The sequence below is a fragment of the Conger conger genome, chromosome 2 (genome assembly GCF_963514075.1).
Source record: "Conger conger chromosome 2, fConCon1.1, whole genome shotgun sequence".
Lineage (NCBI taxonomy): Eukaryota > Metazoa > Chordata > Actinopteri > Anguilliformes > Congridae > Conger > Conger conger.
Window position 1 is genome coordinate 42,891,588 of NC_083761.1, and position 103,714 is coordinate 42,995,301.

General features: G+C 41.9%; 5 protein-coding genes across 12 annotated transcripts in view; 1 reads left to right on the forward strand and 4 right to left on the reverse strand.

Annotated features, from left to right (window-relative positions):
- The window catches only part of sgca (sarcoglycan, alpha), a 16,964-nt gene extending 8,763 nt beyond the window's left edge, over window positions 1-8,201 (reverse strand). The window contains exons 1-5 of the mRNA XM_061222631.1: window positions 8,152-8,201; window positions 6,927-7,076; window positions 1,697-1,851; window positions 1,384-1,453; window positions 1,080-1,278 (exon numbers count right to left, since the gene is read on the reverse strand). Coding sequence (XP_061078615.1) covers window positions 1,080-1,278; window positions 1,384-1,453; window positions 1,697-1,851; window positions 6,927-7,076; window positions 8,152-8,188 — 611 coding nt within the window. The 5' untranslated portion in view covers window positions 8,189-8,201. The remainder of the gene's footprint in view (window positions 1-1,079; window positions 1,279-1,383; window positions 1,454-1,696; window positions 1,852-6,926; window positions 7,077-8,151) is intronic.
- Window positions 8,202-18,527: 10,326 nt separating this feature from the next.
- ppp1r9ba (protein phosphatase 1, regulatory subunit 9Ba) lies at window positions 18,528-68,223 on the forward strand. Of its 5 annotated transcripts, none has more exons than XM_061230164.1 (11): window positions 18,528-18,664; window positions 20,287-21,772; window positions 50,864-50,996; window positions 51,119-51,239; window positions 52,526-52,630; window positions 55,316-55,451; window positions 58,881-59,024; window positions 59,870-59,923; window positions 60,396-60,625; window positions 62,105-62,219; window positions 63,111-68,223. In XM_061230164.1, the coding sequence occupies exons 2-11, from the start codon at window positions 20,333-20,335 to the stop codon at window positions 63,162-63,164; spliced, it is 2,532 nt and encodes an 843-aa protein (XP_061086148.1). In that variant the 5' UTR covers window positions 18,528-18,664; window positions 20,287-20,332; the 3' UTR covers window positions 63,165-68,223. The 5 variants fall into 5 exon arrangements, with proteins under 5 accessions (XP_061086148.1, XP_061086182.1, XP_061086164.1 ...); XM_061230198.1 differs by having other exon boundaries at window positions 62,105-62,201; XM_061230180.1 differs by having other exon boundaries at window positions 18,553-18,664; window positions 20,284-21,772.
- Window positions 68,224-69,145: 922 nt separating this feature from the next.
- On the reverse strand, window positions 69,146-73,944 carry LOC133120090 (histone-lysine N-methyltransferase PRDM9-like). Its single transcript, XM_061230223.1, has 7 exons — window positions 73,713-73,944; window positions 72,674-72,808; window positions 72,140-72,286; window positions 71,570-71,841; window positions 71,186-71,253; window positions 70,646-70,836; window positions 69,146-70,390 (listed from the first exon to the last, which is right to left on the reverse strand). The coding sequence occupies exons 1-7, from the start codon at window positions 73,789-73,791 to the stop codon at window positions 69,474-69,476; spliced, it is 1,809 nt and encodes a 602-aa protein (XP_061086207.1). The 5' UTR covers window positions 73,792-73,944; the 3' UTR covers window positions 69,146-69,473.
- A 951-nt stretch (window positions 73,945-74,895) lies between these two features.
- Window positions 74,896-80,808, reverse strand: LOC133121224 (serine/threonine-protein kinase pim-1-like). The gene is made up of 7 exons (XM_061230425.1): window positions 80,797-80,808; window positions 77,092-77,338; window positions 76,796-76,887; window positions 76,206-76,421; window positions 75,643-75,820; window positions 75,222-75,398; window positions 74,896-74,987 (listed from the first exon to the last, which is right to left on the reverse strand). Exons 1-7 carry the CDS (start codon window positions 80,806-80,808, stop codon window positions 74,896-74,898), a joined length of 1,014 nt encoding a protein of 337 aa, XP_061086409.1.
- Window positions 80,809-83,113: 2,305 nt separating this feature from the next.
- Window positions 83,114-92,492, reverse strand: prdm9 (PR domain containing 9). Of its 4 annotated transcripts, none has more exons than XM_061230211.1 (7): window positions 92,365-92,492; window positions 89,698-89,823; window positions 89,500-89,607; window positions 88,610-88,881; window positions 87,659-87,726; window positions 85,600-85,790; window positions 83,114-85,230 (listed from the first exon to the last, which is right to left on the reverse strand). In XM_061230211.1, the coding sequence occupies exons 1-7, from the start codon at window positions 92,384-92,386 to the stop codon at window positions 83,615-83,617; spliced, it is 2,403 nt and encodes an 800-aa protein (XP_061086195.1). In that variant the 5' UTR covers window positions 92,387-92,492; the 3' UTR covers window positions 83,114-83,614. The 4 variants fall into 4 exon arrangements, with proteins under 4 accessions (XP_061086195.1, XP_061086206.1, XP_061086203.1 ...); XM_061230222.1 differs by having other exon boundaries at window positions 89,684-89,823; XM_061230219.1 differs by having other exon boundaries at window positions 92,310-92,444.
- Between the last annotated feature and the right edge of the window lie 11,222 nt (window positions 92,493-103,714).

Consider the following 103,714-nt stretch of genomic DNA (forward strand, 5'->3'; position numbering starts at 1 on the left):
AACCAAGTATTGAGTACTTTTGAACATACTTTTCAGAAGGTCGACATTTCTGTATTATATGTTGTATGTGTCCTGATTATTTGCATTAGGGAACCTCTCATTAACTAATTTAGCACAAATTACTTTAGTTATGAATCTGCACTCAGTTTGCAATTTATTAGGTATACCTGTACACCAGCTTGTTAATGCAAGTATTTAATCAGCCAATCATGTGAAGTGAATACATGAAAGCATGCAGGCGTGGTCAAGACATGCTGTTAATGAGAGAGGTCAGAGGAGAAGGACCAGAAGAGCATTTCTGAACACACAACGCATCAAACCTATAAATGGATAGGCTACAGCAGCAGAAGACCAATAAGTCTAAAAAAAAAGTCTAATAAATACCAAATAAAGTGCTCACTGAGTGTGTATATGTATATATATATATATATATATATATATATATATATATATATATATATATATATATATATATACACACATACATATATGTATATATGTATATATATATATAACAGTATTAATAAAAATCCATCATAACCTTTTTTATTTTAACAATAGTAACTGAAATGAAACAATTGCATTCTGTTTATATATCATTGAGATCCCTAAATTATATATACATTCAGTGAACACTTATTAGGTATTTATTAGACTTATGACTTCTACTGCTGTAGCCTATCCACTTAGAGTTATGATGCGTTGTGTGTTCAGAGATGATCTTCTGCATACCACTGTTGTAATGAGTAGTTACTTGTGTTACTGTCACCTTCCTGTCATCTCCTGGCCATTCTCTCTCATTAACAAGGCGTTTCTGCCTCCAGAACTTCTGCACACTGGATTTGTTTTTGTTTTTTGCATCATTCTTTGCAAACTCTAAAGACTAGTGTGCATGAAAATCCCAGGAGATCAGCAGTTTCTGTGATACTCAAACCACCCTCTCTGCCACCAACAATGATTCCACGGACAAACTTCCACTTAAATCACATTTTTTCCCCATTCTGATGGTTGAAAAAAAGTGCTCAGTGAGTGTAATATGTAAACAGAAAGTGCACACCAGGTATTTGCTGAAATCTTACCCCTCAAAGTGTCCCAATAGTGGGAGGGGAACACGTCCACCCCTGTCCAACGCAGAAGTGATGTTGACGAATTCCAGATTTTCAGTTCCCCACATATCCTGGACATCCCTCATTATGTCTTCCCGGACAGTAGAGGGCAGCACAATTTCTATCTCTCTAAGTGGCATAAAGAATTCAGCTTGATAGGGCATGAATTTCCCTGTAAAGGGGAGGCAAAATCATTGGGATTTTATTGATATATAAATTTTACTGGTCTCAGTTTACATTATCCAAATCTCACATCTTAAAATGACATTCAGGCTACCTGGTGATGTAACTGTTATTACCAGCCTATCTTTGAAGGTGTCGTACGTCTGTTTGTTAACAATTACCAGCTGCCAGGGAAGAGAAACAAATAAATAAAAATGGTTATACAATTTCTGAAACAATGTGTGATTTAACGCAAATTAGAAAATTGACAGCCAGAGATGTTTCAAACAGATCCAATATTGTTTAATTCTGTAATGTTCTGCAGTGATTATTTCATTGTTATTGTTTTCATTATTTCCACAAGCATGTGTGCTTTATTGGTCATGGCTTAATTTTGTTTGCATCAGGGTACGTTTCAAGGACATCACCTCGATGGTGTTCCTGCCTACGTCCTCTTCCAGAGGGGTACCGTAGAGGAAGCCATTTTCAGATGTTTCCCTCTGGGTGAAACGGAGCCAGCGTGGCAGGTCTGGATACATCTCCTTGCTGCACTTGAATGCCATTGGATGAATATTAATTGGACCTGGTTTCCCACATTCAATGAGAAGAAAGGAACAGTTACAAGTGGCAGCTAATGCAGGTACTGGAGTCTCTCTTCCAGACCAATCAAGTAAAAGATTGCCATTACATAACAAATGTGACATAAGCTTATTTATTTCCATATTATAAATATAAATATATTCCATTTTATAAACATATTGGTGCAACATGTGTATTTGTTTTTTTCGGATATTCACATTTTTGCTGTTTTCCTTATTACCTTTCCTTATTACCACTAATAAGGTAAAAACCAAACCTGGTATTTCTTCTGATTTCTTCAGAATTTTATGCATTATTCATTATCCTAACCCGCTTATCCTGAACAGGGTCGCAGCCTACATGCAAACTCCGCACAGAGAGGCCCCGGCCGACGGGGATTCGAACCCAGGACCTCCTTGCTGTGAGGCGGCAGTGCTACCTTTTGTTCAGTTACACACCTGATTCTACGAACCAACCATTAGGCAGAAGCTAAATATGAGCAAACTACATAACATTGAAGCCTGGATAAAAGTATGTTTTTCATGGTTTAAATAGCTATATACTGGATGTGATGGGATTTCAGTTCTCCACGTCATGTCATGTTCTCTGTTTTTAGATCGCCTCCCATAATGCTTTCCCTTTCATAGTGACAAAATTTCCACAATTGCACCACCCACATGCCACAGTGTGTATGTATTCATTTATCATCCCGACTTAACTGGCATGATTCTAACTTGATTACAAATAAGATACACTTGTGTAATCATTGGCCTATTGATGGCAACCTGCTACCAATATCAAGTGCAATTGGGGGGGGGAAAAAACCCATGGGTGCGAATGTGTTGGTATGACCCGTGAGACTGGCCATCCCACAGGATCCCACGTCATCTTTGTAGTTGTATTTGGTACACAAATCTGACCATACACTCATTTTTTTTAAAGCAACTAAAAGCAGCATAGCGATAATTTGTGGATGATCTGGAGCCTTGTAATTTTGTGTTTGTAGAACGATTTAATTTAATTCAACTTCATTTAATGATATTAAAACTTCAATATATAAAGTTGATGTTGTTGCCATCTATGATGAAGTCCGCTAGCATAGCACTTAGCAGTATACAGGAAATGCCATTCAGTGGGACTTCTGCTTTACCTACCAATACAGTTCTGCAGCTGCAAAGCATTTGAAGAAATGAGGTCTAATTCAGGGACAAACAGACTGTGTCATGGGGCAGTCATGTCCTAATCTGTCTCTAGTCTACAGGTTGAACTTGGTGAAATGCCACTTACATTGAGGAACAAGAAATTATTACTCACATACTGGGTCTTTCTACAAGGCCATGGAGTGGGCCATCTTACACAATCTGTTTAAGAACCGTGTTGGGAGTACTCAACTAAGGAAGGTGGGGGGTTTGGGTGGAAGGGGAAGCCTGTGGTAGACGTGGAACTTTTTGAATATGTACAGCACTGTGCAAAAGTTTTAGGCAGGTGTGAAAAAATGCTGTAAAATAAGAATGCTTTCAAAAATAGAAATGTGAAGTTAATTTTTTATCAATTAACAAAATGCATGAACAGAAGCAGTGAATGAACAGAAGAAAAATCTAAATCAAATCAATATTTGGTGTGACCACCCTTTTCCTTCAAAGAAGCTCAATTCTTCTGTGTATATTTGCACACAGTTTTTGAAGGAACTCAGCAGGTAGGTTGTTCCAAACATCTTAGAGAACTAGCCACAGTTCTTCTGTGGATTTAGACATGACGGGAGCATGGGGGTTGAACCCAAAATGCACGACTCAGACAAACAAAGGTGTGATGAAGTCCCTTCAGGGCTTTAATAAGGGATTGTCCAATGAGCATAGTCAAAAAACTAGCAAAGTTCAAACACATTAAATCCAGCCAAAACCAAAGTACAGTACCGAGGGAGAAGGCAGTCTCAAAATCGGTACACCATGCAAGAAGTCCAGTAACCAGGAAAGCTGTCAGCGGGGCAGTAGTGCAGACAGACGGCAGGCAGGCTTGGAGTCGAAGGCAGTGCAAGAGTCAAGACCGAAGTCCGCTCCGCGGGGCAAAAGTACAAAGACAGCAGGCAAGAGTTTGTAGTACAGGCAGGCAATGGTCAACAAAACAGGCTTGGATCTTAACGGGTAGACAATGGCTTGGAAAACCGCTCAAAAGCGCACTGTTAAACAGGAGGCACCAATTTCACAAAGGCATGATATGAACACTGAGCTTTATGCAGGTGTAGACAGGTAAAGACAATTAGCTTGAGAGCAGCATGAGAATGGAAATCAGGTGTGGAGGATTGACAAGTTAACAAGATAATTAGTAATCGTTAGTAATAAACCTATCCTGCCCTAGCATTAGTAAATTAGTAAATGACATGCACAAGAAACATAAGGTAAACATGAATACATGGTTAGAATGTTAGTATTACCCAATCTTGATCTAACATTAGTAGACTAGTAAGAAGACAAGGGAAAATGAAACAATTAGGGAAGCGTGAGCAACAGAAAGGGAGAGAGAGAAAGCATGATTGCAAGGTTTGCGGAAAGACACAAAAAAGTGTATGCTAATCAATGAACGGGAAAACATAACATGAAACAAACATAAATCATGACATAACAAGTTTGCAAACTGTGACATCAATAAACTATTACGTGACATGACAAAATACATCTTAGCACTAAACATGAAATGTTACATTGCATGACAATAAGACAACAAGAAATAAAACATAAAAATGTGGCGAGACTAGACTAGCATAATACATGACATGACAATAAAATAACTAAGACAATAACTAAACATGAAACATGACATGACAAGCATGCCACAAATGCTTCCATCTTCATCTGCTGCACTAAGTTTCCTTGGCCGACCACTGCATCTACGGTCCTCAACCTTGTCCGTTGTGCTTCTTGAACAGAGCTTGGACAGCACATCGGGAAACCCCTGTCTGCCTTGAAATTTCTGCCTGGGAGAGACCTTGGTGATGCAGTATAACTACCTTGTGTCTTGTTGCTGTGCTCAGTCTTGCAATGGTGTATGACTTCTGACATTAAACTGCCTTCAGCAACCTCACCTTGGAAGTAGAGTTTGGCTGTTCCTCACCCAGTTTTAACCCTCCTACACAGCTATTTCTGTTTCAGTTTCAGTTAATTAATTGTGTTTCACCCTACATATTAAATTGATGATCATTAGCTCCTGTTTGGTATAATTGGTTAATCACACACCTGACTATATGCCTACAAAATCCCTGACTTTGTGCAAGTGTACCGAGAAGAATTGATGCTGGTTTGAAGGCAAAGGGTGGTCACACCAAATATTGATTTGATTACGATTTTTCTTCTGTTCACTCACATTGCATTTTGTTAATTGATAAAAAAATAAACTATTTACATTTCTATTTTTGAAGGCATTCTCACTTTATAGCATTTTTCACACCTGCCTTTTGCACAGTACTGTACATCAGGAACAGAATCTGATATGTGGCTGCATATGTGACCAGATATGTGCAAAAAACATTGTAGTCATATCTGCCTATTTTTACAGCTTGATCTAAAGACCCAGTGACCGGTCATACTGGGGCTGCTATGATGGTTCAGGAGTTTGGAGTGGCCTGTCCTGGAGGCTGTTGAATGATTTCTCTGTATATCCATCCATCCATCCATCCATTATCTGAACCCGCTTATCCTGATCAGGGTCGCAGGGGGGCTGGAGCCTATCCCAGCATACATTGGGCGAAAGGCAGGAATACACCCTGGACAGGTCGCCAGTCCATTGCAGGGCACACACACCATTCACTCACACACTCATACCTACGGGCAATTTAGACTCTCCAATCAGCCTAACATGCATGTCTTTGGACTGTGGGAGGAAACCGGAGTACCCGGAGGAAACCCACGCAGACACGGGGAGAACATGCAAACTCCGCACAGAGAGGCCCCGGCCGACAGAGATTGTGGTTATTATTAAGGCCTTAGAGTGGGTGGATGAGGTAAGGCCAAACCGGGCAGTCATATGCTCTGATTCAGCTGCAGCAGTAGGTAGCCTGCTGTCCAGACCTGCTGATTGAGCTATTTATTTCATTATATGGGCTTCAACTAGCAGGAATTGTGCTCATGTTGGGGTGCTGGGGAATGAGAGGGCTGACGTGCTGTCAAAGCATTCTATTAGGTGGGCTGCGCCTACAGTGTCCATGAAGTTGGGGACGACAGAGCTGAAGGTTTGATTCAGAAGGCAGCGCAGTTGCACTGGCAGGCTATGTGGGGCAGTGATTGTAAAGGGAGACATCTGTACAGAATACAACAGAGAGTAGGAAGTAGTGTGATGGGTAATAGACAAGATGAAGTAGTGGTGGCCAGATTACGGTTGGGCCACACATTGATGAACTATTCTCAGTTTAGGGTTGGCAGACATGCAATGGGAAATTGTTCTTTGTGTTCTGTAGCTGAAACAGTGGAAAGTGCTGTTTGACTCTCAGAGCTAGGCAACAGAGAGAGGCAGATGGAGGACAGAACTGGTGAATGAGGGTTGTGCCAGTTTTACTATTGGCAGTGTACTAGGACAATCGGGTATAAGTGGTAATGGACTGAAATATCTACTGGAATTCCTTAAAGAAACTGTGTTCTATTCCAGGATATAACGTCAATGCTCATCTCACAATAGCAAAGGATCGGAAAGCAATGTGTATGTGAGCCAGTGGGTGGCGGTATGCACTATATCATGTAACGTGACAAAGAACAAAAGCCTACACCCACACCGAGCCTTCCTTGAATATCCCTTAGAGGATTACTCTGCAACACTACAATTTTGGTATCATTTGTAAATCCCCATATCCTTATTCTTAGATAAATAATAAATATATATCCGAGACCTTTTTCCCTTTCCCTCTAGAAACTAATGTTGACCTTATTGTGGCTCTAGTTCCCTCTTCATAAAATTACTATAGACATAATAGCAATCCCATTATGTCATGAAATCTTCCTGAAATTCCCTGAAATATTTTGCAGACTTTTACTAGTGTTATGTCAGAATCCAACTAACTTCCACAGAAGCTCTGCGGTAGTGTGGTAGTCTTACCATAGTGTGTGAGGTAGGGTATGAAGTCAGTCTGGAAGGTTCTGAACTCGCTCTGGAAAACCTCTCTTTGCAGCTCATACACAAACAGCTGGCCCACCGTGGCAGAAGCCGTGTAGTCTGCATTGACCACCAGGCAACTGACCACACAAACTGCAGGAGAGGAATGTGTAAGTCAGGGCTCTTCCTTCACTACACTTGCAGTGCTGCAAGTGATATCTCAAAACAAATTAATTCTGTTTGAGGAATCAGCTATGACAGACATATACGGTTATATACACCTTTAATTCTTTTTGACAAAGACAACACAATGTCAAAAACATTATTTTATCATTTAGTAGGAATTTAATTTTTTAAAATTTATTTAAGTGATTGTTGAGACAAGTATGATTGCTGGATATATATGCAGATGTTTTGTATTTGGAGAAATTTAGGGACACTTGAGGACACCTGGGTGTAGTTTTAGAAAAACTAATTTCATTGCCTGTAGACATCTTTTACTGAGATCAAGTTTCTGCACAAATATAAAGTAGGTCTAGATTGGTCCTTGACTTAGAAATGTAGATAATCAGTGCTAAACTATAAAAACATAAGGCATATTGTCATTTTTAATGTAACTTTTGTGTACACTGTGTGTACATGCTCTGACATAAATTTGTTCTGTCTCCAATTTATGAGTGGTACAAGCCTCTTCTTTAATGTAAGTCTTCAACCATGTGTGCAGTAAATCGTTTTTTAGATATTGACACTTGTATTGGACTAGTACAAAATGGTCAGAAAGCGCCTTCTAGGGGGCCAATGTGGAAAGAGTTAAGTGAGTAAGCAATCAACTTTTTCAACTCATCTAAAAACAGACTGATCCGCCCTTATTAAACAGCAGTTGAATTCAGCAAGCATACATACCTACTGTACATGTATGTGCACACAGTGGCAGGATTGGTCAAAGTACATTAAACTTATTACTCATGTGAAGGTCTTTGTTTTAGTGTTTACATCAGTTTGGTTAATTTGATCAAATATCGCTCATGGACAAAGCCCTAATGAGTCACAAAGTCACTTAGGACTGCAAGAGATCTTAAAAACCCATCTCCTGTACCCATTAAACCATACATTCTACATCAGAAATGTATCTTTGTTATGAAAAAGAAAGGGTCAGCCAAACAAAATAAGTCTAATATATGCATTAGAGTATCAATCCTTTTTTGAAAACAATATAAAAATCACTTGCCTGAGAGAAAGAAGCTGAAGCTCCCCTTGTCTGCCATGTTGTTTTTTTTATCTCTGTGATTGACAGCAGCATGAGGATAAGGGGGGTGGGAACAGAAAGCCAGAGGCTGCTCAGAACTATTTTAGATCCTGAAATTCCATAACTTCCTAAAGGGATATGTATGTGTGTGTGTGTGTGTGTGTGTGTGTGTTTGCATTTATTGAAGGGTACTTTGATACATTATGGTTACAGCATGTAGGAATTACAGCACTTTTTATACATAGTCCCGCATTTCAGGGCACCATAATGTTTGGGACAATTGGCTTCATAGGTGTTTCTGATTATTCAGGTGTGTTTAATTACTTTCTTTGTGTATTTATAAGAGCATGTATATCTCGGCTGTGTCCGAAATGGCTCACTATTCACTAAATAGTAAACTAGATTGGATACTAGAATAAGATGGCTGACAGCCAAAGACCAATTTTACTCAAACTTCACTTGATATATCCCACAATGCATTGTAAAATCTAGTGAACGGTGGTCATGACAAAGGTGGATACGAACCACAATGGTTTACAACCAGCATTTCCCCAAACTTTATTATACACAAACCTTTTTTCATTGTCATTTTAAGCTGTGAGAAACGATTGCGCATTACAGGAGCAATTCAAATGAAAGAACAGCTCTTCTGGGTTTTGCCAGGTTGATGACAAATATGTTTCCATTGAGCATTATAATAAAGTACAACTACATTACATTACATTACATTATTGGCATTTGGCAGACGCTCTTATCCAGAGCGACGTACAACAACTACCCTAATATAGCTACTGTATTCATTATTCAATAATCCAAAACCCTGTAAGTGTCAGGGTCCAGAACAATAACCCAGTAGTGAGATCACAGGAGTAAGTTCAAGTCTTTATTTTTTTGGCAGCAGAGTATACAGGCGAAGGTCAATAACCAGCAAACAGAAGCAACAGAGATCAGGCAGTTCGTAAACGATAGTACAGGCAATGGGACTGTACACCAGCAAAGAGATATGTCAGGGATGATCCAATTCGAAATCAAAGCCTCAGGCAAAGGGTCAATAATAAACGGGCAGTCCAAACAAAACAGAATCCATAAACAAAAAACAATAAGGCAAACAGGGTCAAAAAACTATGGGTCGAATCAGAACAGAAGGATAAATCAAGAGGCAGAAGTCTAGGACAAAATGGGTCGTAACAGAAATAAATCAGAAAATAAGGCTGGAGAGTATGGTTGGGACACATAACATAACATTTATACACAGGTAATGAGAGGAAATGGCAATCAGGTGTGGGAAACAATCAGGAACTGAGTGTAGGGTAGGGGCAGGGTGGAGGGCCAGTAGCGACTGAGGTTCGACCCTTGAAGGCAAACTCACAATACAGAAAGTGGTATACAACAATAAGACCTTCTCCCGGGACACAGAGAGGAACAGAAACTAACCCGTAGGCAGTAATTGGAAAGAACAGAAATTAAGCCCAAAAATCGGCTGTAGAAAATAAAAACAACCCTCAGAAAACAGGGCGAATACACAAACCAAATATAGTGCTGGGACGTGAGCACTGAGTAATAATAGTGAATCTCCCAAATAAAAGTACAACCTAGCAAAAATCACTAGGCACAAAACAAAAACCCTCACACGAGCCCCAAACAAAAAGGAAGAAATGAAAACCTTTCAGGAAGGCGTCGGTGAACAAACACCACAACTGAGCGCCTTCCTTACCTATTTTTTGGTAGTCTCAGAGAGTTCTGATAAGTAAACCAACACCGTACCTGACTCTACCAGTACAGAGTCTACCTGGTGTCTTACCGGCTTTGTGCAAGTGCGAACGTTGAACACAAAAACACTGAAGGGAGTCAGCACTGGCTTTAAATACTCTTGGGGAAGGTAATTCCCCAGGAGTTAAAGAGGAACAGGTGGAACTAATGATCCTCGGCCCTCTGGTGGGCCCACCGGGTACTACCTCCCACCATGACAGGACCCCCCTACTAAGGAGCAGCCCCAGATGCTCCTTCAGCCCCCTGCCTGTGGAATTCACGGATCAGCTCCGGGTCCAAAATATCCCTTGAGGGGACCCAACAGCGCGGAGGTGGTGGAGGAACCTCCGCAGGGGCTAGTGCGCTTGTCAGCACCGGCTTGAGACGGGAGACGTGGAACGTGGGGTGGATTCTCATAGATCGGGGCAACTGGAGGCGCATCGTGACCGGATTAATCCTCCTGATGATTTTAAACGGACCCACGAATCGAGGAGCGAGCTTCCATGATTCCACCCATAAGGGTAGGTCACGCATGGACAGCCACACCCGTTGCCCTACTCTGTAGGAAGGCGCCGACCGGCGCCGCCTGTTGGCCAGCCTCTTTTGATTGGCTGTAGCCTTCATGAGTGCAACTCGCACCTTCCTCCACACAGACCGACACCGCCGAACAAAGGTCTCGGCAGAAGGTACTTCGCCCCCTCTCTCCGGTTCGGGAAATAGTGGTGGCGGGTACCCGAACTGTGCCTCAAAGGGCGAGAGGCCTGTGGATGCATTTTGTAGCGTGTTGTGAGCATACTCCGCCCACGTGAGCTGCCAACTCCACGAGGTGCGTATTCTCCAGGGTCTGGTTGGTGCGTTCTGTTTGTCCGTTGGTCTCTGGGTGAAACCCAGACGAGAGGCTAACTGACGCCCCTAACAGAGAACAGAACGCCCGCCAGAACCGAGAGGCGAACTGGGGTCCACGATCTGACACTACATCCTGCGGGAGACCGTGTATTTTAAACACGTGGTCGATCACCAGGCACGCGGTTTCTACTGCAGATGGTAATTTTGGCAGTGCCACAAAGTGAGCCGCCTTAGAAAAGCGATCTACCACAACCAGAATAACCGTTTTGCCCTCGGATGGCGGCAGCCCCGCATATGGCTCCAAGGGCGTCTCGGGATGGGTAACAGGCGTAATAGCCCTGAGGGAGACTGATGCGATCCCTTGCCGCGAGCGCATATCGGACAGGCGGCCACAAACTCCCGAACGTCCCTCTCCATTCCGGGCCACCAGAATAGTCGGGACAAAAAGTCTTTAGTGCGGTGAGCCCCGGGATGCCCTGTCAGCCGTGAGGTGTGTCCCCACTTTAGCACCTGGGACCGGACCCTAGCGGGCACAAAGAGACAGTGGGGTGCCCCCCCGCCCCCAATCTCCCAACTAACTGACGCCCTGATCTGCAGAGATAATGGGTTCGGGAGCGTGTTCCCTGTCGGTCTTATTAAAAAACACACAGGGATGTACTTTGTGGTCCTTGGGAGAGAATGGCTCCTACCCCTACCTCGGAGGCATCCACCTCCACAATAAACGGCAGGCCCGGGCTCGCAGTTATGAGAATGGGTTGAGAGCAGAACCTCTTTTTTAGCTCCACGAATGCTGCCTCCGCCCGAGGGGTCCACACAAAGCGTGTGGGAGCATCTTTCCTAGTGAGCGCGGTGATGGGCATGACTACGGTGCTAAAATTCCTTATAAAACGCCGATAAAAGTTGGCGAACCCCAGAAATCTCTGCACCTGTTTGACGGATTCCGGAGTGGGCCAGTTCTGAACAGCATTAATTTTTGCTGGATCCATCTCGGTCTTGCCCGCCGATACAATGAACCCGAGAAAGGAAACGGAATTTGCATGAAACACGCATTTCTCCGCCTTCACAAAAAGGCGTGCTTCTAGAAGACGCGTCAACACTAGCTTGACATGGCGAATGTGCTCAGAAATGGTGGCGGAGAAGATCAGAATATCATCAAGATAAACGAATACAAACTTCTCCAACATCTCTCTGAGCACATCGTTGACGAGCGCCTGAAATACTGCAGGGGCGTTAGTGAGGCCAAACGGCATAACCAAGTATTCATAATGGCCCGAGTGTGTATTAAAAGCGGTTTTCCACTCGTCCCCCTCCCGGATGCGTACAAGATTGTACGCATTCCGGAGGTCCAACTTAGTGAAAACCGTTGCCGTTTGCAGACGCTCGAACGCGGAGTTCATCAAGGGCAGGGGATATCTATTCTTTATAGTTATAGCATTCAGCCCTCTGTAGTCGATACATGGCCTTAAGCTACCGTCTTTCTTTTTGACGAAAAAGAACCCTGCTCCTGCCGGTGATGAAGAGGGTCTGATGAACCCGCTAGCTAGGGCGTCACAAATGTACTCCTTCATGGCCTTACTCTCAGGCACAGATAGTGAATAGAGGGAACCCCGAGGCGGAACGACACCCGGATGCACGTCTATCGCACAATCGTACGAAAGGTGCGGGGGTAACGAGGTAGCCGTTGCTTGCTGAACACCTCAGCTAGCTCACAATAAACCCTCAGGACGTTGGTTGGCAGCGAAAACTCGATAGCCCCAACCATCTGATCATCGCCTCCACCGCCTGCGGTTTGACCCAGGAGCCCGGTGTCCCCTTCAATGTCATCACTGCCCTCATTCTCGTCAATAGGACAATTCCAATCAAAATCCCACTCCAAACTCCCCTCGTGCTCCTCGTGCTCCGACACCCTGACATTAGGACCAAGAGGCTCCCTAGCCTCCTCCTCGTCCTCGGACCCTATATCAGTGTCAATGGGAGGCGTTGAGGAAGTGTAACCCTGATACAAGTGAGCAGCGCATTGCGGACCCCACCGAGACACCGGCTGGCTCCGGTTACCCCAGTTTATTTGATGTTTTACCAGCCAGACGTGGCCTAAAACTATCGGATACGCTGGAGATTCCACTAGATAAAAATATATACGCTCCTGGTGGCCACCAAACGGGATGCGCATAATAACCCGCTTGGTCTTGTGGCGGACCACCCCAGACCCCAAGGGACGACCATCGAGCGCCGTAATAGGTTGGGGCCGCGGCATAGATCGGACCGGCAGTTGGTGTTGTGCAGCCCACTGACGGTCAATAAAATTATCCACCACCCCTGAATCAATAAAAGCCTCAGCACCGACGACGACCCCTCTCCATGCCAGTTCTACGAGCAGAGTTGTGCGAAAGCTAATACCTTTAACCGGTCCCACTAGCGACTTTCGCTCTGCTAGTGGGACTGATCTTTTGCTTTCAAGTGTGGACAGTTTTTTACCAGGTGCCCTGGCCGTTTGCAAAAATAACACAACCCTTCTCTTCCGGACCACCTCCTAGGGCGTGCTAGAGAAGTGCTATCCAGCTGCATAGCCTCTTCCCCCTTGTGTGCACCCTGTCTCCCTTCTGCCTCTAAGGTTCTGCCTAAAGGAGGTGAACCCGGCCACGTTAACCTGCTTATTTTGCTGGCTCTTTCTCTCTCTCGCTCCCGAACCCGATTGTCAATTCGGATTGCTGTGGAAATCAATGACCCTAAATCCCCTGGTGGTTCTACTGTGGCCAGCGCATCTCTGACAGGGTCGGACAAAGCTCCTGTAAACAGTGTCATTAGGGGTTCGTCAGCCCATCCTGTCTCCCCTGCCAGCGCCTGGAATACCACGGAGAATTCAGCGATACTCCGGGTCCGGGGTCATCCAAGTCAAGCCGGCCGTGCCTCTTTTCCTGTTACATTGTGATCAAAGACCCTAGTCATCTCTTGTATTAGGAGCTGGGAATCATTCATAAAAGGAGACTGGGTCCTGATCAGAGGTTCCGCCCAGGCCAGCGCAGTCCCGGTTAACAACGACAGGATAAACGCCACACGGGACTCCTCAGTCGAAAACTGTGAGGGCTGCGCTTTAAAAAAAATCTAACACTGGGAGAGAAACACCCTACATTTCCCTGTTTCTCCCCCATACCGCAACAGCAGCTGTAATTTTGGGGGGGGGACAACGGGGGACAACGTCCCTCCACCACCGGCTCACACGAGCCCCAAACAAAAAGGAAGAAATGAAAACCTTTCAGGAAGGCGTCGGTGAACAAACACCACAACCGAGCGCCTTCCTTACCTATTTTTTGGTAGTCTCAGAGAGTTCTGATAAGTAAACCAACACCGTACCTGACTCTACCAGTACAGAGTCTACCTGGTGTCTTACCGGCTTTGTGCAAGTGCGAACGTCGAACACAAAAGCACTGAAGGGAGTCAGCACTGGCTTTAAATACTCTTGGGGAAGGTAATTCCCCAGGAGTTAAAGAGGAACAGGTGGAACTAATGATCCTCGGCCCTCTGGTGGACCCACTGGGTACTACCTCCCACCATGACACTGAGAGACAGATGAATCGAATGACAGAGAATGAAATGAACTGACAGACAGACTATGGTGTGCACAATAAATAAAAATAAATGGAAACACTAACCACTTAAACAAAACTGACAATGAAAAAACACAGAATAAAGTGACACTGTGTTAGCTAGCTAAAACACGAAATGTCATATTATTTGTAAAAAATGGATAGGTTACATCCAGTCTATCGACTAAAAGCGCCAACAGCATTCTTCTAAACCGGTGTTCTGTAAAATGTTCGGATAGAAATGTGTAGGGGGATGTGTTGTAGATGTTTTTATACAGTGAAAATGTGTTCTCTTTATGTCCCACACATAAAATAAGCCAGTTTCATGTTGTAATTACAAATTGAACGCCGCAAGGCTAAGTGAGCAGCATCTTGATTGAGCATTGCAAGATAAATAATAGGTTTAATACTTGTGGAGTAATGTTTTAAGAACCGGCGATGTGATGTAGGGGTGACATGGCTCAGGCAGTAAGAGCAGTTGTCTGGCAGTTGGAGGGTTGCTGGTTTGATCCCCTGCCCAGGCTGTGTTGAAGTGTCCCTGAGCAAGACACCTAATCCCTAAATGCTCCTGACAAGCTGGTCGGCACCTTACATGGCAGCCAATCGCCGTTGGTGTGTGAGTGTGTGTATGAATGGGTGAATAAGAAGCATTAATTGTACAGCGCTTTGGATAAAGGTGCTATATAAATTCCAACCATTTACCATGTATTTGTTAAAGGTTTTGTGGCTACATGCAGCAGCTCATAGCCTACATAATGACACTGTTTGATTGCAAAAGACGACGTCTGCTGCTTCATTGTTTATTTAGTAAACTGTATAGCGCACTATATGGATAGTCACTATTTAGGGATTAGTAATTAGTGAATTGTCATTTCTGACACAGTCCATGTCTTGATTCTATGCTTTTTTATTGTCTTTGAAGTCTGCTATTGGCATTTATCAACACAAGGACTAGAAATGTGCCACTTAAAGACAAGGAAGCCATTATGGCCAAACCTGCAGCTTATCAAAATCAACTGTTTGGGTGCTGCGGTGGCCGGTGGTTAACCCTCTAAAGAGGTTCGGGTCAGTGGGACCGGTTTACAATGTTTACTAAAATAAAAATGATACAACAAATATTTTTGATATTTTAGAACATGTAAATGAACTCATTTTCATTGAGTACACACTGTGCACCCCCCTACACATTTACATTACGTACAGGCTATTCGGGTCCACTGGACCCGAAAGTTATAAGTATGAGGTTTATATGTTTTATAAGTATAAGGTTTGCTGTGTACCTTTACCTGGTCTTCCTCCTATCTTGGACTATTGTGTGTGTGTGTGTGTGTGTGTGTGTGTGTGTGTGTTCGTGTGTGTGCGTGCGAGCATGCATGCATGCATGCTTGCCTGCTTGCGTGTGTACTTTCTCCTTTAGATATTTAGATTTAGATCCACACTGTCCCCCTGACTGTGCCCCTCGTGTGGTGTGTAGATATTGTGTTCAATCAGGGCCGTTTGAGTAATGACTGGGTCTCTGAACAAAAGTCCAGTGAAAGGGCCCTCCAGTTTTTTATGACTGGACTGCATTTGCACCCTCCTTGTGGCTGGGCCCCAGAAAGCTTTGCTGTTTTCCGCCTTATTGTGGGCATGTGTTCATTGTTAAATTTGTGTTCTGTATCCTAATTTCAATTTTATTTAAATCAATAAACACCAATATTGAAGACAGCCTTCTCTCCTTTATATTTGTTGAAGAAAAACATGATTTATTCCTTCCAGTTTTGATTATTATTGATTTGTTTGACCAAAATCACATTTCATCACAAAAAACGAATACTAATGAATGTGATTTAGCAGGGGTAAATGGCACATATTAACCATATATGCTATATGTTATGGTCTATATTGCTTGTAATTAAGATAAGGTCAACATCTGTGAAGTATTTTTACATAAATTGTTATGACTGTATTGTTTTAAGACCCCAATAATGGTATGGGACCCGCGAAAAGGTCCTGAGTAACAGAAATATGTCCGCCGCACAAGGGTTAAAGCAACGGACTCTGGTTCAATGCAGCTGCCTACTGAGGCCTGGGGTTTTGCGGCTATCCTGCCAGATCCAAGTATGGCCGGTGTAAGAGAGAGTGGCGATAACTGGGCCGCAGTGAGGGTGACTCGGCAGGGAGGATTGCCACATACAAGTGTCCCTGATTAGACTATGTTAGAATACACAAGAATCACAGGTTTATATATTTTTGGAAGATATACATGAAGAATTTACTAAATTGAGCAAAAAGTGAATATTGATTTTCAACTTGTCTTTAAGAAGAAAGAGAGCACTAGTGAGCTCAGTCATCAAAAGCGTCTGATAGGGTAAGGAAGACCTCTACAGTTGATGCCCAAAGAATTCTCACCATCATGAAGAAGAACCCCTCTTCAGGAAAGACTGCACAAGAGGCATGCATGGACCCTATGAACTATTCTCCATAGAAAACTTCACAAACACAACTACAGAGGCAACATTGCGAGATGCAAACAATTTGTTTGCTGCAGGATGACCAGGATACAGTTTGCTAAGAAGCACCTAAAAGAGTCTGTAGAGTTCTGGAAAAAGGTATTGGACAGAAAAGATTCACATGTAACAAAGTGATGGCAAAATGTGGAGGCTAAAAGAAACTGCCAAAGATCCAGAAGCACCCCCCCTCTTGTCTAAGTCTTTAAAGTATCCACTTATTTTTACCCACTGTGCACACCGTGTCATTTAATTAATTCCCTGTCATTCGTTTCACCGGTCTCCCACTTCCTGATTGTTTCCCGCACGTGATCGTCATTTCCCTCTCTTTACCTGTGCATAAAAACCTCTCTGTTTGTGTAGTTGTTGCCAGATTTTTATGTGGTCCTGACCATACTCACCGGTGTTATTTTGTGATTGATCGCCATTGTGACCTGTTTTGTCTTTGACCACTGTCTCTGGAATTATCCTCTTGTCCTGTTTTGACCTGTTGGGTTTGGACTCTGTTTGGATATTCGGTCCTACATCCCTTCTGATCCATGCCTGTTTAACCTGCCCATCTGCCAATAAAGACTTTTATTGGAAACATTTTGAGTTCCCTACTGGTTCTATTATTCTGAAGCCTGACACCAAACTCATTGGCTGGTGCTTCATCCTACAGCAAGATGATGATTCCAAACATACTGATGAAACAACAATAGACTGGCCAAGTCATTCACCAGATCTGAAACCAATTGAACATGTGTGTCATATGCGTAACACTACTAGCCACCGAAACAAGCAAAAGCTGAAGATGGCAGCAGTATAGGCCTGGCAGAGCATACCCAGCACCTGGTGATGTATATGGGTTACATACTTCAAGTGGTGATTGCATGCAAAGGAGATGTGACAAAGTACTGAACATGACTACTATCATTTACATAATATTATGTCCCAAACGTTTCCTCAATTTGGCAGTGTATATTGCATGAAAATGCCCTTATATAAAAGATGCGCAATCTGTACTTTAACCACATATTAATTGATTACAGATCTGAAATCACACCGGTCTTTGGAATGGAGTCGCCATTACGAATCTCTGTATTACTATAGTATATATCAAAGAATACATGAACTTCTTTGCCAGGCCCTTTTGGGGAATTTACCCTATATTCACAACTCCACAACCACTGAAGAGGTGTCGCTCTTTGTCGTTCCTTCATGTAGTTCTAAAATTCACATACAGATGTCGCAAACGCTCACGTTAATGGGAAGCTGTGTGTAATGAGTAAGCAGGTTATAATACCTTTAATCGTGATTTAATTTTTGTAACGTTTCAACGGAGCCACTGTACTTGGTCTTTAAGACTATTTCATGTTTTGGATGATAATTCTTATTACTAGGCTAAAAGTAGCGCAGACTAACATTCAATGAACTGCATTGAATTGTAATAGTAGCCTTGTCTATCCCTTGTTCAAAAACTAGTAAAAGGACACCGGTTATATTTGCTTGTATGCTCATAATTAGGCCAACACTATACTTTTATTGTTGTTGATGTAACCTGAATGGAGGCCAACCAATGATATTTATATTTAACTTGATTACTGTCAAAAAACCTACATATGCTGGTGGCTGTACTTCAGTAAGGGTTAATGATAGCGGTGATGCCATATGTCCGCGGTGGAGGCTGCGAGAAAGAGGAGGAAGGAGAGCGATATAGGCGGAGAAAGAGGAAGAGCGAAGGCAGGCGATACTGCCGAGTGTTCGTGGGGAATCAAAGACAGCGTGGATACAATGAAACAACCAACGGACACTCGGAATTAGCAGCCTTTCATTACTGGAGCCAAGGTACTGTCATTGGACGTTTTGTGCGGACCAACCAGCGTTCAAATGCACGTTTTTTTTTAAATTATTGAATTACCCACTTCTGTTTTGAATCTTGATGTGAAAGCAACTGCTATATTAAAGAGCAAAACAGACTATAGGAAGCAACGTAGCAAACCCAAGGCATCATTAAACAAGACGGTTTAGGCTCCTATATTCCACATGGTCCTAATGCCTTTTTTTCTGTAGGCTATTTGTCAGGTCGAACATCGGACACTTAAACAAAACAAATGGCTTCAGTGATATAAATCAGCTTTATGTTTGCCGTGAACAGAGACTTAGGCTACGTAGTTTAAATGGGAATTTACAGGAGCGCTCGAACGGTTTATTAGTTTGTCCGATCCAGGGGTTTATGTGTAACGTGTGTCGCAAAACGTAGCCTATTTATCTTTAACAAAGCCACCAATGGAAAAGCAATGCATATCAAAATGTTTGCTTAAATGAAGATTATCTATCGGACATGATGGTGTATTAGGCCATGTTTAACACTACTCCATACTTCTCATAAAACTGATCATTGCTGTTTTATGTACCTCCAAACAAACAAATATATTGCCCGGTAATTGGCGTACCGTTTGCACTATAATTATATATATAGATGACACTTTTCAAAGAATCTAGAAAGCGATATCCCGTGATCTACAGAAACCTTTCTGTATGCTTATTATACTGCATTTATTATGCCTATATTTGTTCTAATATAATATCTATTTTATTATCTATATGCCCTCATGCGAAAACAGAAGTGACATGTTAAATTAATTAAATACGCTACTGTCATGAAAGGAAATTCAGGAAAACGCTACTCCAATATCAGCTGAATTCCGTTTCATATCACTCATTTAGTGTGTTAATTAACACTAAGTGTGATACAATACCTCAACCAATAAAAGCATTTATATCTGCGTCTGGATAAAATGCGTAACGGAAAGAAAGGGTATTTTAGGAAGTGAACAACTAAGTAAAAATTAAATAAACATCTATATGTCACGCGAGATGATTCGTATTGATATGGAAAATCACGCCCATTTTTCTCAGAGATAATATAGACTAATGTATGGGCTAAAAATGAAAAATCTCAAAGACGAGGAGACAGGAAACTGTTAGTCGACACACACTAAGACCCAGCGGCGGTCTTCCTCTTTGCGGCAGGGTTTGCTGTTGCGGGAGGACCAGAACTCTGCAATAAAGCATTTTTAAAAATTCAAGAGATCAAAATGATGTAACGAAAGACGGATTAAGAACACGCAATCCATCGCGAGTGGGAAATCCAGGGATCACTGGTGCTCGAATTTGTTATTCGCTTAACCGGTTGCGGTGAATGCTTTTTTCTTTCTTTTTTGCAGTCAGTCATTTTCCACATAGTAGCCTAGGCTACGTAGACCTCACTGTGTGTTGCGTTCCCTGTAGCAGATGACCAAGCATCTGTTTTCCCCTCTGTTTTAATTTTCCGCTTGAATCTACATGCAAAAGCCAGAACATCCTCTACTTCTAATGATACAGTTCCTAATTTTCTGTGCATGTTTGTTTCTATTCTCTGCTGACTGCTGGATCTGACTTGCTGTCGCTGCCACTGGGGGAAGAAGGGGAGCAATGCCGTTACTGCTCTGCCGCGGCGACGCTTGATTAACCATGATGAAGACCGAGTCGTCGTCCACTGCCAGCGCGAACAGCAGCTCCAACTCCAGCTCCACACTGAGGAGCCCGTCCCCGCACCGGAATGCCTACGAGGCGGGTATTCAGGCACTCAAACAGGCGACGGACGCCCTGAACAGTGCTGCTAATGGGGATAGCCAGGAGGGCAAGGCAAAATTCTCTGCTCGTGGGCGCAGATATGGCTCCAATGTGCACCGCATTAAGAACATGTTCATGCAGATGGGCACCCCTGAACCGGGTGAGGGCGAGGACCCAGATAAGGTCAGCGACCGGTCAGTGCGCCTGTCACTCCCCAGGGCCAGCAGCCTTAATGAGAACGTGGACCACAGTGCTCTCCTCAAGCTGGGCTCAAGTGTTTCAGAACGCGTCAACCGCTTTGACCCCAAGGGAGATGGTGGGCAGTCGCGGAGTTCCTCCGGCATCTCTAAGCTTCAGGAGACCCGTAAAATCTTTGAGCAGCGGCACATGCAAGAGAAGCAGGCAGCCACTAATCGCATCCTGCTGAAGAAGGAGCGGGCTTCTGGATTCCAGGACAGCCGTCTGGATGTAGTGGTGCGCTTCAATGGCAGCACAGAGTCCCTGGACAGTCTGGACGCGGGCGCCACCGAGGCCGTCTCGCCCACTGTCAGCCAGCTGAGCGCCGTGTTTGAAAAGGCTGATTTCCGTAACAACCTGCACCGGCCCTCCTCTGTCTCCCCGCTGTCCTCTCGGGGGGTCAGCCCTCCACCTGGGAAGGTGGGCGTCCTCAACTCCAAAATCATCTCCAAGAGGGGCCGCTCTTCCCAGCAGGGTAGCCAAGGGGAAGGTGGACATGAAATGGACCAAGAGGATTCACCCAGGAGTCCCAAGAGCAGGGCAAGCTCCCAGACTGAGGAGGAACCTGATTATGATGGACTGAAAAAAGGTGGCCAGGTCGCCTCTGGGGACAGCAGAGAGAAGAAGATCATAGCCTCTAGTCCCAGGGATCCAACTGAAAATGAGTCTAGGCCTGTGGGGCAAGAAGAATGTGGCCCAGATGTTGGGAGCAGAGTGGTACAGGCTGAGGTTCATGCCTCACTAGAGAATGGGGATGCCGCTACAGAGAAGGAGGCCGGGGAAGCAGGCCTGTCAGCCCCAGAGGGCCCTTGCACCACAGAGGAGAGGAAGGAAGGAAAGGGGGATGAGCTGGAGTGCCCGCAGGGGGAGGACAGAGGAGAGGAGTCCCGCAAGGAGGATTACTCTGAGGGCGACCTGGTGGATATCAGTGCGTACAGTGGCATTGGGGAGGACTCCGGAGGAAGCCAGCTAGATGAGGAGGAGGAGGAAGAGGAAGAGGCCTACGAGCCAGAGTCCACCTGCTCCGAGGTCCCAGGATTGCCTACTGAGGAGGATCCACCACCCAGCCGCAAGATCTGTTTCAGCAGCGAGCCAATCAAGGTGAGTCCTAATACAGGAATTGGGCATGGAAGGGTTTAAATAGTTTGTCTATTTTTGATTACATAGTAATATCTGGCTCACTGACAACCGACTGACAAACCAGATGCTTACTTTACTCAAACGTATGGTTTCAATTGATAAAAAGTCCATGATTATAACAGAGAGCAGTTCTGTTATTCTGTTGTGTGTGTAGATATCAGGCTACTTCAAGCTGTCAATGTCATTGTGGGGACAGGTCCCACCACCACTGGTGGTGGTGTTTAAAAAGTATGACTCTTGGTGAAATGGAATTTGACTTGTCAGCTGAGAATCAGAACTGATTTCAGGACATGTCAGGCATACTGTAATTTGACACCTTACTTTTGGTCCCTTTTAATTTGGGTTCTTTCACAGATACTTACAGTATTAATTGAGGAGCTGCTGCCCTAGCCATTGGCTAGCTCATTGCACAGTTAGGTGGTTATCGAATACCTGTACTGTCAGAGCTTATGAAATCAACATTTGTCTGTCAGCTTTGACAACGCTATCAGAGAAGATCTGATAAACCCTGCTTTTTCCTGACTGACCTGTCAGCCCAGTTTTTTTGTAAAACAGCTCCAAAACACATTCCACATCGGAATATGCAGGAGAACAGTATGGCCTTGAAGAAATTAATATATGTCTGTACAAATTGTGAAGTCATGCTGTTGAAGTCTTTAATGCTCCACTTTCGCTTTGTGTGTGTGTGTATATTAAACACATGTTGGATCATTTGTTGTTGCCCAGTGATACTCAAACCTCCAACAGTGCTCTCAATGGTTCACCTCATTGAGAACCTCCATAACCTATGGGGTGAGAGGTCAGAGGTCACACTGACCTGCATAATTTCTTTAATTATGCTCTTTTGAGCCGATTGAGCTGAGGACACATTTCCTTGTGAGCATGACCCATGATTGTCTTGATTCCTTCAGAAAATGGCTAAACTACAACGGAACACCTTGCATTCATCAAGAAATTGGCCTGCTTGAAGCAACACTGTTCTGGCTTAAGAAAATTTGTTTCCCAGATGCAATAAGGAGACACGGTTTATTTCTCTCTTCTCTCTCTTGCCCCTTTTGCCCCTGATAAGCTAATAGTTTTTCTTGGAGTCAGAATGACATTCCTTCAGTGGGATTTACAACCGGTTCTTTACTGCAAAATATAGGAACCTTTAAATTTCGTTATTGAATATTGAATTTTGCTAGTGGTGGTGGTCGCTTCCCCCATTTTGAGAAAACAAATACAGGAAAACGCCATGGAAACACAATGGTCCTTACTGCACCCCTTCTCGTTACCTAGCTGCCTCAGAGCACATCTTGAAAATAGATTGGTGCTGCATATCGCACAGACTAATCCACTCTAACATAGAGGTCTAAACTCTCTGAGTCTACGTGAAGTATTGTATTCAAACAGTGGAGATTACAAAGGCAACCCACTCTTGTCCTCTCCTACCCAGAGTATCTAGGGAATGAATGAACTGTGTTTAAATTAAGTCAGATAATTGATTTTCATTTCTGTAGGCGGGAAAGCAGTGGGCTTCTTTTAGACCAGATGTGTGGTGATGGCGTGAGCCAGAGCTGTCTCTATCGAGGCATAGCGTGGTGAATAAGAGCATGGTGTTGACCGTTACGGAGTGAGTGCCTTGCCCAGCTGATGTGGCGATGCTGCTATCAGACCATTGAAAAAAGCTTTCTTAGTCTCTGTGTTTAAATAGGTGTCCCTGAAAAAGGATTATTTTATGCTTGTAAAATATGTGTCCATTTCAGATGGCTATTTTTGCCATTATTTAATGTATCCATTTTGTCTTGACAAACAGAAGTTTTAATCCAAGAATGTGCGTCAGTGTTTTGGTACTCCGTTCTGTTGGCCATTGTTTTACCACTGCCTGCTGGTTGCTATGAGGCTATTTAACAATGTGCTCCACTGTTAACAATTCAGAACTTGAGCAAGGGCTTGGGGTTTGAAACCTGCTATAGAAATCAAAATTGCTACAATTAAAAGGCGACTGCAGAGATGGATTGTTCTATTCGTTTTAATGATTATTAAAGATAAGCACCATAAGTATTTTAGCTGCCGTATTTAGCTGCCGTACAAATGAGTGAAGAAACAAAAACTTTACAGCACCCATTTCTGGTGAAGCATTTGTAGGGTGACCAAAATATATTGAACTGCACATAGATCTGGAGCTTTCCCACATTACTCCCAAGTTCATTTCCCCACAGATTGATGAGATTTACAGTTTTATTGATGTTTTATGCACTCATAATGGTTCAAAGCCCTTCAATGTCTGCCCTTTTATACAGTATGTCTGCACAGTATTGAGCACTGCAGTATAGCCTTGGACTAGATGAATTGTCTTTGAGATTTGTTAGACCTGCTAATCTGTTGATTACAAAGTAAAGATCAACAATTTATAGGAAATTACATTCGTTCTCACTAGGGAGAATTTAAATCATCTTCATGTGGTGACTTCAATTTAACAAAATAATTAAAATCACCAATGTTGAAAATCGTACAATCTGTTAGCATTGCATCAATCCCATTTTACCCCCCTCTGTTGCAGGTCTTTGTCCATGGGTCTCATTTGTACAGCTTGAGTTGTGTAAAAGTCGTGGCAATCACTGCTCTCACCTCAGTCTGATAACATGTCTACAATCCCCTCCATTCTCATCAGTATCACTTCTTTTTTCCTGAATAACAGAAACCAGGCCAAGGTCGGGTTTGAGACAGGTTTCTATTGTCTTTTGTGTCGTGCTGACCGGGGTCAGCTCAGCCCACTTGCAATACTGGTGCTGGCCTACTTACAAGTGAGCTGTGGGTGGAGTCACCAAGCTGTGTAACTATTGTTTGGGAGCACGGTTGGCATCACTAATATCAAACAACAACTGCTCTTTTTAATTTATGTATTTTGTTTTAAGTAAGAACCTTCTGGGCAGTCAGTACTCCAACAATGACATTTCAGCTCACTGTGCACAAGTATGCAAGTATAGATTCTTCATTTAGATTTTCAGGGTTGGGGTACAAGACCCATAGATGGAGAGATTTATGTTTAACCCTTAATTTGTAAATTATTTCCAAATGTATTAAGTAAATAGAGCAACACAAATTAGCATTGGAAGATAACAAACGGTAATGGAAGCCTAAATCCTGTTTTCCTTATGAATTGAAATGACCCATCATACATTATGGGTTTTCTTTTTATGCTTCAGGACAAGTGAAGAACTATTAGGAACTTCGCAAAACAATGCACAACTAATATTTTTTAGTCTTGAGGGAGCTCAAGGCATTCAGTCAGATCTTTATTAATTTTAAAGGGCTTTGCCATTGCTCTGCATCTCACAGTTGATCACTTACAGTAAGAGGAGTCTTTACGTGGCTGACAGACAAACCACATTCTGATGGTCACTCTGCCCACAGCAACTCATTTTATGAAGTGCGCTTCTTCAACAGAACAGGAAGTGATACCACTGCTTCCTAAGGCTACCGTAACTCTTAAACTTTGTTGCACTACCCTTTTGACAACTGTTGTGTGTAAATCAGGCTTTAGACTCTTTTGCCCTGTGCTAGAGCAGAAAAGCTTAAGCTGGCCAGTTAATGGACTCATTATAACAAAAACACTGGTGTTGCCCCAGCAGCCAGAAAATCTGCCTGCAGTAGCAAATGTGTAGAGGAATGGATGCATCAAGCTTTGGCATCAAGGTGTGAAGGTGATCAAGGCATCGTTAGTTTTCTTTCACTTTTATTAGCTGGGAACCATTTCTGTAAATTGATTCCAGGAAGTGCCAATGTCTCCAGGGGAATATTGGTTCATGTTTTATCAACTTAATTTGTGATTAGTGAAATAAAGGGACTGAGTCTGGTGGTTATTACTGTAGATCAGCAGAGAGCTGTACATCAGTAATGCTGCAAGCATGTATACCTCCTTTTACCATAAGAGCCTGAATTAGCTAGTTCTGGAGTACCACAGTCCTCTAGGGTTCTAGTGTTTCGGTAAGACACTGGAAATAATATCTGAACTAAATTCCAACCCATGCCTTCCCTCCAGAAGAACATTAACCAAAGGATACCTTTTTACTGCTGAAGGAGCTACTCTGCACAGTCAGTGAGTGATTATCTGCAGAAGTGGGACAGTAGTCAAAAACCACAGCACCTGCCGGCTGAAACATTTTTAAAGGCGTGTGTTTGCAATCAAAAACATTTCTTCCTCCAAAATGGCTGCCCTGACAATGTTACTTTTGTAGTTAGCTGTACACTCTCACTTAGAATGGAGGCATGCCTGCTGTAATAATAGATATTTCTGTGAATAATCAACATTTTCCCTCATAGTTTGCTTTTCCTTTGGGATTGAGTGTCTGCTGGCCTTTCCTTTCTTTGCATCAAAGGCCACAAGCTGGTGTGTACCTGTAGTTTCTCATGGAAGGAAAGTGCTGTTTATTTGCTTGTCGCTGTCTCAGAGTATATCAACATTTGCTCTGGCAGATGGAAAATGCGCAGCCAAAATGAGGGATTATCACAATGGGCCGCATCAGGCTGTGCAGTGTGTAAATGGTGGTTGGGGTGAGTTTTGTGATCCTGAAAAGCATGATATAAATAAAGGACAGCCTTTATGTAGCAGAAGTTTGAGGATGAAGTTTGATGATGAACGCCAACTTGGATTGGCTTTATTATCCAGCTTTAGACTCCACTCTCTCTACTCAAAGACTATTATTTAACCTGACTCTGTTAACACAAAGTTAGAGTGTGCTTCTCACATGAATTAGGTTGCCCCTCAGAACAACTGTGACAGTTTGCCTCTGATCTACTGACTAGAAAAAACCTTTTATATGGTTTTTACACACAAACAAAGATCAATCAGAGAATGCATGGTCAGTGCCAGTATTTACAGTGCATCCGGAAAGTATTCACAGCGCTTCACTTTTTGTTATGTTACAGCCTTATTCCAAGATGGAATAAATTCATTTTTTTCCTCAAAATTCTACACACAACACCCCATAATGACAACATGAGAGAAGTTTTTTTGAAATTTTGGCAAATATATTAAAAATAAAAAAACTAAGAAATCACATGTACATAAGTATTCACAGCCTTTGCCATGAAGCTCAAAATTGAGCTCAGCTGCATCCTGTTTCCACTGATCAACCTTGAGATGTTTTTACAGCTTAATTGGAGTCGACCTGTGGTGAATTCAGTTGATTGGACATGATTTGGAAAGGCACACACCTGTCTATATAAGGTCCCACAGTTGACAGTGCATGTCGGAGCACAAACCAAGCATGAAGTCAAAGGAATTGTCTGTAGACCTCTGAGACAGGATTGTCTCGAGGCACAAATCTGGGGAAGGGTACAGAGCTGGCCGCCCGTCTAAACTGAGCAATCGGGGGAGAAGGGCCTTCGTCAGGGAGGTGACCAAGAACCCGATGGTCACTCTGTCAGAGCTCCAGCGTTCCTCTGTGGAGAGAGGAGAACCTTCCAGAAGGACAACCATCTCTGCAGCAATCCACCAATCAGGCCTGTATGGTAGAGTGGCCAGACGGAAGCCACTCCTTAGTAAAAGGCACATGGCAGCCTGCCCAAAGATTGAACTCTTTGGCGTGAATGCCAGGCGTCATGTTTGGAGGAAACCGCTCATCACCTGGCCAATAACATCCCTACAGTGAAGCATGGTGGTGGCAGCATCATGCTGTGGGGATGTTTTTCAGCGGCAGGAATTGGGAGACTAGTCAGGATTGAGGGAAAGATGAATGCAGCAATGTACAGAGACATCCTGGATGAAAACCTGCTCCAGAGCGCTCAGGGGCGACGGTTCATCTTTCAGCAGGACAACGACCCTAAGCACGCAGCCAAGATATCAAAGGAGTGGCTTCAGGACAACTCTGTGAATGTCCTTGAGTGGCCCAGCCAGAGCCCAGACTTGAATCCGATTGAACATCTCTGGAGAGATCTGAAAATGGCTGTACACCAACGCTCCCCATCCAACCTGATGGAGCTTGAGAGGTGCTGCAAAGTGGAATGGGCGAAACTGCCCAAAGATAGGTGTGCCAAGCTTGTGGCATCATATTCAAAAAGACTTGAGGCTGTAATTGCTGCCAAAGGTGCATCAACAAAGTATTGTGCAAAGGCTGTGAATACTTATGTACATGTGATTTCTTAGTTTTTTTATTTTTAATAAATTTGCCAAAATTTCAAAAAAACTTCTTTCATGTTGTCATTACGGGGTGTTGTGTGTAGAATTTTGAGGAAAAAAAATAATTTATTCCATTTTGGAATAAGGCTGAAACATAACAAAATGTGGGAAAAGTGAAGCGCTGTGAATACTTTCCGGATGCACTGCAGTATGTACTTAGCTCCCCGAATAAATTTGCCCACATCAGCAATTCAAAAGCCGTACTGCCCACGGCTTACCAGAGCAAGATTTATGTTTTATGAAACTGGTTGTAATACAAATCAAGGAGTATATTCTCTTTGGCCATGCTGGTTGAAAAGTCATGGTGACCTTACTGCTTTGTTTACTGCCCCATGAATTCCCACAACTTAAAAAGCATTGACATTTACGTCACAGTATTTACATTCAAGAAATCAGGTTTAAATATTTTTTTTATATTTTATCTTATATTTTGCTTGTTGAACCAGCTCTTAAGCCATTTCAGTCTCCAATCTCTGTCTAAGCAGCAAAATAAACATTGTTTCCCCAGTGCTTCACAGAGAGCCTTCGCAAATCCAAATTGTGTCAGTCAACCTAGATTGGAGGAAAATTGTAGCATTAAGAAAATGTTATTATTTGGCATTAAGAATGGTCAGATTTTGGTTGCAAAGGAGTATATAGGAATGCTGAATTGTTGCCTTCTCACAGAGAAAGCAGTATTGCACCAGCAATAATTAAAGACCTCCTTCTGCATTCTGTTATATTTCTGAAGTTGTGTTGGAGAATTTCACTAGTGCTCTGTCATCTTATGCTCTTGTGCAGGGCTTTATGGAATATCTTGCCAAGAGCACATTCCACTGGAACACCCTCAGTGCCCAGACCTAGACATAGCTCGTTCCAAGTGAGGGTAAGGGACGGTAAACTTGCGTAGAGGGCATAGAGGACTCTTCATGGCTGACATGACAGTGATGCATTACAAGTGAGAGCACAGCATGCATATCACCCGCCATCAAAATACAATAACCGGAGGGATAATGGGCTGTGAACACTGAAGCCTACCAAGCGCTAGAGTTTTATAATGAGACTTTTACCCTTCTGCTCATGCAGGGGGACTCCCTGGGCCAAAGGGTTGAAGATGGATGGGTGTCGCTATTGATCTGTAGACTGTAGACTATTTGCTAAAATATTTCCCGGTCATCTGCTCTGGTATGGAGAAGTGGATGTCCCGCTGAATTGCATTTTTGGAGTTTTAGCCTCCCATAATAGTTTCAGATCTTGGCGATCTAAAAACGCAAAACACAACTTCTTACGAATTGAAATCCCATAGTATTCGGTATATAGTCTGAGCATTTAAACCATGAACTGCATATGTTAAACCCAGACTTCAGCGCTACATAGTTTGCTTATATTTAGCTTTCGCAGCTCTATTTAATAAGGTGCAGTATACCAGAAGTATCGTTCCTTTACCTCCCTATTAAGAGTGCTTCCTCAGCATCCAGCCATAGACTACCTGCAAGACATTGAAATAGTTTGCTGGCCAAGTTAGTACGTTTTAAAAACTGTGTCAGGCTCAAGACACTTTACAAGCCTGCTGCCTTTTCCTGCTTGAGCCATGTGTAGCTCAGTGCTCCACAAGAACGTGGCACGTCTGACTCATCTGAAATGTGAGCTGATTATCTGTAAATGATTGTTGAGGACTAAAATAAAGGCACAGGGGATGTAATTCCTGGAGCCTCTCAGCTTTGTGGTGTCTGTTTGTCTCTGTTGGGATGTGAGTCTGTGTGTACCGTATGTCTGTGTGGGGTAGGGTCAATGAACGGGCAGACAAAATGTCAGTGTTCCAGAAAGAATCCTTACCAGGGTAACTTAAACTTGAAGTATGAGAAAAGCTTGGTGCACTTAATTAACATGGTAAGAACAGAATGATGTTTTGATGATGCCTCCCTCCACTATGCTGTTCACCCTGCACTGTGGCCAGTAGTGGGATTGCCCTATATGAAGCCATTATGCAGCTGTTGACTGTGATTGCCCTCACAGCTGCATTGCTGCACTGTGAACACTCCCTTTAATTTCACATATTATTTATTAGGGAGACTGTATATCGCTCTCTATAAATACACTGGCTGATACGTGCTTTGGTGAACCTTTTGATTGGCCGGTATGCCTGTACCATTGTAGTCAAATTAGGCTGGGATTAGCCAGGCTTTAAATAGGCAGCCCAGTGTTTGTTGATGCTAGCATCTACATTGGGGACTGGGAGGTTCTCTTGCTGCTGTGCAAGGCAATGTTAAAGGCAGTTCTCCCTGTGTATCTTTCTATAGCTTTTCTCAATCAATAATTCTGCAATGAACGCTCATAGGCTATATTCTTTATTATATAAACTTACATATTTTTTTGTCCCCATTTTTGAGAATGCATTCTTCTCACAGTTGTCAACTAGAGATACATTTTCATGAGTGTTATGCTATGTGTTATGATGCTACATTTCAAAGAAAACTGACAGAGGAAAAAAACCCTGATTAACTAGCGGAGGTCGCTACAGAACGGTAGAAAGGGACTCCTTGGTCGATGAAAGTGTTATTATTTACATGTAACCATAGTTTTAAACAAATTAAATAATAATTTACTTTAAAGGTGCGTAATTGAGGGCGGCACGGATGGTGCAGTGGGTAGCACTGCCGCCTCACAGCAAGGAGGCCTTGGGTTCGAATCCCCGTCAGCTGGGGCCTCTCTGTGCGGAGTTTGCATGTTCTCCCCGTGTCTGCGTGGGTTTCCTCCGGGTACTCCGGTTTCCTCCCACAGTCCAAAGACATGCATGTTGGGCTGATTGGAGAGTCTAAATTGCCCGTAGGTGTGAGTGTGTGAGTGAATGGTGTGTGTGCCCTGCGATAGACTGGTGACCTGTCCAGGGTGTATTCCTGCCTTTCGCCCAATGTATGCTGGGATAGGCTCCAGCCCCCCTGCGACCCTGTTCAGGATAAGCGGGTTCAGATAATGGATGGATGGATGGGTGCGTAATTGCAGAGAGGAATTGCAGCAACAAACACCCTCACACCACAACACTGTTTAGCTCTGTCCTCGGTTTACATTGGTTGCCATTGAGGCCAAGACCATATTGTTTCTACAGCCAGGATAGGATCTGCTTTTCCCAATGGTAAATGCTTAGCATATGCTAATTGATGTGTATGCTAACCCTACTGAAAATTCCGTCTTAAACCAGCCTTTTAATTAGACTTTAATTCATCTTTAACCAGCTGTTCACCAGCTGAGCTGCCTATATAGCTAGTCTGACAGTTGACCACCAGCTTACTCTACCAGCTTTGACCTGTTTTTGTCCAACTGAACAGCTTTGACCAGCTATGAGCCACTATAAAACACAGCTAAAACCACCTTAAACCAGTTTAGAATCCCAGCTGGTCTTAGCAGGAATTATGAGTAGGGAAGTTATGTGTAAAGTGCATTATTCTCCATTAGCCATTACAGTAATTGCTGTAAAAAAAGAGAAATGAAGCAGAAAGCGGTACATAGTCATTTTTTCCTACAGTAAGATCTAGAATTCAGAAATGAAAGTGAAAGAAAACTTAAGCTAGGGAAGGGAATTACTGTCAAACCAGGATGGGAACTGTAAATAACAATATGTTTGTACGGAAGTCTTCTAACATTCTGTACAGATAAGATTCTTTAAAAAATAATTCAATGAAAGGTCCTAAATAAACTTACTATACATTTGACATTATATTTTAGTCATTTGGCAGAATAGTTAAAAACTGAATCAAATCTATATTTTTTTGTGATCACGGCAGTAAAACTGCATCACTTCTCTGAGATAGCTAATGCTGTCCTGCAGTTCTATAAGACAATCAGCAGGGAGGTTGTTCCAAGCATGTTGGAGAACTTGCCACAGTTCTTCTGCAGACTTTGGTTGGGTCCTTGCTTCTGATCTCAGACAGCCTTGATCAAGTTTTTATGTAAAAAGTAGTCAATTGCTTACAAAAATGTCTCTGTAAAATTTAATACCAACACACACAAATAAATAAGCATATATATAATAAAGTATAATAAATAAAGGGTGCCTATGACTTCTGCACAGTACTGTATATACAGTGGGGTCCAAATGTCTGAGACCACATTGAAAAGGATTAGGATTCTATTTTTTAAACAAATTAAAGTTACTTCAAAGCTTTGCAAGAACTGCTTGAAGACCAAAGAAGACCAAGAAGTGCTGCACAATCCACAATCACCTGACCTCAACCTCATTGAATATTGATGGGGACACTTGAAGACTGACATAAGCTAAGCATTCAGTAACATCACAAAATACTCTTTGGAACATTGTCATATAATGCTATGATAACATGGATCAACAGGTTTGTAAGCAGATTTGTGGAGTCCATTCCTGCCCTGAGAGCACACTGCCATTAAAGCAAAAGGGGGACATACCAATACTAAGAAATTCTGAAATTCATATACATTTAGCATTCAATTTTTCACTCAAATTGTTATGCTGATAATGTCATTTCTAATGAAAAGGTTTGTATTCAAATAGAAAAGATCCTTTCCAGTTTTACAGGTATATCTCTCACTCTCACACATTTGAATCGCAGCCAGATAAACAGATGTTATCGAACATCTAGCCATCTAACTTATTATTCAGTGACCACTTTCTTAGGAAAACTGTACACAACTCATTGATGCAAATATATAATCAGCCAATCATGTGGCAGCAACTTAATGCACAAAAGCTTTTGCAACTGAATCAAAATATCTGATACAGATAGATTGAGAATAAACATGTTTGGCACAGACTTGCCACACCTTGTATGGATAGGACGATAGGACGGGAGCTGACCGATGTTTGGAGCAAAGGTTCTTATCTGGAAACCACCAAAGTGATTTCTCTGTTGAGTCCAGAGAGCATTTCACTGTGTGGGAAGAGAAAAAGCTAGAGAGGCAGAACCACATGATCCATCGTTCCATCTTTGATCAGATTGGCCCGTCATTATTTGTGTATCAACTGTATCTATACCCAGAAAGGAAAGTGTAGATATTACCTGTCAAATTGAACAAATTGAATAGAAATTTGGCTCATCAATGTATATGTGTATTTCTGTCATTCTAAAAAAGCTTGGCAAATTCTGCTGGTTTTATTGTTCCAAACGAAAATATTTTATTTTTTACAATTTTATCTAAATATTTCAAAAAGGTTTTGGGGATAAATCCTGAATTTCATGGTTTAGTATTATAAACATAATACAAGTATGATGTTCAAATAAGTGATAATACTGTAGGTTACTTTCACACTCAAATGAGTTGGCCTAAATGTGAAGATCAACTGGAAGGCCGATCTTAAATTCAAAGCTTGCATTGTGAAGTTTTAGTGCCTCTGATATCTTTTAAACCCCCCGTGCAGTAGTGCAGTGAACTGTCCTTCATTACATATACTCACTGATAATTTTTTTAGCAACATTTTTACTTTATTACACCTACTTATTCATGCAATTATCTAATCAGCCAATCATGTGGCAGCAGTGTAATGCATAAAATCATGCAGATACGGGTCAGGAGCTTCAGTTAATGTTCACATCAACCATCAGAATGACGAAAAAAACGTAGAATGATTGTTGGTGCCGGACAGGGTGTTTTGAGTATCTCAGAAACTGCTGATCTCCTGGGATTTTCACACACAACAGTCTCTAGAGTTTGCAGAGAATGGTGCGAAAAACTAAAAACATCCAGTGAGCAGCAGTTCTGCAGGAAGAAACGGCTTGTTAATGAGAGAGCCAGAGGAGAATGGCCAGACTGGTCGAGGCTGACAGAAAGGTGGCAGTAATGCAAATAACCACACATTACAACAGTGGTATGCAGAAGCGCATCTCTGAACACACAACCTCTGAAACCTCTAAGTGGGTAGGCTACAGCAGCAGAAGACTTAATATGTCTATAAAAGAACTCTAATATTTATTAGTAATAAAGTGCTTACCCAGTGTATCTCAATTCTTTATCCTTAATTTGTGTATGGCTTTAACTAAAATACTATTGTAGGTTTTACCACCAGCGTTCTAAAGTTGTTTTACTCAACTCTGATGGGCTGTGGTTCTTAAAATAATCTGAATATGAGGAGTTGATGGCTAAAAACATATAGCACCTTCTTTTAAAGGTGCCTAGAGGTGCACCACATGAATTGGAGTTGCTTTACACAAAATGCACAGTACAGATTGTTGATTTCATGGACTGTATTCTTGCTTAGATAAGCTGCTTGCAAGTCCTATGGGAGATGACTGTTGCAGTACATATTGCTGAGGCTATAAAAAGGCTAGGCCAGGCTATCAGGAAATGTAGACTGAAGTCAAAGTATCATGTTGATGTGTCAGTACTGGACTACTGGTCATGCTGTTGAGACTGGGGAAGTTACAAAATCATTCATGTGCTGTTAAGCCTCAGGGCGGAAATGCGGTTAAACGGTTTCGCCAGCACTTCTTGTACCGCACGCATTTCAGAGTTTTTGCCAACTCTGCACCAGGTAGTGCGGCCCTTGAGCATACAATAGCATGCAGCGGCGTAGAGGAGGGGAAGATTTGGACCCACGTGTCACTTCCTGTGTTTTATCATGCTCGCTTTGTTTGAAATTCCACGGAGGAAGCAGCCCATGCCTGCTTCCTGGGAGGAGCGAGGCTGGGAGTGTCCTTGCTGCCGTGGGAACTGGATCGACCATTCTGGACTGAACGTTCTACCTCAATTTCATAAGCACTCTCAATTCTTCTCAGAAATAAACTGCTACGCGTATGACATTATTGGCCCTGAAAAGAGGCTGTTGTCTGAAAAGAATAAAGAATGTTGGAGTGGAATGTTTGCTTCAAAGCTGTCTTTGTGCTGGCTGTTAAGTCAGATGTGTATGAATGTGTGTGTACTCTGGGCAATCAAGAGGCTCAGTGGCTGGACATTGCTGATCTTCGGGTGCCCCCCGCCCCCCCTTCTCCCCGCCCACCCCATAGAGGAAGTGTTACTCCTTGTAGATTTCAAGGCAGGATTTTGTTTGCCACCCTCCGCCACCATTTTAGAACACAGGGTCTTGTAGGGAGGAGGAGAAGAGCTTCTTCCTCTAATGTCCAGTGTTTTACTTTTTCCCCTCTTTCAGTGTGGACTGACCTCAAACTGAAACGCAATGAGTAGCTGGAAAGGCTGAAGTTCACACTGCCGGCTTTGTTCTCTCTCTCTCTCTCTCACTCTCTCACTCTCGCTCTTTTTCTCGTCACCGCTCTCCTTCTAATTTCTAACGCAACCACTTTTTTAAAAAAGATGCATTGTAATCGTTGCCCTCTGCACCTTCCCCCAAGGGTTGCCCCTGTGTTAAGTAAAAGAGAATAGCTTTCCCATGTTTGTTTATTTATTTTTTAACAATCCTTATGCTATACATTCCTGCTTTTGCATGCGTCATTCTAAACCGCTCTGCCCACCAGTGGTGTACCACTGTGCTTGCTGGCTTTAATTACAGGAAAATCGAAATCATTTGGAGAAAAAAAGCCCAAAAGCAAATTCTTCAAATGCACCAGCTGTTTTAAGGAGCCATTTTAAGTTCTACTTATTTCTCTCTCTGTCTTTCTCACTCATATAATGCAGAAAATATTCCCTCATCTTTTTACCTCTTTCCATCTCTGTCTACTCTATGTAAGATCCGCACTCTATGTAAGGCCCTTAACCCTGCATTGCTCCAGGGGAGGATTGTCGTAGTGCTTAGTCTAACCAAATGTACGTCGATCTGGATAAGAGCGTCTGCCAAAATGCCATTAATGCAATATACTGTATGTGTGTTTGACTGCCTGGGACTAAGTCACTCCTTACTATCACTGTGTTACTCAGTCCTTGGGGCTAGGACCGCTGCCAAGTCATTCATAAATGACTGAATACAGTCAATGTAGGCTACTGTATATTTTCATACCATTCTCATTTTCATTCTCATTAAGACATAATGAGATGTTATGTTGTATACGTATGAAAAACTAATTCTGAACTGTTCTACATATCACAGCTTGTGAAATCAAGCTTCATTTCATACTCAATATCTTCACATAGCTGTGTTCAAACATGGCAACGATTGTGTTAAGTCAATCCCAAAAATAAAATATATTAAAAAAAATTAGGTCTCTCCAGGGTCTTAGATGCACAAAGGTCCCACAGATATCTATAATGTTTCAGTAGACCCTCTCTGTTAATTGCTCTTTGCATCCTCCCATCCAACTCATCCGAGAGTAAAGATTTTTGGGGTCATTGATGTCCTGTCTATGTGTCAGGTACTGATTTGGCCATGCTGATCCGTCAATACTCTGAATGGGATACTCACAAAGCCTGCAGTGCTTGCTTCTAAGATTGCAATTAGCAGTGCCCTTGCAGCAGATATACCAATGAAAGACACATGGCGAAGCTTAGGCCATTGGCCTTTTTTACTGTTGGGTATTTGGTTGAGGCCATGAGGTAAAGTACCTCGCCCAAGCAATGTAGGGAAGTCGTACAAAACAACTTCACATTGCTCCTCCTAATGCTGTCCCGACATTACTGCTTGCAAGTCAAAGCAGTGTTTTGAGCCTAGAACGTATCACTTCTGTCTTTTGCAGAAGCAATAGTGCGGAAATGTCACAGTATGCGTTTCAACTTGTGTTTGAACGGGCGTGTGTTGAGCACGTCCGGGGCGATGGATAGCAGCTGTAAGGCAGCGGATGTATCCTTAGAAGAGCCTGGGTTCCTCCACTCCATTGCGCCTGGTGTATGTGCTGAAACAATGTTCATACGGCCCTCTGTGCTGAGCACATGATCCTACGTGGCATTGCGGAGCGAGAGGAAAGTAGGAGAGAGGGGAGGCAGCACATAGCGTTTCTGAGGCATCTAAGGGTCCACAGGCTGTGTGACTGTGTTCCAGAATGTGTACTTTCATGAATATCAACAAATATTCAGTCATGTTCCATGTTAGGTGCTTAGATAGTTACACAATTCAGCATCTAAAACGCTGTATTTTACATCAGAACATCAGAATGCCTCTGTACGTAAGTGTCCATGTTTCACTTGCGTCAGTGACACATTCAGAGAGGCTTGGCAGTGGGTCCTCTTCGTAGCAGTGGCTCTACTAGTTTGCAGTAGCTGTGACTGAGGAGTGTCAGAATGTTTTGGTAGCTGTGGCTGTACTAGTTTGCAGTAGCTGTGACTGAGGAGTGTCAGAATGTTTTGGTAGCTGTGGCTGTACTAGATTGCAGTAGCTGTGACTGAGGAGTGTCAGAATGTTTTGGTCTGCAGTGGTAACTAGAGCAGATACTGGCAATGTTGGGTCTGCGTGGCACTGTGAGTCACATCTCACATCGATGCCTTTTGCAACATTTGCCTGTTTAAGGCAAGGAAAATGAAATGGGTCATATTTGAGTATAACATGAAGTGTAACCAACAATTAATCAGACAGTGATTAGATTTGGAACATATAGCCAACTGTGCTGTTAAAGAATTTAGTGCTAGCATTGTCGCGAAGACATATGTGACCTTTATTGGATCTTCCTGCATTGGCGCCACTGTTCTTGGCTTCCTCCAGCTCTGTGGGCAGAGCTCAGTCATTCCCTCTCTGTGAAGCCCTCGTATTTTATGGCAAACTGTTTCAGCAGCTGGCATTAAGACCCTATTTTTATTGCGTGTACGTGCATGCGTGCGTGTGTGAGTGAGAGAGAACTGTTGATAAGCCCCCTGGTTTATTTTTTTCCCTTAATCTGAGTGGTAGTATGCGGTTGGTGTTTGAAGTGCCAGTATTCGGTAGTGTCTTCTGATTGGTGCTGCTGTTCCTTTGGCCACTAGGTTTTGTGATGTCAAGTCAGCTCACTGGATCAGCAACAAAAATGACTATTTTGAGGTGGGGTAATATTGGAAGGCGCCATGGTGGGGTCTTTGTTGTGGTAGACTGCAGTAAGAGTGTGGCAGTTCGAGCTCTCTGGAGATGCATTTCTTTATGTAAATGTGGGAAGGGCTGAAGGACAAAGTGGGATGCATGCCATTTGAGCCTCTCTACCAAATCAGAATAAAGATGAAGACATAACCAATAAAAGTAAACACTCTGAGACGTTTTTACTGTAAGAATCATTGGTGTGCATTTCATGGCTGCCGAAGTAACACTTAACCTTCATTGTGTGTATTTACAAGAAATGTAAGACCCCTCAGGGTGGAGGAGATGATTGTGTCTGTGGACCTGTCATTCCATTCCACTCAAACGGATAAGCTACAGTTTAAAAATTCAAAGGAAAGGTTACAGTTTGCAGCCAGTAGCGGTTCCACTTGGCTGGCCACTGAAAGTTCTCCGTAAACACCCCTGGGGAAGGTTTCTCCTAGCTCATGCTAACTGTTAGCCACTAATCTGAACAAATAGGGACTTTGAAATCATTTCAAAACCATTGTTTCATTATGTGACTTGAACACACCTCACATTTCAGTCTCAAAAGGAAGCGGTGACCTTTTTTCTGGAAAGTTCAGCAACTTGTAATAAGAAATCCACAGTCTCACATGACTTCAAGAGCACCTGCATAATATTTGAAAAGTGCTTGGTTAAAACGGCATACACACATGGATGGCTCAGTGTGTTTAGGCATGATCCTTTTGCCCTTTCTGATAAAAAAGAAAGTTTAACCCTCATCATCCAAAACTAATTAAACAAGCTTATTGTGAGGGCACACAAGAAACTTGAAATAGTCCCCAGTTTAATAGTAACCAGTTCAAGTGGCTTGCAAGCATGCTGCTAAATTTTCATTGAAGTATATTTCCAATTATAGTACCCAGAGTCAATCAATCAATCAATCCAGATAGTTTTGCTGAGATTTGACTAATTGAGTAAATTTAACTTTTTAGATATAATGGACCTCTATGGACCTTTTTTCTGGTAATGAATCCGCCCAAAATTTACATTAGAAAAACTCAACTGCAACATAGCCTTCAAAATACACTCAGTGTGCACTTTATTAGGTATTTATTTGACTTATTTTTGAGGCTTATTAGTCTGCTGCTGTAGCCTGCTGACGGGCAGCCTGTAGCGTAGTGGTGAAGGTGCATGACTGGGACCCACATAGTCAGTGGTTCAATCCCCGGTGTAGCCACAATAAGATCCTATAAGGCCCTTAACCCTGCATTGCTCCAGGGTAGGATTGTCTCCTGCTTCAACTGTAAGTCACTTTAGATAAAAGTGTCTGCCAAATGACATGTAATGTAATGCCTATCCACTTAAGAGGTTGTTGTGACTTGTTGTGAGTTCAGAGATGCTCTGTTGTAATGTGTGGTTATTTGCGTTACTGTCACCTTCCTGTCAGCTTTGACCAGTCTGGCCATTCTCCTCTGATGTCTCTCATTAACAAGACATTTTTGCCTGCAGAACTGCTCCTCACTGGATTTTAGTTTTTTGCACCATTCTATGCAAACTCTAGAGACTGCTGTGTATGAAAATCCCGGGAGATCAGCAGGTTCTGAGATACTCAAACTACCCTGTCAATCATTCCAATGTCAAAGTTACATTTCTTCCCCATTCTGAAATTTGGTATGAAAAACCTCTTGACCATGTCTGCATGATTTTATGCATTCAGTTGCTGCCACATGATTAGCTGATTAAATATTTGCATTGACAAGCTGGTGTACCTAATAAATGTATAATGCCACAGTTACTCATGAACATGAACTAAAGCTCAAATGCTCAAAAGTGCATATTTTAATCCAGAACTAGTTTTTTGTTTTTTTTCCAGTCTCCTGCAAGCAGAAGTTGATCCGCCGAAGTACAGCAGTATTCTGATGTACTCGCTATTAACGTTAACATCTCTTGAGTGCCATTTTTTTATATTAACATATAGGGTGGCCTTTTCTGTGCCTGTGAAAACAGCTGGCTTGTAAATGTAAATGGCTATTCATATCCTAACATGTTTCACATGTCTACCAAAAATAGTCATAGCTTGGCGTCCTGAAACTGTCTGAACGTGGCTCCAGCAGCCCAGTAGTTGGACTTCTGGGACAGGGAAGAGGGACATCTTTGGGCAAGGTGGCTCTGCCCTACTTCCCTGGGCCTATGCTGCAGCCTGCTTCCATGCGCGATAGCTCTGGTCCGCACACATACTGCACACGCTGGCAGGGCACACTCTGGCGTCTACCCAGAGGGCCCCAAATTCATAGCAATTACCGTGCTATTGCTGCTACCGTAGCTCTAAGACATAGGCAGCTGTGTGGTTTCTGGGCCAGTTTTTCAGTTCAGGGCACAGGTAGGTTAGGCTTGCTGCTGTTAAACATTGGAGCTGGGTTACTCTCATAAGAAGTAATGCATGTATAGGAAAGAGAGAGACAGAATATAGTGTTTAGCAATGATACTGCTCATAAAATAGCTTTTAGCAACACTGAACAGAATAATACCAAAGATATATTGTACATACGCACAAATGGACAGTATAACTTTGCAATGAGGCTGACTGGCTGGGATCAAAGCATCCAGACTTCCTCCATCCCCCATTCACATACATCCACGGAAACATTATCCCTGATCCTGTCTAACTAGCCTCAGGGATTGCTCGTCTCTTCTGGACACAGCAGAGGATATTACTGGGATTGCTGCTTATCCATGTGATACTAGAGATTGTTCCCAGTATAGGAATCACAATAAATATCTTGAAGCGCCATATGCCATCTAGGACAATAACAAGTAATTCAGCAATTGTGACTTGAATTCAGAAAATGGCAAACATTTTACATTAAATATAATGAACGTTAGCGTACAGTGGGCTCCAGTATTGTTGGCGCCCATAATAAAAATGAAGCAAAAAAGGCTGCACAGTAAATACACAGATAATAATAATCTATGTTATGCTCAAACATATGGGAAAACAATATACTTTTATTTCAATACATTTCCTCTCATATTTCACTGTTTTCTATTAAGTAATTTCCCTAATAATTATTGTAAATACAATTTTAAAAGTGTAATTGTCAATAAACTTTTGTCAAATTTCAGTTTTACTTTATTTTAATTAATTGTCTAAATTAACTATATTGTGTCATTCCATCATTCCAACATATTATAGGAAAAGAGTTATGGCTGTCATCTTTCCCAGGGGTGTTTGCACACAGTTAATAATTATCAAACCTGTTTTGTGGGGAAATATATTTATTTGAAAAAAATTAAGACTTTGGTTGCTTCCATTGATTTATTAATAAAGCACACTACAAATAGTAAATAAAGCTGATGTCAATAGCTGTATAATTTTTTTTAGTTTACAGTATTTTTTCAGTGTTAGTATTATTGTAGGTCAAAAAGAATGGCATATTCAGAACTTTTGTGAAGGCATACAAATCAACTAAAGGCCACAATTGCTGTGGCACACCGATGTTTAATAGTGAAACTTCCTTTTCAGTGAATACACATAATTTTTTCATACAAAGAATTATGCTTGCTCAATATTTTCAGATGACGAGCCATGTCATGTGATGATGTTGTTGATATTTGAGTGTATACCCGCCTCCACAGCCTCTATAGAGAGCCATGGTTCACTGTGAGCCTTCTAACATTTGTGGCTAATGAGAGCAGGGAGTATATTTTGCATGAGTGACTTCCTGTTATCATGGTGCATTTCCTGTTTTATTCACCGCCTTCAGCTTAAAGTCATCTCAGCTTTTTGAACTGGCCTATGACTACATACCTCTTTAAGCTGTGTGTTGGTGAGGGCTCTTCAGCTCGTGTTTCATGGGGGCAGATTTTTCATGCATGCAGGCCAAACAATTTATACTTCCTATATATACAACAATATTTAGAGATGTTGTATATGTTAATGAGTATAGACACATTCTTAAAATATGCATGTTTTGATTACTGTTATGCTTAGCATACCTCCTCTGAATCGGACATTCAAACTGTGTTATGACTGGTCACTCTGTCATTATCCCGCTTATACAATGGCTTACCAAGAAAAAGCATTATTGTAATCAGAATATGCACTCCAATATATATGATTCTATTGCAATAAAGTTACTTAAATATTCCAGCAAATATGCTATAATCTATAATATTTAACAACAAGCATGTCTTTCTAGCCCCACTGAATCAGCTTAGAGCTAGGTTTATGCTAGGTTTGCAATCCCTGACGTTACCAGATATTCAGTTTGTTTTTAGGTCAAAATGGCCACACAGTTTGTCATCACAGACGGTCACAGTGATATTGTAACTGTAGCCTTCCCAGAGAGGACAAATTTCCACTTCCAATTTCGACCAATGCACATTCATTTAGAAGGGTCATTTGACCTTTTGCAGGTGCTAGGTACATCATAGCTGGTTATTTAGTGTGACATATAGGGTAATAATATTTATTTTCATGCCCATTATTATTCAGAGCTAGAATTTCCTTTTGCCTTAATGATGCAATTTTTTGTGTGCTGGGACTTTCTCATAGTGATTCACAAAATTTGTGAGATGAGAACATAATTATTTCTATCATATCTGACACTGTTACTGTGTTTATTGACACAATAGGCCCAACATTCTGACTTTATTATGATAAGAAAAACAGACTTGGGTATTGATATGCGTTGTTATGCATGCATGGATTTTCTATCCAACTAGTGGTGCTGCTGGGCCAAAACGCATTCTAAAAATAGATTCTTCCCCGGTCCAGAAATCAATTTGGAATCGATAGGTAATATTCCTAATAACGTAGCCTGACTATGCTAAACATGTCAGGTTTCTGTAATTGCAATACATAATGCTCCATACACCATACAAAATATATTTGTGTTGGCTATTTAACACAGCACCTAGCCTACTCTAAAAGATTCATATTTATCTATAGTAGCAATGCATCTTATGACCGTCCAGATGCTGGCATTGATACAGGACTGTTATTCGATTCACAGTTTTAAAAGGTTCTCCCACTTTTGGCCCCCAAGCCACTAGCTGAATAACTTGTTGTGAGCATCAGAACCAGTTTACAATCCGCTTATATTCCATTCAACCAATTGTGGATATTAATATTATTTCACATTGTGTCTGCAAGGGCATTGCATGCATCATAGATATACATTTTGGTGTGTGGGGGATGGTCCATGAATACTAATGGATGTATGTCCATATGTAACAGTATAGGAAATGTGCAAAAAATTGATTAAGGCTGGTTGTTCATTTAACAGGGAGACACTTGGAATGTATGCAGTAGTGAAAAATATATGGACAGTGGTGTGTAAAAATGTGGGCACCATTGGTCAAAAAGCCTTTTAAAATGTATATCTTGGTGAACAGAAGCGGACCTGACCTCTAAATGGTACAAAGTTGAAATTTCAAAATTTAAAGCAAAATTACTTTTTATTATATAATATAATATACTTTATAATAAAAAAGAACAAAAGGCACTGTGCAGTTTATATTCTCCTGATGCATTGTAGCCCTAGCAAGTCACCTAGAACTGAGCCTTAGTAATCATCTTTTTTAAAATAACAAATAATATCACATCAGGACTCCGCTGGAATAGGAATACTGGACCTAACTGACACTAAACTGATATGACTCCTTGTTTGTAACAGAACAAAGAAGTGAGTGTTATAGTGGGTTCCTATTGATATAAAAATAACTACATGTGGTATATGTAATTAACATTCAATGCCTATTACAACCCTGTTACAGTAGGGTCTTTGGTGTGGCAGTTCTGCTAACACATAGACCTGTTCTCCAAGACCCTGAATGCCAATGGAAGCCCCACATTACCCCACCACGAGAGGTTGTGACTTTGCTGCTCCTCAGATGGGTCAGCTTTAAGTGACGTTGAGCACTGCGACATCTACAGCTGCCCAGTTAATTGAGAATATCATTGTGTCACAGCATTGGCAGATCAGTGCAGCACGACTGTGATGGTGATTTATGCATCCTCTCTCACACTTTCGCACTGTAATGTCACTGTGTCCTTTTTTTCTGCCTGAGGGACAGAGCTGGCTCTGTGGCTGCCAGCTGCTAGCTTGTGTCATACGGCAACTGCACATTCTAACCACTCTGCCAAGTGTCTGCTTGTTGTGTAGTTCCCCACTGCGAGCCCATTTTAACCCATGATATACTGGATATAGTATGGAAGTACTACTGAGTGGCTTAACCCAGTATAACCCAGGATATGCAGTGGGCTCCTGAATTATTGGCACCCTGAATGAAAATAGAGAAAAAACCGAAGCAAGCTAGGGCAAAAGGAAGGATAAAGATAGCCTTGCTTTAACGTATGCTCACAGTTGTCTGTAGTGTAGTGTTTACAAAGCAAAATTGTAAGATGACCAGTTTTAAATTATGCTGCCACAATGTTTCACAACATCAGTCACATCTGTTGCCTTGTGTAGAGGTATCTAGGATACTCAAGCGAACTGAACAAGCTACAAAGCAAAGAATTATGTTTAACAAAATAATAAAACCTATTTTTGATATATTATGTCAAATTAGTAAATCCTGCTCAACAAGCTCCATTGCTGCCTTTCTCGCTCTTGGTCTCGGTCTGATGACAGGGCTTCTAGATGTGCTAGTTTCAGAAAGTCATGAGCAGGACAGAACATGCCTTTGATAGGCTGTGTCAGGGAGTGTGCTCTTCTGCGTGCTTGTCAGAGCAGTGTAACGATGACATCCAGATTATTGATGAGAAATTGCTTTCAGTGGCAGTGAGAATCTTGTAGCGGTGGCCCGCCCGCTACTGAATGAATGTAGCGGAAACACTGGAATGGTTGCAAACTGGCCATGAAGAGGATGCAAGTGTTCGTTCAACTAGTTTCAAGGTTTGAGGATCCTTGGTAGTTACTGTTAATTACAACTGGATCTCTTACATGTGCTAAGACTGTTCGGTTAATGAAAAGGAGCCAACTAGCGTTTGAACTGTGGGCCTCATGATCTGATAGCTGTCCCTGCTGAATGGTTTTGAAACAGCTGGGAGCTGGTTGACCAATTCAGACCAGTTCCATACTCAGCATAGTTTCACCAGCTCAAGCTATGTTTTGTTTTGACCAAAATCACATCAGGAATCCCAACTCAGAATCACATAATGATGTTGAATTCTGACTGATGACAATTTTAGAGGGAACACAGACAGGAACACAGAACGCACTCGGTCACAATCCCCACCTGCACCCGTCCTTTGCCTTCTTTCTTTTTTTTAAAAAATATGTGGTTTCTATAGTAACCGAGCCAGGACTGGTCAACAGAGCGTTGTGTGTCTGAGTGTTGTTTTCAGCTCCTGTAAGTGGCAGACCGCCAAACCAATATCGTCATAACCTGGGGCGAATAAGCATCGTGACCGATGATGCCACTCTGTCCAGCCGTCGGACCGAAACATGCTGAAGGGGGCAGCCGCACGGCTTCCTGGGATTACGACGAGAATTCTTGTGCCTGGTCGGTTGACACATCCCTCCCTGAGGCCAACCCGCGTCCACTAGGAAAGGGCAGGGACCGCGGTGAAATCGGCCTCACCACACCGGCTGCACGGTGCCTGTCAAGAGCCAGCCAGAGCAGGGCAGAAATGGGTTATGCATTAAAGGCAGTTTGTTTGTTTTTCTGTACGTACAGCCGCATTCCTCGGAGTCCGTTGCCGTTCTCGGGGAGGCGGCTTAAGGCGACTCTTAAGGCCCGGTTTCTGTGGAAACGCGGCCTTCAAACGCGGCACAGGCGGAGGCAGTAGGTTTTGTTGGACAGTAGGTCAGGCGGGGAGGGCAGGAGGGCTGGGGGGGAAGGGGGATCCCAAGCTGTCTGGCTCTCCTGTGACCTACTACTGCTCACAAGCAGAGCAACATCCCTTAATCCCCGTGTTTATCCCCAAAGCGGCAGACCCATGTGCTCAGACCCACCACATCTGGCCTGTGCCCATCTCCCAGCTCACTGAAAACTGGAGGCTGAAGTCTGCAGGGGGGTTGTAGAATGCGCGGGTTGCTGAAGCCACCTATATCAGTTGGGTTGTCCCAATTAAGGGCATGGTAGCCCTTCCCCTCCAAACAGATTTAATCTGGACTGTCCTCTTCTCACCATCAGGAGGAGAACAGTGCTGTGGCTTAGAGATTTGGGCATTACAGAATGTCCCAGCTAACAAAAAATGTTCTCGCACTGGAAAGTTTTGTCAATGTTGTAACATTGCCGCGATATTGAAGCTACATTGTGAGAATGTTTGTAGTTTTAGTTGGGGTGTAGGTTTGTCCATGGCTTTGTATACCCTCCTCAGGTAATGAAAATAGGGGTTTTCATCCTTTTCTGCTCCAGGGATCTCCAACCTGGCTCATCCCAGTGACCACCCCGCCCTCCATTAGAAAAAAGGGTTTGATTTTTTTCTTTACATTTAGAAGTATTTTTCCAAATCTATATAGAGCAATTGCACATCAAACATGTCCAGGGAACCCTACAGTACCTTCAAGGACCCCCAGGCATCTACAGACGTCCTGTAGGAAACCCAGGCTTTAGATGTAGTGGAGTCAAAGAAGGCGTGTTCATTCTCCTTGATGTATAACATTGAGAACATTGCTATTTGTGTTCAGATTTTCGAATCATTTAATGCCACTCAAAAGTGTATTTCGAAATAAGACCGCTGATGGTTGATGATCACATATCAATAATATCTGAGATTATCTGTGGAGACCACATTGATGGGGCAAATGAGTTGAACCCAGGTGACGGTCTGTCCTTCTCCTGCTCTCCTCCACACCTCCTGCTAATGATGCCCGGCTACCAGCTTAGGGCTTTAGTGTTGAACACTGATTGTGTCGTGAAGAAGCAGCCTATTCAAGAGGGAGAGGAGGAGTAATCTATGACTGAGTAATCTATGACTGCTGGCCCCTCTGTGACCCCCCCAGTCCTCAATCTGTCTCCCTTACTCCGAGTGACATCTGAAGTCCACTGCATCTCCAGACTCCATTAGCCACTATCCAAATCCCCCTAGCTGTAACACTTCACAGTCATGATGTATCCATGGGCAGTTGACAGCAGTTGTTGTTTTGAAATTAGATATTATTTTTTTAATGCATTGGTTAAAATTCTTTTTTACTCAATAACTTCTGTAAATGAATGAAAGAGGGTGTTGGATGTCCTTCAAGCTGTCCTATCAGACCGTCCTGCTTTTGAATCCTGGGCCAATCAGCATGGGTGCAGGCTTGCACCTCAGGATTACTGCTGTTGTGATCTGTGATTTAATGGCTTATTCTGACCTGACCTCTTGGTTTGCTCCATATGGCAGGATCTTTGGGTCAGATAGTACGCTGCCTCAACCAACACACAAACACACGCACACGCACACACACACACTTACGAACATGCACGCAGACATACATACACCCCAGTGTTTTATTTTATATTAAGCACCATTTTCTACCACATCTGCCCTTCACATTGTCACAGCCTATCTTTTGCTGCAAAGTGCTGACTGACTAGTTTTAGGCAGTTCGAGCAAATCCGTGGGGGTGGGACTTGAGGGTTTCAAAGGGGGTTAGTGATTGTTATGTACATCTGACAGCATTTGGAATTCAATCTGCTGCCAAATGCCCTCTTTACGATATCTCTGAATGTGTGCCTTTGAATCACACTTGGGAGATGTGCCTGCAGCACTGCAAAAACATTTTGGAGCATAAATAAAAAAACCGAAGCACTCCCAGTATAGCATTCGCCTCCTTCTGAAGGCCTGAAACACATTCACACCGCATTTAAAAGTCTCCTGAGACACAGTAAAGAGGAATCTGTTGTGGAGGTGGTTTAAGTTGTTCTCTGTGTCTCGGGCCATTGGATAAGAAGTCAGATTTGCTGATATTTGGGGACCAAATTAGGTAATTTAAGTTCCCTTAATGTTCATAACATTACTAGTGTTTTACCAAAGTGAACTAGCCCTTGGCGTGTAAGTGCAAACCCTGCTTTCTGGTCCTCTTGGTTGGCTTAACTGTACCAGACAAGATCAGCTGAGCACAGGATAGTATTTGTATCTGAAATAATTACGTATTTGAGCCAGGTCTGATAACCAGACTGACCCCTGGCACCTGCTTCAGTTTCTTCTGGCTCCCGGAAACCTGCACATTAAGGCACAGTTACTGAGACTTTCTCCCAACTAAATTACTTTTGCTCAGCGGTTTGAGGTTCATTTGATACCTTGGACCCTGATAATGTACTCTTTAACCACATGTGATTATTTTACTACAAATCTCAAATTGTGGAGTACAGAGGCAAATGAATAGATGATGGGCCTTTGTCCCAAACATTATGGAGGGCACTGTACATAGACCTACTGCATTTAATATACCAAGAGAGAAATTGTAGTCTATACATAATTTATATCAGTAGACCCTAGTGTAGCAATCTTTTTAACTACTGCCACATAAGTAACATGAAAAGATTGTTCAAGTCGCCATTCTTCTCATTACAGATGGGTGTAAGAAAAAGCACAAAAGACAGTACCCCATAGATCACAGTCTACCATGAGAATAGCCACAAACAATTAAAGGGAGGGAGATTAATTACCGAAACCTGTGTTGAGAAGGTGGGTGGAAAAAGGGTGAAATGTGGACCTGTCTGACCGGAAAATTGCAATAAGCTAAACCAAATTGGCAATGAGCATCTCACTCTTGACTGACACAGCCTGAGCAGCGGCCTTCCTCCCACTGGATCTGGATCATCAAATGTTAAATCAACAGCACGCCAGCGCGCAACACTGGAAATTGTACAACATGGTGGCGCTGGTAAACTTGACTTCCTTTGGCTTCAAAACACTTTTCACAAGCCCATGGATAGTCAGTGGATGACATAACAGGCACTTGGTCAATATTTTTCTAGAATCTATGGTTATTACTGGTTTTTAAGTGGTTACTGGTAGTGGGCCTGTTCTGTAGAACATGGCATGAAACGTAAAATGCCTGCCCTCTAACTGCAACCCATGGAACAAACTCACAACTGCCAAGCTGGGCAGTTGCTATGGAGATGGAGCCACATGACCTTCGGATACCATTCAAGCAAGCAAAGAACTGCTATTCGTTGTTTACATGCTGAGAAACAGAGGGAGAGGGAGATAAAGATGAAACTAGGCAGAATGCAAAAGAGAAAGGGTAAGTGAAAAAGAAGGGGAGACTGAGAGGGGTGAGTAGAGGGAATGGGAGAGGAAATTAGTAAGGGAGAGATGGACAAGAGAAATAAGGGTAAATATAGAGAGGAAATAGATAATTATGGGATTCTGTGGAACAGTGCAGAGGCACCGAGAAGGTCCCTATGGTGAAAAATGGAGGCTACTTGGCAGGGTTGAGAGGAATAGGAACTGAGAGTGATTGAAAGAGAGGAGTGGAGGATAAAAGGCAATAGGTCAAAAGGGGAGAAGGTGGCAAACATCCCTTTTATCTCATGTCTCCTTTAAGCAGTTTGAAATTGATACCTGTTCTCTGTTATCATCGGCTTCAAGACTGTACAGTGTTGCCTGATATAGTATCCTATACACCACTGTAAATTCTGCCAAGTGCATTATAGTAACAATAGCAGAGGTTGCTGTATTTATGGTTTCATTGCAGTTAAAACTTTGGGCCAGGCTATTGCCTTCCAGATAAAATAAGAAATCTAAAACAAACAATCTGGCAAACGTGTGGCATGTTTATCACAGATATGTTGTTGCCAGAAAATCCAGAATAGGGTCATTGTTTCCAAATGTGGGCCTCATATACACACACACACAAACACACATGCCCAACACACAGACACACACATAAGTGTGTTTGTAGTCTGTAGTTACTGTAAATGTCTGCATCTTCCGCTCCCTCACCCACAGTCTCCAAATAAGAGACAATTACCACAACCTGCTTGTACACACTAGCATTGTCTTGTCCCACCAAAAATAAACCGGCCCATCTCTGGACTAGCATACAGACTCATAATGTCTCCCTTGTATGCCATCTCATAATTAATGCCCACTGCTGAGGTAACCATTCTGCTTCTTTGGGGGCTGCAGTGGAAATTACTGTTATTCCTTCTTTTTCAGAAGTGATGGCATTTTATATTTGAAATGCCTGAGGACATGTGATTATCTTACGCTTGACGCAAGCAGGCATGCTGAAACAAACACCCTCAAAAGGTTTAGGCAAAGTCGACATAAACAACCCAGCACTACCCTGTTGTGTAATCATTTCACATATTTATATTTTCATTTTGACAAGCCTACAGTATATACGGGCCATTCGGTCTTCGATGGCTTGTAGGATCGCAGCTTATCCTGAGGTGTGTAGCGTGCTAGATATTTCCCGCTTAGACAGGAAACCTGCAACCATTAAAACAATTTCAAACAAATTGTGAATACCACTGAAATGAAATGCAGAGCCAGCTATTTGAGAATTAGATTTGGGAGGAAATAGGACATTCCCCGATGCCCATTACTCTCCTCACTATGGGGTGGAGTTATGCTGATCAGTATGGCTATTTGGCTGCTGTATATAATTCTATCCAGCCTAAATGGACTCCTGGCTGAGATGCCTTAATTCCTTATGTAGGGTGGTCTATACTGAGATCAAGGAGACTTATGTAGGGTGGCCAATCGCCGTTGGTGTGCAAGTATGTGTGTGGGTGCGTGTGTGTGTGAATAGGTGAATGAGAAGCATCAATTGTACAGAGCTTTGGATAAAGGCGCTATATAAATGCAGACCATTTACCACTACAGCCATTTGGGAATCTGGCAGTACTCAAATGTTTATCCGTGCATGTGATTAGATTGCTAAAAAAGTACTATTCAATGTAATCTGTAACATACTGTTAATATACCGTTACCTTGAATAAATGAATACTTAATCTCTTCTTGAGTTTTTCTTGCCTGATGCTATTAGAGTAGAATAATTGTACTCTCAAGCAGCCTTTTTACAGTCAGTGCAGAAATTGATTGTGAACGTGACATTGTGAAACAAAATGGTGGTCTGTTGCCTGCTTCATCCTCCTGTATCTCTTGCAGGTCTTCACAACCTACTCCAATGAGGACTACGACCGGCGCAATGACGACGTGGACCCTATGGCGGCCTCGGCCGAGTACGAGCTGGAGAAGAGGGTGGAGCGACTGGATCTTTTCCCTGTGGAACTGGAGAAAGGTATGGTCCTACCTACCCTGACCACCGCTCCGTGCCCCTGCATCGAATCAACCTGCCGCGCCTGATGTCCGTCAGCGATGTGTTTGTATACCAAGTTAGTTTTTTCTTTTTTCTTCGCTCAGACGGAGACGGCCTGGGGATCAGTATCATCGGAATGGGTGCCGGGGCGGACATGGGCCTGGAGAAGCTGGGCATCTTTGTGAAGACGGTTACTGATGGTGGGGCAGCACACAGGGATGGCAGGTATGGAAGGGGGGGGGGGGTACATTTTTGTTCCTCCCAAAAACATCATACCAGGGTCATTTCTCATCTAAGTTTGCATTAAAAATGCTTTTTTCTCAAGTAAGGTGTCAGACGGTTAGAAGGGTCAATATTACACTGTGGGTGTAGGTTTAATTCAGAGTGGGATCAAATTGTGTGTCTCCCTATGGTTTTTGCCACAGGACAATGTTAGCTAGGGGGTGTGACTTCTAAATGTTTAATTGCTAAATGTTAACAAAAAAAACTTGGAAACAAAGAAAATCCCCAAAATCCCCAAAAGGACTTTTTACAGAGTCCTTGTCTCGCTGTGATTGTCGCAGGCTTGCGTTTAAAAGTATTAGTGCTGATTTGGTGTTTTGAGAACTGAGAGAGATTGAGATATGGACATGGGAAAAATGTTCTTTAATCAGCTCTCAAGAGATAACACTCTTACGTGCGTGGTGACACTGAAACTGAGATTTCTCAAAATTATTTGTCAAGACCAGAAGAGAAAAAAGTGCCGTTTGGTCTCACTTTCAGAAAATAAAGTAAAATTTAAATTCTGCGACACTGAGCTAATGTACTTCAGTTGCACTGAAATGATGAAACACTCAACAGTGTCTGTGAATGATGAGTCGTGTAGCAGCCATTTTCAGCCCAACTGCTTCTAATTCTCAGCAAATGAGAGCTTTCACTTTTAAAAGGTGCTACAGATCTAGGAAATAAAATGTGACCAGCGGTATTCCTGTTCCTATTAAAGGAAAGATTTCTTGACTTACTCTTAGTTGAAATAGTATTCATTTAATATTTTATTTAATATTTTATTTTGTAGAATATATATCTTTTTTAAGATTCAGTAAACCCATCACCTTATTACTGTTGTAACATTTGAAGTTGTCCATTCTGTATTACCCATCATATAGCACTCTTTTAGGCCACAGCATTGGCTTTTGAAATCTGCCCTATGGCTTTGCATTTAAAAGCATATCTTTTGAAAGGCAATAGATTGGGTACTGTGTCTGTTTAAATTAAAATATGGCAATAACACCCCCGCCCCCCCCCCCCACGCATATTGGTGACTCTTCATGCCACTGGCTTGTGAAAACAGTAGTGTATTTGCTGCATACTCGGTGAATGAGTGAGTGAGTTGAGCGAGTGAGTGAGTTGAGTGAGTTAGTGAAGAAGTGAGTGAGAGTGAGTCAGTTGAGTGAGTTTGTGAGTGAATAAGAGAGAGCGAGGAAGAATGCTAAAGAGGGAGAGAGAGTAAGCTTCTTCACCGTATCTTCCAGGATTCAGGTGAATGACCTGATCGTGGAGGTGGATGGCACCAGTTTGGTTGGGGTGACCCAAAGCTTTGCCGCATCAGTCCTGAGGAACACCACAGGACAAGTCCGGTGAGGCCACTCTTTTACCATGCAGTGTCATAAGGTCATCACCCACCACATTGCCCACATTCTGCCCCTCATTAATTTCACATAAGAGCATCTGCTTAATGACTGCAATATAATGTAGGCATTTACCATATTTAACATTTAGTTAAAGAGTTGATGATCCCTGGGCCTTCAAGATATGACACTTACTGGAATCGGTAAACCTATGAATTTTGGGAAAGGGATGCCAATACCGCCAAAAATCTTCACTGGTTGTTTGCATCAAAACTCACAAAACATTTCCACTCCCGAGGTGTGGGTGTGGTCCCTGCATTGCACCACTGGTTCTTTGCATTAAAACTTGGGAACCAAAAGTTATTTTATGTGAACACCAGCCAGAATGAAAGCTTTAAAAATGGCATAGAAACTGCAGCCAGATGTCTCGCTCCCGCTAGACACTCTTCAAGTCTTATCTATGTGATCACTCTACTACTTGGAACTGTACTTTCCTCTAGTGTCTTCAATGCACTTGTCCCTGGTTCTGACTTGCACTGTATTGTACGATGCTCTGGATGAAAATGTCTGTTAAATGCCTATAATGTAATGTAATATAATGTAATGTAATGGTGTCCGCTCATCCCCCAGCCCTCTTATTTGTCGTCCTGCACTCATTCATTATTAAGCGGCCGACAGTCAGCAGTATTGGTGTAATTGTAAATGTTATTGGACGCGTCTCTGATCACAGACCTCCCTGGCCCCCAGGGAGACTGATAGCTCCTGTATAATAGATGAACTCTGGCATGGCAGGGCAAGGGGGAGCCATGTCTATTAATAAAACCCCATCGGTGATGGCAGAGATGTTTATATCACTGGGCATTTTGTAAAGTAATAGTAAGTAGTCGATAAAATGATGAATGTGTATCTTGGAATGAGTCAGCAGTTTTAGGAAGATATTAAATTGACATTAAGTATTGCTTACCATGTAGAATAATGGGGGGGGGGGTGTATAAGCATAACTGTACCTTTTTCAGAGTGGTTTTATACTTAAAATGCCATGATTTATAAGTCTATAAACATCTCTCAAGTACAACTTTCTGGCTTTCGTAAGAGTTAAGGTGATATATTCTCTGCTCACGAACCCGCTGAACAAATTCAGCATTCTCCGGGAGCAGGGAGGATTGTCTTATTTTTAAATTGAGTAATTAGCATCACTCCATTCAAAAGCACCAGCATGGCATTTCCTCATGCTAATTTCTTCCCTCACACCCAGGATGAGTCACATAACTTTATCCACCCATTAAGGACACCCCCATAAAGGACCAAATAGCCACAGAGAAACTGCGCTGTGGCTCCTGTATATGCTGGTTTTTGTTGCAACCACAATTGCGTTCCCAGAATTTTAACACGCGGTTAATTTTAATTAGGTGCTTTTCATATGCTGAGGGTTTATTTACCCCCTTAGCCACATTATATCAGGAATAACTATGCATGCTATGAAGAATAAAATTTCCTTGTTCATGTTGTGCTTATTATGCTATATTGCAAAGCTAACAATTGCATATAAAGAGGTTAATTATCCTTAACTGATAGAATTAGAGGACTGAACTGAATCAACGCATGGCCTCTAAAACTAACCATCTGGACGCTAATGAAGAATTCAAAGACCGAGCAAATCATAATGAGCCAAACCTACGCTGTTAATAAGTTAAAAATTATTAACACATCTTCAGCCTAATTAGGAGCCTATTGATTCAACTCAGTCTTTAATTTGATGATGCAATTTAGCACAATATGAATTTTATTCTTCATGTTGTGCATGAAGCTATTTCTGGCATACTCTGATCCCGATAAAACATGATAATCACCTAAGTAAGAAAAATTCAGGTATGTAAGTACGGTTGGAACGAAAATCTGCATATACAGGAGGGCCCCTGGACCAAGGCATTGCCCCAGTCCCCCTCTTCCATCCAACAAGCCCGTACAAGGGAAGTAATTATTCTGGATTCTGTGCTCTGTTGATCTTGCCTGGTGCAATTGAGCCAACTAAGAGGACCAGAAGGGGTTTGTACTTTTTGAGAGTATTACATAGGTTCCAATACACTTGATGAGCTCAGTAAAGTAGAAAACTGCTAGAATCCAAAACAATGATGTATTTAAGCCAGGTCTGGTCAGTGATAAGCTCTGCACCATTGTCTAGATGCAGAAAGTGTCCACAATATTTTTGGAGAGTGTGTATCTGTACTGTGTGTGTATAAAATACTTCAGACACCATTAGAACTCCTGCAGATTTCTGCTGCTTTTTAAAATAAACATTCCTCATCAATACCGAGAAGACCATTCTCGCCTTCGTGGACCAAACTCACATTTTTATTGGAGTTCTGTCCCATTGGTTTTTGTCTTGGGGTAATTTATTCTGTGAAAACATTTCTGCATTAGCAGTTAAGTACCATTCTTAAGAACAATTCAAGATTCCCAACTCCCAGATTCTGACTGCTTTTACACTGTGATATTTGGAGTTAGCTAGAGTGGAAGTATACGTTTTACACAGAATTACTCTTGGAGAAGAGCTGGATCTGCTCTCTGGGCTGTGACCTCCTGAGGGCCCTCCTACCCACCATATTGCTGATTGGATTTGAAGTTCACCCCGCACGGTGATACTCCTGGGCCAGCGTGACCACGTCATCAGTTGGCGTTCTTCTGTGTCTGCAGGTTTATGATTGGACGGGAGAAGCCTGGCGAGCAAAGCGAAGTGGCCCAGCTGATCCAGCAGACTCTGGAGCAGGAGCGGTGGCAGCGGGAGATGATGGAGCAGCGCTACGCTCAGTATGTGGAGGATGAAGATGAGGTCAGTGTGCAGTCTGGCGTCACACAATTTCTCATTCAGCATTGTTTCAAAGAGCTCGGTCTCAGCTCTCTTTGTGTTGTGCACTACATTATATTACATGACATTGCATTAGATTACAGTCATTTAGCAGACACTCTTATACATACAATGAAGTGCAAATCACTACCAGGGACAAGTGCGCGGAAAACCCTAGTACGGTTCCAAGTGCTAGAGTGATCAACTGAAACTTGAACCCTTGTAGAATAATTAGTTAACTGTCCAAGTAGCAATATCACAGTTGGTAGCTAGAACATCACGGATGTTAAAATAATTAAACGCAAGTGCGACCATTACATATAGCATACAACTCCTCACACGACATCTTCTGCCACTCGCCCTCCGTTGGTTCCCTCTGTCAAATAACATCTACAACAGGGATCATCAACTCTGGCCTTCAAATCCAAATCCAGGCCTGGTTTTCTTTTCTGCCGGGTAATTAGTGCTCTTTATTGGCCAGACTGAGGACCATCAATTGCTGATCCCTGATCTTGCGAATGTCTTCATCATTGTCCTGGGTAGGCCACATTTGACAAAAAGCTTATGTCCATATTTTGGATCTTGTCCCTGATCACTGAAACAGGCACCCTGCTATGGAAGGATAGAGGTTAGAAGTAGACCAACACAACAAAACTTTGGACCATTTGGTTGTACGGGAGCCATTCTTGGTATGACCAGTGGTTTCTCAAACATTTGGTTGTCCTGACCAAAAAGCAGGTTTCCACACTTGTGGACCCTCCTTCAGCAGATTCTGCTCCATTGTCACCTTGGACATCATGCCACTGGCAGATATCACAGTCAGGACCCCCTGCCTGGTCAGGAACATCCAGCAGGGTTAATTCCTCGCGTGTGCCGTTTAATTCCTGACTTCACATAAAATCCCTCGATCCTCAAATCAGTCGCAATTAATTGAATCATTTGACAAGAGGTCTCAAACTAGAGCTAGAACATTTGTTGGTATTTGTGGTTTTCTGATTTCAAAAACAAGCCAGACTCCTGTGGTCTCACTGTTCAGTGAGTTAAGTTAAGCATTCAAGTGCTGAAATGCACCAAAAACTAGCAGACACTGCAGCCTTCCAGGATTTGAGTTTGAGATCCCTGCATTACATCAAACCAGACTGCGCAGAACAGAGTCCATCAACTTTCACCTTGAATCGATGAAAAAATGGACTAGTGCATTTTTGCATGTTTGTGTTGATTGGTGTGGCTCTGATATTTTTGCGAGCAGATGTGAAGTGAAGCAGAGAGATGGTAGCAGGATGTGAAGAGGGCTGGCGTGGGGGTGTTGCAGTGTGTGACTGACACACCATTCATTGAAGATTGTACTCAGCAATCGTGCCCTCCTCATTTCCTGTCAAACTAAGCTTACTGAGGCTGGTTTCTACCTACATGGTGATTTGATCTCTGTGTGTGTCTTTGGGAGGGTGTTTGTGTGTGTGTGTTGGGGGTTGTGTTTGTGTGTGTCTTAGGGGGGGTGTTTGCATGTGTGGTGGTAGTAGAGGAGGCAGGTACTCAGACCAGGCTCTTCTGTCAGGAAGCACAAGCCTTTTTGAGAACAGAAGGCCTCTGATCCATTTGAAAAGGAGGGGTAACATGCAATGACTCTGGAGGAAGGTAGATAGTTTTTTAGGAAGGTTTCTTAACAAGATCTTGTGATAAGGGATTACTAATGGAGATGAGGCTTGATATATTTAACATGTCTTGTGCAAATTGAAACTTTGATTGAGTCTAACCCCCACTCTGCCACACAGTTACAGTTTTTTTTGCTAACAAGCAAAACTGAGTTGACTTTTTCAAAACTTTTTGTATGACTCTCAGCACTGACATGCAGCTTGGCACAAGAGTTCATTTCATGTTTAAAATGCACCAATACTACCAATATGACCAATACTGCCAAAACACTGCAAACATGTCTCTAAATAAATTAGTTCACAAACACCAGCACTAGTTGTCCTCAAACAAGAATACACTTAACAACTGGTGGCATTACAGACACTATTTCTGTGAATCTTTGAAGTAGTATACAATTGTGTGCTCTGTAGTTTTTCTTTTCTTTTTGTAATTAGATAAAGTATTACTTTGTGTCTTCATCTTTCACCCACTTTTGTATTTCTTCCTGGGTCCATCTTGAACAAAATCATTCTAAAGATGAAATGGAAATTTCCTCAACCTATGGGTCAGTATCCAACTGAATCAGGTGTGATTATTCTGTTCTATTAAATAATTTACAATCAGAAGCACAACTTCAATCTATCAGCGCTTTGTTTCTATAACTATTATGACAACTTTTTGGGGGGTTTTCCATGCATTTCAGGATAGCATTTGTGGCTTAGTAAATTGCTATCCACTTAGACTCAAGTTCAAAACATAGAGACTATCTGTTTTGAAATAGTGTATGCAAACATTTGCAAATTGGGCTGTAGAAATCTACTGTTGTTTTTTTGGTGGTTGAGCCTGTCTGAGAAATTAGTTAAAGATTTTTTAAACTGTGTCCATTAAACGCCATTTTTTGTCCAAGCACTGGAAATATTATTCATAGTTTGGTCCACATAGAGCGCTGTGTGAACAGTTCTAAAAAAATACTTTTTGGTATCTAAAAATTATTGTTAGTAATAAAACTGTAATATAATCTGTCGGTCCAATGTGAAATACAACATTGTATAAATATAAAATGGTGGTAGACCCACAATGTAGTTTTTTTTCCCCCGGGGGTGTTTTGAAGGACGTTTTTTTAATTAATTGTTTTTATTTCACTGATAAATTGCACCATCTAGAGGCTGTCCTTCTACAATGCAAGAACTTGACAAAAGACGATTTAAAGAAAATTGGTACATCTTCTGGATAAGGACTGGAAGATCTGATCAAATCCCTCTGGAACTGGCTCTGTGGTTCCACTGTGTAATGGGGTGAGCAGTTATCGATCCCAGGCAGCTCTGCCAAATGGATACTGGCAGCTCATTAGGCCGGAGGGAACAGGACATTTGGCTCGGACCCATTCTTCACAAACTGGGATTTGTCAATTATAGCTTGGCAGCTGACAGGATGTTTCCTGCCAGTCAGCTGGCTTGGAATCTCACATCTGTCGGCCTGTGGTTGTGTGTAGATGGTGACTATATCTACTGCAGTGAAAGGAGCCTGAAGAGTAGAACGATCACATGCAATTGCTGCTTGCAAGGAACTAATGACTAAATGACTAATGGCACAGACAAAGAATGTCACTACAGGAGTGACATCCTTTGTCAGGATGCACACACACACACAGCCATGGCAAATGGATCGACACTTATATCAGAACAATGTCTGAATTTTTGGTTTATTGATGACATCAAGTAAGTCTGCACATTTTTTGGCAGTTGTCCATCACCCTGATCACGCTCCGTATGTCACCCTTAGACTGGCGAGTTCGCCACTGACGAGGAGGAGGAGATGAGTCCCATGTTCCCCAATGCCATCGAGGTCTTTGACCTGGCTGAGAATGAGGACATGCTTTCCCCCGTTGAAATGGATCCCGAGAAGCTGGCTCACAAGTTCAAAGAGGTAAGAGAAGGAGTAGGGGAGGGAGTATTTTAAGGCTAGCTTCTTTTCTTAAATATTTAGTTGAATATGGATATCCAGCAGTCACTATGATCCTGCAGGTTGTGTATGGTGTTAGCATGGTGATACTCAAAGAGCAATGGCCACCCTTAGTAGCTGTTCTTGTATTAACTGGTCGCTAGCAGACTATTTACTATTTGAAGGATGAATGTGTCCTTTATTAACTATAAGAAGGATGCTAATGCTGAAAAGAACCTCCGAGCCACCGAAAAATATGATGCGGGATCTATCATATTATGGGATTGTTTTGGATCTACTGGTCCTGCAGCTCTTGTTAGTGCTTGTCAGTAGAACTATGAACTGAAGTAAATAGCAAGATATTTTGACCAAGAATCTCGTCCCTCTGCCAAGAAGCTAAAACTTGATCCTAAGCAAACCTCAAAAGCGACCAAAAAATGGATAACTGACCACAGAATGACTGGTTTACACTCACTAGAATTGAATCTGATCAACAGTTTGTGGTTTGAATTGAAGGCAATTGAAATGCACACTCTGGATGATCCTGAATTATTAGTTCTATTATTTGTTTTACAGTCTTTTTTCTTCATATTTATCAAGAATGTAAACAAATTTGGAGGGCAAATTAAATTTGCATCAGTGCATCAGAAACAATCTGAAGAAACAAAAGCCTAGTTCCCTTGAACAAAGGTTGGGCTAGGGCCCACTTTCATCTTTACATACACACACTCAATTTTAATCACATCATTCAGCATATACTTTGTATGGATTCCTGTGTACAGTATCTGGGTATTGTTGTGTTGTATTTGAGGTGTATATTCTCTGCCCAGCTCCAGATTAAGCATGCTGTAACCGAGGCCGAGATCCAGCAGCTGAAACGGAAGGTAGGGCTGATGCTGTATGTCAGGTGTTTTTACAGGGTGTTTGCCCAATGGCTGCTGTGAGGTGAGTTGAAGTTGAGCTCTCTGGGAATTGGTTCAAAGAGGCAATGTCCAAATTGAGATGGTGAACATCACAAAATATGAAGAAGCAGTCTGTTCCTGTGCTATGATTTGAATGATATGAATTTTTAAGTGCCGGTAATGCATCATTCTCTAAACAGTAGAACATAAAACAGTAGAACCCAAATTTATTTTCTTTATTGTTAAAAATAATTGTCACAAACATTTCAAATGAAAATGTTATTTTCACATTTTAACATGTTTTATTATAACATTATTTTTTATTATAAATATTGTGTGTGTTTCAATGCGTGTTGACCCCTGTACTTGGGGGACTGTGGAATGGGCTGTAATAGTGTTGACCATTACTGAAACTGACTGAATAATGGCTGTTACTGCCTGTCCGTCTGCACAGCTGACGCATGCAGAGCAGGACAAGATGCGCTGGCGCATGGAGAAGGCCCAGCTGGAACAGAGTGTGCAGGAGAACAAGGAGCGGATGGAGAAGTTAGAGGGCTACTGGATGGAGGCACAGAATCTGTGTCAAGCTGTAGACGAGCACCTCAAAGATACACAGGCCCAGTACCAGACTCTGGAGAGAAAGTACAGCAAGGCCAAACGGCTCATCAAGGAGTACCAACAGAAGTAAGGGCCCATGGAATTCTGGGACTTGCAGTTGTGCATTAGCCTGAGAGAGGGAGTTCTATTCAGCTCAGTAAGAATTATCAGAATTGGTATTCCCTCTCACAACACATGCTTATTGAATAGGGTTTCATGGAAAACTAATAAGCTTACTGTGACTGGTTTATACAAAAATGTCAATCATTTGAGCAGCTCTAGCAGCGTTGTTGCAGTGTATTCTGTGACTTGAAGTGATGAGATCTTATGGTCATCATTGGAACCACTCATGGGAAATGATCTCCAATTTTTTATTAGCACCTATAATTTACTTTAAAGGCACACTATGCAGGAATTTATTTATTCGATTCACTCTTGTAGTATATGAAGTATATGCCCGATTCTCAACCCCGCCTCTCCGTTGCAGATGACCCTGTGCCGTGATAGCAATGAGCTGAGAAACCGTGGTCTAATATGATTCGTAAGACATAAGCTTTCCTTGCTGAAAAAAAAAACAGCTCAATCTAGGTTTTGAAACGGCTGGTTGCTGGTTGACCAGTTAGACCAGCTCCATACTCAACATGGATTGACCAGCTCAAGCTATGTTTTTGCTAGTAGCTGGTATTTCTGGCTGGTCATGGCTGGGTTTTACACCAGGATTAGTAGTTGCTTTCCACACAGGTCATTTACCTAGCTATTTAACTGACATTACTTGTGTTTGTATTTAGTTAGCTTACTTTAGCTAAAATTGGTGATGCTAGCCACTGATGCTAATGCTAGCACCAGCAGATTTCAGTCTTCTCTCTAGCCTACCTGCACAATTATGTAACATAAACATGCATACTCACAAATGCATCAATTCATTGTTGCTTTTATTTTCATCAGACATCTCAAGTCTTCTGAAAGTCTGGGAGTGTTTTGGATTTAGGTTTGAGCTCCCTGCCCAGGAGCTGGTAGAAATATGCTGGTAGAATCTCCCGAAAATATAAGCAGTGACATTTTTACTGTGCAGTGGGACCCAGCTATCACGGTCGGCCAGCTGACATACAAAACTGAATTTAGTTTGCTTATAACATGGCAGCTAATTCATGTTACTGAAAACTGGCCAGCCACGTAATTAATGGTTAGCCGCCAATGCTAATCTCTGGCAAACCCAGTTCACCGTCTCCTCTTGCCCTCCAATATATTAGGCATATGCTTTTCAGACACAGCACAGAAATACAAAAGCCCACGCCCTCAGGAGTTCTCAGAATAATAAATGCAAGTAGACAAGAAAGATATTGGGCATAAGTTAACACCGACATGGGTTGCCAGTGTATCATAGTAATGACTGAGCATGTTTGTTTATAATATTTTTCAAGGTGAAAATCCTGCACAGTATGCCTTTAATGTACTTTAATATAGTCAATGGAGATAATAAATCCAGAACTCTCCTGTTTTTCCTCTGCTCTACGGTCTCCTGTGTGGCTCCAGTGTTTGTTCACACACCCTTCTCTCCCTATTCAGGGAGATTGAGTTCTTGAAGAAGGAGACAGCCCAGCGTCGTGCTCTGGAGGAGTCTGAGACTTCTCACAAAGAGGAGACGGAGAAGCTGCAGGATAAGGTAGTGGAGGAGGCTCAGGTGAAGAATGGGGGCGGAGGTGTTTAGCTGTGAAGTTTGACTGCCTTTACACGTTGTAGGTGTGTGTGCTTGTGGGTTGTTTCACACTGTGCTGATATGGATCTCCTCAGTACCGACTGGTTGCCCACACCAGTCCACATCACATGGTCTTCAAAGGGCACCCATTGAAGCAGACTGGGAGTAAACTGCAACTACAAAATTTTGTCAGCAAACCAAATACAACCATTCTCTGCCGCAAATTCAAACTGATAATTACTTGGGCGTTCACTGTCATAATTGATCCACTTAGTTAAAGACATGGTAACCAGACTGGCCTGCAAATAGCACCATTTTACAGTGTGAAATTATTAATCAAATTTCCCCTTGCTCTGTTTAAGGCAGGGAATACAGCAAGCTGATGGACACCCGATAGTCAGCCAACAACAGGGGTCTCATTGGAATTGGTCAGGAGTGTTCCAAATCTAGCAGTGCCCTCATGGTCACCTCCTCATCTATTTGCATTCTTTGCCCGAGGGAACACAAGTCGTAATTTATCCTATAGCGCATGTATTGGGTTCAAAGGGAGTCCCAGTTCCTTCTAATCTCCTTCTCTGGAAATAGAAGATATACAGTCAGCTCCAGAATTATTGATTTTAAGTATATTCCAATAATAGTCTTATTGTGGTAAAGAACTAGGATGCATGCCTAGATCCACTATTAAGCAGCGGTACGTAATAAGAAGTATCATTGTGAATATGGGAAAAAACAAACAAAAGTAGGCTTCCAGTGGGTACTGGCCCAATTCAAGCACTGAGTACCAGTCTGTCTTCCATTTCCTCACCATACCCCTTTCCTATGTGAAGACACTGCTACAGCAGAATTTCTCATTTTTGCCTTCTGTCCCCCTCTCAGATAACAGATTTGGAATCCAAGGTGGAAGCACTGAAGACCTCTGACCCCTCATAAAAGCTAAACGAAGATGAGAGATGCCTTTACCCTGGTCATCATTTTAAATACCTTTGGCTGACGGATTGCGAGAAACATGGAGAAGAGAAAGACTCTTTGAAAGGGATCCTGAAAGAAGCTGCACTGGGGATGCGGGGTTAAAATAAGGAAATGGCATTGCATCCGACGCCTTCTCCTCCCTTTGGCCTTCATCCAGCCCAGGATGTTACCTGTCCAACAGTCCGGTTCCTGGTTTGCTTTTATGTGTGTTCAGGCACCTATTGTTGAATATCATTTCTCAAAAGGCTCATTTAATTGTGGAATGTGGACATCCTTTTGTCTTATGTGTTTTTTGTTTTACGAGTGGAGGGGGCATCCATTTTATTTACTCGCTGGGAATACTGCCACTGCTGGCTGCCTGTTTGTTTTGCTGACTTGCCTCCATGAAGGCCAAGGTACTGAAAATAACAACACAGAGGAACCTGGCTATTCAGTGTTTGTCTATTTTGGTCTTGTCCTTCAATGCATTGTAAATTATCTGAATTGAATGGTTTTGATCTAGTAAACTAGTAAACTAGTGCCCCTTTTTTCTCCGCCTGTCAGTGGACCTGTTTGTACAGATGAGATGGGTTTGGTTTGTATATATTTTTAGTATATATATTTAAAATTCAGTGAGCGAAAATACAGCGAGAGAATTTGGAAGGGCCCATTCTGGACAGCACTCTGTAAGGTAGTGGGGCAGATTAAGGAGAGAGGCATTTGAAGCTTGGATTTCAAATGTATATATTGTACAGGCCACAAAATAGGCAGTTGGAACTTTTGGGGGGATTTTTTTACTAGCAGCTGACAAACAGGGTGTGACAATGTCCAAGCATTCAACTCGAATTAATATGGATTTACTAGTTAAAGATCAACAGCGATCTTAGTTTGAAGAGCAGTAACATATGAGAAAGCCATTGCCATTCACCTAAATGCTACATCCTACCCATGTTTAGCAGAGTAACAGGATTAGTTTAAAGCAGGGACCAATTCCGTGCTTTCTCCAAGCTTTCGGAATGTTATATAGACGGCTTCAGATGGTTTGTGTGCTAATGACATATGTGGGAATTCGGCAAACTGGAAGAATTAAACAAGTAACCAATTAATCTGCTTAAAATAATGATGCTTCTCTGTGGCTCAGATAGGAGATTGAAAGCTATGGCTGCCTTGACGGAGTCTTATCCGTATGTGTATTGAATTGACCGCTCAGTCCTCTGTTTTGAATTCCCCATCGACTTCAATGGTTTGTTGTCTGCATTTATTTATGCTTATTCATCCTTGATTGTCTAAGGTCAGAGACCTATGTTGATTGGACCCTTTGGTGTTCATTCCTGGTGTTACTATGGTAGCAGCGCAATACAGTACTGGTTTTTTCTCAGGACTTATATGCAGTGCAATTTTTGAATGCTCACATTCTCAGTTAAAGGTCATTAAGTTGTTTTGGATTTTGATTGTTTGTGTAATTACATGATTGTTGTGTAAGAAGTCTGATGATCCAAACCAGATGTTGCTCTTCAACCTCTTGAAGTGCAGTCAGCAAGCAGTTTTTGGTAGAGATTGTGGTAGAGGTGGTAGCCTAAACAAATAAGGAACTGTTATGTCAAAGGTCATATATGGTTAAACTGCAGTGCCGTGCTTCACCGGTGGATTGGCTCTGAAAAAGTCGGTTTTACCTGCACCTTGACATTGGAATTGCCAACCTGTTGTAAAGAATGTCCCCATTTTCACCTTATTGCTGTGTTATTGCTTCCCACTAGGGCTTTTTAGTAATTTCTGCCGTCCACTTCTGCCAAAATCTCACTCACTGCAATGTGTAATCTGTTGAGGTAGTGACTAAAGGTTTGCAAAAAATGCTTCTTTTTTTGGTTTGTTTGTTTGGTTTTATTTTATATATTTTTTTATTTTGGGCGGGGGGGGGTCATATATGTCTGGTAAAAATACACTCCTGTGAGTGGCATTCCTGGATACACTTTGAAAGCACTGGAATCACAACCTACCCTAGGAGGGAAATGCAAACCTGTGAACTGCTTACATGGTATACATGTGCAAAATTATGTTCATTTTTATTTAGCTTTAGCTTGCTAGCTTGTTTCTTAAACATAAGCAATGAGAGATGAGAACACAGGGAATGCATGTCTGGCCATTGAAGCATTAATCCTAATTAGCTCTGAAAAAATATTAATTTACAAATAAAAGTACCTTCAGTACTCTGCTGGAGTACAAGTATATAAAATATTAATACGATAAAAGTATAGTCTTGCAACAGACACATTGACACTGGCGTTTTTGGGATAGAAATTCTGGTGGGGCACCGATCAGCTTGTCAAGCTTAGCACTGTTGATTTTGAGCCTCAACCTTGCTAGTTTGATACAGTTATGAAACCCTTATAACGCACTATCACTAGCTGCTCACTTGCAAAAGTAAATTCGGGAGGAACGTGAAATAAAATGTGGTTCACGGTTTGGCTCTGTCATTGCCAATTTCATATTTGATCTCACATGAAGGTAATCAGGGAGGCTGGTATAATTATCAGTTTTGGCACCATTCTCTACAAGCTCTAGAGAACATGTGTGAAAATCCCAGGAGATCAGTAGTTTCTGAGATACTCAAACCACCCTGTCTGGCACCAACAATCATTCCACAGTCAAAGTCACTTAGATCGTATTTCCTCCCCATTCTTTCATTTGGTATGAAAAATAGTTGAACCTCTTGACCACATCTGCATGCTTTTATGCATTTAGTTGCTGCCACATGATTGGCTGATTAAATATTTGCATTAACAAGCTGGTGTTCAGGTCTACCTAATGAAGTGCTCACTGAGTTTATATCACAGAATTATTCAATGAAAACGAGTCCAGCAGAAGGCAGTGCAAGCAATCTTAATTAGTTTTTTTCTGACAATATTCTTAATTTATTCTTAATTTATTTGTTCTTGGTGACATTTTCGTAAGATGTGGCTATACCTAAACTACTACAAAAGTGTCCTAGTTATAACAAGACCGCTACTACAGCTAAGACACGAATATCTACAGATATCTAGCCAATCGACACATAGCTATGATTTCTGCACCCTGCACTGGGTGTTACCAGACATGGGGCCGAGACGATCGGACACCACAGGCCAATATCTGCTATGAAATGCCCCGAAGGGGTTCCTTGCCATGCTGACAGGGCTGTGGGTTGTGGGGCCGACCCCACGGACAGATTATCGGCAGCATCAAACGCCATATGCTACAGTGCAGTTTGCACAAACAATTTGTATTACTTTCAGAGCATTTTAAAAGGGATTACAAATAATATCTATCAAAGTTTGAGCGATTCAAAACTAATTTTCTTCATTAACTGCAGTGCTTCGGAGAAAGCCAATGAGAGATAAGAATGCAATACCGCCAACTAAGTGTAGAGACGCCACAGCACATTGTACATTTTATTGTATTGAATAAGCCAAATGTATTCAATTTTCTGTTCACATTTTATCATTGATTCGACTGGTGCTGAAAATGTATGATTACACAGAGCACTGAACAAGGTGAAAGCGAAGGTAAACTGAAGAATGTCTTCTATTGTGCTTTACTAAAAATAGTGCAATATCAGTAGGGCAGGGTCCCCTATTCTTTGACTTATCTAGAACATTTGTTGTGTTACATGTACACTAGTACAAGCTGGCCAGCACATTGGAAAAGCGACTAATGACTAATGAAGTCTGTGGCCACCACCTTGCATTGAGAATGCCTGAAATGCCATTAATTCCAAACCTGCATTCAGACTGTGCAACTGAAGCAGGCCTTTTGTGTATCAAATGATACGTAGAGTTTGCATGTTAATCATCATGGATACTGTCATCACGGTGTATGGCCAGTCCTTTGACAATTGTTCAGGGAGCCAGGCACAAACATGTCTCTAAACCCAGCTGCAAGTGGACAGTGGATTGGGTGTGAAGACAACCAACATGGCAGCCATGCAGGTTTGGCAGTATATCATAGTAAAGCACATTAATCTCCCTCAGTGTATTACAGCAGTTTCATAAATTCCTGTTTTATTGATACTTGATCTACCTTTTGTATTGAAAGGGAAAACCGACTCTATCCATTTCCTCTGCTAAACTGTTACCTACTGTGGTCATACACTCCTGCCGTCATTTGTTGCTTGGCAATAGAGACTCACTGCATTGGAAATGCACTTGCCAACTTCAACAACCCTAGGATGGACCTGACAATGGTAAATCCCTGGAAAGCAGTTTTGTTTTTTGCTTTTTTTTTTTTTTCAAGGTTTTTCAAAAGGAGACATAGATGAGACTGGCAGAGGAGAACCACAGTTGGGACTTCCAGCCAAATGTCACCCGCATACCTCTACCATTGCAACCGAACTACTGATATGTACTAACCTTCCCAGTACCACTTCAGTAACATACTGTATCTGATGGTGTGTAGTGCTTGTGAGTCTCTCAAAAATAGTTACTGTAAAAAGTGATATTTTCGAGAGCCTATGTAAGTTTTTACCTAGTAATATTCACAAACATCACAAGCAAGCCATTTTGTACAGAGGCAAAGGGAAAAGTCACACCTGTAAAATGTGGTGTGGTAGCATGCTTGAAATATGTGCAGGAAAACATCAAACCAAGACAAAACATGAGGATATCAAGTATAGCAGTGCAATGATGTAATAGACTAGATTTAAAGCTGTTTTCTTACTGTATCATACAGCTTTTTTAACAAGCACCTTGAATTGTACATTTTACTTTTCGTTGGTGAGGTGTTCAGATATTAAATGCCTTGATATTGTGATAATGTTGCGGGAACTCGGTCCAGATATCTGCCTCAACCAAGGGGAAATTCTAACTAATCCTGCACTAAGCAAGCATTACTATGAGGACATTTATTTTTAATTTTTGGTAAAAGTTTCCCCTCTGTAATTTGCATTGGAAACATGGAAGGGGAGAAAAATGAATTTGTTCCATTTTAATGGTTTCACTCTGAATCAAGTATACATTATACATAATTTACAGTCATAAATAAATAGCGATGTGCTGAAATAGAGGTAGCGGTCTAATTGTGAAAACATTTTTTATGTTTGTGTGCTTATTGGAAACCTTTGTGTATTTATACCTGTAAGAAACCAATGTGCGACTGGACCCTGGGTGTGAAGAAAAGGAAATCACAATCAGGCCAGTGTCATAACCAAGTCTTAACTCTTAATTGAAAACACGATGAGGATCAACTGTATCAAGGGTTAATGCTGCTTTTAAACACTCCAATTGTAGCTATCTATATGTAAAGGCCTAAACGAACCAACTTTAATAAAGATTTTGCGTACATTTTAGTATGATAAGGGTTAAAAACTACTTAGTCCTATGCGCACATGGTTGACCATGGTAATGTTTTTTTTCAGAATGTGTTCATTGTTAATTATTTCAGAACCCTGAAGCTTACATTTTCAGTTACGTGTTTTGACACCAGTGATCAAGATTTCTTTTTCTTAATTTCATAATACAACATGACTATACAGGGATTTTAAGATTCAGGTAAGCTTGTCACAGTGTTACCCTTTTGACACCAATGTTTTTCCCCTCTAAAATGCCGTTGATACCAGAATCAAACTTACCTTTCAATTGATCATTGCTCTCAACAGGTTTTCAATAATTTTCCATGATTAACAATTGTACCAACAATCTGAATAATCAACTGGGAGGTAAAGACAGATTTCCTTTACCTCGTTAGGGGGGTTAAAAAATTAAGAAGTCGATAAGTAAAAATATCCACCACTGTTTACTACATTAGCTTTCATCAAAACCTACAAGATTGATGAGATAACATAAGAGATGAACTGGCTATAGCTGATAGTACTGAGTATTATGTGGATATAATACAATGCGTTTACATTAATTTAATAATGTCAACACTGAAGTTCTGAAATTCAATTTTATTTTTCAATTGTAATTACAAAATACTGCCATTAACAGTGTGGATATGGCTACAGAGGTGTAACAATGTCCCACCAGTTAAACCAAACACTGTGACGAGCATAGATTCCAGGAATGTAAATTATAAATACCATAAACACAATATGAAACAGTCATTATGGTTGTTAACATACAAATATATTGCATGCTTACATCCACCACAGTACAGTATTAGGCAGCGGACTTACAAATAACTAGTAGTAGTTGCATAGGATTTATCATTTCACAATTAGGCCACATCTTTTCCTTGAGGTAGCAATATTGTAATACACAGCGCTGATGGTACATATTTTGGGTTGTGCATCATGCAAATTCATCTGGAAAAAAAGGCTTATATACACACAGCAAATTCTGATGAGTGCATTTTTTTAAGGTGTCTTCTCAGATGGCCAGTCCGAATGAAACACTTGTCGCACTGAGGGCAGTGATACGGTCTCTCCCCTTTGTGCAGTAGCTGGTGCGCTTTAAGGCTGTTTGGGCGGCTGAAGCTCTTTCCGCACTCATCGCAGCGGCAGGGCCTCACCCCCGTGTGTTTCCGCTCGTGACGTTTCAGATCTCCCGACTGCCGAAAGCTCTCGCCGCACTCTGTGCAGAGGAACGGCTTCTCTCCCGTGTGCGTCCGTACGTGAACCTTCAGCTGCTCCGAGTACGAGAAGCATTTACCGCAGTGCGTGCAGCAGTACGGCTTCTCCCCGGTGTGAACGCGCTGGTGTTGCCGGAGGCTGCTGAACCGGTTGAAACTCTTCCCGCAGTCGGTGCACAGGTACAGCCTCTCCCCCGTGTGAATTTTCTGGTGCCTCTTCAGATCCCCCGACTGGTTAAAGCACTTCTCGCACACGGCGCAGAGGTAGGACTTGTCGGTCACATGGCTCTGCGCGTGCCTTTGCAGGCCGGCAGACCAGCAGAACGTCTTATCGCACTGGGTGCAGGCGTGGGGTCTCTCCCTGGAGTGCCGCTGCTTGTGTCTTTTCAGGCCGATCAGCTGGCTGAAGCTCTGCCCGCACTCGGAGCAGCAGTGGGACTCCCCGCCCGTGTGGGTGGTCCGCTCGTGTTTCCGGAGGTCGCACAGCGAGCCGAAGCTCTGCCCGCACTCGCAGCAGGAGTGTGACCTCTCCCCTGACTCTCCCCTGGCTTTAGCGGTCCGCGAGTGGGACTGTTCCACGTGTCTCTGGACGCGGTGCTCTGCACTGGAAGAAAACTTGCACTGGGGACACTTGAAGACCTGAGCGGGCTTCTCCAAATTTGCAGCTGGGGGGGGGGGGGGGAGGAGAAAGAGAGTTCAGAGGGCGAAGCCAAAGTGAATGATTCTGCTGGTCTATGGCCTCCGTGGGCACTTTGCCTTTCATTCTCCCCAGGGGAAGCCAGGAATCCCCAGTACACTAAATTCATCCCACTGCGATGAGGACCAAGCCATACTACTGAGTCAGCATGACGCAGAAAAGAGACATCGTGTAAACCCCCATGCATTGCACTGAACGACGCAAAGACTTCCCGATTAGATACCTGCAGTAGTGCACTTTTTGATCCACAGGGAATTGCAGATGGCTCCCAGCTCCTTGCTGTAATGGTCAGCACACGACACCAACAGCTCTTGTCCTGGGGTGATGGGGCGGCAGCACCGATACAGGACACCGCCCTGGCGCTGGAAAGCCACCAGATTCTGCTCCTCTTTATTGCGGGCGCAGTTCACATATCTCAAAAGGAGATAACATTACTATGGTTACTACAAATGGGTGTATAATATAGTAAAGAGTTCCACCCTAGATGCAATTTCTTGTATGTCACTTTGGATAAAAGCATCTGCTAAATTAAATGTAAAGTAATGTAATACATAACAGGCAAATCAAAGCTAGTTTACATAGAATCCCAGTAAACAAGACCTGGAAAATCCAGTGTGATTGTTGGTGGCTGACAATCACCATTGAAGGCCAACTCTGGCACACTTTTGGTTGGGCGGTTATGCAAACCTATTGCTGGTCCTCTAATAACAATTTGGCAACTGGGGTAAGAGAAGTCAACGTGAGCGATTCAGGCTTCACTTACCTCATCCAATTGGAGTAAGAGTCTCGTGAACCGTCAATATATTCATACACACCCTCCTTCCTGCAGATCTAAGGAAAGTATGGGGCTCCGTGAGATTAATCACACTGGTGGGTTCTGCCATGCAATATATTTCATGCTGTACAAACTGGAAAACACAGCCACGTCCTATAATAATTAACTATAACAACCTGATCTATAACAAGCGACATGTTGACAATCTAGTTGCCCGTATTTGTATCGACACTTGCAGTCATGCATATTAACAGACTGGCAAATAAAATTCTCCGCTCTATAGTCTTTGTTCTATGGAAATGTGAGAAACGGACACTATCGTTACACACCCAAACATGACTCAGTCTGTTGTGCACATTACCACTGACTTACCGCCCATGCGTAGCTACTCTCAAGGGCTTTTTCCCTGCTGGTCACCTCTCCCTCAAATGGTCCGAAATGCATTCCAACAGGCACAAGCTCTCGCTGGTTAAACACCCCCAGGCCTGCCCCTGGGATGCTGGAACATCCAACCATTAGGCCTGGGGGCAGAGTGAGCAGGGCTCTCTGAGGAACCCCAAATGGAATCGGGGAGTCGTGGGTGAAGGAAGGAGGGCCATGGGTTTCACACTCTTCCAAGTAGAAAGACTGGCACTCCTCGCAGTCTGCAATGGGTGACAAATGACTCATTTCAGGATCCACAAAAAAACAGATATGCGTTTGCAAGGCAAATAATCTGTACATATCAATACTAACCAAACAAATAATAAAAACCATGAGTTCATAGTTGATCATTCAATTAGCAATTCAGAACTATAAATAAGGAGTGTGGTAAAAGAGTGATGAAGGAAATGACAATAAATAAACAAAGTGAAAAGAGGATTGGCATTCAAATTATGCATACCAGACAAAAATGGGGCATAAGTATGTAGTATTACACTACATCAGATCATTCTCACTCACAGAAGTGATCATCATTTCTAGCCTCCACTTCTTCCTGCTGTTGCTTTTCAGTACCAACATCGTCATTTCCATTGCAGCCCTGAAGAGGACACCTGAGCAGATGGTTGTCGTGTTTCCTTGTCTTTCTTCTTATTGGCTTTGCATCATCTACACACAGACAGCACACAGTACCTCAATCAGTCACCTACACACACAGCACTCAGTACCTCATCTTGTGAAGTTGTAAATATTAAGAAAAAGCAAAACAACCTATACCCGAAGAATCATCATGGGCTGATTTTAAATCCAGCATCATGTGTAGCAAACTACTCATGAGAGGGTGACAGATAAAGCACTGAGTGACACCTATTATCCTTATACAAACCATAAAGACTGCAGAAAACCTCTTCTGTCAAAGTCTGTCAATTGTGACATTTTCATTATTGATTTGAACAAGTTAGGGTATTTTTTTGCCAAATCAAAGATGGAAGGACTTATAACATACACTTGGAATTGAATAAAATGCTTTGACCCAGTATTGAAATAAATGCACACCTGCTTGTGGTCTGTCAGTAGTGGGGTGCCACTCTTCATCTGATGTACTGTGGTTTCCAGGAGAAGGTACAGACTCCTCCCCCTCTGCATTACCATTCCCATCATGGCCAATTGAGGGTGAAGAAGCTTTGATGCCTAAAAGAATACAGACGAGAAGTATGTCAAATGTGAGGTAAACCGCGAATACACTTCTCACTTCACATCAGGGCTCTACAGTGCTCCCACTTTAAGGCAATTTGTTCCTGAAATTTAGGAGCACTTGGACTCCTAGGAAAAAATATTAGCATAGAACCCTGCACACTGTCCTGGAAAGTATTAATTTCATGTGCTTGCAATTCTGTTAAGTGCATCATTTAACATAACTAATTTTAAATGTGTTTTATGAGTTTATGAATTCAGTTTTAACTCTTTTTATCATGACCTCTTCATATCACTTTTAATAGTTTATCATTTAAATTTGCTCTCTCTGGTTTTCTATGAATATGGTACGTTAAGTTCTATCAGGATATCCGTACGTCCTCTGATTCTCAAAGTGTCCATGCGTTTCTTCTTCATAGTTCATACTTTTTAGTAGGTTAGCAATATTGCCATGGTAGCAGTAATGATTCGGCATACCGGTTAGCTAAACCGGAAATAGGCAATAAGCAATATACTTTTCCTTCGTTAAACCAATTACTACAATGGCCTTACATGCTATAGATAGCTACCAGAGCAACGAGTTTACGCTTAATTGCTAAGCGCTCACTTTCACTCTCAAACCGACTAGCTAACGTAAATTAGCGACCCGCGCGCTAGTTTGCAAACTCAATGAACTAGCGCGCAACTTGCCTTTTGCAATTTTGTAAATCTGTTAGGTTATTGACAATCAACATTAATACTCCGTATATCATTGCATGAACAGCCACAATCCTGCCAGTGAATATGGATATTACATTACGGTACATGGTTATAACTGGTATTGGCTGGCTCTTACAGTAAGGTGACTAGGCCAGCGAAGCCACGTTCTAATTTATAGAAACTACCCGTGTATGCTACCAACCTGCTGGGCTGTTCATCATTCCATTTTCGCTGCAGTTTGTGGGAGTTATAAGCCGAGGCACAAGAGGTCTACGCCTCATTTCCTTTGCAGTTCACCGCGAAAATTCCGTGTGCAAAAAATGATCTGAGTGGGAGTATTTTAATATAAACTGCTTTATTAAAATATGGCTCCTAGCTAGTTACATGTGATCCTTCTTTCCTTCGCGTGTTTTGAACTACGCGTCCCAGACGCCCGTGCGAGTAGGATGGTTGTAAACGTAACAAAGGATATGAAGTTTGTGAACTGCCCGTTTCATTATCTAAGTAAGGATCAGATTAATGGGAAATCTCTGGGTGGGTTGGCTAGTTGTTCATTGGCACGATTGAGTAAAAGTATGAGAATAAGTCATAGGTTGGAAAGTTATTAAAGTGGGGTGTAGGGGCGGGAGTCTCTCAAAGTTGGAGTCAATTGAAAGCATTTAAGGAATATTTTCAGCTGCCACCCAGGCATGTTTTTGTTACTAGGCAATATGCAGCCAGACATTCCTATAGTATTAGTAAATAAGGGACTCTTGCTTTAAATGTTAAGACAAAGACACTTTCAACACATTGATTCTAAGTACTACTCAATTTGTACATAGTCGTATGTCATTGAGAGGCTGCTGGTTGGCTCATTGTGTGAATGCACTGATCTGGTGCATGGATAGGTGCCACGGTTGGGTAACAAATCTGGACTATGCTAGTGCTGACAGCACAGTCTAGTGTCAACAAGGGAGGATTTCAGTTGCTCGGGATGACCATTCATACTGACCTGACTGGCATCCTTGCACTCATCTGCACCTTCCCCAAATCAAAGGCTGAGTGTTGATCATCTCAAGACTGGTCATTTCTAATTGAGGAAAGAACCAATAAGAAAGCAGAGGAACAATCATACAAATGAGCATATCTATATTATTAATGCTGCTTTTTTTTTTTACTAATTGTTAAAAGTGAAAAATGATTTAAGGCAATCTTACAATGGTAGGGGCATTGAAGAATCTCCTCCATGGTCACCTGCCTTCTGTGCTGCTATGTGAAGGCACCATCATTGCAGGTCTTCGCACTGTGAGGGGTTGGGGGTAGGGGGTAGGGGTAGAGGTAGGGGTGTGGGTGTTCTGGTTGGGGGGGGGGGGGGGGGTGAGGGAGGGGCACAAAATCTGTGCCCCTCAATGCAGCCAGGGGTGTTGCCCAATCTCCTCCACGGTAGGTCTGCCCTGAGGTCGTTTTTCAAGGCACCACCGTAGAAGGTCCTGGCACTCTGAAAGGTCAACAGAAACACATAGGAGGTGGTTGAGGGGCAACACTCAAATCCAGTTAACAGATAACAGTATCATGTGCTGGAAAATAAAACACAGGGAAAGTGACTTGACAGTCAGACGCCAGCCAGGTAAGGCACGCTGGTGATCATTTGGAACACCCGACTGCTTTCACCCAAAGTTCCTGTGGGATTTTCTGTCAGAAGGGTACCCTGTTCTGCCTCATCGCTGTTTACCTGCAGAGAGACCGTGCCGCAGCATCAGCGGGTTCTCAATAATCTGCTTTATGTTGCTGAAAGGCCTTTCCAGATGCAGCATTTCGTACAGAATCATTCCCAGCTGCCACACCGTGGAGGAGACTCCATCCAGCTTGTTCTCAGTGAACCACTCTGGAGCTGTGTAGAGCGCGGTACCTTTGGCAAAGACACAACTAATTAATCTTCAATTCACCATTTCTGCGCGTACATCAAAATCCACACAGAAATGGTTAAATAAAAACAACAACCATGAATTCGGCTAATTACTTAAAAGGCAATTCAATGTATTCAAACAGATGTATTCAATTTAGGTATCATTTAAATTAAATCTGATGGCACAAATCTTCATGAAAAATTTCAAAGTGGTGACATCAGGTTGGTGTGGCCATAATTCTCTCACCACGGAAGTGTGTGAAGGGGCTCTGTTCCATAAGGTTGGCACAGCCAAAATCTATCAGATGTGCATGCAGATAGCCGGAGCCTGACTCTATCAGCACATTCTCTGGCTTCAGGTCTCTGTGCACCACACCCCTATTGTGGATCAACTGCACAGCCTCCAAAAGCTGCCTCATGATCACCTGCAAAGGACATCAGTGAGAAACATGATCAGGGGAGTGGTTGGGGATGTGGGCACATGCTGTAAATATATTCAGCTCCAAGCATTTGGTGTAAAAATTTGATCTTGATGCAGGATGTTTCTTTAGACAAAAAACAACTACTGGACACATGGTGTCCTGCTATGTGAGCTGTGGCTCTTTAAACATACAGCAGACTGTCAGTCTGCTCCTCTGCCCTCTTCTAGATATACAGTAAATATTCCAGAGGATATGCCTACAAGGGCTCCAGCACCTGGTTCATCTGATCTATAATGGGCTATCCCTGATCTATAATGTGTAGCAGTTGACTGTTTTTGTTATTTGCACTGCTGCAATGAAGAGGTGAACCTTTTGTGCAGTCAGTTACCTTTGCTTCTTCCTCTTCCAGGTGAACCCTTCCTTTTGAAATGTAATCAAATAGGTCCTCACAGGGCTGAGGCCGCTCTAGAACCAACAGCACCTCCGTTGGCAGATTACACCAGTCAAGGAGGCACACGATACCCTTGGGTGCTGGGTTTCCACTCCCCACTATATTCAGGATGGCCACCTCCAGAGGGACCTCCTGCTGCCTCCCTCCCAGAGTCTATGATGGGAATCAAACACAGCTACTGTCGGGAGGATCAGAGCGGTGCAGTCAGGGAGTCAAACACAGGCACTGCCAAAGGCAGTCTTAATATACCCTGGGGAATAAAACAGCTCCTGTGTTACATTCTGGAATATCTCAATTCTAAATTCACCAAACCTGCGATATATAACTGCATCTTCGGAAACCTACCATAGTAATCCAGGTCACATTGTGTCGGGGGATGTGTTTTACTGCAACCTAAAACAAAAATAAAACCAGTTAACAACATTTTTTATCCACTTTCTTCAAGACAGATCAAGGATATCGACAGCTGTTAATATTATATTAATATTATATATTCATAGAGATTAAGAAAAGGAAGTAGTCTGTACCGGCAGTAAGTCCCCCTTTCTGTAGCCAGCCCACACGCTGCCAAAGCCACCATATCCTAGTAAGTGCTCTTCACGGTATTTCGCCTCAAACACTGTTGAGAATGATAGGAAAGAAATACATACAAGTGGTGTTCTCACTTAACGAATCTAATTTAAATAATATACATTTTTCAGGAAACTTGTGAGACCAGCAGCATGGTGCTGGAGAAAGAATGTAACCAGAACATTCCTGATGAAAGAATATATGGAACCTTTATGTGCACTGTCTAATACAGGATATTTTTGTCTATTCTAACCTTTGTAATCAATTCCACTTGATGCCCCAGAGGGACAGTCTGACAGCAAGTCCTGGAGCAGGGACGAGGTGGAGCTCTGGCCAGAGCTGGAGGGGGAAACCGAGATCTTTCCAAATGAGAGGTACTGGCTTTTCTTCCACTCTGAGCCACAGGAGCTCAGCCCAGTGAGGTCCACAATAGAAGGGTTTTTCAAGCATTTCCTCTTCTTTTCTGAGCTGGAGGAGCTGACATTGGTGAGGTCTATAAACTGTGGAGGGCAAATCAATTTTGCCAAGTGCCCAGAATAGGAGGGGCTGATTTCCACCTTTGGAGGGCATGATGACTTGGCACGCTTTCTTTTCCTGTTGGTGTTGGAGCAGCCAGCACCAGTGGAACTGACGCAAGGAGATGCCTTCTTGACAATCTCATGCTGTTGTTGACTGGCACAGTTTGGCTCTCCATTGTTTTCTCTCTGGACCTTCTTCCTTTTTGATCTCCGTTGATCACCGCAGGAGACTGTAGAAAAGAGAACTTGTCTTTTAATATATGTGAAGTGACTCAGTGATGCATTACAGAAAATTAGTAAATTGGAAGGATTACACTGCAGACATAATTTTAAATCAATTTAATGGGTAGAATAAAGCTTTTTTAAGATGATGTGGTTACCAAATTTTTATATATATAGATTCCAAACAATATCTATGACTAAATTCACTTCTCATTTTATATTGATCATAATATGAGGAACCAGGGATAAATATTGAAGATCACCACTTGCAGCCTAATTGTCTATTTAATAGTACCTTAAAAATACTAGGACAAAAAATGAACATCACAAAATATATGTGTATTTGGAATAACCCATCATTAACTATTCAAAGTACCCAACTATGCTGACAATCATGGATAAATTGTGGAATTTGGAAATTAACAGGTACCATAAATGCAGTTTGCTCATTTCAAGACCTGAAAGATAAATATAAGTTAAATGATATTTAAATACTTAAGTACTTACAACTAAAATTCAAAACTTTGAACTTTGAAATTTTGAATCCAGTGTCCCAAATACAATAGAAAAAGTCCCATTTAATTCTGATAAGAAGAGATGCTTGATAGGTCACAGATAGATAGGCTATATGAATTTTGGTACTGGAAGATTAGGAAGATTTGGCAGGACATCAAAAGAGGGATACACTGGTATAAAATCCTGCTATAACCAGCTTGAAATTATCAGCTACCAGCCATTTCAAAACATAGCTTCAACTGGTCGAACCATGTTGAGTTTGGAGCTGGTCTAAATTGGTCAATCTGCTAGCAATCAGCTGTTTCAAAACCTAGCTTGAGCTGTTTTTTTCAGCAGGGTATCAAGGGTGTGCACATATAAAGTTCTATTTACACCCTGATGTGTTTTCCAAATTGGGGGAAATGTAAGATATCAAACTGGATGGCAAATACTTTTCTCCTCATTAGTTCTTAAGAAATTAATTTAGAAAAATTGGTATTTGGACTGGACCAAACTGCTAGTTTTAAGACAGACATGCAACTTCACACTACCATAAACTTCCATACATCCTTTACCTTAAATTAGGCGCTTTGTTAAAGGAATACTTCGGATCCAGTATCTTGGATCTTTGTTAATGGAGGTAGTTACCATGATACAAACAAGCATTTAGAATCAGAAACGTCACCGTATTCACAGAGAAAAATGTGGTTTTATTCCACCATAACCAAAATAAAACAAATACTACAACGTCCAGAATGCTTTGCGCGGCTGAGCGCTTGATTGACAACCAGTTCCATGACAGCAAGACAGTTCATAACTTCAGTTTTAGTTGTGTCCGGCTTCAGAGATGAGGCTACACCTTATAGCCAATGAAGTTAAATATACATATTTGTAACTAATAAAACATACTTAACCCGTACTACACTAAAAGCGACAATGAATTGATGGGTTTGTGAGTATGCGTGCTTATGTCACAGAATTGTGCAGCACTGCAGTGGCTAGCGTCACCACTAGCTAACGTCTAGCTAAAGTTAGCTCACTAAATACAAACAGGAGTAATGTCACTTAGCTAAATAGCTAGCTCAATGGCCTGTATGGACGACTACTAAGCTGAGGTTAATGGACGAATCAAATTTGACCGCGGTTTCTTAGCTATCATGGCACACTGTCATTTGCAACGGAGAGGCGGGGTTGAGAATGGGGCGTGCCTTATATATAAACCCAGGAGTGAGAAATCCTACATAGTACGCCTTTAATGTTGGAAAATGCCGGAGTATGCCTTTAAGCAATACGATTGCTTTTAACTACGTCTTTACTAGCTTTAAAAAGTCACAGAATTTACTTTGGTGAACTCCAGACTGACAGTAAAGTAAACTGACAACAATTGCTAGGGTAGTGTGTATCGCTTGCATTAATTAGCTAACTATGTTACCTATTATATTTGCTTGTTGGGAAGTAACCTAGATAGTTACCTAGTTAACAGCTAGTTGGAAGATAACTTTATGTGGAGGTCAGATTAATGCATATTTACCAACTGATGTTATTTTTTATCTGCATGTATAAATAAATGTTGGTTATGATACAAACTTATGATTATGGGTATTTCCAGTTTATATCATTTGTATACAACAAACTTGAAAATGAAAAACAATTTGCTTCAGGGAAGCCAGAATACATAATTGGGGTACAGTATGTGATCATAGCCTGATATTTAATTGGCCTGTTTTAGCTAGCTGACTATGTCATGGCTCACAAGCTAAAGGTGTTCTTCAACCTGCGGGTTAAATGTATATAAACCTTCCATGTTGAAAACACTGATTTTTCATTACAATTGTAAGCTTTCAAGAAACATTTTTCAACTTTCTCATTAAATTCTTACCAGGATCAGAGGGAAACCTACTGCAGTCCATTGAAGAACTTTAAGTAAAACCAAATAAGCTTAATTAAGCAATATTAGATTAAGAAAATATCAAACGAAACTAAAACAGTATGTGTTTAATACCACCACTATCACTTCTGGTGATAAGATATACATATTATATTGTAATACCATTTAGATCACAATGCCAAGATGTTCGATTCAACTGTGATGTCACAGAGTAGTTTGAATCTGAATTCAAATTCAGCCAAAATGTATTTTGTTTCATTTTATTCAAAACTATATACATATAGTTATATAGTTGTATATATATGTATATGTATATATATGTATATATGTATATAGTTGTGTATATATAGTAGTTCCTTTGATCGTAAAATTGCCTGCAATCAACATGGCACTATTAAAAGCCTCTTATGCAACAGGTGTTATCCTGCGTTCACATGGATCATGGTAGACGGTAGCGTATTTTACGAAAATTACCTAAGTACCTAGCAACATCACTATAGCAACGTATTTTATTTATAGTAGCACGATAGCAACGTGCCGTCCTGCCATTTTTCCCGTACGGTCCCAAAACTACAGATTTTTTATTATTTTCTTAGCCAAAAGTTTTTTGGCAGGAAAAACTGAATCGTAGACCTACAAACCGTTTGTTTTAGAATCAATTCTTTTTTCGCAAGATTCCTTGACTTATATACAATAAAACGTATATTCCCAATTTAATTGGTGTCTGCCAATTCTAATTTACAGGTATTTTGGTAAGTATATTTTTTGGCATATATGGCTCTTTTTTTTTTTCTTAGCCTCATAATGGCTTCCTTGGCTGTCATTGGCCTCATACCCTGGTCCTCATATTGACAAACAGCCAATAACAGACTCCAAAGGCAATGAAAAAGCCTAGATAAAAAGACAACACATTGAATACACCTGACTAATCAGAAATAACTAAATACCCTCAAACACTGTCTGCACTTTAACCCCATATCCATTGTTTCATTTCAAATCCAGTGTGCTGGAGTACAGAGCCAAAAGAACAGAAATTGTACCACTGTCCAAGTACTTACGAACTGCACTGTATTTTTTATTAGGCTCTTCTGACTCTTTTAGGCTACACATACCACAGTGCACATGCATCATGATCCCTATTACATGATTATGTTTTAAGCTAAACATTTTATTAAAAGCGTTAAAAAATGACTTACATTAGTGGCACTCTGCACGCTTCAGAATCGCAAACTTGCATTATTCACAAAATGAGTGTGCGCAATATCCCATCTCCCATCTACAACAAATTGATCGTCAGAGAAATAGCAACTTGTAAACAATAGCCAGCAAGAATATGCTTCACTTTCCATATTAAATGTACAATGTTAAACTGAAACCATTATGTCATGCAGCCACAGTACCTGTTCATTGTTCTGGTTGTACTTCTTGACAATATACACATTATGTAGATATCACCGAAGTCAGATCCTTCTATGAACACTTCTCTGCTTCATCAGTCAGTCCAGTGTATCTGGAAACATCAAATCATATTTTCTAGATCTTTGTCTATCACAGCGTCTATCCATGAGCACTGATACCAAATTGAACACCCGTTGCATTCATTACAGTAGGCAAATGCCCTTTGACAGATGCTACCAACATTTAGATTTGAACATTTGTAGGTGTGGCTCTAGTGGGTGGGTAACATAAGGGGTGAGTGACAGGAAATGTATTTTATTTCCTGATAGAATTTCCTATTCTATCCCAAGATGTCAAGTATCTTAAAGGTACAATAGGTGAGATTTCTGTTAAAATATTGTTACAAGACCATTATAAATCCCTTCCTATCATTTAAAAGGCTCACTGACATGTTGACTGTGTTTATAGTCCTTAAATTCAGAGTTTCAAAATTTACAGTTGGCGGACCGACACAGTATAACTGTACAATAATTCAAGCTCTTTGGTTGAAAATTGGTTCATATTGCCACAGCCAATGACATGGGTGGCTCAACTGTTTTAGCACACCTCATGGTCAGATATCAAATCCAGATCATGCCAGTACCCACAGTGGCCAGCTGGGCTGCACATAGTGTCACTCAGTCTTTGCGGCTGTTGGTGTGTCTTGTCGTGCATCTGGGATCTGCCTGTTCTGGTGTCTGCCTCCAGCTCATGTGTCCGGACTGCCGTGTGATAAATAAGAGGCAGCAATTGTGTGCTTCAGAGATGTTTGTTTGCACTCTCCCAAATTGAAGTTGCAGCAATGAGCGGTGGTATTTACACACCATGTACAAATTGGAGAGAAAATGCATGAAAAAGAACACAATAAGGGAAATTATTCCCTTAGCATTCACCAACTGCACATCTAACCTGTGTAAAACAATGTTTTCACACAAAAAAATCAATTCAATCACAATTTTACAAACACACAGAATGGAATATGAACATATGGAGAACCAAGAGATCAGTAACTAATACATATGATAGTGCACAACTGTGCATGTGGGTATTTCTGTGCAAATACAACCAGAGATGTGGGAGTTAACCACTTAAATTTTGCTTAAATTTTGTATAAATACTGTATATATTCAGTATAGAACATCCCAAACATTAGCCCCATTGGGAAATAAGGAAATTGAACTCTCGAGTGGAAGTTGAGGTGTGTGTCAATTTTGGAGCACCATATCTACAAAATCTGTGACACGATTTTCTGTCTATTTTCAGAATATCATTCTTGAGTTTCATAATACTCAGACAAAAATGTAGTCATTCAAAAATGATAAATCGTGGAAATGTTGCTTGGCTGTTTTTCAATATTTGATGGGTTACTTCATCAGCACCACTTCCAAACTTATTAAACTAGTAGTTCAAAATTGTGCTGTGAATTGATGCAAAAAACAGAACAAAAAAACCCCCACAGACTTAAGGGGTTACTGCCAAAGATATAGTGCTCCAAAATCGACAAAAATCCCAATTCCCACCCCAGAGTGACTTCTTGGGTAACACCCACCCCTTATTTAAAAGTGAATTTCTCTAGAACACAAATCCAATGAGGCTAATGCTTCGGATGGATGGACCCATGTTCTTCATGAATGCCTAAAAATAACCTAACCATTAAAATCTGAATTTACCTCACTATACATGAATAATCAATAAAAAAATGATCAAATAAAGAATGTTTATCATTAGAGCTTTAATTGCCATCTGTACACATTTGGTATTTTTCAAGCATGTGAGCAAAAACAGAACCATGTTATATGTTAATAAACACCGCTTTCAATCATTACTTATTTAGCTGACATTTTTATCCAAAGGGAGATTGATTAGACTGAACAGGGGCCAATCCCCCTGGGGCAATGTGGGGTAAAGGGCCTTGCCCAAGGGCCCAAACAGCTGCACTGATCTTATTGTGGCTACACTGGGGCTTCAACGACCAACCTTTCAGGTCCCAGTCAGGCACCTTAGGCACTATGTCTATAGGTCGCCCTAGAATCAAACATTTTCAGCTGTTAAATATTTCGGAGAGAAACTTTTTCCCCAGAACTGTTCAGACCATACTTCACGTACATCATGTAGATGTATTGTCTTTAAACAGTTATTGAATGATGTTGTCTGGATTATGAGGGTATGGTAAATCACACACAAAGCTCATTAAGCGCACACTAATGCATATATGCTCAAGAGGAATGCATTTTCTGATGGTGTCTTCTTAGGTGCCAACTTCGAGCAAAACTCTTGCCACACACAGAGCAGTGGTACAGTTTCTCTCCTGTGTGCAGCTGCTGGTGCGCTTTAAGACTCTGTGGGCGGCTGAAGCTCTTTCCGCACTCATCGCAGCGGCAGGGCCTCACCCCCGTGTGTTTCCACTCGTGACGCTTAAGATCTCCCGACTGCCGAAAGCTCTCGCCGCACTCGGTGCAGAGGAACGGCTTCTCTCCCGTGTGCGTCCGCATGTGAACGTTCAGCTGCCCCGAGTGGACGAAGTGCTTCCCGCACTCGGTGCAGCCGAACGGTTTCTCCCCGGTGTGAATGCGCTGGTGCTGTCTGAGGCCGTAGAACCAAGAGAAGCTTTTCCCACAGTCCGTGCAGAGGTACAGTTTCTCTCCCACCCGCATGCAGTGGTGAGCTTTAAGGCTTTTCAGGCAACTGAAACTCTTCCCGCACTGGGAGCAAAAGTTAGGTCCGTCCCCTATCTGAGCCACCCGGACCGACCCGGTCCTGAGCAGGTGCTCCAAAGGGTGGTATCGCTTTCGGTGCTTGTAGAGGTAGCGCTCGGCAGTGAAGGAGAACGTGCAGTACGAGCAGGAGAAGACCTGGGTAGCCACATCCACGCCCTGGTGGTGTCGTCTCCCGTCCGCATGTATCTGCTGGTGTCTCTTCAGCCCCGCCGACTGGCTGAAGCACTTTCCGCACTGGCTGCAGCAGTACGGCTTCTCTTTCGTGTGGATGGTCCGCTGGTGCCTTTTGAGGTTGCACGAGCGAGTGAAGCTTCTCCCGCATTCCAGGCAATGGAACGGCCCCTCCTCAGTCTCACACTGGTGGCCCTTCAGGGTCTCGGCGTCTCTGAAACTCTTCCCGCACTGAGAGCACGGAAACGGTCTCTCGGCCTTTTGGCGTTTTGCCGGCGCTGATGCTCCGAGGCGCTTGAAGATCTTCCCTTTTCTGGAGTTCCAATGAGCCGGGGGAGTGTCGGAAGCGGTCCTGGTTTCGTCGGGCGGGGCGTCGGAAAGCGGAAGCTGCTTGGGGACGTCGCTCTCAGTCCCGTTAGGTTCGTTATGCTGCCCGCAGAGCTCCTCTGGGTGATGGCGCTTCATGTGCTTATGGAGAAGGAACGCTGACGTGAATGAGAAAGTGCAGTGCAAACAGGGGAAGACCTTGGGCATTACGTCCACCCTCCCATGGTTCCGTCTGCCTCCTGTGTGTACGTGCTGGTGTCGTTTCAGCCCCGCCGACTGGCTGAAGCACTTCCCACACTGGCTGCAGCAGTACGGCTTCTCCTTAATGTGGATGGTCCGCTCGTGCCTTTTGAGGTGGCACGAGCGGGTGAAGGTCCTCCCGCACTCGGAGCAGCAGTGAGGCCTCTCCCCCGCCTCGGCACACTGGTGCTCTTTAAGGCTGTCCAAGTTACTGAACCCCCTCCCGCACTGGCTGCAGATAGACCCTGACCCTTGGAGCCTGGTGAACTCTTCAGGATGAGAGCGTCTGATGTGCTTATGGAGGTAGACTTCTGCAGTGAAGGAGAACTGGCACTCCATACAGGGGAAGACCTTGGAGTGCTCTTCTGTCGACACATCTAAGATGATGGCAGAAAGATGGGCACAAGAGAAGAAACAGGAGACATTCGCATTTTTAGAAAGCACTATTTTTACAGTAACAACCATCTTTGGTATTACCTGGGGTGTCATATCAAGCATCTTTTGTTGGGAATCCTAGTTATCCACAGTTATCAATAATATAACCTTTGTGTTTGAGGAGGTTAAGGTTGTGGAACACATACGCATAGTCTATTACGCAAGAACAACGTACATTACAAGAACAAAAACTGCTGAAAGGAATAAAGCTATAGAAACAGAGACCTACAGGAGCAGAGATTTAATTGAGTTACACTGTAGGAACACAGATCCAACTGAGCTTTTGGAAGAACGGTTTAACAGAGAGCCACCTGCTATAGTGCACTTTTTGTTCCACAGTGAGTCCCAGATGATGCCCAGCTCCTTGGCGTACTCGTCTGCATACCACACCAAGAGCTCCTGCCCTGGAGGGATCAGGCGGAGAGACCGGTACAGGACTCGTCCCCTGTGCTGAAAAGCCACAAGATTCTGCTCCTCCTCACTGCGTGCACAGCTCACATACCTTAGAGGAAAAGGAGGAAAGTACATACAGGGATCAATAAAATACAATTAATTTCAGATAAATACAGTTCTTACCTTCTCACACATTTGTTTTCTTCTCACAAATTATAATTGGATGTCAAGCAAGTGCAATAAATGCAAGTGCAAAGTAATTTGTCAATGTATCCTGTTACAGCGCATACAGTGGCTTCAGAAGGTATTCAGACCCCTTCACTTTTTGCACAGTGTTGTAGATTTCATTTTAAATGGATAAAATGGCATTTCTACCCATAAATCTGCACTCAATAACCCATAATGACAAAGTAAAAACATGTTTTTAGAAATGTCTGTACATTTATGGACACTCTAGAACTGAAATCATGCATTTAAATAAGTATTCAGACCCTTAATTCAGTCATTTGTAGAAGCCCCTTTTGCAGCAATTCCAGCTTTGAATCTTGTTGTAAGACTGTACATCTCAAGTTCCATCAGATTGGATGGGAAGTGTCTGAACTGCCATCTTCAGATTTTTCCACATATGTTCTGGGCTCTGGCAGAGGCACTCAAGGTGCCTTTCTAAACTATGTCCAATCAATTAAATTTGCCATAGGTGGACTCCAATCAAGTTCTTTATAATTAAAGCAAATAGGATGCACCTGACCACACTGGAGTGCCACAGCAAAAGATCTGAATACTTATAAGTTTTGGTTTTTTATACATTTTAAAAACATTTTTTCACTTTACATTATGGGTTATTGAGTGTAGATTGATTGGCAAAAATGTAAATTTTATCCATTTAAAATGAAATCTACAACACAAAGTGTGCAAAATATGAATGGGTCTGAAAACTTTCCGAAACCACTGTAGGATGACCGTTAACAATGTATAAACTGACTGCAAATACAACACCCTGCCTAAGCAAGCAATACATGAAGTTTTGATGATGTGACTTGTGACTTGATGATGTGACAGCCATGCCTATTCTGGACATGTAAGTCATGCCAAGTGTTTATCTATTACGAGTGATGAGATGACAGCTTTATGAAGAATCACACATCTATTACTCCATCATATACCATGGATCTGAAAGAATAGACTGCAACACATGGTTCAACATGTTTTGCTTTTTTTTTTTTTTTAATGGATAAAACATCCTCTCATTTCCAGTGAAAACATTTCCTACAGCGTCCAACACTGTTGGAGTTCCCTTTAATGTCTTTGTTTACAAACCATTACAATCAGTTTGTGTTACAAATGAAGATGTTGCCCAATTCTAATGATGATGGCACTGTTACAGGCAGTACAGTGGATGGAACAGCTCTCTATAGGATGCAGTGTCATTTTGTAGTGATATTACAGGGCCAGAATTGTGGCGTCCAGTTGGCAAGTCATTCTGATTGGACTCTGAGCCTACCAGTACCTAACTACAAAGTTGCAAATTGCTATCATTAATGCTAACAAAGAGGGAAGAATTAATGCAGCATTTTGCATTTTGTTAACAATGTATCAGTACAACTATACACAGGAAATGTGCCTGAACTGCAGTTCAGCTCTGCACAAGGCTGATTGTAGCAGTGCTGTGATCCATACTGCTCTCAGCCTCAGCATCACTATCCATCAGACCTGGGTAAAACACATACTAGTGAGACAAAGTGAGCTTGTCTGGTGTATTGGAACCAATGAAATACTCTCAATCAACCCCACCTTCTGGTCCTCTTGTTTAGCTCAATTACACCAGGCAAGATCAAATCGAGCAGAGAACAGTATTTGAATCCAAAACAATTACGTATTTGACCCAGGTCTGCTATCCATGTTGTATCATGAGTATTGAGTATGACATGAATACTGAATGAGAAGAGAGCCACTGTGGTAGATTCAGGCTTTATTTACCTCATCCAGTTGGAATGAGAATCTCGTATGGCATCAATGAACTCATACTGGTTCTTCTTCCTACAGATCTGTGCAAATAGGACTCTATGAGATAGACAACACTTCTGTGCATGCGCTCACACTTTCAAAATATCTAATATTCCAACTTAAAATCTCAAAACATAAAATACAATTCCTGATGAGATTATTATTCAGGTTTAAATCATAAATCATCCTTGTCTAGGATTAAAAGATGAAAACATTTCCCATGTTTGTAACGCAAACCAGTTCTGCCTGCATTAGATTATGCATATTTAGCAAATGCTTTAACCCAGAGCGACGAACAATGAAAGTCATGCACACAAAAGCGCCAGAAGAGGCTAACAACATAACCCAAACCAGCAAGTCAAGTGCAATATCAATACAGCACTAAATGCAAGTTAAATTAATGGCAACCTAAAACCACAATACAATTGGTAGATTGAAATAGCTACTGTAACATCAATAAAACCGTAATATGAACTACTGTAATCCTAGTAATTACATAAAAAAAATAGTGCTAGTAAGTGGAAATAGGAAGGGAGGCATTAAACAAACTGAAGAGCCGGATCTTCAGCCTAAATCAGAAAATGGATTATAATTCTGCTGCTCTGACCATTGCAGGAAGTTCATTCTGCCAATGCCAGCACAGGTAGCACAGTAGTAATACACTTATAATGTATGAAATATACTACCTACCTTTTTAAATATACAACAGCAATGCACTTTGTTCCACAATTTTGCTGGATCCTTGTCCTGATTATGTTATTGTGCAGCTGTCTGCTGCCGTGCAGTTGTCATAATTAATCTGTAAACTATTACCTATTCCATCATACGTTTGCTCTTAGAATGTTGTGGTTCACTACAAACCTCACTGTGAATACCAACATGACACCAACACTGTGTATGTGGAGCACTTTACAATTGACTTACCACCCATGAGTAGCTACTCTCAATGGCCTTTTCCTTACTGGTCACCTCTCCCTCAAATGGTCCAAAATGCATTCCAACAGGCACCAGCTGTCCCTGGTTAAACACCCCAAGGCCTGCTCCTGGGATGCTGGAACGCCCAATGACCATGCCCGGGGGCAGAGTGAGCAGGGCTCTCTGAGGAACCCCGAGTGGAATCGGGGAGTCGTGGGTGAAGGAAGGAGGGCCGTGGGTTTCACACTCTTCAAAGTAGAAGGACTGGCACTCCTCGCAGTCTGCCAATGGGTGAAAAAAGTACATTCTAGAATGTAAAACCATGTTAAAGGCCACATATGTGATAGCTTAGTCACATTAAACTACAATAAAACCACACAGGTATGACAGTTGTGGACCAACCTGTCAACCAAATTAGTATTAAATCTGAAATAGCCTGCTGCTTTGAGATGCCATCAAAATTAGACACATGAATGTGCTCGACAACAACCCGCCATAAGATTACAGATATTTCAATATTTTGTATTGATTCATCTTGCCTCAGGTCGTATGTGCCAGAGAAAAATCTGGAAATATTTACACTTACAACCTATGAAGACGTAACCTTGCTGTACAAGCTGTTCTGGACTTACCTAAAGTGCATTTTCTTGCTTTAGACCACAACCCCTGAGAGCCCCTATACAAGCTGGTAGGTTGTCAGAAACCTGCTGATCTTCTGCAAGTATCCAATATATCCCTCACTACTCAACACTTCATTATTGTAGGTTAATATTGAGCCACATTCTTTAAAAATCAGGCACTTATGCAAGGCGACTAGAAACTGTCTATTAAAGAAAATGCATAGTAATGTTTAATCAGTTAGATACCCCGGTTCCCTCAATAAATCAATTATCACTCACAAAATTGATCATCACAGAGCTGATCATTCTCATCCTCATTTTCATTCAACACTGGACGTTGGGGTAGGTTTTCTTTTTTTTTCAGACACTTCTCTCTCCTCGGCAGTCCTGTGACATCCACATACAAACAGTCAGCAAAACACATCACTGATTCAGCCAGCTAGCTATCCATAAACACACTTACAAACATGAACACACCGGCTCGGCGTCTGTCAGTACTGGGGTGCCACTCCTCATCTGATGTGCTGTTGGTTCCAGGAGAAGGTACAGACTCCTCCCCCTCACCCTCCTGACATATCAGCGAGGATATATTGGACTTCATTCCTAAATAAGACAGGGTCTATCAGTTTGGCTGATTATCTGTTTATTCCAGTCAGTTTCTTTCCCCTAGGTTAGCCGCCAGCACTGTGTGCAGGATTTGGGAATAGACTATACTCTATCAAAGCAAGTGCAAGGACTGCTATTTCATACCATTACATTACATTGCAATACATGACAAAATATTTCTAAGATAATGGCACTACTTGTAATGTCTCATAGCGAATCACAATGCAAGGTCAGAACTAACTTGTTGCATTACAAGCATACTATGCAGGATTTTTAACTGACAGATCTCAGTTTGCTATGGTAAATAAATAAGTCCTCTAAGCATCACAGGGTACACTTTGGAGTACCTCAAGGGCGGTAGTGGACTGTAGGAGACGGCATTTTCCGAATAATGGGACGCACACCAGGCGTACATATTAAAGTGGTCACTGCATGTGTGCATGCTCACAGTAAATCATTGACTTGACTCGGACGTAGCATTTGCACACTGTGCATATCTCCCTCTATAATGAACAAATTTCGAAATACAATTTAAATTATTTTGGAAACTGACGTTAAATAGGCATACTAACGCAGTAAATTAGTGTTTTTCAGTGGATGTGGCCAATCAATCAGCTAGCAATTTAATGAAAGTGAATGCTCGCCTATGTAGGTTGAGTGTAGTATTGTGAATGCAGAATGTCCGTTCTACTTCTGTTCATCAAAACGATGCAATTCTTGAAAAATGAATATACCTGAATGCATAATTGTATAGATTACGATATAGGTAATGTTACATAGAAAGCTACGTTAGAGCTACCTAGATAGCTAGCTAACGTTGGCCAATTGTGGAAAATTGCAAGCGCGGAAATAGAACCAGTTTCAGAATAAATCTATAAAATTCCTATAAAACGCCAGTCATTCAGACACAGACATTCAGCTAGATTGACTTGTTGTCAAACGTTAATTCTACTTACTCAAGTCGCGTTAGGCCAGCTAAACAGAATTAGTTACAATTTTGGTTGCTGAAACGTTTACAGTAGTGTAGCTAGCCATGTTAGCTAGCAGGCGCCTTATTCGATTCGATACGTGGGTCCTTTCCATGAATACTGGCTAAAAATTGCAGTTAGCTAACGTTAGCTAGGCTATCTAATATAAGTTCAATTATTGGTATTTCGGTTTTGGATCGTTAGCATGTGTCCTTGATCTAGTAGCTTGCAACTAAATTGCTATTCTCACCTCTAAATCTGTTGAATTACTTTGAGTTAGTATCTTAAAACGGTAGCTTATGCTAGCTAACCTGCTTCACTTCGACAGCTAGCTAGCTAAAACTCACGTTAGCTATAAATAATAGCTAGCATGGCTAAAAGTGAATAGCTAAACGTTAGCTTACAAATTTGAATATTCCAGCGACCAGAACTAGCTATTACGCTACATGACCATTAAATATATCATATCCAATTAAATGATATAGCTACGACATAGACTAACATACATATTGCATGGGTAGCCAGCTAGCTAACGTTAGCAATTGAAACTGGCTAACGTAGACTCACCGTGTTCCGAACGCCTAGTTAGCTCACGATGTTCTGAACAGTCCGACTTTCATGACGAATAAGAAATTACTTCTAGATCAGCTTTGGTTTGTGTGTATGTATGTGTGTGTGTGTTTCTGAAGTCGAATTCCTTCCGTTTTCGTAAAAACTTTGTACTAGTCATATACGCGATCCATTTCTTGCCGTGACAAGGTAATGGTGTTTCCCTATGACAGTGTGGTGGGAAAGCTGTTGCTAACGAGAGACTACGGACCGGGCAGGCTTATAGCTCAGCCAAAGGTGTTCTTTGTAAAATTGTTCACGTACATACACACATCGTTTTATATAAACTGTATCAGTTTTTAATTCATCTTGAGATTAACCAGATTAAGATTTAATCGCCTGCATAACAGAGTGTAAAACTCTTATGCTTCAGGTGCTGTTGGGATCATCGTGAGCTAAAATAGTCTTCCAAACACAAGGAAATTGTGTATGCTAGTTATTTGTTGTTTTCTCTATAATTATTGGTCCAATTCACATTAATTGTCTCTTAGTATCTGGGATAACCAATAAGAAACCATAAACCACTTTCCTTTATTACCACAAACTACCAGTGAACGGACATTAGGTGATGTATGGTGGCTGAAGCCGCTTCGCTTTCCCTGTGTTCTGTTCGGAACACAGTGAGTCTATGTTAACTAGTTTTGAAACACAGCCTAAAAGAAACCCAGATGTAAACGTGTGGACTAAACAGTTGAGGACAGCCACGGTCCAAGTTAACATAACTCCTTTAGCTAACTAGCCAAGCTTTGCCCGCATTTCAGCGGTGAATTACTCTATCTTTATGACCACATAACTTTCTGGTGGTGAGAAATAAACCGCTAAGATCAAGCGTTCCACAAAGTTTAGGCTAGCTAGTTTATATTGGTCGGTAACTTGTTAAATCCAAGTTACTTAATCTTGACTCACCAGTAATTTATGCGTAACCAGCTAAAGACGTGTGATGCGACCGCTAGCTGCTAACCTGGACTGTCCGCCATCGCCATAATCCAGTTTATGCCTTCTGAACTGAAAAAAACAAAAAGAATGCCTCCGTGAAATAACTCGCTGCTGCTTAGCCAGGATAGCAGGCCGGGTAGCTTTGGAGTCAATTTTCTCTCAACCTCCTTCAAGTGCCAATAGCTCTGTAACTATGGAGTCAAAATAGTGACAAAAGTCTTGACAATAGAATGTAAAATGGTATAAATTAAAATAATAAACTGAAGTGATAAAATGTATTAGTTGGATACACGCAATTAAACCAAGCACATAAAAATAAATAATAATACAGGCCTACAGATGAACCTCATGCGTTTACTTTGTTGCACTAACTCTGAATTTGGTTAGCAGGTCTTTAAAATAATAAATCACTCAACAGGTTAGTAACCAAAATTGCAAGGACACATTCCCCGCTGCTTGTGTATCACTGAGATAAAGAACATGTCAACAATGCTCCGATAGATTGCAAAATAATTTGAAAACATTAGGCCAAATAAATTAATCAATCGAGTTTACCTATGGCATAGTAAAGTGTACACCTGAGATAGGATCTGGACATGTGTGGCCAGTTGTCCACTTTTAGACGAGGACAGCAAATGAGTTCAAACAGAAATAGGATTTAAAGATTTTATTACGTAGGCCATGTCTTGTGCTTTTCGTTGTTTTCCTTAAAATGAAAATACAATGGATTGTGTCTCCCTCACGTGGTCATTATGATCAACCTAAATTTTGTTCAATTCAGCAATTCAACAATGTTTCAATAATTCAATGACAATATGCATAATAACAATAAACATTGCAGGGCATACATCACAATAAACAACACGTTGCATGTTTAATGCTGCAGACCTCCTAATCCTCATTCTTATTTTGCATTGAAAATTGAAACGGCTGTGAAAATGCCTCTTAAATAATTATGTCCTTGCCCAGGGAACTTTTGTTTTTGATCAATTTAATGGTTGTTTTCATATTGTGCCTGTACTTATGATTTCTTGCAGTTTACATTTTAGTCATTTAGCAGACTCTTTTAATCCAAAGCAAAGTGTATGAGTTCCTGAAATGAAAAGCATAGCAAAAACAATAGTAATCTTAAGTGTATGTTCATGTACAGTGGGGCAGTCCTTACCAGCCTGGAGTGCCAATACTACTGTGTCGAATTGGCAGCCAGGGGAGGGTGATAAAAAGTGAGGTGACATGAGCCAACCTGGGCTGCATGGTGGTCAGGTGGGCTCAGCATTCTGGAGCAGCTGGAGGGGCTTGATGGCACAAGATGGGAGACCAGCCATGTGGTAGTTGCAGTAATGCAGGCGAGAGATTACAAGCGCTTGGACAAGGAGCTGGATGGCTTTCTCCGTCAGGAGATGACGGATACAGCATATGTTTTGGCTGAAGAATCTGCAGGTCCTGGCAGTGGACGATATGTGTGGAGCGAGGCTGGTCAGCAATGGTGACCCCAAGATTCTTGGTTGTGTGGGAGGGGGATACTACAAAGTCCTCAACAGTCAGTGAGAGGTTGATTGTCGGAGAGGACTTAGCAGGGATGTACAGAAGCTCAGTCTTGCTATGAGTAAGCTTCAGGTTGTGGGAGGTCACCCAAGCAGAGATGTCCATCAAGCAGGCAGAGATCTGCATGGTGATTTTCGGGAGGGAAGGAAAGGGAAGGAGTTGGCTGTCATCAGCATATGAGGAGTAAGAAAAGCCACGGGAAGCTTTAACAGACCCGAAAGACATGGTGTACAGGTGGGAACCAAGAACTGAGCCCTGTGGGACACCAGTCTGCAGGGGGCGTGGGTCAGAAACTGAGCACCTCCCAAGTCACCTGGTAGGAGCGATTGGAGAGGTAGGAAGTCAAGCGCAGATCTAGTGACGCCCATTCCAGTCTCTCATGATTGACTGTTGAAGGCCACTGACAGGTCGGGGAAGATGTGGACAGAGTTGAGGGATTTGGTGCTAGCAGTCGAGTAGAGTTGAGTGCCTCAGTGACCACGAGTAGGGGACACAGAGTCAAAGGAAAATGAGAGAGAAGTCATGAAGGTCATGGTCATCGGCAGACAGCCAAGAGAAACGCTCCAGATATGGTAGGGGGGAGAGGGTGGAGGTAGACACGTGATGTAGGCTGCCACAACAAGTGACAATGGATGGTGGGAAGGATGGATGAGTGTTAGAGGAGAGTGGGAGAGAAAAAGAGAAATGGTCAGATATATGGATATGTAAAATTATGTTATTATAAATGGATGAAAACAATAGTCATTTAACATAACCATCATTTCTTAGACCACAGATTTTAAGGGAATGTACAGTTAATAAAAATGGAGATTTGATAGGTGGCACCCTTAATAAAAATGGAGAAAAAAGGCTTCATATCCTAACAACACATGGATAAGGATCTATATTTTATGTTGACACATGGGAAATTTCTGCATGGAGGAATGGTAAAAAAATCACTCCATATGTGTTCTTATGTAAACTTCTAATCTTATCACAAATTGGAGGAAAATACTCATGGCTGTCATCTTTGCCAGGGGTGTTTGCACAAAATATTAAAGGGGTGCCAATAATTCTGTTTTTTGGGGAAATATTTTTTTCAGAAAAATGCAAGACTTTGTTTGATTCCATTGAATCATTAATGAAGCACACTGCTTTACAAATGTTGGAAAACTTATGTCTATACTTATTGAACTTATTGTTCCTTAGTTTTTTTGTGCATATTTATCAAGGGTACCAAAAATTCTGGAGCCCACTGTAGATTCAGTATAAAAATATGAATGATCTCAAATTAATCTCCACAACGTTGTGGTCTGGGTTTCCCATGACTTCGTACCCAAAGATATTATTTTCCTCTGTAACTTTTGACCGCAAGACAATAATGATGACGATACAATTCAATCATCATTGTGTGAGTTTACTTTTATGAATACAATTCATAAAAGTAAACTCTTTGGCTGTTCGAGATAAACCACAGGATTATATTTGGAAAGAGACTGCAGCAAATATCTAGAAAACTTATCACATTTCAGAGAAACTATGTGGATGAACAAATACTACTTTGGATAAGTGGAAACATACCTTAATATTTTGGGTGAACTGCCTCTTTCATGGTATCTTTGTCAATTAAACTATTATTGGTAAACTGATAATATATTCTCATGTTCCAGGAAAGGTATTGGCTGACTAGAAGAAGCTTTTATTGTAGCTAGAGAGTTCTTGATAAAATGTTTGAACTGCTGACTGCCTGAAAAGAATAGCCTTCATTTAAAGCCTATTTATATTCATGTGCCGGGTGAAATGGCATCCAGAACATTTTAACTCCTCCACCTAATGAACAGAGTTGCTGTGAATGTCAGACATGCCCTTATCCATACCAATTTATGGAGCATTGTGGAGAATGATTGTCCAGTCGGAAGGGCCCCCTACTCAGTACTGCCACGGAGAGCAACGTAATCCCTAAATTCCAGGGCCAGCTTATGAACTTTGATAAATTGAATTGAATTGAAAACACAAGCAAATATGGCTCCTGGTTCATATTTTCTGCAGTTTCACCCCAACTCATGAAATACGCACATATGGATGTATGTAAGCCCACTTCCCTACAGAGGATACCTGAACTATAAATCAAACCATGCTTCGTATTTCTGATAATTATCATATATTAATAAGTTGCCTGAGCTTTGAATAACTGCATGTGACCTGGAATACAAGATGCTCGGTATGTTGAACACAAAACCCATTAATTGTGTCTCAAGCTCAATATACAGAGCAGATTGTAAGTATTTGGACAGTGGTACAATTTCTGTTCTTTTGGCTTTTGTACATTTTAAATGAAGCAATGAATATGAGGTACAGACTGTGACCTTTTGTTTGAGGTAACTGGACCAAAATTAAGTTACCAAAAGTCATTGGACAGTTCACTTCTCAGCTGTTTCTGGTTAGTCAGGTGTTTTCCGTCACTTCCTTAGTACTGGTACAAGGAAGGTTTCGGTATCTAGTTTTGATTCTTAGAAGCCAACTGTCCAATTATTTTTTGTCCCCTAAAATGGGGGGAATATTCCCTTGTCCTCTCATCATCCAACACTATCTGTGCTAAAATGTTATATTCTATTTGTAGCCTAACCATCCTCCTGATTCACCAACAAAAGTGGCCTCCCATAAAATCATCCTGAACTGACTAAAATTGTAAAAGTTAATGTGATTGGTGCATTCACTTGTTAATACAATTCTCTAATCAGCCAATCATTTGGCAGCAACTAAATGCATAAGAGCATACAGACGTGGTCAAGAGGTTCACCTATTTTTCAGACCAAATGTCAGAATGGGGAAGAGATGTGATCTAAGTGAGTTTGACCATAGAATGATTGTTGGTGCCAGACAGGGTGGTTTGAGTATTTCAGAGCAGCAGTTATGCGGGCAAAAACCCTTGTTAATGAGAGAGGTCAGAGGAGAAGGGCCAGACTGGTGAAAGCTGACAGGAAGGTGACAGTAATGCACATAACCGCACATTACAACAGTGGTATGCAGAAGAACATCTCTGACCATACAATGTGTCAAACCTCTAATTAGATATGCTACAGCAGCAGAAGACCAATAAGTCTAAAAGTCTAAAAATTAGGTATAATATATGCCTAGTAAAGTGATCGCTGAGTGTATATGGTGAAATTCCCATAAACTATTATGAATAATTTTTGATGAGTGCCCTTGCCCTGCAAATACTAGTTTAGCTTCTAATGCATTTAATTTGAATATAAGCCTGTTTTTCAAGCTTTAAAGCCCCTTAGTCTGGAAGTCTGAAAAAGCTAGAGTGTATGTGTTGTCCTTGGTCCTGAAAAGGCAGTTGAGCAGGCGTCGTGATTTTCTGACTTCAAAGAGACTGAAAGATCAGCAGAAATATTATCAAGACGTATGAAATGCCTGCAGAGTTCAGAGTGAATTAATTCTACACACTAAGGGATTAGGAGTGCAGTCACTCCTTTGTTTAAAAGCAATGGAGTGACTGCACATAAATAGTCTATGTTATCACTGAATAAAATGCATAAAATCATACAGCTATTTATAAACCTAACCAATAGCCTACTTTGTAAAATCGTTTTTAAAAAGATTATGAAAACACCAGAATTTTGCAAGGCAAATGCAAGCATCCATGCACAGTTTAGGTGAACAAGTCCTATTTTATCTCTTTCAAATCCTTCACATCCAGTTATACAATTTCCATTCCCCACCCCTTCTGCTTTCTTCATGTGAGTTAGGGCCATGTCTGATTCATCTACATTCAAATGTGATTTGACAAGAGGACCGTAACATTAAACTGCACCCTTATCTCACCCAGCACATCTGTTTATGTTAAAAGCATCGGAATTGCATTTCAATGTGGTGGAAGTTGATCTCCCACAGAAAATATCAATACTTCTCTGTACCAACACCACCTGTGCTTGTCCTTCTTTAATTGAAATATCATTGTGTTTGTGTAGCAGTGCCCTGAAGCACCCATTACCCCCTGCTGTGCCCTCACACTGAGTCTGAGCCAGACTGGCATGTCTGGGTTAAAAAAAGGCCATCTGAGCTGGAAAGCTTGTCCCCAATTTTCATATGCTACAATATTTCCCCAAGCATTTTCTTTGCAGAATGAAAATATAAAATGTGATTATGGAGTGGCAGGGAGGGGACCATTATTTACAGTGAGCTAGGCAATGTTGGATTGTACAATTTAGGCTATTAGGAATATATGTCAAGGTTAACAGATGTAAACAGATGGTCACTGAAACAAGCAACATCCCAACCAGCTAGGCCTAGAGCTTGCCAAGGCCTACACTACTGCTACAACAGCCAAAAAGCCCAGAGAAGTGGCATGGTTTGGCACAGCCATGGCTCATATAGTAGCTAACCTTAGTAGTCGTAGGCTAGCAGGCTATGAATACAATGTGTAGGGTAGCTAATGCTATTCATTTACAGATTTAACAACTTGATCACTGGGCTAGGAGTTCACTAGCCACAGAGCTAGCTGACAAATATCGCCTCAGCCAAAAACTCCACAAATGTACATTACACTAGTTAGCTAACAGCCTGACAGCATACCCTGTAGGTACCAGTGATACCACTGTAACTCAGTCTACAATAACATACTCCGATCAGCCACACCACTAAAACCACCTGCTTTTTTTCATGATTAAAATGCTTTAAACTGTATAAACTTGTCTATAAACACTTCATATTTAATTATATGATATATGTACTTATTTAAACAGATAAGTAAATTGCATTCAAAAGTTAAAAAATTTTAAATGGGGGGGAACTATGTACAGTATAAAAAGGGATGTGATTCCGACATGCATCACCTAATATGGATGTAAATACTCAAATTGAAGGGGTCAATCTGCACTTTCACCTCACAATAATACAAAGGCATAAGACCTATGGAATGGTTGGAAACGTACCAGGAAGAGAACACAACTGCATATTATCCCCACAGATGGTAAGGAAGGTAGTGAGGGAGGCCATAAGTAACCCAGTTTAAGAATTGTAGAGATTGGTTGTGTCTGTCTAAAAAGTAAAAAAATTATAATAATAATAATGGTACCTCCATACCAATAAACTCTTTGGCCATACACACCACCAGAATGTTTGGTGGCCAAATGGAATGCATACAAGGAGAAGAACCTCATAACTACTGTCAAATATGTTAGTGGGTCATTGATATTGTGGATGTGTTGCTGCCAGTGGTCCAGGGGCACGATTTAAGATCAATAGCACAATGAATTCAACAAAGCATCAGGAAATCTTTGCAGAAAATCTAGTTGCTTCTGCCAGGAAGCTGAGACTTGGCCATTGGTGATTGAGCAGCAGTACAATGACTCCAAACATACATCAAAATCCACACAGAAATGGTTAAGTAAAAACAAGAACCATGTTCCGCGGTGGCCATCTCGATCTCCAGACTTAAATCCCATGAAAAACCTGTGGTCTTAACTGAAGAGGGGTGTATTCCAAGGATATCAATGACTCTGGAAAATTCTGCATGGAGGAATAGTCAAAATGCCTCCAAAAGTGTTCTATAACTTTATCACAAATTAGAGGAAAACACCAGGGGTGTTTGCACAAAGTATTAACCTTTTTAGCAACCTTTTTTTTTCTTCTTAAATGTAAGACTTTGTTTGATTCCATTGAATCATTAAAAAAGCACATTGCTTTACACGTGCTGGGAAATAAAACTTCTGTCAATTTTTTAGTCTACAGCATAATCATCAAGGGTAATAATTCTGGAGCTCACTGTATGTATGTGTGCATAAGTGTTTGGATCACAGATGGACCACCACGTTGGTCTCCCATAGAAAGGTATTTTGGAATTGATAGTTAATACCACAAGATCACATGCTATCATACCTCTTAGAGGGGTGCAGTGTCTCTCTCTTCCTGGAGGAGTAGCGGGGTTTCTTGGTCGTGTAGATGTTACAGGCCTATTCTGGTCCAGACCTTATTTGGGCAAACAAGGAGAACTATATGTGTGGAAGGTTTGTTCAGGATTGGATGTAAGGGTTCAAAGAAACATTTAGAAAGAATCTGCTTAATAGTTCTCTTGGTGCCACAGGATACCATAGTTAGAAGAATGTGCTTAACAGTTCTTCTGGTACTATATCCATTGTAGTATGGAGAATCTGCACAACTCCCCTTAAATCCAATCCTGAGCAAACCTTCCACACCCTATAGTACCCTTTGTTTACCCAAATAAAGTTGAAGTCTGGGCTTTGGCTGGGCCACTTGTCTTGGCTGTATGCTTCAGGTCATTGTTGTGCTGAAAGGTGAATCATCACCCCAGACTGAGGGTGCATGCACTCTGGAGTATGTTTTCTTCAAGGACCTCAGTGTATTTGGCCACAATCATCCTTTCCTCAATTCTGACCAGCGCCCCTGTTCCTACTGCTGAGAAGCAACCCTGCATGATGCTGCCACAACTATTCTTCCCCTTAGGGATGATATTAGCGAGTGCCTGGTGTTCATCAGACAAAATGTTAAAATTTTGTCTCATCACACCACAGAATCTTTTCCCTCAGTCCTTTAAATGCTGTTTGGACTGTCATATGCCTTTTACTGAAGAGTGGCTTCCTTCTACCATAAAGGCATGATTGATGGGGTGCTGCTGAGATGGTTATCCTTCCAGCAGGTTCTCCCATCTCTGCAGAAGCTCCAAAGCTCTGTTAGAGTGACCATTGCGTTCTTGGTCAGATTTTCAATAGCAAATTTAACTAAAGCACTTTCAATGTCTCTGAAGGTAATTTACGTAAATGAGGATGAGCAGTGGTCCCAGCACTGATCCCTGTGGGACTCCACTTTCCACCCTGGAATACCCTGTTCAGATAAGGTCCCTCCTACTACTACTCTTTGTGTTCTATCTCATAACCTGTTCCGAACCCGCTCTGACAATGCTCCTGTAATTCCTACCGTCCTCATTTTGACAATGAATTTGTCATGCCGCACCTTATTAAATACTTTATTGAAGTATATAATATCATAAGCCCTGCAAAGCTTAGTGAAGCCTCACAAGAGCCCAGCTTGCTATTCTGATATAGAAAGATCCAGGCCAGATCTGGACAGATTCCACCACAGTACTGAGTTGGATACAATCTGAATCCAGATCTCCAACACTCACAAGAGTACCCACAATCTGCCCCCCTGCCCTCCAGTTTTAGAAATGCCAGACCCCAACAAGTATCCACCTTGAAGTCCTTCAGAACATGAATATGGATTCCTTCCTGATGGCCCTAAGACAGTTCATTGCTCATTAGATCTTTTCTGATCAATGGTTGAATTTTAGAGGAGAAGATTCAGAGCTCCAAACCAGCTCCAAGCAATGAGTACAGATCTACAGAGCCTATCGGAGAAACAGCAGATCAGGTTCCAACCCATTTTGGCGGAACATAGAAAAGCGAGATGGGGTCCATAAAAGCGGCACTTTACGTGGCTTTGAGACAGTGACAGAAAGTCTTGGGAACTGATAGAGGTGGAGGGAATACTGAATCTGAACCTCCAGACCTAGTCACCCCCAACTACGTCCTCATAGGGCAGCCAGACTTCTCACTCGTGCAAGTGTTGTACTCTCAGAGTCTGACTTACTGAGTAGGAGAAGATGGTTGCACAGTCAAATATTAGCAGACACGTTCTGGAGCTGCTTCCTGCAACACTACCTGCCCACACTGCACCTTACACAGAAGTAGCAGAAAGACCTAGAGAACAGTGGTGATGCTTGTCGACCAGCAATTCCCCAGAGTTCTCTGGCCAGTGTGGCTGATAACCAAAGCCATCAGAAGTTCAGATGGGAAAGTATGGAGTATCGAGGTGCAGATGAAGAATCAAAAGTACATCAGAACAGTGGCAAAACTCCTTGAGCTACCTGCTGTTCCAGAGCATAACCCACAGAAAGACCCTGAAGACACTTGAGACGCCGTTCTTTAGGAACACACACAAATTAGCTGGTTACGTCACCCTACTGCTTGGAAATAATGGCCTAATGATTATTGTGTCTCTGGAATGGGTGCATGTGCCTATCTGAGGCCTGCGATACTGTGACTCAGTGAGGCAGTTATAGCGGTAAACTTTGAATCAAGCTTTCAATACTTTGATTCAAAATGTCCTTTCTTATATTCCCATGTGCATTAATGCACAAGGTCAGTAAGATTTATTTGTATTAGTGATTATGTTTAATAATTATTTCTTACATTAAAATAATTATTTCATTGCGAATAATGTTCAGACCATGCTTGATGGTACCGAAACTGTTTAAGTAATTTCCAGTGCCTAATATTGTCGATTATTAATTGTTTTTAACAGTTGTTTCTATTCAAAGCAGAGTCCTGCATCGGGCGCAGTCCCCCGATGGGTGACCTGCGAAAATGTGGTTAGCAGGTGATATTTTGTCCTTTTTTATTTACAAGTTCAGTTGTTGGTGAAACAGAAGAACATGTGGATCAGGTCACAGATGTTGGATAATAAATAGATTCAAGATGTAAAAGTATGATTAACTATGTGTTCTTTTTTTAATCACTCATATCAGGGCGTTTGGAGTTTGGAGGTCGTTAGCTCAGAAGCGCTGAAGCTGCTGCAGGGCTTGCATGATTTGTTCCAAAATCGAAATGGTTGATGAGGTGAATTTCTTTTTCCACCAAGCTAGCTGCTAGATTGTCAGCAAAACTAGCTAATGTTTTTGCAGTGATATTATGAATGGTTTATGTAATGTAACTGTTAGCAAGTTGTAGTCTGTTGATTACAAAATAAATGTTGCAATCACAAATAGGTCTACATCTGTTGCCAATAGCTGGTACATGCAGCATGGACATTTCTAATTACAATGCAATGTCTGGTTATTGATTCCTGCCTACTGATGATTGACAATAAAATATCGTATTGCATAGGCTATTATTAGCACATTGTCAGGCATACCATTGAAGCTAAGCTAAGCTATTGGCATTGCATGTTGGTATCCATTAGATTACCTACTGAGCTACTGAGGTCATGTTTATGTACACTAAATCTGAGCTGTCAGCTGATTTTCACATCTGGCAAGGCTTGTCACTGAAGAAACGGGAATCCATGATATAATGATCAAGAGTTAACTTACATGAACGCGTCTCGACCAGAGCATACAGCACAGCATGAGATGGATGACTCGTTTATGAAATGGTTATTATTACATACTGTGTGCGGTTTCAGGTCGGGTGGTGAATCTTGTCAGATCGGTTTGCAGAACTAATGGGCTATACAGTGAGCTATTTATTAGGTAGATCTGTACAGCAGCTTGTTAATGCAAATATTTAATCAGCCAATCATGTGGCAGCAACTAAATGCATAAAAGCATGCAGATGTGGTCAAGAGGTTCAGCTGTTGTTCAGACCAAATGTCAGAATGGGGAAGAAATGTAATCTAAGTGACATTGACTGTGGAATGATTTTTGGCGCCAGGGTGGGTTGAGTATCTCAGAAAGTGCTGATCTCCCGTGAAAATGTTTCCCGTGAGTTTGCAGAGAATGGTGCAAGAAACAAAAAAACATTGAGTGAGCAGCAGTTCTGCGGGCAAAAATGCATTGTTCATGAGAGAGGTCAGAGGAGGAAAGCTCAAAGCTGACAGGAAGGTGACAGTAATGCAAATATCCACGCATTACAACAGTGGTATGCAGAAGAGCATCTGTGAACACACAACACATAAAACCTCTAAGTGGATAGACTACAGCTGCAGAAGACTTAAGCCTAAAAAATAAGTAAAATAAATACCTAATAAAATGTGCGGGTTGTGGGGCGGGTACGCTATTGCACATTGTGGGGGCAGGTCAATGCTTGATTAGCCAATGCTTAATGTAA

Bases quoted from the DNA above. Each gene is read 5' to 3' on its own strand.
- ppp1r9ba (XM_061230164.1), top strand. From the start codon at position 20,333: ATGATGAAGACCGAGTCGTCGTCCACTGCCAGCGCGAACAGCAGCTCC. The intron at 52,631-55,315 runs GTGAGGCCACTC...CTGTGTCTGCAG, and splicing joins AACACCACAGGACAAGTCCG to GTTTATGATTGGACGGGAGA. The intron at 59,025-59,869 runs GTAAGAGAAGGA...TTCTCTGCCCAG, and splicing joins TGGCTCACAAGTTCAAAGAG to CTCCAGATTAAGCATGCTGT.
- LOC133120090 (XM_061230223.1), bottom strand. From the start codon at position 73,791: ATGAGGCGTAGACCTCTTGTGCCTCGGCTTATAACTCCCACAAACTGC. The intron at 72,287-72,673 runs GTGTGCATTTAT...GTCTGTGTGTAG, and splicing joins TACTGACAGACCACAAGCAG to ATGATGCAAAGCCAATAAGA. The intron at 70,837-71,185 runs GTAAGTGAAGCC...TCTCCTTTTGAG, and splicing joins TCTTACTCCAATTGGATGAG to ATATGTGAACTGCGCCCGCA.
- LOC133121224 (XM_061230425.1), bottom strand. The intron at 75,821-76,205 runs GTAACTGACTGC...TGTCCTTTGCAG, and splicing joins TGGAAGAGGAAGAAGCAAAG to GTGATCATGAGGCAGCTTTT. The intron at 74,988-75,221 runs GTAAACAGCGAT...TTGACCTTTCAG, and splicing joins GCGGCACGGTCTCTCTGCAG to AGTGCCAGGACCTTCTACGG.
- prdm9 (XM_061230211.1), bottom strand. From the start codon at position 92,386: ATGGCGATGGCGGACAGTCCAG. The intron at 89,824-92,364 runs GTTAGCAGCTAG...TGTCTTATTTAG, and splicing joins GGCGATGGCGGACAGTCCAG to GAATGAAGTCCAATATATCC. The intron at 89,608-89,697 runs GTGTGTTCATGT...TGGATGTCACAG, and splicing joins TACTGACAGACGCCGAGCCG to GACTGCCGAGGAGAGAGAAG.